We start from the raw sequence: 144,179 nt of genomic DNA, 5'->3' as shown, positions 1-144,179 counted from the left end.
ATAAATGTGAAGTCTGCTTAGCTTCTCCCTAATGTCCTTATCATAATGGGGCGGAGGTAAATAACCTCAGACGTCTCCCAGTCCACCTGAATTTACAGTGTATGCCCAACTTAATACTGACTAAAAGCACCACGACAATTCACCCGTACGAACCCGCAAAATACTATCCAAGCGGGTGACCAGAGTGCGAAAATCCGAGGAAGTTTTTTATAGTTTTAGTAGTACTTATTGAATTGGTACGCCTTATTCCAGTTTATTTTGTTTCCCCCCACCCTGACCTCTCCCTTTTGAATCTTAAGTTTAATATTAGTTTAACATTGATTTAAAATATTTTGGTATATTCGACGCTTTTTAAAAATATTCACGTACCCCAATAAAGTGTTATGTAGAGAAGACCTAGTTGGCTATCTCTTGTGTAAATATCTAGACATACCAATGTCTTTCAGCCAAAAGTCTCCAACCTTTCGCTATCATAAACCACATGGATTGGCTGCTTTTGGTTTTGAGAAAGCTAGACAGAAGCGTATAACATTTCCATATTCAGGATACATGGGCAGCTTCAGCCCTCCCGTCGAAATAGAAAACGTAAAAATGTATCAACTCGTCCCCAACGTTTTCCAACCGGCGGGTACCTTTATGAAGCACAGCACTGTGGCACAAGGACGAGGTCAAAGAAAATGGAGCGCGGAAACAAAAGGTCTTGATATTCTGAGTTTACATAGTTCAAAGATATACCCTTAGTTATTCCAACAAGGAATTTAGTAAAATGTATCCATGTACTCCTTGTTAAGTTTACACTTTATTTCTTATAAAATGTCGTAAACTGATGTTCTTCAATCAGAAACTGTTTCTAGCATATCAATGCCTAAATGCAATTTTTCTTTATCTGGTTGTATCCCGCACACTGGCCGTTTTTGATGACTTCTTCTCTTTTCTTAACTAAAAATAATGAAAAAAATAATGTTCATATTTTTGTGGTTGTTTATGTCGCATATTTGATTTAGTATTGAATCTGAACACTTTTACTTTGAGCATTTACAACTGTTTTCAGTATTGAATGTTTCGTCAACAAATCCATAGCATTTAACATATTTACATAGAAAATTTGCTCAATGGCAAACTTCAGACATTCTTTAAAGGGAATATATTGTTATGGATTTATAGTATTTCTAGATCTGCTGATTACATTAATATGTTATTATTAACTTCTTAAAAACTTGCAGATAGAAGAATTTTTCAGTTTACGTGCTGTTTTAATGCATACTGTTTTTTTTCTTAAACATAAACTTTGATTGATCCAAACTACTCGTACTTATTGACTTCTACACATTTAAGGGACAAAGCATGATATCTTCTGGTAAAATTTAACTTTTCAATTATATCATTTATTATACAGACCTTAAAGATGATACGTGAAGCGCATACTTTCCCTCTTAAAGTCAGTACCTACTAAAATAGAAAAGCAAACCAGAAAAATGTCTTTATGATTGTCTGAACAAGGTTAGAAAGTACTTTTTTCTTTCCGAATAGTCTTAATCTGATGGCGATAATCGAAAAACATCTCTCAAGAAACTAGAACATGCCTATCACTGAACAGAATAACATGTAGAATAACATAAGTCAATTTGATCACAAATGTTTGAGAGAGTTTTAAAAAATGTTATAAAAATCATTTAGATCAATATATTTATGTGGAATAAGTTGAGATAAAAAGCGCAAGTACGCCCAATAGGAAAACACTGCACTTTCGATTTGAAGACTTACCCACAAGCCAAAGAAAGATATTGAAGGGATCTAAGCACTCTTTCATTTGTTATTAAAACCGATCGTTGCTTCGACCCTGTCTCTTTGCTGTCTTTATCTGTTTGACTGCATTAGCATCTCTTTGCATCGATGATTTTGCGGTTTTTCTTTCTTCCTTTCGTTGCGTAAATTAACACCACTACTGCAAAGTTCTCTCGTCATTTGAGATTATATGCACTATTATAAATAGTGATTAACTGAGTCTTTATCATTACAAATTAGCCACATATTTGAAGACTGGTGGATAATTTTGGTTTTAAAGTCATAAATAAACCACATGAAGGCAATTACATGTACAATTACACATTTATAAAACAGTTACTCAATCTCATACAATTAAGGAATTATAATGGTTGATGTTAGATTTACCTAGAAGAACAGTTGTACCTAGAAACATTACATACACTATTGCTTTACTATATTTCGTCAAAACGTTTCTATCTAATTCTTTCGTGAGCTCCCAACAAAAAAATATCGTACCTGCATCGAACTTCACACCTCTAATTGCTACGCATGCATTACATCATTTGTACGTACTTTAGGTGTCTCTGACGTCGAAACGATGTTTCGTTTTGAGCTACTTCGTCGCTGACTTTTTTTATCTTTTCAGAAGGACGTTGACTCCAGATTTCAGACGCCGCACGAAATGGAGATGATCTAAACGTTTGTATCGAAAAAAAATTAAAAAAGAAAGATTTTACATCACATACGCATAACTACTTTTTACGCCGATTCCAAAAATGTGGTCGTTCCTATCCGAGAAGAAAATGTTTTCTTTGGAACCTTTAATTACGTTGTTGGTTTTCTATAAGACTATAAAGCCGTTGCCTATTCTCACCACTCGAAGACGAAGAGATAATAGGCCAAAGAAATTAAAAAATTATCTCGTTCATCATCTAAATTTTGGAGTTATGGGAGATAAACTTTTGGCTACTGTTCCAGCATCCAGAATGTACGATGTCAACACATAACTCCTACATTTTAGAGACAAATTAGTAGAGATAAAAAACTATGAATGGAATGTCCCAAATGAAATTGGTTAACTTAGAATTTGAGAATAGATTGTACAATAGTTCAACACCTTAAAGTATGTAAAATTAAATTATATATTTTAAATTTATAATACAAATATAATTTATTTTATAGATACTGAATCACTGAAAAATAATAACAGTACAAGCACCCTAAAGAGTTCTTTAGTCTGATTTGACTAACATTATCAATATTAATCATCTTGACAAATTCCAATAAGAAATTATGTGATTTTAAACACTTATTCTAATCTGTTATGTAGAAGTATATAAATCACAAAATGATTTTTATTTTGTACAACATACTCAAGTTGGATTAAAACCCAAGATAAAATTTAAGAAAATAAGTTCCCTCACGGTTTGTTGATACATAGTGAAATACAGATTCTTAAAGACTATAAATACATGTATCACTTACCATCCTGGTTACTCCGGTGGAACCAGGCCTCCGGAAGGGGGTGCGAGCAGCTCCCCAGGTGGGTGCGTGATCGAGGTTGTTGCAGAGACCGTCGTGGCGGGCGGTACCTCTGGGGGCGGCACTTCCGGGGGCGGCGCCGCAGGATACTGGGGGCAGTGGAGTAGCTGCCGATTTCCGTGCGGCTGGTGTCTATTCTCGGTAGAGCCGCTTCCACCTCGATGCCGTTGAGGCCGAACCTGCGAGCAGGCAGCAAGATTGGATATGAAATATAACACGAAGTGGTGATCGAAGAAACACAATTCTACACTATCACTCTCATTCAAATCTTAAATTTAGGCATTTAATAACGTCTACAGGCACTAGAACCTTTAAAGTATACGTTTGCAACCGTGCCACGGCAGCGTAACACTAGGAGCACATGTCGGGGGGCGGCACAGGAGGCGGCGTCGTGGGCGGGGGTGGCATAGCGTTGAGGGGCGGGGCTCGCCCCGACTATATCATTTTATTACACTAAGCGCAGTCAACTTTCTAGACCAACACCTACTGTCACAATGCTGGTCCATTGTCGACTGTTAGTATTGGTTTTTTTTAGTTATAATTGAAGTATGATTTACTACGAAATATTAGTTAAAGTACTGTGTACTTACTTAATAACTAACAATACGAATTTTTACGGGTGTCTAGTTTAGAGCACTTTTATGAAAATCATAAGTACACTAAGTATACTTTCATTACAATGTAACTCGGTAAATTTGATTATTTAAAAAAAACATAAACAAATATTTTGACTAAAACACAATTAACTATATTTCCTGTATATAGATTATTTATTCATTACTACTATTAGTGTGGAGCCGAACGTTATAATATCATTATTTTAATTAACGATACGTTATTATATAAAAGTAACACTCGAACAATATATTCTAGTACCGTGGCCCTGTAAATATTATTGAAAGGCCACTGCAAAAAGATGTTAAGATTAAAGGTGTTTTGGAATCTTATTAACATCCTTAATACTTCATTGCACTTTGAGTGAAATTAATTTTCGATTTATAAAATTCTCATTGGCCTTCTAGCTCACGCAGGTGGTGCGGCAGGGCTGGCGGGGGGGGGTGCGTCCGTGGCTTGGGGTTCAGCAATACCTGCATTTTCTTGAAGATTAATGAGATTCGGTATCGACTCCTGTAATCAGCCTTCTCATCAGCTTACTTTTGTCTGGTTATACCAGTAGAACTACTTAAGTGGCAAGGTAATAGTTTTTTAATTCAGGTTTTAACACAACTGTTACTAATCCGGACGACCATTATATAAATCCAAATGTTCTTCTCAAAAGGCTAGCACTTTTGTCTTGTAAACAATATTTTTATAAAAACGAAGCATTTCCTTTGGTTATTCACGTGGTGCTGAAGCACTGATAGGAGGAAGATAAGGGGAGGAAACTGAACGTACTGCGTATATAAATATTAGTAAATTAATTTTCTCCGAAATTATCCTGTTGGACGACCGATTCAAAAACTACATTTACATCACATTAATTTTCTTACAAGAAAAATAGAAATTAAAAGCTATATACTAAAATGTATAGCTAATCTTAAATTTGGAGTGTAACCACAACTACACATTACTATTCAGGAAGAGAGATGAAAGCATTTCAAAATGTTGTTTGGTTACATAGAAATTTTTTGTAACCAGTTAACAGCACTTATTTAGGATTCTTTTTCAATTACAATCACAGTTCACGAGCGCTTGAAAATCACTTTCAATTAAACATTAAGAATTCTTATTTTTGATGAATTGACATATAAAACCTCCAAGTAATAATACATTATTAAAGGATTTCGTTATTGCTGCTAGCGTTTGGCTTTTAAAAATATTTACATGTTATAATATCAACAAATTATAAAACCTAAGATGTTGGAAATCATGTTTCTAATTAGTAAATACTTTACACAAAAACTCAAAAGCAATGTGATACATAAATTGTAATGGGGGGGGGTGGGGGGGGGGGGGGGTGGGGGGGGGGGGGGGTGGGGGGGGGGGGGGGTGGGGGGGGGGGGGGGTGGGGGGGGGGGGGGGTGGGGGGGGGACAAGACCATGTGTAACCAGTTTATACAGTCAATCATTTTCTTTAAAGACACTATAAGTTATCAAGCCAGAGATAGCATTATAATATAACAATATTATATAACTTTATGATATTCCAGAGATGAAGTATGAGATTCAATGTTGTCATGATATTCCACAACATATTTATGGGAAATGAAGACTTTCATCGACATTTTGTGAAAATATGTACATCGATAGAGACATCCATTTGACCCATATTATTCATGTTTCATTTAACCTTTGAGAAGTTTTTCTCTATCAGAATATACTAAATTTATATAAGGATAACTTATAACAAGTTTGATTTTTTACTACAATTTTAATCTTTAAGAGAATCGCCCAATATAATGGAGATGTTTTTGTACTGCAACGTCCTCGAGTCTCTATAAGGCTCTAATCAAACAGGATATGGAAAGAACCGGTACATTTCCAGACGTATTTTTATTATATCAAATTTGTACAGTTACATTTAAAATTATGTTTATGTGATATGATTACAACTTCCTCTAAAGAGAATTTTTGAAATTGTTTACTTGTAAAATGCTGCTCTGAATTTGCCAGCTAAACTTTTTGTGAGGTTTATTGTGACTATCTTTTTGAGATTAAAAAAGTCCCTATGGCCTATGGTCCCTAAACAAACCTTATTATCGTTATTGACGTATGTCAAAAGAATTTTTGTTACCCTTAACTCTCCATAAATGCAGATGATGAGCTGATGTATCAAGCTAGAAGTAATGTTTTGGAGCCCAGATGGTTTTTTCGCTCTTTTAAAATGGTATTTTTAAGAATTTTAAAACAGTCTAACAGCAATTGTAATGTACAACTGTCTTAATGCATAATATTCTCTTTCTATCGTCGGTAACTACATGTGGTAAAGTTAGATATACTCAGACACAATATTTTCTTTGCAAAGGGACCGGCTATACAAACAATATTATCCAAGAAACCCGACGGAGAGTGTGTGTTTGCTGAGTTAGCTTCTGTTCTACAGACAACACGTTTTATCAAGATTGCAAAGTTAGACTTAAATTCTGCACCTAAAGTTTAACAAAATAAATTCATACGTTCTTCTAATCAAAAATTCACGCATTAGTTTCTCTTGCGTATGAGTAGGGTTCTCCTCACTATCATAAACTTAAGAGTGACATAGAGAGAGGATTTTGAGGGATTTCTACCGCAAAAAAAAACTTGATTAACATAAAACCTTTCAAAATAGCAACCCAAAACCCATACCAAAATCAAACTTAATACTCCTTATCATTTTCAAAATTTTAAATAATTTAATGAAATACATTAGAAAATATTTCATTGGAAACAATATTTTAACTCTACAACATAATTTATACTTTGACATTATTATTATCCAGCAGCAAAGGAAGCATAGCGCTGATACCCTGGAGAATGAGAGACTTTCGAAAGTTAAATACATACATATTATACAAATTTGTGATAGAAAATTTATTAATACTCACATTTTTAATTGTCATAATATACACACTTAGTCCCTCCGAGTCAGGAGTAAACTGGTAGTGGTGAGAGGAAAAACGAGCATAAAGATACAAGTGAGTATTAAATGCAAAAAAAATTAAAACTAACCGCTGTAGATTTCGATAAAAGTACGCATGTTTTAGGATAGATAGAGAGCGTGTAATACAAATATTGTATTTTTATTCTTAATTAAAAATAAAAGATCCACTTCGATGCAAATAAGAATGCAAAAAATAATTTTAAATTTTAAAAAGTTGGCTAAGCTGCAGAAATGGGAGTGGATATATACAAAACAAAGTGGGTTCCGTAACTCAGTTATAGTGGTTTTGACGACTAATTTAATACTTGGATAACTTGGGATCTACTACTTAAAAATGAGCTAAGCCATTTTTAAGGGCCACGCCTCTGATGCTATGTGACAGAGAAATTTATGGGACCCATTCAAGTCGGGGCGAGCAATATGCTGTGTTCAAATGCAGACGCATGCTTTAGACAAGTCTAAGAACACACTCATTGTGTGGTTCCGACATTCTATTCCCATGCAATCATACCGACCAAGACACAAAACGACTGCGTCTGTCATCGCGATTTGGCTATTCTAAATCCAAATTGTGAAAAAGTTTGATTAACGACTATGCCAAATCTAATGGAGAGAACATGCACCATTCATCGTTGTGATGAAATAAAGCTTCATCCAAAATTATCAAATGTACAGGCGAGTTGGTTCTCGAGATATCATGCAGAAAGGTAGACAGATAGACAAACAGACCGAAATACAATGGTTCCGTCGAATAATAGCCCTTCTGCAAGCCAAATAACAACACAGGTTGAGTAAGGAAGGTCCCTGCATAGTTGTAAAGCGGTACAAAAATGTTTATCCTAAACGGGAAAAAGTAACAAATACATTACTTAAATACAAAAAATGAGTTTTAAATTCAAAGCTATTACATTATCGTACACAGTTTCCCACAAGCCACACAATAAACATAAACACTATGTAATTTGGTTTAAAACAACATAAATTGTAGGCGGAATAATTTAACACACAAAATTCAAATTAAAATCCTGTTCTAATTATTACAAATAATATTAAGTCAGCAGTAGCAGGGTTACCTCAAACCAATCAAGGTAATTTCTCTAAGAACTAAACTAAGAACTATGTTCTTTTACTCACCAAATTTCAAATACTTATGAACGGGATCAACAAAAAGATAATATATATATAATATATACACTATATCCCAGGATAAATCACTTCAGGCTGGTTTATCACCTTTCCACTTAAAACTTATAATTTGAGTATATCAAAATCCAATACTTTTGCTAGCCAAAATATATCATAATGTTTCCCACCCGCTTTGGACGGAAGAAGCTGGAACAAATCTAAGCCCCTCTTCTTCCAAGGTTACATGACTGAGTTATGCCGCTATCCTTCCTTATGGGATTTCGACAGAAGGCGTTTCCTACCAATTTTGAATCTCTAATAGAGTAGGATCTGGATGAATTTATCAATGTGAACCATACAGCAGTATTTCAGTTATTGTGACCATGTTGGTCCATTTCTTGTAACTTTATATTTGAAAAATAAAGCTAAAGTGTAAGCAAATAAAATCAAATTACGACATTTTTGGCAGAATATATTCCATAAATCTAACCAAACCCTAAGATATACTCATATATACATGAAAAAAAGATGAAAAAACAAACAATATTGCCACCTTCTCACACCGTTCCGTTGTCGTCTTTGCAGTCACTTCATTGTGACATCCCACCACTTCAAAAAAATCCCTTCAATTTACGACGTTGAACTTTAATCGAGTGGAATATTAAGTTTCTTTTCTTTTACTTGAGCGAGTTTTTCTTATTAATCTCGTAGTGCGTCGTCGACGTTTCCGGGTTTATGCCGTAATTAAGAATGGAGTTAATCTTGATGTATTGAACTCTGTTACAGCACTCGTGACTGCACTGAGTACAGAGTGTTAAATTGTTTATTCTAATGATATAGTCACAGACGTTATATCTCTTTAATTGTACTGCTTTTACCCACGACATGTTGAGGCCTATGTGGCCAGATGTGCTAATTATCAAGATGGCCATAATAAGTTTAAAATGGGTTTATTTGCTTTATTGGGCAAACGTTAGCGAAGCCTGTCACTTGAGGAATTGTAGGTATTTAAAAGTTTTCCTGCCAGTCCGCACGATATGTCGAGAGCAAACTGGATCTTAAGACTTTAAATTTAAGCATGAAGCTGTATTTCTTATTAAAAAAAAATTAGCGAATGATATGTCGAAGCATTTCAATGAGAATGGGATTTGGCTGTTCCCGTATTGAACAGTTTTTATGGCAACGAAATATAATTTTACTCGATAATTTAATATATGACATAGAAACTCATGTAGCTAAACTATCCATGGAAGATGACCTCGAAAAAATATGATCTGTGGAATTTAAATCATTTTTGCATAAAGTTTTATACATAGATAAGAATGAGTTCTACGATGGTACAGGTGTCCATAACCGTGGGATTATTCAACAGGCTTCCGCAATTCTCTTTTGGTGTGCGTGGAACATAAAAATGTCTTGTCTTTGAGTTTTGTCTGGTTGTGTATGCCAAAGAATCCTCAATAATGAAAGGAACTATAAACTTTAAAATTTGTATGCAACCTTAGTGAAGCATGTTACGCGAAAAATGGTGTGGCATATACGATAAGATCATTTAAGTTACCTCAATGTTCAAAAGTGTTACCATAAATCAAAAATGCAAAAGAAGAGAATACTATCATTTTGTACAAGACGTTGTAAATGACATTTCCATTCATTGTCTATAGCGATTACACAACAGAAATCTCGGTATTGTTCGTCATTGGAAAATAAATTTATATAAAAACAGTCATTGCAGCAGAAAACCGAAAAAAGTGTTAAGAAGCGTTGTTTCCTTTTCTACATGATATTGAATGTAGGCAAGCAATCCAGTTACCATAACAGGTGAACTCTATAAACCAATACCATTTCTCTTCTCCTGCACGTATTTATATTCTTCACTCTAAAAACGATCGATTTTGGTGTTGCTGTCTCAGAACCTGACAATACAATTAATGAGTGCACAGGAACGTTAGAGTATCTTTATATTTTGAGATCCATTCAATTCTAATCACATTAGAAATATAACATGGTGACTGGTTTAAATAGCAGAGACAAGGAATTATATCTAAAATTTTATTTTTGATGTTTCTACGGTCGACGGCATGCATTATTTTCATAATACGAGGTGAATATTTAATGATATAAGCATTACATTCAACGTAATAAATTTATCCTGACTCACCAAGCCTACAGCCTGGACGAACGCCAGCCTCGGACCTCAGCATGTTGAGGCACCGCTGGTGGTAGTGACTGTAGAAGGGGTCGTGTGCTGACACCTCCAAGGGCATACAGTTAGGATTCACTCTGCCGCCACCACAACAATCGGGATCTCTCCGTGTTACCGAGTCTGTGGGACAATCCACATGAAAGACTTCAGACATCATTTTGAAACACCGCTGATAATATTGGTTATGGAAGGTTTGGATGCTGACACCTCCAGGGACATTTAGGATTCACTCGGCCTCCACCATAACAATCGGGGTCTCCGCATCACTGAATCTGTGCTAAAATAGTAATTTACTAAAGACAGCCATAGTAATACAAGAATTCCATTTTTTATTATTAAACCATCACACATTAAGTGACAGGCACTTATCAACCATAAATATTCTAAAAATCATTCCTGAACTATTTTCTATTCTCATAGTATAAGTATATAATAAAATATGGAAGATATTACTAAAAGAAATACACAAGAATGTAACAGGAAAACTGTAACCGCTCTCAACTCTTAGCATAAAAAGAAAACCTTGCATGAAACATTTTAAATGTTTCTACCGTATAAACTCACATTATCAAGAGAATAATAATTCATTACAATGTAAAATTAACTCCTTTCATCGGAGAAAACGTTACATTAAAACGTTGAATAAAAAGTGTGGGTAATGGAGTGCTGAATAAAGTGTGTAAAGGGCCATGTCGAGTCAGCGACCAGTCGGCTTAATTTGCTTCTTTTACTGCCCTTCACAGCTTCATTGTCTGCCCATCGCTGCCGCTGCTTCAGCCAGCTGTTGTGTTATTGTTGCCGAATCGTCAATAGGAGTATCGTATACGATGAACAGAAATGTAAAATCAACTTTTATGTGCACACCTTTCACATGTTTTAAAATTATATAAATCTAAATTCTCTAAAGTTGTGCACAAATAACACGACCAATGTTAATTGTGGCTCTGTGCCATTTGTATCAGTTTAACTCTCAAATTGGTTCACTGATTTGCACGATTGATTTTATTAAAAACTATTTTAACAAGTAATAAATGTAATGAGAATTATGTAATTATGTTTGATTGATGTGTCATCTTACAAGAATTTAACGGGTTTACAGTATTTATCTGTAAAATGTAGGTATTCATTGTAAAAATTAATTTTATAGCGAACCAGTTTCAGAAAAATTAAAACTGAAAGCCTTGATTGTGATATTTGAGAAAGCCTTCTTTCTAGCAAAGTTAACCAATTGTTACAATATTATTATTAATGAAAATATTAGCGAGTGGTTGTCATGGAAGTTTCTTTTGAAAGATTACAGATTCTGTATTAAAATGGTTTATTACAATATTTAAATGGGGGGGGGGGTGGGGGGGGGGGGGGGTGGGGGGGGGGGGGGGTGGGGGGGGGGGGGGGTGGGGGGGGGGGGGGGTGGGGGGGGGGGGGGGTGGGGGGGGGAAACATTCGGCTTCAACAGTCACGTGCTTAAAACTCTCGGATTTATTCGCCAAGTTCTCCAACTGCAGAATACGCTGATTTACATACTAGATACCAACTCTAGTAATCGTTTATTTATTGCCTCTCGATCCCTCGCCCTAAGTGTCTCAACTTTTGTCTTGAGTTCGTACTCGTTCAATCTAATTTCGAAATCACATTTTGTTCCAATTTTATAGTCGTTTGTATTTTATTAAAGGTGTATTACGGTGTTCTTCTCTGATTTCCTGGAAACAAGACATTTTCTTTATGTTATTATGAAGTTGACTTTTAAACCCCTTATAACATTTTCGGTGATGGATAATTTGGATTTTTTACATACAAGAAAAAATTGTAGATTTAGACCTTACACAATCCAAAACAATTCCAATTGTGTTTAAAATTGGTAAAACAGCTATGGCGCGGCCTCTCTACTTTTTGAACAAGATATTACGATGTCTCTTATTTTGAAAAATACACATGGATTAAAAAATAATTTTAGGAGTTATGAGACTACACAGCTACGAGTGCACTATATTTAATATTAGTGTGTAGGAAAAAGAGTGTTTAAATTATAAACTCCTGTTCCTGTTCTACAGTTAAAAAAATTAGAATCTCAGGATAATATTTACAAATCAACATTGATAAGTGTATCATTGAATATACCAGAGTATTGTTATTAAATTAGCGCTCCTAAGCTTAAACATACTTATATTATTTAACAAGGTAGGAGTTCGTAGACCACGTGACGCAATAGACTACGCTTTGCAAGCAAAATTCCAAGTGTGTAGATCATTTCATTCTTGAGATACTCTAAGGACAGACAGGCATTCTGAAAATGACATTTTTGCATTCCCAAGGAAAAAAAGAGACTGGGTTATAGGCTTCAGTAACGCTCAACCAAACCCCAAGGTAAGACATGCACCATAATAAAACTCATTCTTGGCTAAGTAGGAATACAGTTTCATGCAACATTTAAGTCTACTCATGAAGTTTTTTTAAAGATGTCTTTCCACATGATTGTCACATTTTTGTTCATTAAGTTGGATTTCATAGTATTGTTTAAATAAACTCCCCACATCAAGGTATGTGTGTGTTTGGTCTATTTAGACTAAATGTGTTACTATGTTATTCGTTAAAAATTCATATGACTGTAATGTTTGATCAGAAATTTATTTATTCTAATATTTTGTATTTCTCATAACGGTTATCCATAAATAAGTACCATATAAAAATATTTTCTAACTTTCAGCAAAGGTTTATGTAAGTTATATGTACCATGATCGAACTCGGTATTGCCTATATAGAAATATAGTTTCATGTAAAAGTTTATTTCTATAGGTCAGTTCTTTCTCAAGATACCATGTGACAGACAGGCTGATATTAAATTATTCTCACCCTTCGAGTTAACACTTGCTACCATTCAAGAAATAAGCAAGGAACATTTTTGTGGCAAAGAAGTAACGATAGCGATCAAGTAGTAACGTCGCATAAGCCATTTTTATTATGAAAAATAAATGTTCTGTCTTTCTATTTTTAAAGCCAATGGTTTTATTTACTAATTTCCGGGTTTTATAATAATTAATTGGAAAACATTTTCTAATAATTAATTGGAAAACATTTTCTAATAATTAATCACATCTGTTAATGTTTGATTTGACGGTTGTTTTGCCCCTGCTGATGTCCCCTCTATTTCCTCGTGATCCAGATTCTAATTAGAGACTAAAGAGGCCAATATGCCCATTTTATTCGGTATACCTAATCAGGTTTTAAATTTATATCAATTATAACCTCACGTGAGATGACATATGTTATACTTCAATCTGCTCTTCAAAGAATTAGTAAAAGGCATTCTCATTCTGATTTAGTTAATCTCACTGTAGCCTCGAAAAATATTTGAAAATAACATTTCATTCAGTAAAGAAAAGAGAAAACTGAATATAACTTAAATGGTGAATTCAAAGATTCGTAGAATTCACGTACATTTTTACAGCGTTTGCTTCGTAGTACTTCTTTACATTTTCTATGGAGTGATATATAGAACGTTTTGGCAAAGGAAGCACTTGGGGAGTATTTTTAACTGTATTTGTATTATATCTCGGCTGTGCCCTTTTCAAAATACTTATAAAATAATAATTTCCCAACAAGAAACATCGATTTGCCTATTTAATAAAGTATTTTATAGGCTAGGTTTTATAATATTTTAATAAGGGTATGGGATATAGAAAACCACTTAGCATGTCTATAGTTACATTCTCCTAGTATCATTAAATTTTATTCTCATTCTTCTGATTTATCAAAGAAGCATACGGTATGAAATAGCCGTTTCATCATTAAACTCTCATTGTAAAATATAATGATAGTTTGTTAAAAATAAAGTTCCTACTCAATTCTTGAATTAATAAATCCAGATATCAATGAATTAACAAGGGATGAGGACCGTGGCTCCACATTAAGGACGTTTTAGATATAAATCAAAAGAAGACATGAGATGGCGGGAGGACCTCAAGTGTCGGACTGTCGAGTGGTTGCCACTGAATGCCCTCTCCACTGAAGACTCTCCACGGGAGTGTCCAATAGACCGCAGGGCCTGTTAATGACCGACGCGGGTCCGATCACAGGCAGAGCGTCGACTTTGTAATGAAAAGAAAGCTAAGTGGGCTTACTGATCCTTAAGGGTAAACTCATCAAAAAGGATCCCAGACCAATATGATGCCCCGTCAATTATCGTTTGAAGTATGTCCCATGAAACTCCTACTCCCGGTTTTGTCTTCACAATTCTTCAACTAACTAGTAATTTACCTATTGGTACACAGTTTACGTTCAAACATTCTTCGAACCCAACAAAATTGATAACCAATTATTGGAGAAATTTGCAGAAAGGGTTACTTAACGCATGTTTAGAAACTAAATAAAAAGCTTTCACTCAAAAATCACTTATATTCATAGCAAAAGCCTCTAGATCATTATGTGATCAAATATTTCTTTAGGAGAGTTAATAAATCAGCTTCTTTCGTTCATTTTTAATTCATTGGTTGATTTGAAACACAAATTAATATTGACAAACACATATCGTCCAATGTTTAAACTAAATTACTTTGGAAATGTAATATTTTTACATTGGTCTTATGGGTAACCTCGATGACAACGGGAAAATGCGCAATAAATATATTTACACATTCATATGATATTTTAACATAGTAACACCTGTAGCTTAACTATACACAAGATATCTCGAGACAAATATAGACGGCAATTTTTAAATTTTGCATGCAACTTCTTTTCCACATAGACAAACATAAATTCTATGGTAGTTCATGTCCATCCATAGAATTTGACTGAGCGTCGTTGAACTTTATCATACAGGAGGATGTACAAATTTCTTTTATTTAAGATTGTTCATCTGTCTTTGTGTTCATAAGACATCTCAAGAATGAAATGAACTTGAAATGTAAATTAAAATAACTTGAAATGTTGCATGCAACCACAGCGGAGCCTGTTACATGACAAGTGGCGTGGCTTACTCATACCGAGAAATTATATTTCTACTGTCCGGCCTCTTGTTCTGAATGGTATCCTTCACCAGAATGTGAATAGTTTTTGCTTACTTCTAGTTAATTTAATTCTACTCTACTCTTATATATATATATAAACCAGGAAATTTTGGTTAGTGTGTAAAATGCATAGATTATTTAGTACTTAGCAATGAATTTAAACATTAAAGTTAACACCCACATGAATAATACAATGATTATCATAACAGTAATATTACAGAGCCTATTATTATTAAAAGAGGTATTTGCTACTTGACCATTTGTAATACACCGAAAACACTTATAAGAAGAATGAATGGGTCGCTTTGGTTTGAACATAGTTATATAAAAATTTGAGCTATCCGAGCTATATAAACATTTACACTTTTAGTAGTACGAATTCACTACTGACTACTTATTCTTAGAGTTTAAATGAGTATATTAAACTTTCTCTGAAAATTATTTCTTCTTCATCTCTTATTCAAAAATGTACCGTGATAGATTTTGGAACCTAATTAGATTATTTGACTGCTTCATATGTTTAACTTTTGACTGATATATTTTTGCCAAAACGATTGTGTTAAATGTTCTATAAATAAGACTTAGGTTATTATATATTCTATAAATATATTCACACATATGTTCTATAAATAATAAGTTCAGTCATGTACAAAGTACAATGTGTTCAATTGATGTTTTTGTTTTAATTGTGTAATACTTTCAATTTTCATTTTGTTGTCACGTTCGAATATCTTTTCATTAACATTTTGTTTTGCTAAATTTCAGATCGATTTTTGTTTCTACCCTGAGAGTTATTTACATTACCGGAATCTGTCTAACGTTCTTGCCATTTAATTTAAAACTTGTATTAACTACATAATCATGATATAATATTCTGCTAGAAGTATTGGCACCAAATACTGAGCTCAATTCAGACTACAAAGTAACACATAATGAACAGAATTTCAACCAAATTCAGTACATCTCTGTTTTCTCTGGAAAAGGTAAGAAAATGTCAACTCAGTTTTGTGCCTTGTTTTAACATTTAATAAAAACATATTTTATATATCTGAAAATGAATTAATACCACAATTAGTTGTGGCTGTAAAATATTTAATTTGTTTTAAGAATTTAAATTTAAATAAAATTTTTCAGAACTAGTTGAACTAGTTTATAGAATTTTCATAATTTTGCTATGTTTATACTTGTTTCTTTTACAGTTATATTTTTACTCATGCAAAATTACCCAAAAACTGCAACAAATTTAAATGTATTCTTTACGGACACGGTCACTGTGTCCCGCGCGGCGTGTAAGGGACATTATCAAGTAGTTGGTTACTGAGGGCAATCTAATTGAATTCTAGACAATAGGGGCGAGTCCACAGTGTCTCAGATATCGCCCTTATTTGAATGGTAGCTGCTGATTAATTCAGACACACGCCTTTGGACTAAGTAAAGGGTCCGCTGTAACTGAGCTTAGGTGGCGTTTACAGAGATTTGAATATGTTGCCGACAATCGTTTCTACCATATACTACTTGAGTGAAAATGACTAAAATAAGATCGTCAAATAGTTATACAACCCATTAGATTTTGTTCATGAATTAATATTTTAATATGTAGAATATTTGTTTAATGTTGGGGAAATTCAACTCGCCACTTAATAAATTTGTATGATAGGATAATATAACGTTGTCCTTTCTATGAGAGCACTTATAGAAATTATAGGATCACATGTATTTAGAAAATTTAAAGAAAATTCTGAATTCTCCTTCGACGATGATTTTCATCAAACCTTGATGAACGATTTGAAAACGCGCAACCGCAGCTTTGATGCTGTAATGTTATTGGTAAACGAAACTTTATTACCAACACTACATTTTTGTAAATAAAATACGAGAAATTTACCCCTTCCTTTACTGCACACTCCTTTATTTAAAGAACAACATTTTATTGTGTCATTAATTTTTCTGTGAGAAGATCGAATCTTATTGTTGGAGCTTATTTAATTATTTACAATTTTTACCAGGGAGGTGCTCCTAAACATCACACAATTAGTCAAAACAGTTTGTACTATTCTAATTTTGAAAGTATTGGCTTTCTAATACAATTGAATAGTGTAAATAGTGTAGTATTGTTAAAAATAATTATTAAAAAATAAAATATCTCAAGATAATTTATACATCTACATTCTCAATTGTACCCCATACACAGTTCTCTCTTAAGATGTTTTGTGAATATTCAAGTAACTGGTGTATATTGTTTACTGCCCGGTGTTTGAGTGCAGTTTTAGTTTTCTATTGCAACATGAACAGCATAATTCGATTAAAGAACTATTTACGTCTCTTATAGTCACTAAATTTATATGTTACGCCGTATTAAACCATATGAAAAATGCTGTTAAATTTATGTCGATTAAAATACAATAATAATTTTGTAAAACAATTACATTTTAGTGTTATTATTATTTTATTATTATTTGTCACAACATTAATAATACTTACAATGCGTACTTATAAGCATAATTTCCTTCGGCTTGTGCGTACCATATTTTTTTTTTTTCCCTCACTTGGACTATCTAGTCTATGAGGAAAGGTCAAATAACTATTCCAGTCAAAGGCACTAATACCATCTTGAGTCGGTAGTTATGTCATCGATTAATTTTCATTCTCCCTACCCTCAATAACAATATTGGCACCAAGAGAGGCTCCACGGGCCCAATTATGCGCGACTTGGCTCTAGAGCAAGGCTTTAATTGTGTGCACCCACCACCTCTGTCCGGTGACTCAATAACAATATTGGCACCAAGAGAGGCTCCACGGGCCCAATTATGCGCGACTTGGCTCTAGAGCAAGGCTTTAATTGTGTGCACCCACCACCTCTGTCCGGTGACTCAATAACAATATTGGCACCAAGAGAGGCTCCACGGGCCCAATTATGCGCGACTTGGCTCTAGAGCAAGGCTTTAATTGTGTGCACCCACCACCTCTGTCCGGTGACTCAATAACAATATTGGCACCAAGAGAGGCTCCACGGGCCCAATTATGCGCGACTTGGCTCTAGAGCAAGGCTTTAATTGTGTGCACCCACCACCTCTGTCCGGCGACTCAATAACAATATTGGCACCAAGAGAGGCTCCACGGGCCCAATTATGCACGACTTGGCTCTAGAGCAAGGCTTTAATTGTGTGCACCCACCACCTCTGTCCGGCGACTCAATAACAATATTGGCACCAAGAGAGGCTCCACGGGCCCAATTATGCGCGACTTGGCTCTAGAGCAAGGCTTTAATTGTGTGCACCCACCACCTCTGTCCGGTGACTCAATAACAATATTGGCACCAAGAGAGGCTCCACGGGCCCAATTATGCACGACTTGGCTCTAGAGCAAGGCTTTAATTGTGTGCACCCACCACCTCTGTCCGGTGACTCAATAACAATATTGGCACCAAGAGAGGCTCCACGGGCCCAATTATGCGCGACTTGGCTCTAGAGCAAGGCTTTAATTGTGTGCACCCACCACCTCTGTCCGGTGACTCAATAACAATATTGGCACCAAGAGAGGCTCCACGGGCCCAATTATGCGCGACTTGGCTCTAGAGCAAGGCTTTAATTGTGTGCACCCACCACCTCTGTCCGGTGACTCAATAACAATATTGGCACCAAGAGAGGCTCCACGAGCCCAATTATGCGCGACTTGGCTCTAGAGCAAGGCTTTAATTGTGTGCACCCACCACCTCTGTCCGGTGACTCAATAACAATATTGGCACCAAGAGAGGCTCCACGAGCCCAATTATGCGCGACTTGGCTCTAGAGCAAGGCTTTAATTGTGTGCACCCACCACCTCTGTCCGGTGACTCAATAACAATATTGGCACCAAGAGAGGCTCCACGGGCCCAATTATGCGCGACTTGGCTCTAGAGCAAGGCTTTAATTGTGTGCACCCACCACCTCTGTCCGGTGACTCAATAACAATATTGGCACCAAGAGAGGCTCCACGGGCCCAATTATGCGCGACTTGGCTCTAGAGCAAGGCTTTAATTGTGTGCACCCACCACCTCTGTCCGGTGACTCAATAACAATATTGGCACCAAGAGAGGCTCCACGGGCCCAATTATGCGCGACTTGGCTCTAGAGCAAGGCTTTAATTGTGTGCACCCACCACCTCTGTCCGGTGACTCAATAACAGAGTTCGCTAAGACTGGATTAAAACACAAGTAGACTCGTACCGATTTGATCATAACTCATGGCTTTGGATTTTTCTGCTCAGCTTTGACTCACAAAATTTAAGAACTTATCACATATAAATTGTACAAGAATAATAAAGTAAGTGTAATGAGTAATTGAAGTATTAAAAGAGCCTGTTGACACATTTTCAGCATATATTTAACTCATGATGAACCCAGAGAACGGCGTATTTGATGAGTCCTATTTGTAAATTATTATTTCTTAAACGCATTATTTATTAGTTACGGTATAGTAATTTGTGGTCCGGAGATTGTAGAATTGAAGTAGATGCCAATTATCGGTTCAGTTTGTTTTTCTAATATTTTAAAATTTATGGTTTTATACGGTAGAAAAATGGGAAATTATTTTATTTCCGCTCTATTTCACATTCCGCTAAATGCGGCGTCTGACGCTGTCAGGTACAGATGAGGCAATAAGAAAACCTATTCATCTAAATTGCATTTGATTTTTAAGTCAAGGTGTATGTGATGTCGAAACGATGCTAAGAGTTCGTTTTTAATTTATTTGGGTCTCTTCAGACGGACATTGACTCCAGATTCAAGGAGCCATGTCCGTGACAGCGTCAGATTTCAGACGTTCCATTAAGCAGAACGCGAAATTGAGCTGGACACAACATTCGCATTCAATCAGTCCTTCCCACCATAGCTACAGTAAGTAGGAAAATTGGTTTACTATTACTTGGGAAGTTGTAAGTTTTTAGAGTAGTAATTTAAGGCATTCTTGAAATAAACCCAGCATAACACGGTTGAAAATAAAGATATGATTTTTAACAGTACGTATAAAATAAATGATAGAGAGGTATTGACTAAAAGATTAGTGTTTTTATGTAAAAATATATTTGCCTTCAGTAATAATTACTTTCCTCAAAAATCATTTGATAAAATATTATTTTTATTAAAAACCAACATTTCCCTCAGTAACAATTCTTACGCATAATGTGCAGTACGCAATACTTTGTCTTTAGCTGTTTTTCTATAAGTATGGTTACAAATCGTAAAATATTGCCAATATAAATGCCTTTAATTTTTGTACCAGTAATATAAAACAAAGCTTTGTTCCTATGATTCGGAAAGTTATCTGTCTTATTTACAGCGGGACTAATTTTAAAAAATTTCAAAAGATTTACCGCTCCAAACACTGATTGCAACACATGCGCTGATATCATTACCTCCGAAAATATTTGTAGCGTGTCCTTGAAATAGGATCGCCAAAGTAGTCCTGTACATTCATATATAATGGAATGGCGATACTGTCAAGTCTGTCCACGCAAATTTGATCATCTTAAGGACTTTTAATTGTAACAAGGTAGAAGTACGCTACACCACGTGTCATAACAGGCATCACTGAGGTTGCATCCAAAATGTATAGCTCAATTCATCAATATAAAATAATGCACTATAGACCTCATTCTTGTAGAAATGAAGTGTTATGCAAAATTTCAAGTCTACATATTAAAATCTCTCGATATATCATTCCACAAGAACCACATGATATATTGACACTTTTTTTCATATTGGATTTCATACGAGGGTAAATAATATAAGTATACACAGAAAAGTAAATAACAAGTAAAGTAATATAACAGCAAGTCACTATACAATGATGCATGTGTAGGAATAGTTAGGATACATTTGTTAATACCGTATATCACACGTTTGAATCTCTTATGGGTGTATTGAGTTGATTTATAAATTTATTTTTCTATTTTCTTTGCCACCATGGTTGATCATAATACCAATGTAAATATATTCACTAATGTTCAGCCAAATTCCTTGGAGTGACAGGTACCATCATAAAACTCAATGTTCCTCATATAACAATGAAGCCTCACAAGTCTATAGGTCAGTTCGTTTTTAAAGTTATCGACCGGACAGACAGGCAAAACTTCAGAAAGCCCCACGAATGGTAGGCTTTACTAAAGCTCAGCCCAATTAATAAAGTTTTGTTGTTAGAAAGCCATAATGTACGTACCTTCATAAATTGGAAAGTCAATAAATGAGACAAAAATTAATCCTACCAACTAATCGTTTTCTTATTTTTTGAAAGGGGCCTTATTTTTTCCTGACGTTTACTTGATTAGACCAGTCGTTTATTCCGGCTCGGTAGCATTTACTACGATTGCGCTCATTAATGTTCCACATAAAGTTTATGGATCTAAAAATGCATTTTTATACTTAAATAGAATTTTATCAAGCAATTCTTGTAAAAAAATTAACATAATGCATTTAAAACAAACGCACTATTTTTGGTTATAAAAATATCGTAAAAACGCCGAAAAATTGTTTCTATAGATACAAATATAATACTTTTAGTCCAGCTATATATATTAAAACCAATTAATTAATTAATTTACATTAACATTTCCGTTCAACAGTCAGGTTTATCAATCAATGAACTCCAAAGATTGAATAAAACGGAAAATCAATTTTTACGTTCCTAGTGCCATATATTTTGCCCCCGAACAAATATATGTCTATAGATATTTAACATCCTAATATAAAGAATGCAGTTTAACTTTAAAACACATATTTCCTTAATAATCATCGGATGCAAAATAAGTAATATCGGGCTCTTTGTTTGTCCTTAACAATGATGTTTGGTACATATGTTTAGACCAAACACTATAATCCATATTAACCGCATGTTCATATAGTGAACAAAAGAAAATTTGAATATTTAATGAGAAAAATTTGGATGGACAGCTATAAAGTTTCTGCGAACTCAAAATCGCCATAGTCGAAACACAAATATATGAAACAAGATAGCAGTACACTACACCACAGGTTTCGCTGAGGGTGCTTGCAAACTCGAGTCTATAGCTCATTTCATTAGGCTACATTTGTTACTAGTAATACTTAAAATGTTATATTATTGTACTTATTTTGCTTAAAAATGCATTTATTCTGAAATTTTCTCGTTGTCGTCGTTAATACAAATGTAAAAATATTCGCCAACACTTAACGAATGAATTATTTTACGCTCTCTTTTTCGTATATCAGCAAATTTTTATGCTTTTGTCCATAATATGCTCATGATTAAGAAAGGTCGAGTATTGTATAGTTAAAAATCCATTTACTTCACTAAATTCGATGTTATTTGTACAGTGACAAACTGATAACATTGAATTTGGCAGTCGTTTCCCTAATATATTTTGGGAGTGTTATCCCACACGTGGTCCTTTGCGAGAGGGGGGGGGCAGGGGCAGGTGTGTATAGAGTGTAAGGTGAGCCGAGGTTATTGAGGATCTGAGCACTCAGAAGGAAACATTCAGCTTCAACAGTCACGTGTTTTAAACTCTCAGATTTATTCTTCTTTCCCACAAAGTTCCCCGGTGGCATAAGGCGCACGATTTCCATATTTGATACCAACTCGAGTAATCGCTATTTACTGTTTCCCAATCTCGATTCAAACAGTCTCTTTCTCTTTCAAGGTACATCATTTGTTGATCTCTTTCTCTCTTTTCTACTTTGATTCAAACGGATGAAAACTTACCTATAGATTTTGAAAACACGTATCACAACCCAATTCTGACATTTTAAAATTTGTTTTATTCCATACAGGAAGGTTTTAGATAATAATTAACATAATTATTTATTAAATGTAATGCAAGTGGGAGAAAAATGTCTTTTTTCGGTGTTATATCATCATAATCTAAAAATTATATAATTTTTTTAGTACTTGTGCTTATTCTTTTAATAGTTTTATTTTTTAACTGATGATAACATTCTATAAATGGTGCATTGCTGATGCGATGGTTATTTACGCGAGACTGTTTATATAGTTTAGTGCGAGAATCGAACATCTAATGGCAGATTCAGTGCCTATTCTTGTTAACATAAATCCTAGAATCAAATAAAAAGAAATATGGAAATTGTTAGAACAGTGGATGTCAGTACAAAGTAACGCTTTTGCAAGGCTTCGACTGAAACTCGTACTATATGAAATCAATAATAAAATCAAACCTTGGAAATTAAAATTTTGAATCCAACTTTTGATGGTTGATCTGACCTAATTTCAGTAAAACAATCAGAATGGAATAGTTATTAAACCATAACGTGCTTAGTATCTTGGATATCACATTTCTATATGAATTATAAAAAATAAGCCTTAGAATTCAGACCGTAGCAGGAATTACTTTGGATAAACGCAGATTTAGTTATAATGTTTTTATCTGGCTAGAAAACCATTCCTCATTTATGACCATAGAATTACCCGCCTTGTCTCATTCTAAAGATATCAATATGCATCTGCAGCTTTGTCTTCAGGCAAGCTACAAAATTACCCAAAATAACCGCTTTATATATCTATATTTCATTGCGAAGTACTTATCTTCAGGAAAGATACCTACAAAAGTCGTGATTGTGATATTTAAAAGAAACCAATCCAACTAAAAACTATAGTACTAACTCAAAACCAATTTTTCAATAGCAAGAGGTTTTATGCGACTTCTTATTTACGTTTATGTGCATTGTCACCCTTTTTTTTAATCTATTAGATCAAACATAAACATATGTTTTGTTTCTTATTCATCAGTATAGTAAACTTTTGCAAGGTTTGTTTTACACAAGCATCAAGTAAGTAAGGGTCCGTGTCATAACTATTCGTACATATTTGGCAGTCAGAATTTTCTCCCTATTAACTTTACTTCGTAATGTCATTTTGGTGTATTCCTTTTTTACATCTCAGAAGCCGGTCAAGATGAACTTTTATTCTGATTTCAGCAAAAAGATGTGCTAACTAGTTCTTAGTTACCTATGTAAAACTTATTGTGCTTTTTCCGTTACCGTCGTATCCGGGTTGAACTACAGTTGAAAATATATTGATTAAAAGATGTCCATCAATCCGCACCAATCAGGCACGGTCTGCAGCTAAGAAAACAATGTCTAAACCAAAGGAATGGAAAAGGGAGAAATTAATTTGTTACTGGTGTTTGCTTTTAGAAATGAAAAGACCCCTTCTGCCGCAATGTCGTATTGTACTTCTTTGTTGAACACCACCGTTCTCGCTTGATTGTGAAGGGTTGTATCATATATTTATTTTAAATACTTCTCAAATAAGTAAAATAAATTGTTTTAATTTTCTATTATAATTGTGGCCATTTGTACCAAAAAAATATAATAATAATATAACTAAAACAAAATATAATCATAACATTAACAAAATATTAAACAAAATAGTTACGTTTAAATCACAAATCAAGCCAGAGCTAAATCGCGATGTCTACTCTCGAATCAAAAAATATATATATTCGAGTTTGAAAAATTGGCCACAAACTAACTAATAGAGTTACAATAACGGGTGTTAAATAAAAATGAGCTTGTTTATGTCTACGCTTCTACACACAAAACTGTTTACTAACAGTAACTTCCATTTCTAATGTCAATAACAATTAAAAATACCGATTTTAGCTATTTTCAATCAAATTTGAACATTCATAACTCGGAAACTTGTGATCCCGTTAAGACAAAATGTTTATACAAGATAAATTACACGTGTACTGTAATAGTAATAAATTGTGGTATGTAAATTGAAGAATACGAAAAAATTTGGTATTAAATTACCATCTTAAATTTTATTCTTGATCGTGTGCTCCACAAAATTTGGCATTTCTCTCATTATGGAGCTCTTAGTCTTTATGTTGAGCGTGTATTTTTTTAAATCACTAATTAAAACTCTTAAAAAATATTAAATTGAGCAAGTTTTGTTAATTCACCGTAACGGGTAACTATTAGTTTTAACGCGCAATTGTCAGACTGCCCAGGGTGGTGTTGTGACAACGAATGACAGCAAACTAACACAATACAGGGCTACTCACAGCTCGGTAACTTACTCATTACTGTAACATCCGATCACCCGATCGGGATTACTGTCATAGATACCTTTTGTACAGGTTACTTGTCTAAACAGAGAATACAAGTTACCGTAAACCTTTAGTTTTTGTACTCGGTTACTAAAGTAACAGGTACAGGTAGAAGCCAGTAGAAATAGAAAGAATTGACCTTACCTTCGTGATTGTTGCGTGACGATAAAGTCACCCCCCTTAAATATTTGGGTTTTGAAAAAAAATTGAATTGTTTATATGTGCAGTGGCGTGAATTTTGAAAATAAAATAGTTATGAGGTTTGAATTTATATAATAATTCATTGTGGTTTATTTCAAAGTTCCAACATAAACGTTATTTTTAGTCAAAAATTTATTATTAGGTGATCATTTATTTTGAAAAAAATGCTCTTGGACGGAATGTAGGTCCCGTTTGTCCCCCTTCCATCGTTGCGCCCCAGGGTACAACAGGCAAGCCTCTTTGGAGGAAGCTTGGAGACCACTATTCCAACCACTTCCATTCAAAGCGGATTTGGAAGACAATTTCCCTCATGTCTAGGCTTACGAAAACGGTCTATGAGCCTCATCATCCTCTGCAGTAAAGAAGACCTATCGATCAACCTTCCCAATATCCCTATGTTGCGGTTATTGATATATCGCTGCCGCTTCTTGGTCCATTGGGTTGCCCAGATGTAAGTGACACATCGTTTTTTCTATATTCAGTGCAGACTCCACTAGCAGATAAAGTAATCAGCCAGAAGCGAATTCTCCTGGGTGTTATTTAGTGTTCTTTTTATGTTCTTTGTGTCTTTTTCTTGTTATTGTTATTAGTTTATAGTATTTTTCATGATCTTTACAGTGATGTTAAAAATCATAAAAATCAGTTATGATACTAATATCAATTTCAGTCTATAAGTTACTAGATACTTCAATTACTCTCAGGAATATATATATATATATATATATATATATATATATATATATATATATATATATATATATATATATCGCCCGTATGTTTTCTTTTTTGCAGCGCCAGTCTTTGCAATGCAAGGAACTCCTTTCGAGTTGGAATGGCTGTGAAATATGGCTGAATAAAATAACCATACTCGAATGTTGGGAGTATATTAGAATCATAGCGTTATGTGGGCGATTCTTTATACGGTTAGCGAGGGTAATGTAAAGTAGGCCATTAACATTCAAGGATGACGACAAGGTAGACACCCCTAACTGCGCTTCTCTGCCTCGGGAATAATGATGTTTTTTATTGGGCAGGCTCCGGCTTAACCTTACATTCAATACTTAGATGAGTTACATTGTTACTCTTAACTTCTGATTCATTGTTTCGAACGTGTTTTAACGATAATTTATTTGTACTCTATATATTATATCTAATTGTAGACTGATTACAATGTTTACAATGTAGTCTATAATAAAGAGTTCAAAATAAATGTAGATATTGTAAGAAATGAAGAGGTAACATCGTTTACCAGTATCTAAAAAATGTCCAGAGAAAGGTTGTTTTCATAAAGTCAAGAGTCAAGCAAACAACTTTTTGCCTTGGGTGTCCAGGTAATTTTCAAAACCAACAACTACATCAATTACTTCGGCACCTTGCTTAGCAATTTTCTTTTGTGTCCATGGCGAAAATGAAGAAGTGGTGGTTTAATCAATATTTTCGGAAGGGTGACAAATTTGACGATATAAATTTATTATGAAATGAGCTGGGTCTGTTTTCTTCACATTTTCATAAGTACATTGAATTACCACAAAAATACTGCCGTTGAGATTTTATTCTTTGACTTAATACTAGAATCCTCACAAAACATAATTAAAAGTCATGAAGTCATGCCCGTGAAGCGGTGGGCAACTTTTATTATTTGATTAGGATACCCATCAAATAATAAAAGCCATATCTTCGTGCTGTCTATAGAGAAATTTTATTATTAGAGAGATTAATCGATTGAGAACTTGGTGGTATTGGAAACTTGGGTGATGTGATTGGTAATCGGTAGGAGTCGGAAAAGAGGTATCAAAAGGATTAAAAATACCAAGTCATACACATAAATAACAGTTATACCAAAGTAAGCCATTGACATGAAGAGGCAACCAATCGTGATTTTCAAGTTAACCTACGTGACTAAACGCATTAAGTGATTGTAAGTGGTCCAAGCTCAAAATAGTACTTGTATCATTCATTATTTTATACCTTTGGATACTTTTGCTACCCTCCCAAACTAGGATGACTGAGCATAAATATATTTCTGGAGAAATTTTTATATCGATTTTCAGTAAAACCAACTGGAGCTCTTTACAGAAAAAATAGACTCTTGTTCTAGGAATAATACGCCTAAGCTAACTACATTCGTTACCATAAAAATAATAACATAAAACACAACAAGTAATATGCACAATAATGATATATTTATTACTCAATCCATAAACTGTATACAAGGCAGTTACAAAGTTCAACGATATGAAAAAAGGATCTATAGCTATTAACATGGTTTTATGGTTAGACAGCATAAATGAACCATTTATTATGGTATAGTAATAAACAAATAATAGAAGTTCGTCCTTATAGTTCTTTGAGTCCAGGTTGCATTTTAGGGATCAGGCTAGACTAGAGAACAACTATTTAATAATGTTAATACTGTACTTCTACTACCCCAGGAATATTCAGACTGTTAACGCCATCTAAGCCTCTCTCGCTGCGGACCCTTGCTAAGCTGAGAGCGTGTGCCAGAATTAATCAGCAGCTACCATTCAAATAAGGGTAATATCTGAGACATTGTGGACTTGCCCCTATTGTCTAGAATTCAATTAGAATTAGTTTGCCCTCAGCCAACTACTTGATAATGTCGCTTACACGCGAGGGCAAGGGTCGTTGTTCACTTGGATGATTTTGGAGGTTGACACGTTTAGGTATCCTAGATTCGAAGTGCATACACGTATTATATTATCGAGTCCACATACATTACCCCCTCTAATGGCTGAGCATAAGCAAAGCTTTTCCTGCAGGTTGATATGAAATGCTGTTGCCTGTTTGATATACAGTACAATGCGTTTTTGTTTTACCATGCTACAAGATTGCCCTTCGTGTAAGGAAAAAACAATAGAACTCGCTTATCCTCTGGTATGTTACTTTTTGAATTTCTTTTGTTTTAGGAAATTCTTAAAACTTTAGGATTAACCAAAAGATTTTCTTTATGGGGTAAGAAGTATTTTGATAAAGTGTAGTTTAGCGAATCATGGATTTCTATCCTTTGTGTTGAAGAGGTTATAAACTTTGAAAACACAAAAAAGTGTATTATGCCCTTTCGTAATAATCTGGTGTACGAGAGGTAGAGAAGGAATAAGAGTCTGGCATCAGGTGATCCATGCCATTTACCATATGCCTCGTAAATACAGTATTATGTACTATAGTCCATATTCCCCTCCTTTAAAACATTTATTTGTCTTCAGCCTTTTCCTCCAACATCCAATATTCTTATATAGAAAGTTATTGTAATTATAGTGTGTTCAAGTATTGGCCAATATTATTTATTGAAGGAACATTTAATGGAGGGAGGGGGAAAGAATCTACTACCTAAGATTGTGAGGTAGAAGAAGAAAGGGTTATGATATAGCAAAGAGAGGTTTGGAAAATATTTGCAGCGCTTGCCTGAAGAAAGAGAACTTATAATGATGATGATTTTACGTTTATTTTTAAACGTAGGTAGTTTGATTTTTCTTCTTAATAGATGCATACCATTTTTATACTGTTGTAAACTTGATATTGCATTATTTGACGGAATTGAAGGTGAGAGCTACAAAACTAAGCAATTTAATACAATAACACATTTTAGTTATTATGTATATTATAGAAACCGATAACCAATTTGTATTGTATGAGGAAAATCCCAGCTTTTTGTGAAATCTATTAAGTAATTTCCCCTACGATAAAAAATGATTCGTCAGCAACTGATAGTATTGATGTAGGTCAAAATGAGAGACTGATTCAAAGGATTAAATATGTTAAGTAATGGTTTTTCTCGAATCAAATTTTTCTTAAGATACAGTTGTAACCAACCGTCAGATACATAAATAATACTTTATCAAAAACTTGAGTTCTTTTTTAATTGGCTGAATATAGTTAACGTTTAATTTTGTGGCATATGGTTGGTTTACATATATCAAGCTAAAAATATGATATGAGATAAAATAATTTTTTAATTATTAATTTTTCACGCTCTGTTACTGGACAGAGAAATCAGTAGTAACTGTTCTATCAGAGAGAACAGGTTAAATCTCTGATGATTTTGATCCCACAAATCAAGATAAATTCTGTAGTTTTCTTTTAACATAACCACAAAACCATGGTGGATAATATTTTAGCTCTTCAACAAGTCCTTCATATCAACAACTCATAATGCTCATAATATTAATTCTTTAACATTCATCCCATTTAATTAGGTAATAATATTTCTTTCATTGTCAAGTCTCCTACTATATGTTGGATTGAGGGAGGGGGTGAAGCCCTTAAATCTTCTATAGCACAGTTATCCATTTTAGTTTCCATCTTCCGTGTCAATGTCAATGAGAAGTCAAATCTGCACTATATGATGAAAGAATGTGTAATGCTTCTTTTTTACTGACAAGAAATGGTTACGCTGCCGAGTCCTAAAGGTTGACGGCCATTGTTAAGTATGTTGTGGAAACTTTTTATTCTAAGATAACTTTTGTATGTGCCTTATTGTTTTTGATTATCTAAAATACTAACACATACTAGTACTTCAAGTCTTAAAATAGTGCACAATTTAGTCCAAAATCGCTCGATAATTATGAATTCATCAACGGTTTCAGTACATATTAGAACGAACCAACATATAATGCAGTCAGTTTTCTATGTGTTGGAACTTTGTAGATTGTTTTAATCGAAAAGAGATTTTTCATACTGCCACATTAAATTGATTTGAAAAAGCGATTTCGCCGGTTAAGGCATCGTCAGTTTGTAGATAGGCCCTTATCATTCAAAACGAGTTCCCAAAAGCCTTCCTTTAATTATCTGCTACACGAATGTTTATATTGCAATAAAACTGCGCATATATACTTGCTTATGCCATAAATGTCGACTGGTAAGTGAGGCAATAAATGTTATTTTTATTTTTATTTAATTTTTTTAAAGTAGTAATATCAGGACATTTTAACAGTCTAATGTAGGCTCATCTTATTTTGTTACATTGTAAAGGGCAGTGACAGGATCGAAAAGCATTGTATATTTCCGGTTCAAAGTATCTAAAAGCTTTCTTGCCGAAAGAAATGCAACCTTTTCTTGCCGTCTAGAAAGACGGACCCTTGGCAAATGAAGTAGGCCGTCCTGTCGAGGATTGCGAGTGTTTATTTCATGTCTCATGGCAAAGTATGTTTTTGCCTGAGATATTCAGGCTTGCCAGTCTTAGAACTTAATCTAAATTCACTGATATGACCAATTTTTTTAAGACTATAGACAAATCTCAGTGCTCTGTTTTGCAATCTAGTGAGAACCATTACATTTTCCCGAGTAAGGTAACGAGCGAAAGATGAAAGAGCAAAGTACACAGTACGAAAAATTGTTGAGCGGACCATTTTCAACTTAGCAGATACTGATAGCATTTTTACACATCTATATAACGTCTTCAAATAGATCACAACGCTTTTATATATAGATTTTACTTCACACGTAAAATCAAGATTGGAATCCAAAGTGACTCCAAGGATTTCAGAGAACTGTCTATAACCAAAGGCTTGCCATGCAAAGTGAAGAACTGATTAATATAATTATAACGTAATTGACAGCTTAAAGATCTGTTCATCTGCAAAACAGAACATTTGTCCGAGTTAAGCAGAAGCCCATGATCGTCCGACCACTGTCTTCACTGTCTCCAGGTCCGAATTGATGTTTCGCACAGCCTCAGCTCTTCCTAGTGGGTTGTAAGACAACAGCACTTGTGAATTACCTGCATAAGAGTAAAGAGAACTGATCTCTTACTGAAACTCCAACTGATCTTTTGTGCACATTTATATTGTGCAACAGGTTATTTTCTTCCTGATTCTCAACTGAATCTATCCTTTCTCCATGGCTGCGTTGTGTGTGGAGGGCTCGGTTGCTCCGCCGTGCTTAGAGATCGTGTCTATCACATCGTAGTGCACTCATTTGTGTACCTGATGAGACAATGAGACTACCACTTCATCTCTTTATAGGTGTCTCTGATGTCGAAACAATAAATGTTTCGTTTTGAGCTTCTTCATTGTCGACTTTCTTTGGATCTCTTCAGACAAACATGTTACCAATACCAGAAGTCAAATTTGAGATAGCGTCAGATACAAGACGCTGCAATAAGAGAAAGGTGAACTGGAGCTAAAATTAAAATTCAATATTCTCTTATAAATAGTGTAATCTTTAATTGCCGTATATCGTATTATACTAAAGTGCAGTATAATAATCAGTGTCCGTCCAGGAAACACAAAACATAATGGAGATGATGGCATGGATATTTAAGGATCATTCATTTCACCCCTCAGGGCATAGAAATGGGATAAAAATCTTGGAATGTTGTCTTAAATAGAAGATAGCGCTAATTAAATTTGATATCTGTGTTATAAACAACACCGCGTACAAAAGTATAAACATATCCATTGGTTTGCCTTAAGGTTAATGTTTACGTTAAATATTCTGAAAAGTTGTCATTGCTTTATCGTATGGCTAATTTTTGTGTATGGTACACAGGCATAAGATACAAGAAAGAAATACAGTTAACTACTTATGTACGAATTATATTAAATATACCTACAAGTTCAATACTTTCCGTTGTTATGGCAGCCATCTCATTTCACCTAGTGACAGTTAAGTACTAGCTTCCGGTAGCTTGCAAATCATTCCTTATGTAATGTTACGGTTCAAATTAGTATTCAGCGAAAAAGGCGCAACTTTTTAAAGACGGAGTCCCATAAAATGACTGTCGACTACAAAAGCGAGTACTGTACGGATTGTACAAACCACTTGGAGAAGGAAGGCTGTTAATTTCCCAAAGCAAACAAGTACCAAATTAATATCTCCAGTTTTCCGCTTCTCCACTGTTTTCTTAGCGGCTGTGCGGCCAATTACTGCAATGTTCTACAAACAATCAGCTGTTCTCTGTATTATGTCTCGCTGCATTCTTCTTATTCTTCTTCATTTGGCGGGCTTTTCTGCTGTGATGAACTACTACTTCAAAAGAATTGGTCATTTCTAAAAGGATCGTCTGTGCAACTTATTAAACATTTCTATAATCGTATGATATTAATTTTTAATATTAAACTATTTCACATATTGCGAGTATAAACCATCATAAAGAAATAAGCTGATAATAAGTTAGTTAGTGAATGTTATAACCAATCAGCTGATGTTCAGTAAGCCTGAGCAAACACGCGTTTTATTATAAGCTGTTTTAAACGGTTTTTTTAATACTCTTATAATATTGACATTGGATCTTTGGAAGCCCGTGGGCAGAGAGCTACAGAAGTGTAGGGAGGGCAAAGTTTTTGGAAAAAAGGTAGATAAATAGAAATGTGTTAAGATTGATAGACTAGATAACCTGGCCTACCACGTTGACGCCGATAATATTATAATATTAAATTTAATGAAAATATTTTTTGTTTTTTATGAGTAAATGTTAAATTTGGATAATTATATAATTTGGCTGACTCATCATGACTTAAACTGTAATTTTTCTGGAAAACACTAAAAATAGTATTACTCGTACCTTTGTAAACTTAAATATATCAAGTATGAAGAATAAATTTAACTTATTTGAAGCTTTAATAGACTGTAAAAATAAAAATTGATATAATACTTTTAATGAGGTCTGGATAAATTCATATGAATTAAAGGTTTATATAATGTATGGTTACAATGTATATGGTAGATGATAGCTATGTGTCAGGAGGGGTTATAGGTTATTTTGTGTGTGTTTATATATATATATATATATATATATATATATATATATATATATATATATTTGGTGGGGGTTTGTATATATATATATATATATATATATATATATATATATATATATATATATATATATATATATATATATATATTTGGTTTTAACAGTTAGGTACTTAGACTTCAGAAATTTAACTCAACACTCTTTTTGACAGAATTAAGTGATTCAGTAAGCGTTATAAATCATTATGCATTTTTATCGGTGACATTCAAATACACATTTTTTTGAGTGCGAATTTAACTGAGTTCGATGAGCCAATACAGTTTTACTCTAGTAATTAAACAAACAACGCGAATTGGATGTAATTCAATGTCTTGCGTATACCATGAATTCGTACGCTGTAGGAATTTACAATCTATTTCAGTAGTAATTTTCTTTATAGATGTATCTGGTCAATATCTACTAGGGCTGAAGGTTGGCCGTGTAAAGACGCATTAATTTTGAAAAATTAGCTGAGGATTTATAGCAAACTAACTTGTTTATTTAATGGAATGCAATCATTTTAAGGTATTTCTTGATTCCTTTTCATGAAATTTTAACAACTAATTAAAGAAAAATACAATTACACGAGAAATTGACAGAAAATAGCAAAAGCAAGGAGTAAAAGCAAATGGATAACGATCCAAATATTAGGAAAGCAAAATTGATAAACAAATTATATAAACAATTAGTTATGAAAACATATGACCTAAACTTTAGGGATTATAATCTTTTTAGTAAAAATTGTAACAAGAGAAATGGATATTACAAAGAAAGATTTCTTACAAAACTGAAAGATGATACAGCTGGACAATTGAAGCTGATCAATGAAATAAGTGGCAGCATAGATAAGAGCGCACTGAGTAGTGTAAGTTCTAGATAACGTTAGAGTTATAGTTAATGTGAAAGATATGTGTAATTGATGAAAAATTATTTTGTGAATTCTTTAATAGAATGTATTGATTAACTGCCATACAGTGTATCACGTGTGCCTAGCTCATGTCGATCTCTTTTTATTTTGCCAGTTGTAGAAAAATAAACAAATGTTAAAAACAGTTTGAAAAATAAGAAATCATTTAGAGTATAAAAACTTTTAGCATTTATTAATTAAAAGATCTGACAGAATATTTCAGGTATTTTACAACATATTTTTAACCGAGTTTCAAACACGAAAAATTTCCCAAAAGCCTAATTCAGTTAATATTGATAATCTAAGACCAATTAGCTTATTACCTGTCCTGTTGAAAGTATTAGAGAAACTCATGAAATATAGATTAATAGGTTGTCTGAATACGATTGGTTTCTACAGTGTCCACCAATTTGATTTAGCAATGAAAAACCTATCGAGTCTGCACTAACAGAATTTATTAAACAGGTGAACGAAGCTTTGAATTCTAATATGAAAGCCTTAGCATTATTTATATACTTTAAAAAGGCATTTAATATGGTGAATCATGAAATACTGTTACAAAAAGTTAGAGCGGGCCGGAATTACTAGAATAGAGTTACAGTGGTTCAGAATTTATTTAAATGAAAGAGAGCAAAGAGTTAAAAATCAAAATATTTTCAGCGAAGTATAATTAATTTAAAAAGGTGTTCCCCAATGTTTATCAGCGAATCTATTCTTGATATATGTGAATGACTTACTAATAAAAACTTTAATGGAAAAGTTACAGCTTTTGCTGATGACGTAACTTCTACATAATCAATGTAACAAAAACTAAATACACAAATGTTGGTGATAAAAGTTTTAAATATTATTATCCATTAAAATATCTCGTGGAAAATTGTAAAGATATATACGCATGTATTGTCTAAACATCGAAAAACAAAAGCACTTGAAGTACCTTGGCATAAGCGTAGACCAAAGATTATCTTGGAATCAACATATTATGACACTAAAAAAAACATGTAGAAAGAGGGTAAAAAGTTTTTATTTTTTATGACATTTATGTCCCACTGACTTAATGAAAACACTTAACATTGCGCTGGTACATTCAAAATTACAATATGATATACACTGCTGGAGAGGTATATTTAAATTATATGTTGAGAAAATAGGAAGTCAGAACCAAATTATGCGGGTGTTGATGTTTAAACATAAACGGGAAACTTCATTTTTTGTATCAATCATTAAATATTCATCCGATTCAAAATTTGTATATTTTTAAAGTTTTTATATCAAGAGTGGTCACAATAGGAATGAGCACATACAAATTTCAGAATACTTAACAAATATTTTGGCAATGGGGAATGTTAGAAGGCCAAAAGGTAATAAAACATCTTTTAAGAATTCTGTGGTATTCCTAGCACCAAAGTTTTTTAACACACTGTCAGTTGAATTAAAAGAAACTCAAAATCTTAACATAATTTTACCCAAATTAAAAATCTAGCTACTTAATAAAGAGGATGTGCATAATATTTTAAAATATAGCATACATTTTAGATAGTTTTATTTGTAAAAATATTAAAATATATATTTATTTTGTAATACTAAGCTTACTGTTTTATTTTATTATAAAGAAGGCTTGTTTAGGCGTAGGATTAGGCTGTAGTAAGGTAAGAATCAAGTAAATGTTTTATTGTAGGTTATTCGCAAATATACAGGGTGACTCGGAACTCTTTTCGGATAAATTAGAGAAATACTACTAAGGTTTACTCATTTTTTTATTATAATTGGAGATTGATGTTTTATGTACTCTATCTGTATGTATTTAAGCATGTGATTTATGAAACCATATTACAGCCATTACACATACATTAATCCAATTACATTCGTGTTAAAATTAATATTGTCTATTTTTTACGTATAAAGAACATTTTACATCCATTCATTTCAAAATTATGGCTATTTAAACATGTTGACATAATATAATTCAAAGCAAGTATTTCACAAATATTTTAGAAGCATAATTTTTAGGACATTTTTTAGATATTTCGTTTAAGTAAATCAAGTGTTAAATTGATAAATAAACTTGAAAATTCAAACGTATTAGTGATTGACGATGGCCTATCAAGTTAAAACTAAATAAGTAATCGAGTTTAGTAAAATAAGTAATATACCTTAATATTAAGAGAATCTAACGAGTAAAGTAAATCTTAAAGGCATATAATCATGCAATGAATATAGATATAAAGATATTAGATGTAAACTACAAGGCTGCATTGCGACTATAAGTAAGGGTGGGTGGAGAGAAAATCATGCTGTTTGGGATGGAGACCGTTTTTCACTTGGCTACGTGATAGCGTTGATGGGGGGAATTAGCGTTATAGCAATATTTCCTCTGAAAAATACAGACTGACTGGCCTATTATAACACTGCGTCTACTCGTTTGTCGTTAAATTATTAATAAATACACATAAACTTCTAACTTAACAATGAGAAAAACTATTCAATTATACAAATATGTACATTTATACTGTTGTCCCAACATTTAAATAACCACTCTTATAAAGGAAACAGGATTTTTCCGGGCATTTGCCATCGTTCAGTGAAACAAGAAAACAGTAACACTACGTTTCGAGATCTGCAATCTGATCTCTTCTTCAGGTAAAGAACTAACCTAATACATAATTACAAACTAGGTTAAAATAAACAAATCTTACTAAAACGTTGTGGCACGCCTAAGTCAGGCACAACTGTTTTTCGAAAGATAACACACACAGGACAATATTTAAATTATCAATCCAACCATCAAAAATCTGTCAAAGAAGGAGTAGCCTACTCGTTGTTTGATAGAGCAAAGAGCTTGTGCTCAGATAAAGATGGACTAAAAGAAGAATTTAAGAAAATTGAATCGAATCTCAGAAGCAATGGATACCCTCAATTAGTAATTAATAAGTGCAAACGAACCAGAAGAATCATTCCTGAGTCAGAAAAACAGAATTTTGATAAATTTGCGTCTATGTCAATCCCTTATGTGCCGGGATTATCGGAGAAAATTAGAAGAGTAGGTAGAAAGTACAACATTAGAACCGCGTTTAAAACACACAACACTCTTAGACAAAGTCTCGTAAAAACAAAACCAAAAAATGGCACACAGGATTCCAAAAACTGTGTTTACAGTATAAAATGTAGCTGCAATAGGGAATACATAGGCGAGACAAAAAGACCACTAAACGTAAGGATAAAAGAACACAAAGAAAACACGAGAAAGGGTTTCACAGGAAAGTCAAAAATTGCACACCATTGTTGGTCCGAAGACCATCATATGAATTGGGATGAAGCCCACATAATACATCGAGAACCACATTTCTTCAAAAGGAAATTAATTGAGGCAACATACATTAAATTGGCAGACCAACCAATCAGTCAACCATCAGTCGAGATTAGGCCGCTTTGGTTGCCAATTCTAAAAAATGAAAGAGAACTAAAGAGAAAACCAAGAGTATCAAACGGATCGGATATTTGTAATAAACCAATGCGAAGTCACAATATGGTTTTAAGAAGTTCATCTCGCATGAACCAATAATAACGAAAGGGCCCATTCCTGTTCCCCTTCCCTTGTATTTCCGCCATCTTGTTTTAGCCAGCCGTCACGATTACCATTGGCTAGTCCTTCTGGTCAGTCGTAGCTGGTTAGTAGACGAGTGAAGACGTATTGTGACCTGTATTCCGTAGTTTAGTTAATGATTAGTGTTTTGTGTAGTTTTGTATTAAGTGCATGTCCTTAGTGTTAGTGAAGTTGACAAACAACATGTAGGTTGTGATTCCTGACTTAGGCGTGCCACAACGCTTTAGTAAGATTTGTTTATTTTAACCTAGTTTGTAATTATGTATTAGGTTAGTTATTTACCTGAAGAAGAGATCAGATTGCAGATCTCGAAACGTAGTGTTACTGTTTTCTTGTTTCACTGAACGATGGCAAATGTCCGGAAAAATCCTGTTTCCTTCACAATCCTTCCATCGTCAAAAATAACCTTCAAACACTCTTATAAGTAAGTAAATAAATAAAACTAAAATTTATTCAGTAAGTTTGTTACCCAATAAATACTCTTGGACATTTAAAATAACTTCTTTTTTATTCGTCCAATTAATTACTAAATGTAACTTGTCAAATAACTTTGAAAATTAGGTTTCGTGTTAGAACTGCAAGTATTCTAACTATTCGGATAGAAACCGAGGCTCAATTCTGTAGTCTCGTACTCTTGCATAGTATAGTTGAAAGCCAATTTGCATTGCATAAGTACACGATATTCTTATTAATGTGAAATTGATGTAGGGATTTACCGTACGATCTGTCATCAGCTGGTGGGAAGGTCGAATAGTAAGGTTTCAAAATCAAACTATAAATATTTTGCAGATCTTGTTTTTAACTTGGTCTTGGAATTATGTATGACATTTTTACTCAAGCTTAAGAAACGACGGGGAATGAATACATATATGCCTCAACGAGTGATTTTCCTGGACTGCTGTCTGAAAACCATACAGACTACATAACGATAAACCAATAGGGTTGAAAGTTGCGTGCGATACCGATGACTTATTGTCTCTTGTGTATTCACACAATGAAAATTGGCTTTCGACTCTCCTGTGACTAGTATGACCAAAAGGTCCTGTCGCCTTGTATGCTCTGACACCAGCAGGACACGTCACAGATAGACGAGGGTCAAGGAGAGTTCGAGTGCTGCTCAGAATTAATCAGGAGCCTTAATAAAGGAGCCTCTGAGTGGATATTACTTGGCGACCTTCCCTGGTTTCCAGGAAATCCTATTGACTTTTCCTTCAGTGTTACCACTAATTAATAGTCATTAAAATACGAGCTTCTATGATTGCTTTCTGCTGGCATGCTCTATAAACATTTTGTATGATATGAAAGGTCCATCAATACATAACTGCAGCTGATATTACAGCTAACTAATACTTGATTAATAAATAAAAGACAACGTTCAAATTAAATTAATGTTTTGACAATTTAACATAGAAAATTTCTATTATTATCAAACCATAATTGTAAAATCTTTAATCTTCGGCAAGTTCTATATATAAACAAATGCTTATTTTTTTAAAGGTATGTTGGTCAATTTGCCAGAACTCAGGAAATTCACTGGACCACATTTAATTCCTGGTGAAGGGTTTTGGACCTTTTAAAAGTAACATTAATTCAAATACTTTATTGTATTTTTCTAAAAACTGAGTTAGTGGATTAAGAATGTAATTTAAACGAAATTTCATTTGAGAATGGGCTTTTAAACTTTAGTTGAGAAATGTACGTAGTTAACAACTTATATGACAAAATATAAACATATTACTAAATGTGTGAGAAATATTGCTTTAAGAATGAAAACCTACATCATCGAGGTACTGTTTATAGTTGGATATGCAAGAATTTATACGTGTAAAAGTTTTGCTTAGCTGGGTTGCTCGTATGTCAAAGAATAATGGGATCATAAAGTACGTGACGTGGCTGATGTTGTCCTTCTCTGGAAGATAGTGAATGGTCGCATGAACTGTCCAGATCTCCTAGCTGAAATCGACCTCAGAGTTCCGGCAAACACAAGATCTCGAGATCTGCTGGGTCGAAGATACCACTCAACCAACTTCGACTTCAACAGTCCTTTCGCAAGGTTTATTCGCCTGGGAAATCGGGTTGCGTCTGGGTGTGACCTGTTCTTCGATGGACTTCACCAGGTTCGCCGGCAGGCCTTCTCTCTTCTTTCTGCTGGGGTTGTACAGGCGCGGACCATCGCGCGGGGAGTGGAAGTTCTCACCAATTAAGCTACTGATTATACAGCAGTGGCCAGGTGTCCAGGAGGAAGGACACCTCACTTATCGCAGCTCAAGAGTGATTGGAAGCGCCTCTACGGAGTGTCGTGTACTGCAATTTTATATAATAATTTATTTCCTAGCTACTTATTAATTACTCATTTTTAATACTAATATATGGTATTCTTGTTATTGCTAAATTACATAGTTTATTAGCTGTTAATATTAGTTCTCATTGCTTTTATATATTTATTATATTTTATTTATTCCTGTTATTGCACTTTTATATAGTTTATTATTGTTGGTATTTATTATTATATATATTGTATTGTTGTTAGTATCTGATTTTTGTTAATTAATTGCTGTATTTGCAGAACACATCTTGCAGTTTCATTGTTTATGTTTCAATAGTTTATATTTTTGTTTACATCTTGTTGTTTATAAGCTTCATAATGTTATTGTATCGCATTCTCTCGATTTATACACTTATTCTTTTTTTGTATGTTTATTGCCTTATCGCTTGTATCAGCTATTGTGTAATTTATTGTAAAATGGTTTACCCGTTAATAAATAAATAAAAAATATTGTAGTGAATTTCAACTCATCTATGGTTTCGACTGATTTTTTGAAATTCCTTCAAAACTTTCTTCGAAGAGAAGAAACCCTAAAGCCATCATCTCGGAACATGTATAGGAATCCAAATTTTCTACCGAAATTCCGTACAGAGGCTCAAGTTCAAGAAAATCCTTTATTTTGCACAAGTTAACAAACATGGATAGATTGGACTGCTAACAACAGACGTTCTGAACCTCCATCCATTATCTAATATTTGCCACCGCATCATACCGGAAGAAGCCTCTCTTTTTATGTTTAGCATTACCATGCAGGTTCCAAAACTGAATATCTAAATTTATTTCCTTTGGAGCTATTGTTATTAAGGACTCTGGCACAACTTAAGATGTATAAAAATCTATTAAAGGGGGTAGCTTGCAAATTCCTGAGAGATATAAGGATAGAGTCAATTAAACATTATTGCATTAAATATTTAAATTTTCCTATAGTCAACTAGTCGACCATGTAGCTCGTTTCACATTGGGATATGTACGTGTTTGACAACTCAAATGACAAAATACAAACATATTACTAAATGTGTCAGAAATATAGTCTTGAGAGTGAAAAATTGCATAGTCTAAGTACTTTTTATCGTTGGTTATGCAATAATTTACACGCGTAAATGTTTTGCGTAATGAACAGAGTAACACTGGTATATAATATTCATAAAGAATTGGATAGGCAATTTATATTGTTATTCTATTTGTAGACTAAATCTTCTCAATCAATAACGTAAAGATTAACGACAATTACTGTAGAAAGCACTTTGATAATAGTATCTTTATGAACGTTTTATTCACAAAGTTGGTTGAAAATTTGTACCTAGAAAACGTGTTTTTAATAACATTTTAAGAAAGAAGACCGTTGACAGATCTATATAAATCAATCGTTTCATTAATTTATTTCTCGTCCCCCAACTGATTATCTCGCTCATCAGCTGTAGCCTGTCACCTCCTGCCGCCGACCAATTTGTTGTACTTTGTCACAGGTTGGAGTTTAATCTGGTGTTAATCAGATAAGAGAAGCTTTCTTTACAGATAATTAACAAGAATTATTGCAAAAATTTGTTCCATTGTAACAACATAATTTGTAGTCTATTATTAGTTACTACGTATACTGTGGTTTTTCTCCGTGGATTTTTTTTTCATTGCATTAAGAATGTAAGGTAAACTAATTATAATTATATTGTAGTGTTGGTATTATAATCATATCACCTTACGTGTACCTGTCTTAGTATTTAGACGTTTATTACAATCGTATAAACATAACAAACAAACGTTCCTCTCTATATGGCCAGAGGAAAGACAAATAGTAACAAGATACGTGAAATTACTAAAAATTATAGCTCACTTCTTTTAGTCGAAAAATTGCAATAAATATTATGTAAATGTACCACAAATTAAGTCAGTTATTTATTATTAGCGGAGAACTTAATAATTTATCAGCTGTGCATTAGCGAAGTCTATCACTCAAGGGCTGGAAAAATTTCAATTTTTCGTCTGTCTGCAAAAAGATAAAGATCTAAGATTTATTTCTATGTAGACAACATTGAGTTCGGTGATTTTACATTCCATATGATTTGGATGAGAGCTAGTAAACATTCTTATATTTTCCTTAAGAGTTACAACGATGGCAACGAGAATACCGCAGATAAAAGAAGTATGTAAATAAACTGAGTAGAAAACACATGACATTTTAACATTTGACTAATATAGTAACTCATGTATACACTACACTAACCCTCACACACACACTCTCTTAAATATTTTTAGCTTACCTGTTTCAAATGAAAAGAGACACTGAAACGTGTATATATCGTATACCTAAAGGAATGTTTCATAAGATAAGTTTATTGTTCTTCCACTTTCTTCTTAAACAATAAAATATGTAGGAATAGTTTATGAATTTGTTAATACTGTAATATTATTGATCATTCTGTTACCTTGGTAAGCGAACTGAGAGTTTTGTCAAAGAGCCAACAGATATCTCGGCGGCGGGCGTCGTGGCGGCCGTCCTGTCCTCTGTAAACAAGGCCCTTGTGATTGTTGTCAACCCTTGTAAGGGCCAAAGGGTGAGAATGGCCTAATTGTCCCGGGGGCAGCAAGGATGCGGGTTCATATCCTTTGAATATGAACTTATTACTTTTTATTTTATTTCATATTTTAATACCAAACCTTTATTGTTGTGTATTAGTATTTAATTTCGTATAAATTTGCCCATTGCAATCGACCTAATGACATTTGTTTAGATAACAACAGCCATTTTATATAAATGAATTGTTATCTGTTATTTGTTCAATTGTCGAACTGATACCTCATAGTGAAGAAACTTTAGTTTTGACATGTATGGTCGGACTAAATTTGAAATAAGTCAGTTTTTTGTTGTTCGATTTCAACATTTAAAGTGTCATAGCATGTTTTTTTAATTTTCTTTAGAAATTTATTTTTTGGACTTCTTGTAAAACTAGTAGGCTTACTTTCTAATATATTTTAGTTTAAATATTTAAAATAAACAAAATTTAGAAATTTTATTTGCAAATTCGACTTTTTTACATATAGAAAGACAGACGGTAAACCTAAAGAGATATACTCCATTGGTTTCATTGATTTTTCCCTTCAATTCACCCAAGGAACAACATCCTAAATACGTGTATAGAGTTTGTTACACTTTGTATGAGATATACAATTTATTTAAATATACCTCCCATAAGAGGTGCTAATATTTCAGGAATTGCTTCAAATCATCAAAATAAAAACAATTATTGGAACATGTATTTGAAAATACTTTTTTCCATCTGAAATTGCATTGGTAACGTTTCTTAAGCTGCCGCTGAGTGCATAATCCAACCTATCGTCAACCGTCAGTATCATTGTGTCTTACAACATTTCACAGGTGGAATGAAACAGCGTAGCAAATAAAAAGGGTCGTTTCATTCAAGATATTATTATAGTGGTAGATAGCATGATTAACTTTCGATTAAAAAATAAACATTGTTTGGACAAATGTATGTTTAAACTAAAGCAGACTCTAACTAAACTATCATATGGCAGTATTCGATTATATTGTATCTGAAATGTAAAAAGTCAACACAGGACATATTTTGACAAAAACCGTGCCATTGATTTTTGTTATTACGTTGTACATTTTTTAAATTTATTTATTGGATATTACTGATATTTGGTACTGAAAATTTAAGTTCCATTTCGAAACTGTGCATTGGATAGTATGTTATTTTTTCCACTAGTATACGGGTATTATTATTATTATGTGTACCAAAATTCAGTGTGTAGATCAAAGAGTAGTTGTAGGACAAGTATTTTTCCCCCATACAGACAAGTAGATAGAAAGTTAAGCAGTTTTGGACATATTATGTGACTTGGCAATTTATTTGTCGTTGTTTTAAAGCCTGAATAACTTCCGTTACGGAAATACTGGTCATCCGTTACGGCAGATTCACTACGTTGAAAAACGTACTTTTCCCACAGAACCAATATCTGCGTTACATGCTTGGTATGAATTGATAAAAGAGCAGAGATTTGGAAATTTAATAGAACAAAAAACACTCATAAGGTATCAAGGACGACATGTTAAAAATAACAAGGCTTCCATTGAAGTTCTATGTTAACGAATGTTTTAAAAGTGACATTCATTTACTAGGGATTTCAGTTTTTAGGCTTATATGGCCGGTATCATAGCTATCATATCAATTTTACTGTAAATATCGTGTTTTTTATATTTCGACCTGGCTGAGGAGCGCCATCCTATATATCAAACCGAATCTCTGATTTAACGACGACTGGAGATTCGATTTCATCTGTTAACATGAATTTACTCCCCACATTGAGTCTAGAATTTACAAGGATTTTTCGAGTATAAGCAATTTTTCGACCAGGAAACTTGCCAGGATGATAAGTAAGGATTTATAGATTTCATTATCGCTAAAAGAACAAACTATATTAAATATGCCATAGTTTCGTCTTGAGTATAGCAGGTTGTTAGCACTTTTAGCATGTGTACAAATGGCAACGTTTGTCACCAGTGATGAAATTATAGTAGCATAATTTCGCAATCTTTAAATAAAAGAATGATACAGTTCATAGGTAAATAGTTTAACGTTACTATATCCCACTTTCTGATTTAATATTACATAATATAGTATTAAAGTGTGGCTATGTTTACGGAATCTGCAATGTATTATTGAAAATATAAAAAAACAAACGTGTTCTTATCTATATAGGTAAATACCGCAGCGTTGTCAGACAAACCAGAAATTTTAGAGAATCCTCTCCTCTTTAAAAGTCCCGAGAGTAAACAAATACCACCTGGAGACTTAATTTTACCCTCGCAAATCATCGATTGTGTTCAGCGTAGAGTCAACACTTCGCTCTTACTTTTATTCACCTTCATCTCTCCATCTTCAGTGAGATCTTCATTCTTTTGATTTTATTGTAATCTCAACTTTGCATTTAATTTGAATACAAACAATTGATGGGAATTACTGATAATATAAAGTATACTATAGTTAAAGCTAGTAATTGTGAATAAATTAATAGCTAAACAAAGAAATCTCAAAGAACTTCTCTGAAGAAGATCTATGTTAATCTTAATAATGTATTTGTTATTTTGGGATTAGGTTTACGTTTCTCATATTGTATGATTTATATCACTCACTGTTCAACAAAAGTTAACACGTAGTAATTACCTAAGTTGATATATAAAAGGATCAAATTTTAAAACTGCACGATAGCCTAATATTTTATAGCTGTTTATTTAGCCATTGTTTATTCATCGTCTTGTTATTAAGATTAATGTACGAATACGTGATAGTATTCACTGGAAGCATCCTTAATCTTCTCCTAGTTGTATAGCAGTAAACTGCATACTAATTTTGATTCTGACTTGTTCAAGTAATTTTTAATTTTCAGGGGCTTTTCTCTACACTAGTGACCTGTATAAGGTAACGTAACAGATTAGTGTACCCATATGGACACATTTTTACGTGCAGTAATTACACAAAGTATGGACATTTGAAAATATTAATCTGCACTGTGAGGGGTTAAACATTTTTTAAAGAAAATTGTACAAAACCGTTTGGAAATTTGAAATACCTTTCCTGAGGGTCGAACTCCCGACATCTCGAGTAGAGAGAGCCTCAACCTTACCTCTAGGATACGGTTAAGGGCAAACTTGAACCTTTTTTGGTATTATTCACACAAATAAATATATGCTTTTCGACTAATCGACTAATATTTTCTAGTATATTTTATGCGTCACACATAATAAAGTAGCTTAGTCAAGCGTACTGAGAGGGCCTATTGAGGAAAGAGGGAGAGGAGGTTTTTAAATTATCAGATCCTAAAAAAGAATAAAATTTATCGAAATAAAAGAGGAAGGAGCAGAAATATAGTATAATAGAAATAGTAAGAGGCCGAGGCAGGCCTAGTAATTTTCAAACGAGACGTTGAAAAATGACTGACTGATCTTGCGCCGTACTTACAGCACTAGCGACAATAGCTACACAAACTAAGATTCAATTAACTTTGTACAAAACTCTTATCATCTTAAACAGACTATCTAGTGGCAATAGCTATTTCGGTAACAAAACCAAACGAGAACCTCAAACTGTCTTTCAAAATTATATTAAATTAAAAGAATATTGAAATTATACTTAGCCTATTATTATAGACTATTACTTAGTTTTTTACTTGTTATAACAATATAGCTATGGAGTACATATGTTTGACCTAACGAAGCAAAGTTTTTTGCGACTGGCGTACAAAAGTCTATTTGATTAATTTCGAGCGGTTCTTATTAAAGGGCATTAAATACAACGTAGTTTAACATAATTCAAATACTGATGTAAATCTATTTTATGTTAAATATGAATTTAATCCTGAATAAAAATACCATGTTTCATGTTTTAGATTTTATTTTAAATTATTATTTCTTCCAACATTCAATGTAAAAATATTTTCATGAAACAAAGAGCAAATTTCTTTTTATTGAAATGGTTTATTTATAGTTAGTTCACGTTAGTTCCAATCAGTGCAGTCTGGATGTAGTGTTCGGGCACGTAAATTATAAAAAATATTTATAAAAATAAAACCAAATAAGTAGTCAAATTTGATAAACTTTCTATGGAGCTTTAATTTATTTGCATCTATCAGTAATATTTTCCTTTTTTCTAGTTATTTTAGGAATATCTTTGACAAACTTTATAAAAATACTTACCAAAAAGCCATTAAAATAGTTTTATTACATTTTATTATTTATTGGTTCATTAGATAAAAAATAATTGTGTAGACCTACTATTTTAAAACTATAATATTTCTGAAGTATACATATTGATATTTAACCTTTTAGTGTAATTTCTTTGATATATCGCACCTCCATACTATTTTGTACAACTCTGCACTGGGAGACTTAGAGAAAATTTTAGACCAATTATTATTAGGTAGTTTAACTCAATTTTGCAAAGCACCTTGTTTGACGGCATTGCATATTAAATTCTACCGCATTGGTTTCTCGTGATTAGTCCACTTTTTCAACAATGTCATTGTGGAAGTTCCGCCTTCTGCTGAAGCTGGCCCATATCTCACGGCAGGTACAGCCCCCTAGTAGGAGGGCCGGGGGCGGCGAGGCGGAGGCGGCGGACTTGGGGGCGGGACGACGCACAACAATGTCTCGGGCGCTCTGTCAGTGTTGCCCCGACGTCCGGTGCGGACACCTATCCTGACCCCCTTTCAAACAATACTACTTTAACCTTTACAATTTGCATCTTCATCAGTTCCTTCCACTCTTTCATCGTCGTCATCATACAATGAAGTAAGTTTAGAATTATGAAATTATTAGTATTTGATATTTACTTTGTAACAATTAAAATATAAATATTTTTCATTTTTTTAAATTACAATTTACTAATGTATACAATAAAATCAATATTTTGAAACCTTGGGAAATCAAAGTCTTTGGTAAAAAGATAATTGGTAAAAGTATTGAACTATTTTTTGTACTTCACTTAACTTCACTGTGACTGCACTTCGTAGGTTACATTTAAATATAGTAGTTATGTACTTATAATGACTTTAAAATGAAGTCAAATTGTTTTCAAACTGAATAAGAAGTATCGTTGCCGTTTTAGTTTCTTTCTTAACATTGGTCATTGTATCAAAGTGTTTTAAGTCGTGTAATTAATTATACATTGTATATGTCAAAAGTGGGGAAATAATTTGGAAATGGTTTAATAGGTGAAAATAATCAAAAAACGTTCCTTAAACAGGAATGGTTTGTTTCGCTTTGTAGAGTCTGTTTGTCTGTAATGTCTATGTAAAACATTCATAATTCATGGCCAGTTTAAGTTTACGGTGTTGTAATTTTGCATGTATGGAACTCTTATTATGGCGCTATTTTCTATTGAAATTAAAATTTTGTAATTACAAATCTATCGTTATAGTTTCAAAATAGTGGACTTTTAAAAATTTCAAATTCAAGTTTCATGAATGGGGACGAGTAAACATACAATTCTTTATACGCTTAAAATATAGCTTGTAAGAACACAAAAATTGTAATACGTTATTTGTTTCGAACGAATCATAAATGCGTATTTACCACTCTCGTGCAGTACAATTTCTGTCAATTATTGTTATTCTTAAGCATACAAAAAGCTTAAGCTGTGTAAACTACTTTTAAGACTGTACTGATATAACTATTAGATATAGTTGACAAATCAATATAAGAATTTCTTATATATCACTCGCACATAAGGTGACTTACTTCCCTATGATGATAGTTTATCAAAATAACACATACGCAGATGTGAGCCGTGGCTGAAAAGATTAAATCTTTATATTTATATATGTCTGAAACTAATCTTCATTTATTGGACGATTATTATTCTAATATATTTTCAGCATACTGTTTATAGGATGTTGGTCCAAGTGTTTATATTATAATATTGTAATTTTTATATGTATAATTTTGGTTTACATCGTGGCTGTATAAAAACCCATATATCGTTTAAAAAAATTACTGTATTATACGATGTGTTATTGAATATTGACTCATTCTGTGTATTTTATAAATCTTAAAATCTCTTATACATTTTTAAAATGGGGATGTATTTCACTTGTATTTTTCTGAATACTCTTGATTGTGTGCTATGGATCAAATAATGCTGCAAAATCACCATTCAAACGTAAAGTAATGAAAATGTTTATTTTTATCATACATTGTAACTTTAGTTAATGGCTTTCTATTATGGTTCTTCTGGATTATTTTAAAGTTAAGGCTAATAAAAAAGATTACGTAAAGTTTTTCCACGAATATGCATTTTGAATACTGTATTATTTTGGAATATGTAGTGTAATCTGTTGAGTATTATTTTGAAAATTTGAGCATCTTACATACATCATCATATCTAGTTCTTATATATATATATATATATATATATATATATATATATATATATATATATATATATATATATATATATATATAGGTAACATTATAGTTCCAATATTCAATATACAAGGTGGATCCCATTCATGTGTTAATATTTTATACCGCATTAAACTATAACAGTCAGAAAGATCTGTTAATTAAATCAAGAATGATGGAATACTTCGTATCGTTTTATTTCGTTTGGTATCCATTGATAAAAGCTGTGTAGTAGACTACTATAAATTCTATTACTCAGCTATAATGTAATCTTAATCTTTGGCAATATATTTACTTAATATGATGCTTACTAATTGAATATGATTTCATTCAATTTCTAATAATTTTGTAAACTAATTTTAGATATTCGAAATGTGGTAGTATAAAGATATGCAGTATATTTCGAATGTCATTGAGCAAGATAAAAAAACTGAATTTCAAATTTAAATGGAATAATAAACATAGGCTATGGATCAATTTATATTATATATATTTGATGTCGATTATTTACTTTCGTTTTGCAGAAAAATACAAAGTACTGTTTCCTTATTAACTTTACTTTAATTTTTTATGATTGTTCTGCTTTGATAAATATTAACTATTTATTTTCATTTCCTGTAATATATCTGAATTGGAAACTAATATGAAGGTTTAACATAGAAATGTTAACGTTATAGTTTTAGATGTTTTCGTATTTGGAAACAAATAAAATAATATATGGTATCAGTTACCTCAAGTTAAATCACAATAAATTGATTGGGAATTTAATTGTAATGTATTGTTTGCGAGCTTAAGACGTTATGTACACATTGTTTGTGGGTTCAGCAGGTTATATGTATTAATTTACTTTCTAAAACTAAACTCAAATCATCCTGAAGGAGAATATTACCATACCATAATATTTGCCATATATTACATCTGTAATGTTTATACTTACTTTGAATTTTGTAAGAATTATAGATTTTTTTTGTTTTATAGCATTTTTATTTTGACGGTAAAATTATCATAGAACGGCGACAAAGTATCACAAATATGTAATAATTTTAATCGGTGTATAGACTACTTTTATGTTTTATTATTAACAAAACGTCTCATATTAACTACTAACGTCATTCATGTTAAATAATATTCCTACATAAATAAAGTATGAAAATAGAAAATAGTGCTGAATGTTTAAATTCAAAATGCTAAACGCAACCTTAACGTTTTAACAAAATCAAAAATATACTAACCACTTTATCAAAAAGACTGAGTAGTCATATGTAATTTCTTGTCGTTAACAAGAAATATTTTGGCAGTTTCATTTGATTATTTATCAAAAACTGGTAACAATTGAACCTTTTATCAGTGCCGTAATACTTAAATCTGAACTCTTTTTATGTTGATTTTATATTTTTTCAACTATATATACTTTTCAGTCGTTAATGAATAAAAGCTGTGGTTGCTAATTTTTCGAAAATGTTTTAATACTTTTACATTTGTACAAAACATACAGTAGAACCTTTGTGTAAAATCCATCCTTAAATCAACCACCAATTATTTGAAACATAAGCTAAACGGTAATTGTCGAAAAAGTAGTTACAAAATAATTGTTATGCCTATTAAACCAGTTAACTTATTTTATGGGTAACTTTTTAGAAAAATTAAAAGCAGTTCAATGTTAGTGTAGTAGGAAATATCCAAGAAAGTAGGGATTTACATGTATATAACGAGGTATTTTTATAATTATTATTATAATAATCCTCAGTCTATAATTAAACTTTTTCGATCACACTAAAACAGCATTCATTTACAAATTCCATCTATATTTGAAGTTCTATGAACAAGAGAAAAACAAACTTACGGCTGTTAAATAATTAACCATAAATTAATTTGTTTTTTAATAAGTATACAGTAATATAATTTTGTAAGTTAAACTGAATTATATTCAGAATCAGTTAGTTCAAGATTTTTATCAAAATGCAACTATATCCTATTTATTTTTAACGGAATATTTCATACTGTATTTTGAAATCAAGAAATTATTTTAATTGCCAGTGAATGCACTAATAATTTATAAGATTAACATTTACATTTGCTGTACCTGAAGTTATTTTGCACAGATACGAATTAAGACTATGAACGATAACATGCATTGTGTTATTATTAATGCATTATTTAATATTTAATATTATCTTAAGATTATTTTTAGTATAAATATTTATTAATTTAATTGCGATGTTTCAATATGTTAACGGGTCCTAATTATAGATCACTTAGCCTATAACGCAAATAATGTACTTAATAAATAAAAATGCAATATTATTGTAATTAATAAGACCATTTTTATAGTAAAACTATTAAAACAGCATGAAGGCTTGTAAATATTCCTAGATATATAATTTATTTTTGAAATTATAATTTACTTACTGTAGTAAATAATAAACAATGAACGTTATAACAAGCAGTGATGACGTGTATGTATAACAAGAGCTTTTAATTCAAGACCACACATAATATTAGGACAAAGAATCACAAACCCCATTCAAGGGGTTGTTAAGCACTTTATTTAATATAAAAATGAAATTGAGATTCCCTCGTGGAAGTATCCATATCTCAAACTGTCCATCACAGATACGCACTCACAGACACGAACAAAGGCGAGCACATTACAGTGTTAAAGGCAGAAGAAACCGATGCGACGGCACCAGAACAAAGTGAAGCTTGGCACAAAGGGATGACGAAGGCCCGGGGCCTGGCCATCTGCACGGTCCGCAAACATTGTCACAGGAGAGTCACGTCTTGTCCAAACAATCGTTGTTTATTATCGTATTACTCGCGACTCGGACGACGTACGACGCGGGTGCAGTCTCTGTTGTGAGCTGTTGTGTTGTTGTTGTGTACCCGCGCGTGCGCGGCGACTCGCTACACATCGATCAGCACAACCGTGCCGCGACCACTGCCGCTGCCGTGTTATGAGCGCCCGATACACGGTAAACAAGCCCGAGGTGGATTTTTCCTTAGCAACGGGCGTCTTCGGCCGTTAACGAGACGACGGTAAACAATTCGCTGTCGGGTTATGTTTGCCTAGGACGGAGTAAACAGCCGAGGCGGTGCTCGGGCTAATTGTAAACAAGCGACTGCCCGGAGTACAAACAAAAGTTGTGTAGCACCTCTGCTACCCTGGTAGCCGGTAAACAGTCAGGGACATCTACAAGGCCGTATCTGTACACAACAAACAAGGGAGGGGACGGTTGTGTCACCGTGAGTCCAGACCGATCAACACGGCGATCCTGAAACCCTAGTAGCCAGTAAACAGCTGGCATCGCCCGTTGTAAACAGAATGCGAGCGTAAACAAAAACAACCGCCCGTCGCTACCACCCACGCGCCACGCTGAACAAACACGCTAACTCCTTCCGGCTTATGGCGGCCTTGGATAAGATAAACAACCCGGGACCGAAACTGTAAACAAAACAACAACCGGGGGTGGTGGGTGGCCCGTTATTGCTAAACAAACTTGTTCCCACCGATACGACGCGACATGACGCTACACCGCCTCCTGTCAGATCGTACAGACAGATAATGTGTCCTGTAAAAAGCAAGATGGCGGCTGGTAGACACGCTACCTCATTACCGTCCTAATTAAGAACTCTCGGAGACAATGACATCACTGTTTCCTGAGGGATCAACCTTTATGTTTCTGGGGTCCCTCAAGACGTGGTCGACCCTTTATTGTCACAACCGCATTTATTTGTCAAAACTTTTGTAAATCTGTTATTTACTTAAATCGAGCCTGGAGGTTTTCCTCTTACTCTGTCCGTAGATACGACCATAGCATGTTGTTAAGTGTGCACTGTACATACATATACAATAGTACCGTAGTACAAGTTTGACTTTGGGTATCATTGTACTAGTGGCTTGTTAGTACATAGTAATACAAACATTTGTCATGAGTAGAAAATAGTTCTTCCAATGTCGATCATTTTAATAATTCAATTTTACCATTAAATTATCTTAGTCTCAAATTTTAGTCTCAAATGTATTAGGTATTGCTAATAAGGAATTCCACATTGGTATCAAGAGCAGCAAGGCGTACGATTACAAACATACTACGTTAACCTTACAATACGACCGGTGTAATTCCTCTATAAGCCATTTAAGTAGAAATCGGTTAATAACAAGCATTGCAATTCGTGTATATACTCGTACAATCTAACGTGACCATAAGTGAGCCGTGTTAAACAGTAAAGGCTCGGCAATTGCCTTCTCTTGGGACAGTCTTGAAAAAAACAATGTTAAACCTCAATCCTCAAAGGATTGTGCTGTATGTTTCTTACTAGAACACCGTCATTGCTGGTCTAAACCTAGTAATCGAATCAAATCGTTTATTTGTAATATACACTACCTAATCGTGGTCTACAGTGACCTTGATTAATCCTGACAGGCGTTTGCTTTAGTGTTAAATAATATTAAAGTAATAGTTATATGCATCTATATTCTTTAGTTTTTCGATATTATTATTTAAGTGATATACAGAATACAATTTAAAACTTGTTAACCTAAAGAGTGAAGCTACTAATTAATCGTATCTTTTAAATCAGTCTCTCCTTACTTTGTATAAAAGGATTACAAAGCCATAAAGATTTTTGAAGACATTCTTATGAGTTAAATTAAAGCTCGTTCCACTACCACCGGAACTCAACTTGTGGTTTGGCTAACTTAGAGCGGTTCTAGATCGAGACAACGCGACGTTCCTGAAACCCTAGTAGCCAGTAAACAACTGGCATCGCCCAGGCTGCCTCAGTTGTTGTGGCTCTGCTACTACTGTTTGTCTCCAATCGCTTGACGCAGCGCGGCTTTTCTGAAACCCTAGTAGCCAGTAAACAACTGGCATCGCCCAACTGCCTCAGTTGATGTGGCTTTGCCACTTTGCACTCCACCCGTTCGACGCAACGCAGCGCGGCTTTTCTGAAGCCCTAGTAGCCAGTAAACAGCTAGCATCGCTGGCTGTAAACAGAATGCGCGCGTAGTAAACAAAAACAACCACCCTCTACCCGATCTCACCCAGTACAACGCTACCAGTGGTTCTTCCGAGCATTTCAGATGCACTGTAAGTTTTCCATCTTCTGCGCTTTAAAGTAGTGTAATTATTTGCTGATTATTAGCACATGCGCAATATTACTGTCCAACATTGTAGAATACTGCAAAATAGAAATACAGCGATTATATAGGTGAGGATAATAATAACTGGGACCAAACGACGGAGTTCGCCACTGCTGCCGTAAGTTCTGTAGTTGTGCCGTCGGATGGCATTAGAAAGTCTATTCCAATGTAGTGTCTGTAAGTTTTTCTTTACTGTGCTAAATATTTTGCAACACGCTTAAATATGGGAGCGTACGGGAGTCTCTTAAAAATCCATTGCAGTTGTAGGTTACAATATTGTAACCAGATACGGTTTAGCTTTTGAATTGAACTTATCAACTTATAAGTTACGTTTTCAGGTATTCAGGACATGATTAAATAAACATACAGATAAGGAAATGGAAAAGCACATAATGAACTGAAAAGACAATCTATCTCACTCCGTTTACTGTGCCGAATTCGCAGATAAAGTAGTCGTTTGATTTCATCTTTTCATCTTACAACTTTCTGTGTTGGATGCAAATTTTTACTATATGAGTTTAACTATAATTGGAGCTGTGAAATCATAAAACATGTTATCTTATTTTCGATATGACGTTTATATAAACTTTAATTGCGTCAAATTTAAAAACATAACTGAACAATACATTTTATATGCTAAAGACAAATTCTTGGCCTCTTATTTATTAAAATCGGACATAATGACCTCATATTGTTACCGAAGAACCAATAATTTTATTGTTAATTAAATTCTGTTAAGAATAGTAAAATGAGAACATCAGTAGGACCTATGTTTCTTTCTCCTCCCTCAACAAATTAATTAGTCTATTTGTTTCATACCAGTCTTTCAGGGAATCTAAAATATTTTTCTATGTCAGGTAATTAGTCTTATCACACTAGAAATATTGTTTAATCATTTTTTCAATAAATATTTATTTCATTGTTTCAATCCTAATCTTGTAATCTCAAAGTAATCATAATTATTACATTGATGAATAACGATATCTACAAATATTAACTATTTGTAGTAGGAACTTTACCGCTATTTAATATTTATAGCACATTAAGAAGAATACATATTATAACAAGAAGGTGTATGTATTGACACCACTTTTAAAAAGATAATTGTTTGATATTTACTAATAATATATTTACTATTCACTTAAAACTGACATTCATAATTTTCGCTTATATAAGACAACATTTACAGAGATATAAACTGAACCAAATTTAAACTGATCAAAAACTGATATTGCAAACAATAGCTATTAAGCATGTAGTTTTGATATGAATTAGCAATAGGCTGTACATGTAAATAAAGATCAATGCATTTTTACCAATAGTAAAAATAAAACTATATTTATTAACTAGGAGGTCCAAAATGGTTATCTTCAATGTATATGTAAAAGTAGTTGTAGATTTCATATTTCTAATTATTTTCTTTGCTACCTATTAATAAATTGAAATTCTGGTTTACATTGAAACTATTTATCTGTTAAAGTGATATTCGGTCATTCCACTAGTTCTAGAGTAAACAGGGTGTTTGTTTTCCTGCAAAGGTTTCAATCAGAAATTCGCTTCAGTTTAATTTGGCTGGGAGTCTGTTTGTCTCCGAGAGGGCATTAACGAGGGGAAGGAAGCTTATTTGGAGTGTTGTTTATTCAGGGTTGTTTACTTAGGACGGGAAGCACAACCGGCAACTGGGTAAACAACTACTGGCGCTGGGTAAACACGAGGCGTCCGTCCGTAAACAACCGTTGTTTGTTTGTGCGATGATCGCCACTAGAGCATCCAGCACACTTGTGTTTGTGTTTGTGTACACTTGATACCGCTTGCTTTGAGAACCTTTTGTGTTTATTCCCATCCATCATGTGTGCAGACGTCGCGGAAAACATTAGAATCCCGTTCTGTTCTGTTTATCATTCTATTGTGTGAGCAATTCGTAACGCCTCACGCTTCAATTATAGTGTTTCTTCAACTAAGTCGAAGACATTATTTGTTACATATAAACTTGTTCTTATTATTTATTCTAAATTAGCTTTTTATATGATGAAATTAAAATAAAGTACAATATTTTTAATAGCAGGTTCTCAGAATGACACTAACTTATATAAAAATATGTAGTTTTTATTAATTAGAATATTTTTATTAATTTTAATAATATACTGTATTATAATATCTGAGCTATCTTTTTTATCACAAGAACGAACATCAGTTCAAGGGCGGAGAGTGGGTGGCTGAGAGGGGGTGGAAACTCTAAACACAACACAACAAGTAGAGTGCTGTAACTTTATGACAGCCGGATAAACCGTAAACAGCCGGTTTGGTGTTTTGTAAACAGCTTGTTTATCAGCAAGCCGGTTTATTGTCGAGACAAACAAGACGATATATGATGAGAGGCTAGCAAGCTGACGGTTGGCCAAGGTTGTGTGGGAGGGGGGAGGACGTCACTGCTGTCATTATCATCGTCATGTCAAGAGTTGTATCGACCTGTTTATCCATGAGGCTGTGAGCACAACAACTTCACCGCCCCCTAGGTTGCTGCGCTTCTCTGACGGCCGGATAAAACATAAACAGCCAGGCTGCTTCGCTGTAAACAACTTGTTTACCTCGGTCCCCGTTAATAGATTGTTATGCCTATTTATTGCGACTTTTTAATAAACACGATACAACGGTGCAACACCCCCACCTCACCTAGCGCGCGCAGTTTCCCGCGCTTCTGTCCTCGTTCCCGTCACTACGCCTCTAAGCCCCTCTAGCTCCCTGGTACACCGTAAACAGCTGGGATGCCATGCAGTAAACAATTTGTTGTTCCTGTTGCAATCCTGCCACCCCGCCCGCGTTCCCCCCTCATACGCCAGAATTCTACCTTGCATCGATTGCCTAACAACCCTTGTCGTTTATTCGTTTGGTTTATTTGACCACCTTATACATAATTATCGTTTCACTTTATTTTTCTGGCGTAAATTAAATGAATTAAAAACACTACAGATTAAATTTATTAATTTTATTCATTTCAATATAAAATGAACATATTTTATTTATTTTATTACAAATAAGTTATATATGTTTACAGTTTCATGTCGTAAATGTATATGTATTGTCCAAAAATAATACAATTTTATAGTGGTTAACTTGTTAAACATACAAAAGTATTAAATTAAATTTATTTTAAGAAACATGTCAAGAAATATGAGAATAATTTTTAACTACATCATTTAATTCATGTACGTATGTTATGTTGTAGCAATATAAGAATATCTAATTAATTAGTTTTTAAACTAAAAATTGTTAGAAATATTAAATGAACAATTGTGTATTTCTCATATTGTATAATTGGCGTATTATGTTATAATTTTATTGAAGTAGAGAGAATTTGTATTTTAAAAATTAAATGTGGTAGTACAGTATATTATATTAATGTATCGTAAGAAAGAATTGTAATCATCTTTCTTAAATTTGTTTTTATTCTAAACCTAATTTTGTTTTGAGATGAATTTTTTCTAACTTTTACAAAATGAAATCCATAAAGGCCAAGTGTGATATTGTACATTTGTCAAGATCAGTTTTTTATGTAATAAAAATAATAATAATGCAAAATGTAAAAAAAAAACTAAATGGAGTTTGTTACATTACGCCACGAGGTTTTTATGAACGATGTCCATGTTAAAATGCTTTCCAAACTATATTAAAGATATTTATTTGTAATTATTGTAATTTAAATCATTATTAATAGTGTTTGTCACTTTTGAATAAATAATGTTATTTACCCAATTAGAAAATGTTACAGTTAGAATTATTGAGTATAAATATGAATCTCTTATAACAAACAATAAGAACGACTTACTTAAATAACTTGTTTACTATACACGGTTTAAGATGATGAGTTTATTTTTATTGTTTTTAAATGTAGAAACGACAATTTGATTTCTAATATTTGTTCAAATAAATATACTCACTATTTTCTTTTTTACTTCCTGAATATAATAGGGTTTTAGTACATTTACATAATTATAAAAATCCTTGTCAACAGCTACTTGCTTTCGAAATAAATTTGGTTCAATTAATAATTCATAAATGTATTTTGTCAATCATTTTTTTATAATTCATGATTTTAATGACTGCTGTTATAATACAAAATGAAGAATTACATTGGTTTTATAAACTCTAGTAGTGGTTGAATTGATTAATCATATATGTATCGAATAATAATATTCCAATTACCGCTTTTTATAAGACAAGCCGTTTTCATATTGTGAATCTTACCATTCAACGACCAAGGACTTTTTATTAATATGCAAAATCTTCCACCTCCCCTATTATATTAGTTCCACAATTCATAATTTGCTATATTATATTATATAAATAAATATTCTTATGTAATCCAATTTTTATTCAAAACTATGTCACCAAGTTTACATTTAACCTGGTTTAAAAACAAATTCAGCCAGACTATTTTAATAGGTCATATATGACTGGATATTTCAAAGATGCTGGGTTTATGTGTGAGATGGCATGCGTTTTAATATGTAACTGTATTGACGTATTGAATGTATTGAAAATATTGATGTAATTGAATCCATATGTTATATAGATAAAATATGTGCAGAACTGCAAGAGGGGTGTTTGATGTTGGAACCAGAAAAGGGGAAATTCCTCTTGAATACGTGATGATGGAATATTAGAATCCAGCACTCGTTTCTTGACCATCAATCACAGTAACATAATATTCGAGAAGGTGTAATATTCCGGAGCCTCGGGTGTCAGTTCTGTTCTTCCTTTATGGTAGGTATGGTAGGTAGCCATTCTTATCACTGAGGCATCTCTCGTCTATACTTGAGGAGAATGACTTTACTCCTAGGTGGCTCAACACAATCCCAGCATAATGTAGAGTCTTTATATTCAACCCTTGTTTTCTTTACTTTTTTTATTATCCTTTCCATTATCGCTATTCAGTCCAACTCTGTTCAGCCAGTCTTTTTTCGACGCGTTAACTTTACGTCGGTGTTAGTAAAAAATCCCTATTAGATCTTATACAATTGATGCACTAAATACTTTTTAAGTGTTGCGGAAAGAGCGAACAAAGCCTTACCAGTTTTACGTTTCTTGGTTACATTCACTAAGGAATTTCGCAATTTAAATCGTCCTGTAATTGCTACCGTATTGGAGTTTTTGTAAGTGGCAAATGAGTTTGAGAGTAATGAACAATCTCTATGAGCAAAAGACCAGCGTTATTTTAAGTGGCCAGGAAATGCTTACGGGGAAAGTTTAGTTTTGAGACTGAAAACCAACGGGCCAGTTCTTTGGCTTGTACTGAGATCCTTTACATTATTGGAAGAATCTTTGTCGATGGTTTAATCACTTGACCAAAAGGCTGAAGATATAGATAGGGGTGTCAGAAGCCGTTCTATTCTGAATGCCCTAGTAGCTGGCAATATAGGGTTTCAGATGGGTGTAACATATTGATAATGTTACCCAGTAGGGAAAGAGAGCTACTCGTAGAAATATTTTATAGTAATAGATATATGGACATATTGCCACTGTATAGGAATACTATTGTAAATTATAGAAAGTTTGAGCCAGCTATATAACGTTAGTTCTTAACTTCTGCTTACGCGGTCACTGTCATTACCACCATTTGTTTCCGGTTTAATTATATTGGTAATGTTTTGACGCAATGTAAACAGTAAAAACTGAAATGATAGTAATATGACCTTATAGTAGATACCCAGTCATACGGGTGGGATAAATATTATTCGTTGTACTCTATGCTAGTATAGTAACTCTCTCTCTTGAGGTTAAGTGGTAGAGAGGACTTTATAGTCCTAACTTCGCCTCTAATAAAGTCATTTTTCATTTCATTTCATTTTTTTTAACTCTCTTCAGGAGATGTTTACAAATACATACTTAATTTGGTTGGTTTATAAAAATTACATGTGTAGTGTTTTAGTGGCGATGTATATTATTATTATTTGATATCAAACAATAACTTCTTAACACTGCTCTTTAAATAGCTAAAATTATAAATTTCACACACACACACACACACACTCTCTCTCTGTGTGTGTGTGTGTGTGTGTGTGTGTGTGTGTGTGTGTGTGTGTGTGTGTGTGTGTGTGTGTGTGTGTGTGTGTGTGTGTGTGTGTGTGTGTGTGTGTGTGTGTGTGTGTGTTTTAACTATTTACGTCAAGAATGTAAGAGTATTCAACGTAGACTAATTCAAGTATTGGAAAATGCTTTTTTTCTAATTCTACAGATGTTTTGTATTATTATTGCTGCAAGAATCATTGTGTAAAATCCCTTTAAAATCCGATGAATGTCTGTCAAAGAGTTATAATTATTTTTGTTGTTCCTGGAGTGCCATAAAATGTACGTACTAAGGAGATACCTTCCTGTTTATAGCAGAAACAGTTGTACAATTGATTCCATTTCGAATTCTAAATATTGGTGTATTCTTTACATTTTACTTTACAGTTTTTGTTTTTTATTTAATGTATTCAAAAAATTATAAGATTTCGCGAGGAACTGTAGTTAAATTAATAATCGAGGGTATCTTTCAATAAGACCCACAAAAATAAGGTTGAGGAGAAGGACATGAATATTTTTTTAGAGTGTTAATACCAATGTATATTCAATTTATGATATATGAAAAACGTGTTTTCCCATATTATACTTTTGTTTAAAATGTTATTTATTGTATTAAGTCACAAATAACTAAAAGCATATCTGAAGTTATAATTTATATACACTTACATTATAATATTCAACCGTTTTCTTGGACTTGGCTATAAAATCCCCCAAAATCTTCACTTATAAAAATTTAAAGTATAGTAAAAGTTACTGGGAAGTGATCAAAGATTTGGGTACGAATATTTAACCTGTCCTTGGAGAAGTTATCTCTAAGGGCTGTCACGTTAAAACAATATAACCTAAGCAAAAGACTTTTTGCATTACTTGGGTGATATTGTATGTAGCGAATAACCATGTAACAAACGGCGAAGCGCTAAGTGGCGGTACATAATGTGGCAATCTTACAATGAGAATTTATTAACGACCTTTCAGGCGCAGACCTTACTTTCATGTCCAGCCAACCAAACGTTTCGGTGCGAACCTGGGCTACTGAGATCAAGTATCTTAAGCGTTCTCAACTCTTGTTCCACGTTCGTTTGTGAGCAGCCTTTGTGAGTGACATAAAATTACTAGGCTACTTGTGCTCGAATTTGGTTTTCGGAATTTTCACTAATCTAACTATCCATTATAAAATTACAAAATTATAATATTAGAACATTATTAATTGATCGTTCTTATGTTTTAAATAGTTTATTATTCACTGTAATGCAAATAGTTCACTATATGTATACCTCTAATATAGCATTAACGTTTTTAGAGTAACTAATAAGATTTTAAATGGGTCATTTACTATACTTGTGGAGCATTTTAAAAGAATATAATGGGGTTAAACTAGCATATAACGTTTCGTATAATAGTTATTTTATGTATTAAAAATTACAACAAACTATTTTTCGTGTACTTCAAATTAGTTATAAATTTATGTTATTTTATGTATTAAAAATTACAACAAACTATTTTTCGTGTACTTCAAATTAGTTATACATTTATGTTTTTAAGTCAATTGTATGGTAATATGTAATAAAGCTTTCAATCTTAAGCTTTATATATAAAGTGAAATAGAACCCGAATGATTTTTATATAATCTTACATAATTTTTAGCAGATTTTCTTTAAAAACGTAATAATTTTGAATTGAATTATGTATTTGAATTCAAATAGATCAAAATAATGTATGTTTCAAGGTCATTCAAAACAATTTGCTAAAACGACTAAGCAATGCAAACTTTGAACTAGTGTAGAATTTACAGATTCATTCATTATTTATTGTTTAACCTTTATAAGTAATAACAATACTCTGACGTATATAACAATCGCTGTGTTATATTATCACAAGGTCGCTATAATACGTTACAAGTTGGTAGATTAGCCTGGGGATAAACAAAGGGCACTCATCCTTGAGTCCATCCTAGCAATTCGAGAGACTTTAATTGGATTATAGTAGTTGTTAGTAGGGTAAACATTTGTTTAGGGCAGTATTGATCGGTTTTGGTGTAGGGGATGTGGGGTGCAAGGGTGAGTTACAGGGGAGATTGTCGACTACTCCTAGTCTCCTGATACTCGAGCTGCCACACGGGGCTGACGTCGCATCAGTCACCCTCCACCCCGCGCAGCGTTGATGTCAGCACACCCCACAACCCCCATATATGGGAACAATGTATACAATTTATATTGTTTATACATAATAAAATTACATAAAATATAAAATATGTGTGCATGCACATTTTGATTCTACACACATATAAATGTATATGCAAGGTTTGATATTTAATGTAATTTTATTATGTATAAACTATACATTGTACTTCGTTGTATACCATATACGTGGTTGTGGGGTGTATGCACAGGGTGTTTTATAAAAAAATAACTAGAAACGTTCCAGTAAAACATGTATCCTAAATTGTTTGGTTTTATATCTATATTTATTTAGGTTTTTTTATTATTTGATATACGTATTTCTCTTAGTAGAACTTGACTTGAAGATAAATGTGAATGAAATAGATTGACTAGTTTCAAAACTGTGGCTATTTAAAAACATGTACATCTAATTACACAAAGCCCGACGTAAGTAACGGCAAGAGAGTTACATGACGAATAAAAATGTAACAGAAATCGAATAAGGCAATACATACTCAGTTTGTGTGCATATGTATTTACTCTGCTATTTTCTCGTTGCTATCATGATTTTTCCACAAAATAAATGTAAAATATTTGCTAAAACTCAGCTAAATTCTTTGGAGTGGTATGATCCATCATCGAACCCAGTGTTGCCCGTATAGGTAATAAAGCTTGGTGTAAAATTTCAAGTCTTTAGGTCAGTCCGCCTTCGAGATTTCAAGCGGACAGACAGACAGAAAACAAGTTTTCCAGCCATAGAATGATACTCTTCGCTAAAGCACAGCCAATAAACTCGCTATATGTTTTGGTTTCAACAAAATAACCTTCAAACCTCAAAAATACAAAATCCATCAGGTGGGACTGTTTGTAGTTTCCTTTCGCAACGTATTGTTTTGTCTTGTAATCTGTTCGGTAACTGATGAGCGGTGTGCACCTGCCTTGTCTTATCCCAATGCAACAAGCAGCGCTGAGGTCATGGTTAGTCTGAATACACTCGGCCGGTGATTAGCAACGTACTGTGCGTTGTAGTGGCGACAAAATGAACCTCCACGTTTACGACTCCAAAATAAAAATTATTCCATCACAGGGAGAAACATTTTATTTACTTATTATTTTTAGAAGACATCGTTATTGTTTTAGAAAAAGTGACGAATTTTATTTTGTTTATCATTTGTCAATATATGTTTGTTTATACTGAAATATATTTGTTATACTGCGTTTTCCTCAGTGCCTAACTATATTATTAAACCAACGTTGGTAGTGAATAAACATAATCGGGAGTAAATTAATTTGGTAGTGAATAACGGATAAGAACATAAACTTTAGTTCGCAGAAAATATTCTCCAACGTGAACGACCTTCAGTCAGCTGATCTCACTACTTCTTTCTTTCATACCCTGTGTAGATAACGTTAATATGTTCTGGAATTGAGATGTTAATGAATCAATCTGGATCTAATGTCTATCCTTTATTAATCTCATGTTTTCAGCTATACTTCATAATTTTAATTTTTCGATTTAAATAGAATTTTTATATTCTACATGTAAATTTATTTTATTAGGTGATTCCAACTCCATGAACTATTTTCTTTGCATTTGTTCCATTGTTGGTTCTAATGAACTGAGTCTTTCACAGAATACGCATTGTTTCGACAAATGTTGTTCGTCGCAGTCACTACACTAATAATAGTTCGGAAGACAAGAGCCAAACTGCACTCAATACAAACACAATCTAGATTTCGTCAATCCGATTTCTACTTGAAAGAAATAAATTGTCATCGATTACGCAAGTCTTGATGGGAGTCAAATTTTACAACTTAAATATGAGGTTAAATTTAGCTGTAGGAAATTATATTATTTTATTTAAAATTATGGTTGTCATAAATATATAAAATAGTTTTTATAAATTGTATGCAGTTTTTGATGTGTTCTTGTAGCATTAAAAAACCTGTATGTATTTATCTTTAATAATTAAAAATCTGTCATTAAAATACGTGGCGGTAATTGTAAAGCGTTTAAAGAATACAGTATAACCCTTAAATTGTTACATAGGCGTATAGCCTATGCTTAATTAAAGCAATAGGATTTATTTAAATGAATTTACTATAGTTCGTTAAATCTAAATTTCTCAAATCCGTTGCTTGATAATACAATGTAAAATAATGTTATAAATGTTATCATGAGATGTATTATCTAAGCCCATGTTTAGATTTAATAGCAAAAGTTAAATATAACAGTTATTATATTTATTCAAGGTACGGTTATCAGAGAAAATTTAGATATGTTGTCACAATTCTACGAATACGACCCACGCCTCTTTTCAGATTGCCGCATGTAAGTTAATAACGTGATAGGCCTTATGGTGGTAATAAATGTAGGTGTTTCATTTTCAAATGAGTTTAGGTAGACCTATCCGCTTCTTCTGATTTTTAAGCATTTGTATTGATATAGTCAAGAATCTGAAAATATTAAATACTATGAGAAATTGAAGGAAGCTATCCCGAATTTTGAAATCGAAACAAGCTGGTGCGAGCGTAGCGATTCGGAGCGGCGCGCTGCGCGGCTTTATGGTTCATAGTTTTGTAAGTGGTTTATGTTTCTGGATAGACCACTGCTAAGATAATTCAGAATGGAATAATTGCTGCCAAGTATTGATAGAGCAATTAAAGGAGGAAGGTTGGAATCCCATAAGATATTTGAGAGCAAAAGCTTTGTTGTTAGGAATTACAAAGTAAATAAAGGAGGCAGCTCAGCGCAGCGGTTGTTGTCGGGAGCGGCCCTAGCTTGTTTACCGAGTATCCGGGGGGCAGAGAACGGTAAGGGTTGTTGTTTGTTCTGCTGTGTGCTTAGGGCAGTGTACACAACAAACAAGCTCCCCCGGGTCCATCCCTTGTCTCCAGATAAATTTAATGGACAACTTTAGTCTTCCCCTCACGATTCTGCAACTCGCATTCTATTTACCTTGGTCTGTTTGCATTTAATTAAAGTGCTTTGTTACATTGAAGTTAAATGTGGAGAAAACAACTGATACGTTGTTCCCATTATTCGAGAAATAACATATACACTGCTAAATCTTAAGTCAACTAGTTATGGCTGATTTACGATTAATTATCAATAATTTTTATAAATGTTGATTTTACATATATTACCTGTCAAATAATACAAATAGAGTTATATGGTTTAAAATATTTTATTTTATATGCTTTCAGTATATATTTAAAGTAAACAATAAAAATAGATATGATGTATTTATTTTACAATTATATGTTTATAAATTAAAATTCAATACAAGAACCTATTGTTAAAAGAAGCTGTGTTTTTATCGGATATACAGACAGACACAAGCTTTACTTTTTTATCATGTTTATTATAACAATACTAGTATACATTTTTTTTTTTTTCACAAAAATCATTTCTTCTCCAACACTATAAGAAAATTTTTGACTAAATTCGTATGTACAGAAAAGTTCTAAAACAAACATATTACTTTTATATTTTGATGAATAATGTACATTTTAAAAATAACGATTTATTCAGAAAATTCTTTTAACTTTAAAGTGTGTTTCTGAGAATTTTAACCCTGTTTTAAGTGGCAACTATGTTAAGATTCCTATTTTTTAACAGTACTTGCAAATGCCCTCGGCAACATTGCAACATTCCTATATTTTTGATTAGTTCCCATGATTTCAGTAACACTTAAACTATTTTAGACCAAGCTAGAGGAACCCCAAAGTCGAAGTTCATAGTTTGCATAGTGAAAACACGAGTGGTGTAATACGATAGGGTCCTTTGATATTTTTTAAGATGGAATTAGATAGATATAATGCATTAGTTTGGTACCTATTTTTCAGTGTTAGTAATAGGAGCAGAAGTTAAGCAAAATTGCAAGTAATTCTTATTTCAGGTTTTTCTATTATTCTACTTAAATTTAATTCTATTTCCTACGAAAAATTGGAGGTTGCTATTTTACTCCAAGAAACGATATATAGAATTGTATATAATTTTTTAATGCGGATGAATTTCAAAACGGTACAGTTTTCTAATTTGTATAGATATTGTTAGTGAAAATTAAAAAGTAAAATCAACATCAATAATACTAATACATTTACATACGTACGACAGTTGTGATCCGTTTGTAAATATGATACAAGATGCAGTCAAAGTACATATTATTCTTGCTACCCAATCCACGTTCGCAATATCATGCTATTTCCTCGGTCTAGTATAGTAATTATATCAGTATTTATATAACGTACATAATCAGTATTGTATACCTCATCAATGAGAAGCCCCTCGACGTTTTTCTGTAATTAAAATTTCATTTAGTGTCTCGTATATTCTCATATATATGATTCCACTTGTCCCCACAATGCCTAAGGAAACACAATCCAATACCTTACATATACACATTTCCAATAGAAAGCCTGCACCCAGAATAGGTAAAATCCAAAATATATTAATTGGTTTGACTTGTTTTCAACAAATGTTGTTACTTTGGTTACGCTTTCACTCTAAATAATGCAAACAAACTGAAAATGCTGCTTTAGTTAATTAAACATATGGTCGTGCTGTCATAATACAATGTTTACACAGAATGATTACATTTGACAGGCTCTTCCATATTTATTACAACTTTACACACCAACATGGCATTTTTGCTGCTTTAGAGACCAGTGGGGCGTAGCCCAGAGGGATTTTCGAAATAAGAATAGCCCTATATTCTTCCCAGGGTTCAAGAACGTCCATGTAAAATTGCAGTATAATCGGGTGAACTGGAGCTAAGCTCAACATTCACATTCTTTTCCCGACTTATTTCGTTTTCTCCGTTTAGCCTTCTATGTAACTGATAATCAAGATATCAACAAATCAAGATAGTCACATAAAACAATTGATTATATCCTAAGACTCGATCATATCTTCCGTTTGTTTTCAACCAGCCACACTCCTGGCAACTTAGTGTCTTCCTTCCCTGTTGTCCCAGAGAAGCCGGGTCCATACCAACCCTATAATGCATTACTTTTGTTTGTCAGCAAGCCGAGTCCAGACCATCTCCTTGACCTCAGTTATAGACGCCAATGTCGTGTCTTCCTCCCTGTTGTCCCAGAGAAGCCGGGTCCATACCAACCCTATCTAATGCATTTCTTCTGTTTGTCAGGAAGCCGAGTACAGACCAACTCCTTGACCTCAGTTATAGACGCCAATGTCGTGTCTTCCTCCCTGTTATCCCAGAGAAGCCGGGTCCATACCAACCATCTAATGCATTTCTTCTGTTTGTCAGGAAGCCGAGTACAGACCATCTCCTTGACCTCAGTTATAGACGCCAATGTCGTGTCTTCCTCCCTGTTATCCCAGAGAAGCCGGGTCCATACCAACCATCTAATGCATTTCTTCTGTTTGTCAGGAAGCCGAGTACAGACCATCTCCTTGACCTCAGTTATAGACGCCAATGTCGTGTCTTCCTCCCTGTTATCCCAGAGAAGCCGGGTCCATACCAACCATCTAATGCATTTCTTCTGTTTGTCAGGAAGCCGAGTACAGACCAACTCCTTGACCTCAGTTATAGACACCAAATGTCGTGTCTTCCTCCCTGTTATCCCAGAGAAGCCTTGTCCATACCAACCATCTAATGCATTTCTTCTGTTTGTCAGGAAGCCGAGTACAGACCAACTCCTTGACCTCAGTTATAGACGCCAATGTCGTGTCTTCCTCCCTGTTATCCCAGAGAAGCCGGGTCCATACCAACCATCTAATGCATTTCTTCTGTTTGTCAGGAAGCCGAATCCAGACCATCTCCTTGACCTCAGTTATAGACGCCAATGTCGTGTCTTCCTCCCTGTTATCCCAGAGAAGCCGGGTCCATACCAACCATCTAATGCATTTCTTCTGTTTGTCAGGAAGCCGAGTACAGACCAACTCCTTGACCTCAGTTATAGACGCCAATGTCGTGTCTTCCTCCCTGTTATCCCAGAGAAGCCGTGTCCATACCAACCATCTAATGCATTTCTTCTGTTTGTCAGGAAGCCGAGTACAGACCAACTCCTTAACCTCAGTTATAGATGCCAACTTCGTGTACGGCTCCAGCTACCGGGTAGCGGACTCGCTGCGAGCTCTGGAAGGCGGTCTCCTGAAATCTGCACCGGTGTTCCACGACCTCGGCCTCAAGCCGCTGCTGCCGCCCAAGACCTTCCAGCCTGACGATGGCTGCATCCGCCCATATCCCGACAAGTACTGCTTCCTCGCAGGTAGGTATTGTGACGTTGATTTAGAGAGTTTCATGTAGTAAATCGTATGCAACTTTGAGAATGTTTCGTCCATAACGAGCCACCTTCCTCTCAGGTAGGATTGTGGTCACTTCTATTTAGCTTACTCTCTACTACTTTCCTGGCGTAATACAGGAATTTATAATGATATAACTAAACTTTATCCTTATGGCTATGACATGTAACTATTAAGGACCTTCGCCGAACCCAAACGCTCTAGCACATGCACTACTATGCGTAATGGTCGAACTGCTGTTTGAATTCACGTCTGCGCCCCATATACTTTTACAATGTTGAATAATTAATATTTAAATCAATTAATTGTATTTCATAAGTATTTTTCATGTTGAAAAAATTTAATTTGTATAAATACAACATGCCTTTAAAATTGTAAACTACATTTAACTTTTGGCTATGTTAAACATGTTAAAATCATCCTATCCCTACTTTAACAAATCACATTTATGCTATAAGTAAATTAACTTTCGTTATTCTCCATGGTTATAAAGTGTTACATATTAAACATTACTTTAATGCGAAAAAAATTATGTTTAATTAGTTATCGTACGCCATGAAACCAGTTGATGACTCAATCGGCCAGGTGTGGGATTGGTTTGGCAATATAAGTTTTAGTGTCTATGCGTGTAATAAATAGTAACAGACAGTAACCCTTCAGTAAAGTAAAGTTTTTTGTCAATCTCGTATTAGAATTGGTGAACATCTCCGAAAACTACAAAACTGTTTGACCCTTTCGATTTTTATAATCGTAAAACTCGTAATTCGTTCTGGATTGAGCTTATTTGTATTTTTAATGGTCATATTTTGTATGTCAGAATAAAGCAGTCTTCTGAGCAAACCCATAGGAAAAACATATCAGTGATCTGGGGTCTGGACTGGAAGATGGATCGGATGTTAAAGCTTTGGTACTTCATGTTACCTTTAAAGAGAGAATGCATAGTGATGTATACTATGGTATTGCCCAAGGGGGAGTAGAAAATCATTTAATCACAATACTCAAGTCGTTAATATAACCAGATGTGAAAAGTACATAGTATAGAACGATTTTTTTCAATTTTTATATGCTGGTGTAATAAAATTAAATACTTTTACTGTGCGGATAAAACCGTACAATTAAATAAACACAAATAATAAAGAGGTCGAACAGCTCAATACTGACTGGTGCTCCTGAATACGAATCATATGCAATTACTGCAGTACAGTAAAGCACCTTAATCACCTACACAGCGCCTTACATGAATACAAGAAGTGTAATATTGCGTTGCTGACCAGTGTAACAGTATTAACTGATTAGGTCATTTATGTTCAAAAGCAAAGAAATTATAATTAATGTATGAATACTTTGACATCATTACAGAAGTATAAATATTACCAAATAAATAATACATGATTCTGAAGTATATGTAACGAGTGATTATTGATACGAATATATTTTATATTGTCCTACGGAAAGAGCAGGAGTTGTTTGACGTAGAATGCGATGTTCTCTGAACACAATAGGGCCAATCAACTTAATTCTTGTTCATAGTAACTAACTCTTTATCACTTTATACACAAAAAGGAGTTCTGTAGTAGATTTTCGACAAGCCAATTTCATTTCAACTCAATTCACAATGGACACAGCATATAAACGTCAACTCATCAAATACCGTAATTCATTTGCTCCTATTCTCTTAAGGTATTACGGATAACAAACAGTAGGGATGGAATAATTGTTTGCCGTGAAAAGTGAAGGCGAGGGCAGCGATGTGTGATATCAGGGCCTCGGGCACCTGGCTTGCGCCCCGCCGCCGCTAATATTCTTGCCCTTATCTGAGCCGTAGCCAGCCGACAGCCGCACCGGCCTCGGCTAATGCGCTGAATTATTTGCCGTTAGCTCTTCATTATTCGCCTTCAACCCCTGGGAAGATAATCTCTTAATAATTGTGTTAAAATATATCTAAGAGCTCTTGGTTTACTGCCGTTAAGATGCATTTAATTATTTTCAATTTGTGGTATTGATCATGTTTCTTTTTTATTTTACAATTTTTTTTTATCACTTCATGAGGAATTACATTCTTTCAAGTGGGGGATTCATGCTTTTCTGTAACTAAGTCCAAATAAAAACGGCTGAAAATAAAAATTCCATCGCCGGTCGACTCCATGAATTATGTGTGAAGTTATGTCGAAAGGTCTCGCCCAAAAAATAAATAACATCGGAAAAGAGATTTTATTTCTGACCACTAGTTTGAAATTAATTCCAATTCCTACAAGAGTTTTCAAAGTGTGTACATGGGTTTTAGCTAAAGAGAGTGACGTTTTTAACGGTTTAGGGAAATTTACTTCCATTTCCCTCAAGGAAGTTATTTTTTACAACTATAAACCATGTCAGATCCTTGGTCTAAAACTTAAAAAATAACAGTAACAGATAAACAGTAAAGGTGTAGCATTAGCAATAACTAACACAGAAGAGACTTATAGTATTATTATAGTATATTAGTAGTATTGCCTCATAACAAATCTGTAGTTGTCAGTAGCTCTCGGACCAAGCGAGTAAAACTCGTATAAACCGGTTACATTCATTTATACTTGGACCAAGTTGAGGTTGGCATCTTAATGAATATTTGAAGCGTTAAGTTGATATTCAAATAATCCTTAGAACATAGATTCTTGCAATGTTCAGTAAGTGATGATGACAGTAGTAGATAAAGCTCTTTTTTAGTCGGTTTCTGGGTACTGAAATCGTTTTGGATATTTATTGAAGTCTGTCTTCTGAATTTCTTAAACATCCCGTAATATATCATTGTTTTAAAAACGATGTCTCACCTTATCACCGTGACACCGTATGGATTGATGGATTTTAGCACTTAAACTCAAATATGGGATACATCAGTGAATTTTTATCAGTTAGTAAATACTATTTACACCACCCACAATAATTACTTCTATGGTAGTTCATATGACACTACAGGTACGTTCTTCAGGAATTGTCCATGCTGCAATATTGACTGAATCCTAAAGAAATTATCTTCTTTCATGAGTAATAATCTTACAAATGGATAGACTACCATTTACCTTTTGATCCCAAAATAAATTCAGTTATTCCTTAGACCAAGAAACCCCGATTTACCAAGTTGCAATCTCCAGGATATTTTTATCTAAATTTTTTGCACAGACGGACGGACTGCCCTTTGACCCCTTAACCCCAAAATCAATAGGGCTATTCCTTAGACCACAGACAACGGACAACAATACGATTTTAATAGGACTCTGTCGAGTCCTCAATAATTTGGCAGAGCTCTGGAACACTCAAAGCGTGGAGTTTTCTGTTAGTGTGGGATTCACGCCTTGGTTGTTAGGTGAGTTCTCCAAGATAGCAATGTGAACTGTAGTACGTAAAGAGCATGACCACTAGAGCACTAGGGTCTGCATGGACTACTGGCGAGCCAAGAGATGGCCCCTGGTCTCTTTGAATACCGGCAAATTCAAGGCGCTAATCACCTCTCTTGAGACTAACTATAATCGAGTGCACTAATGTTGCAAACGTAATTACCGTACTGATTTGAGTGTCTGCAAAATCAGGTGATACCAAAACAATACACAGCTGCACCGTGTACTGTGCCAGGGGTCTTCTTGTGACTCGCCTATAGTAGTTACTGTTCCTTCCATCCCAAACGCACTACCTTTCTTTCTCCTTCCTGTCAAACATTTCTTCGCTTATTCGAATTGCTTGTTAACTTGTATATGTGATGGATGAAATTGATCGGTAATGTTTGTGTCAGGTGACAACCGGGTGAATGAGCAGCTCGCTCTGGGAGTGCTCCACACCATGTTCGTGAGGGAACACAATCGTCTCGCCACCGAGCTGGCTACAATAAACCCCCATTGGGACGATGAAACTCTTTACCAGGTCAGAAACCCTCTGCCAGGTCTACTAGGTTAGACACCTTTTAACATGCCAGAATCCTTTTAATATGCCATTCAAGTAAAAAATCCTCTGCCAAATTAAAACTCCTCTACCTAATTAGAATACTTATCCCAGGTCATAAACCCTCTACCTGGTCAGAAGCCATCAATCCAAAAAAAGGAAAATAAGAAAGCATAATAGGATTTCGGACATTGGCCATTGTAATTTGTTACAAAATGTGTAACATAACGTTTCGAGGATGGAATCTATCCTCTTCATCAGGCGGGAAGTTCATTAATACACAACAAAAGAAAGAATTTTTGTATGTATTAATAACTTATTATATCCTCAAAAGAAACGTTGTTTTATGTATTTTGTAACATACAACGTTGGCAAATTTCCGAAATCATACTATCCTTTCAAACATTCCATCGTAAAAAATAAACCTTTAACCTTCTTTATGTTATAAATGTTTTACAAGGGCAGCCATATAAGAAATCTTTTACTAGGTCAAACCCCCTAGTAAGTAGTAAGTTAGTTTTCTACTTAGATAGTGAAAACACATTCCTGACGATGAAGCGATCCGAAAGACAGTGTTGTTTTGAATAAAACGATAAACCAAACATTTTTATGTACGTAGGGAAAAGCCATACACTTTTCAAACATGTCTCTCGAACCTTATTTTATATTTAAAAACTCTGCAAGCCACCAATAAAACAATGCCCTTAGATACACATAACTTGCTTACATCCGTAAGGAATATTGTAATGTACAATCATCGAGGGTGCGTGTGCGTAAGAGTTGGAAACTATAGTTACTAAACTAAAGTTAAGCTAGAAATGCATTTACACCAACCATTGCAACATTGAAGATATATATTTCTAGGCAATTGTTTAGTTATACGAGTATTTCAAATTTACCAATACTTCAAAAACAAATTGTAATGAAAACTCTTAGACATTATTATTTTGTGAGGTCTTTTATCAGTACTATCGTTTTTATTAGATATTTCATAATTACTAAAAATAATTACGGTTTTTTAATTGTTTTATTATGATAGCCATAACGTAACACTTCAACAAAGTATAATGAATTAGTTGACAAAACGCTAGATATTTTTGTTTCTAAAATAATGATAATGTGTTAATGTTGGTTATGTAGTGAAAATTGCACGTTGTTTCTTCCTATACTTAAATTTTAAGCTTTAGATTTCAGGTTATTTGTAACAATTTAATATTGTTCTAATTTATTCGCACTACGTGAATATTGGATTACTAAATCAGAAGAAATTTTTGGAAATACGTTCTCCTCTACTACCGGTGACTTGGATAAGGGATATTAAGAAAATCCCTCAAATTATAATGTTTTTGTTTCCAGTTTTGTTGTCAAATGTATTTATTCTATGATTTTCTTATTGCCGTCATGATTGCCCATAAGAGCAATGTGAAAATGTCCGCTAACAATCAGCCAGATCCGATGGAGTGATACGGTCCGCGATTGATCGATGTTGGCCGTGTAGAAATGTTGCTCCATGCAAAATTTTAAGTATATTGGTAGTTTGTTCGAGATATCGTATGGACATACAAAAAGGCAGACAGACAGCGTCTCTAGAGAGATAGGTTGAGCGTTAGCGAATCCGTTGCGTATTAATACGTTGTATTAGAAATTTTGATATCCATTTATTAAATTCTTACTTCCCTAGTAGACTTTGTCAATAGTGCGTGAAAAAAAAACATATGTAACTAATCCATGAAATAAGCCGATAAAAACTATTCAGATGTGGCTGGAACCAATCGTTTTTCTTGCATCACGTAAAGTTTGCTATCAGGAAGCGATAATTGCCTCCCTTCCTTTCGGTGCTGGAATAGATTTAAACATTTATCAGGGGGTGAGCATATTTTCTTGGCTCGTCGCCTGAGGCATGTGGATTCAAGAAATTACTCCCCCCCTCCCGCGGCCTCCTTACCCTTTCAGGAGTGGCTATTGAGAACAAGGGAGACATATTAATTGTTGGTGAGGGGAGGGGGTGGGGAGCGTTATTGTTCCTTACTAATAACAGCCGATCGCGCACTCGGAATATGCTCTCATCAAGGCAAACTTGGCCGATTTTCTTCGCCAACACAATTAGTTTTTACTGCTGTTCCACGGTTGGTAATTGTTGTTCGCTCTCTCTGTCGCACTTTAATAGTCTTTCATTTGCGGATCGCCCGAAGGCTGCTTAATAATGCAGACGCCATCTTGAAACAGCTTGACAAGAAATGATCGGTTACTCTAAAACCGACTTGGGCTAATGTTATTCTTACTTCCTTCAACCCCACTGTTAATTACTAGCGCTACTTCGTTTCCTTCGGCGGCGACTTTAATGTTATTCTGGAACTTTTACCTTTACACTTCTCTTAGATCTTGGATGTAACGTAGATAATACGTACTGATCAAAAATTCTAAAGTTATTCGGACAGAAAAATTGTCTCGAAACAGATAAGCGTTGACGTGATTGAGAAAAATCCCCAAAAATAAAGATCACTGAGTCAATTCGGCTCCCTCTCCAGTTTTAAGAGGTGTGAAACAAGAACAGATTTTCGAAGTATAAAACAGTTTATTCTGTATCCCTAAAACAGTTTCCTAATTTAGCTAAGGGTCACAAATTCCACCCCTTGGGTTAATAATCTAATTAATTAAGATACTACAGTTGAAGTTTTATTAAAACTCTAGTAAGCTCAAAAGACGTTTAAAGACTTACAACTGGTTTAAGTGCTCATTTAAATTTGCTAATTAAAAAAAACCGCCGATGACTATTACTTAAATACAGATCAAATTTCAAACACCCTATATTATGGTTTTATGCATTATGTTATTGGGAGGCAAAAATACAACAAATCATAACAAGAATACACTGGACAATTTTCTGTCTTCCATAGAAACCAAAATACTCGACGCAATTTTAAAAAAATGGCTGTATCTCGTTCTAAACACGTCGTATTTGGAATGAGGGGTACATTTTAAAATGTTTATCTCGATGACATTTTTTCAGAAACGGAAATATGCTAGAAAATTGTTTACTAGGTCGCATGGTTGGTAATAAGTTTGGTTGTAGCTGACAAACTTACAACACACAAATGAACTTTACTCAGTGGCAAACTTAACGCATAAATTGGCTGGTCTCTGAATTTGTCGGACACTCCATGAGGACATAAGTACGAAGCCCCCAGTAGGGCGAAGGCTAGTTTATGCTTGATATTAAAATATACAAATAGAAATATATAAAGAGTAAATATTCAAATGAGTTACCTGATTATATTAAAAGCCACTGTAAAATAATAATTAAAGAAAACATTTGTATGTATTGTTCTTGACAACATAGAAATATTGTTTTGAATCTGAACCTCTCCACTTTACATTCAAAGGCATGGTTGGCATGGTTGATGAATGGCGTGAAGGCATAACAATATTATGGGATATGGCATAACTATTTGTTCCAAAAATAGAAGCACGAGGTTTTGACTTCTGGTTTCTGTTTTCTTCTGGTATAAAGTATTAGAACATAAGATTAAACATGCAAAAAGGGAAATAAGCCAAAACAAATGACGATGAACACGTCAAAGTAAATATTGATAAACAATATAGCCTACGGAAAGAAAACAGAATAGCAAATGTGTGTAGTCCTGTTTTACTCGGCTGTGATAAATTTCGTTCGTATAACTCTTCAACCAATATTGATTAATATCCATACAACCACAAGACATCTAAAGTATCTGTGTATAAATCTAATTTGGCTCTGGTCCTTTACCTCATTTAACTCTGTCGGGGACAACTTGTGTCATATACTATAATGTCCATGCCTTACTTTCGTAAAGATCCGTTAATAATTCCTGGCATAATCGTAATGATTCATTGATAGAGATTAGATTCGCTCACACGAATAGTGCAATAAATATATAAGAAATTGACCTAAAGTTGTGTTTTGACCTAAATCAACATGTTTTCCACAGGAGACGCGACACATAGTGGCGGCCCTAGTGCAGCACATCACCTTCAACGAGTTCTTGCCACGTCTACTGGGCAACTTCAATATGCGGCGGTATGGCTTGGAGTTGCAGAAAGAGGTAGGGGCATCTTTTATATTGTATAGCTTTACGTTATTTTTTACTCGCATATATGGATTTATTTACATTAATATATTGGATGAATATGGTTGATCACATATAAATCATTAAAAGAATATCTGGGATGAACAGAATTGTTGTTATGAACATTTATTTTATCAATTGGCACTCGTAGAATTTTAAATTTAATACAGTTCACTCGGTTTTTGGTGTGGGTTTTTTAATTTTAAAGTTACAGTCCTTTAAGATACATTATCTAGAGACTGGTAAATGTATAACAATCTTTTGATCATTTTACAAGTAATTAATTGTAAACGTTTAAAGTGGAAATTTAGACCATCTTGGAATCGGACCCACAGGAAAACGTAATCAATATTTTATTTTTAAAATGTAGTTGTCTCTAGTCATAATATATTAATTTTTTTGAGTCATAATTGATATACAAAACATAATAAGCCATAATTGATATGCATACATTTCTGTAAAAAGGATTATGTTATACTTATTTTTTCGCCATTTGTCTTACAATTTCAAGTTTGGTTACCAAATCACCTGAAATTAGGCTACTAATTTAAATGCCTTAAAACTCCTCGTGGAGTAACAAATATTTAATCCCTCTCCAATCCCGTTCGTGCGCGCATTCTGTTTACAGCGGGCGATGCCAGCTGTTTACTGGCTACTAGGGTTTCAGAAACAGCACGTTCCGTCAAGGGTTGGTGAGCAATAGTGATAGAGCCACAACTAAAGCAATCTGGGCAATGCCAGTTGTTTACTGGCTACTAGGGTTTCAGAAAAGCCGCGTTGCGTCAAGTGGTTTGAGAGGAATTGTAGCAGAGCCACAACAACTGAAGCAGTCTGGGCAATGCCAGTTGTTTACTGGATACTAGGGGTTCAGGAACGCTGCACCGTGTCGAGCAGTTCTGTGTACAATAGTGGGCAAACAACACATCTCTTATACTAAAGCGGAATAGGCGATGCCAGGCCACCTGTTTACTGGCTACTAGGGGTTCAGGACTGCCGCGTCGGTTTGGAGATCTACCTTAACCAAGCAAGCCAAGGTGAATCAATATTCAGTTGAGTAAGTAATATTGATTAAATTTAAACGTAGTTCTCTTTAGAAGGGGTTCATGTGCGTTTTTGTATATTTATGACAATTATACACGCAGATTTACATCCAGAACAAGTATATAGATTGTACATTTTGTTTTAAATTATCTAGATAATTCTCAACAGATAATCTCTAATTTAAACCAATAGGTAGCTTTTTAAAAATGTTCCAATTGGGTTTGAGAAGAATTTTCTAATACTGTTCGAAATTCTTTTTAATGAGTAACAATTATTAAATATCAGTAATCGGTAATAAAAATCCTTTATTCACACAACTTTTTACAATCATATGACATAGTGCCTAAGCCCAATAGAAGGTACGCATGGGAACAAAATTGTTTCTAACATTTAAATATAGTTGATATATTACTAATTTGCCAGCATAACACTAGTACAACATTTTCTATAACATTTACTCAAAATATCAATACACTGCAAATATAATTTTATTTATCAGTTACCCGCGATTTCACACGCAATTTCCCAAATCGAAGGTCATAGTAGGCCCTATCCTCACTTCAAGCTTTCATGATATAATATGATTGACCCCTATGATATTTTTCAAACCGAAGTAGACATATCAGGTACATATTATTTCAGTGTCCAAAGTTTAAAATTGAAAAATTAAATAAAACAATGTATTGGTTCTATTTTATATTTTGTGGGAAGAAAAACTATATAGCCTACATATAAGGCTCTAAAACCTAATTTGGTGAAAAAGCGTCAACTTTTGGCCGTTTAAACTCACACCTGGTATAATTTATTTACGATTTACGATAAAATAGTTACGTATATGTGGATTTTGGATTCCAGCTTAGAGTAAAAAGGCTATTTCCCATCAACGATAATTCTAGTGCTATAAATGATTGTATTTTTTTACCCCGATCAAGAAAAAATGCCATACACAATTTCAAAAGCACAAGGTAACCCAGTTTTGATTAACTTATATGCAAACAATCGCAGCTTTGCTCCTTAAAGTAGGGTTTATAACAGCGTTTAAATAGTATGTACAACGTAGTAGATGGTTTATTTGTCATTGTATTGGTGTAATCTAAAGCATACATTAGGTAGTAAATTCGTCTTCACAATTTGCATAACGCAATTGATCGACGAGCGCTGTATATTTAATATTTTCAAATGTAAATGTAAACTGTTTCTGCCTCTTTGGTTAACTTCAGTTGAAAGTGTCAATGGTTGTTAAGTATCATTTGACTTAAGTTCACTTTTCGTAAATATAATAATTATTTTTCCTAAATTTCGAAATAGTCCGGGAGACTGTTACTATTTTTCTCTTTATTAAAACCTTCCTCGGGCTTCAAAGAATATTTCGGACGAAAAAAGAATTAGCCTGATTTGTTCAGCCGTTCTCAAGATTAGCGCTTAGCAACACATTTGCGATTCATTTTAATTCATAAGATATACAAGTACACAATATGAATAAGTCTAATCATTATTTATCTTCAACAATTTTTCTTTGAGTCTATCAAAATGCCATAAAATTACTACCTAGTGTCTACAGTTTCTCGTAGGGTAAGCAAAACTTGTTTACATTGCTTTTTTTTGGAGTAAGTTAGGACTTTGGAGTAAGTAAGGACTTGTTTACATTGCCTTCCTTACATCAGTAAGTAAGGAAGGTTTGTATCTCTTAAAATGAAATAATATGCTATCACACTAAACGCAGTTTATCTCATTTTAAATTTTAATGGTGATGATGTTTTTTTATCCCATTGTATTTGTCTCTTATTGTAGTTTAAAACAAAACATAAATGTTACATCCACATTTTAATATTCAAATGATTTTACAGGAAGCCTCAGAATCAACATTATTATGTTTTGTATGAATTTTGATTGTCATGTAATTAATATTTTCCGTGTAGTGCAATTAATAAAATTCCAGTCATTTAGGTATAAGTTTATGAGTATCTTATTAAAATTTCATCCACAGATTGAAGTAATTTGTGATGGTTATTATTTTTCAAAAATTAAAAAGTGACAATTGACTGTAACAGTATACGGTATGACGACAGTTATTTGTAATCCCAAAGAAGCTCCAGAGCAGTTACTAATCCTGACTAAGCGAGTAAAGTACTCAGAGAGATGAAAAATCCAAGATGGCGGCTGGTTATGTTTGTTTTACTGGTTCTGCACACTTCGCTGTTTGAATTGTCCTTGATTCCTTAGTGCCTGAATAAACACCCCACTAGACGCTTCTTGAATACTTCAATATCTCGTTTCGGTGTCCTGTTTGTCTTTCCGGCAGTCTAATAAAATAATGTACAACTCTGAGTAGAACACCGTTCCACTTTTACTCAACTCGAAGTCTTGTGCGACATACGGTAAAAGTACTTTTTTTAATATCTACTAAGGCTCAACATACAGAGGTACTCAACCTCTTTAATAGAGGGTTTGTTTAATAATTTAAAACTACTATACAGTGCAAAATTCATTATTTAAAAAATAGCAGAAAGGGGGAATTAAAGCGGGGTTTATTGTTTTAATATAGGAATACTATTCCATCCCCATAACTATAAGAATTATTAAACAATAATGTAGAATTCTGATTTTGCCAATTACATGAATAAAAACCTACCCCGTTCTTTGAATTATTTGTATAAACACCTATTTGTAAACTAAACTTCTTATAAAAAGGTATTGCTAAGCGCAAATTTCGAAAACAGCTGGCCCATTTCGGCCAATTCTTTTTTTATAATTATTTTTTTAAGTCCAAGGAAAGGTTTTTATGAAGAGAAAATAGAAAAATTTGTTCGGATTATTTCAGAATTGGGAAAAAATAATTACTATATTTACGAAAAGTGGTCAAATTACACTAAATAGCTGTTGACACTTTCAGCTGGTGTTCTTCAAAGGGCCAGAAACATTTGTTTACATTGATCATTAGTGTAATGCAGTTTGCAAATACAAAGTTACTATCTAATCCTTACTACATACTGAACCACTGAAGAATATAAACCATCTAATACAATGGAAATACTATTTATATTTAAACGCTGTTATAAAACCCACCTTAATCAACAAAGCTGCGAATGTTTGCACGTAGGGTACTCGAAACTGGCTCCCTTGACACTTCGTGGTATTTTACTGTAGGTTAAGGAAAAACAAAGGGATGGTACACTCTAACCCTTATACCGGAAGGAGAAAACAAGCGACGGAAGTAAATCGCATACAAAAGAGACTATGTGTGTATGTATACGTGTACTATGTATGTGTGTTACTTTCTACGTTCTATGTTATTTTCTTGATCGGGGTAAAAAATCAAAATCAATTGTAGCTCTAGAAATAGAAGTAGACCCAAAGTAGACGCATTTTAGCTAAGTCGGTTTTTCTCAGATAAATGTTTATTTTCCTAGACGGTACAACAATAAAAACTCAAGAGTGGTACTGTGGTAATTGGGGAATACAATAAAAGCCAGCCTCCTTTGCAAACTTCCCGCATTTCTAGAATAATTTTTATCTCTATTTTTGCTGACGCTAGTTCTGTATTAGTGACTTTTGTTAATAATAAGTGCCGGTGGTGTAGTAGTTATAATAAAATCAAAGTAAACCATTAGTTTGCCGATTGTAATAATAAAATTTTTTATTTCATTCGCTGATACTGTTACACGTTTCTGCAAGTTTCTACCAAAATTGTCTAACTATGGTAGACAGTTCTACCAACAATCTAAGAGTAAATTTATTTCATAACATATAATTTAATAATTAAATGTTCGCAAACCTGTGTGTACTAAGTTAGGATCGTGATCTCTTGAGTAATATTTGACTTTTGCTTTGTATTCTTTAGACTTTTTTTATTTCAAACAAAAGAACATTACGTTTTAGTGTATATCAATTACACGATTGAAACATAAATACATAATAATAATAAACGCTTTTTTAGCAAGTAGATGTTAAGCTCATTTCAAATAATCCCGAGAACCTGTAAATACTTATCTGACCTACCGTCCAAATTCTGTTCTAAATAATAATAAACTTTGAGCTGTTTGTTAAATTTAAATGGTTTAGGACAAAAGTAGAGAATTCAATCTTTATAAATGTTTGGATTTTAGTTTCTATTATTTTAACTATAATCTGAAATTTTAAACACATTGCCGTTATTAAACACAAAACAAATAAAATGATAAATTAATAAAGAGGGAAGTATAGAGACACTATCTAACCGAAACTATCTTTTACAACTCTCTCGCGGTTCGAGACTCCAGGCTACCAGGAAGAAAAGGCGCAAAAAAATTCTATAAAAACTCCGAAGAAAATAGTTCTCATAAAACTATACCATATTTGAGCCTTGATCCAAGTATACCATCTTAAGAAACTCGGACAGCCCGCGGTTAACAAAGTCAAAAGCTTCAAAACAAGGGAGTCTAATTTTGCGAATTACGACTTAACGGAAGCTACAGCTTTTCGAAGGAATAAAGAAGCGGTAGAAATTGTGTACAGATTATGATGAAATCCAAATTAATATGAACACATTATGTTATCAGTCTCAAGAAAGAAGTACAATAGCCTACAATAATAAATATTTCAGTAATCGATATTAGTCTGAAGTCATCAACATTAAAAACGTGTATGTCTTTAGGATGGCGATAGCTTTAATAATCTTCAAATCTCTTGTGAAAACACCGTGAGTTATGTGAAGGAAGTTGAACAAAAATGTCAAGATATGGGAGAGCTCAAATCAAATTGTTTGACGAGTTACCTTAAACAGTATCTTTTTTAATGATTCATAAAAAAATTTCAATTGTAAATTTATATAACTTATATTGCAAAATATTCAAAAATACCCAATTTTTGTGAAGTGACTTATGCCACCACATACAATTAATCTTGTATATTTCATATTAATCACATTAGTACATCTTAATTAACACGCCTACACACTAATTGAATATGTTACAGGGTTATTCTGATGACTATGATCCAGATGTGGACGCTTCAGCACCTGCCGCATTTGCAGACGCGGCCTTCCGCTTCGGCCATTCCCTGATCCCGCGGGCTTTGGAGCGCTGGAGTCCAACACATCGTTACATCGGTTAGTTCTTATATACCTTGTGAAAGCGGAATCATGGAAAGAGTCATATCTAGTGGATAGTATCAAAGCATGAAGATGGTATGGAAATTGGTTGCAGTGGTGGACTTAGGGACAGTGTCACAAGGGTTATGACCCCTCCTCAACATTTTTCTAAACATTATATTTGTTGTATTGTAAAAAAGTAAATTTTAAACTCCAAAATTTGTACAAATTACTTTTAAATATGTTTAGGAAATCCCCACCTAAGAGGAAATGTTAAAATCTAGATTTTCCAAATTGGTTCTTTTCAGTTGGGCAAGTATTACTGACCTCGCAAACATGGCTTTTCGACTTTAAGACAGTTTCTTTGATATGACTGTAATGGCATCTGCTTATTAGCAGACTGAACACTCAATATATTGAGAGCTGCAAGTCATTTTAAATGCCAATTCGCCATACTTGCCTTATTGAATATGGAATAGTTCTGTTCTTTGTTTGAAGGTTACTTTTTACGGTGGAAGGATTGTGAAGGAAACAGGATATTTCTGGACATTTGCCATCGTTCAGTAAAACAATAAATCAGTAACACTACGTTTCGAGATCTGCAATCTGATCTCTTCTTCAGGTATGGAAGAGATCATAAGAAGAGATCAGATTGCAGATCTCGAAATGTAGTGTTACTGATTTATTGTTTCACTTAACGATGGCAAATGTCCGGAAAAATCCTGGATAGTTCTGAATTGTTCCTATTATTACACTGTTCTGCATTATCTGGGTGCAGGTGCACGCCGCTTGAGTTCAACTCTTCAACAGCCGTATGACCTGTACAAGCCCGGGGCTTATGACCTTTACCTCCTTGGTCTGGTCAACCAGCTAGCTCAAGCTATGGACTTTTCTATCACAGAAGAGGTAATTATTAGAAATAACAGAAAATAAATTGTATCAATACTTTATAATTTTGTACACCAGTAAAAATATCTGACTGATAATTAGGACTGGTGGATGTTAGGTCAATCCAGTAATATTACTTATATATGTTATAAATCTACAATTAGTACAAATGCGATAGTTAACGCCTTCCTTTCGTCAGTAAATTACTGTTTACTGATTACCTATCACCAATATCAAATAAGGTCTAGTATGTACAGTATATGCATATGCCAATGGTATAGTAAAATTCCAACAACCAACTAAATATAGTTCTTTTGGATGATCTGAAAGTCTAGACCTGAGATAGTAGTTATCGCATTAAATCAGAATAGGATGATTATTTGCTATGTGAAAGTACCATGCCCAAACGAGATTCCAACTCGGGGCACTGGAGTGAAACACTCTGCTACCATTTACCATTTTAAAATTTCTAAAAAATAAAACAACAGCTCAAGTATAGAGTTTATGAAAGACCACAAGGAAGAGGAATGCTTCTTACTTCTGAGAAATAACAAATCTTACACTATTTTGGCAAGTTTGCAAGAAATTTAAATGTCTCATTTATTTTACACCTAATTAATATTATTTGTTACATACACCCCCCTTGCTTATTTTGGGCTTAATTCGTAGATTTATATGAAACGTGCAGGGTAGTTGTGCGAAAACTTTTCCTGGAAATATGTGAATGTTTATTTGGAAAGCCTCATGGTCTAAGATGTCAGACTATGGATCTGAGTTTGATAAAGGGTAGATTTGAATATCCAGTCTGTGATCGTTGCACTTTTGATCACTTTTGATCAGAACCAGACCACAAGGTCTGTGGGTGTGTGGGGTAGTTTGTGGTTTTGGGGGTAGTATCAAACTTGTACTGTATCGAATCTCATCCTTGTTCTGATTGATAAGATCCTCGCACATACCAGTGTTCAATAAGGATAGGTAGAATAAGGCTACAAAGGGGATTAGCCTCTCTTTTAAAAAATAGTAAAATACATAAACTTTGAGTTACTAGCCTTAGCTCACAGGGCTAATTCAGTAACATTAACCTCAGTTCTCATTTTTCTATAGAATGTACAAACAATTTTGCAAACTTTAATTGAAATCCATGGGGTCCTAGGACCTCTCTAATTTGTATTAAAGAAGTACTGTTGTATGTATTAGCCTTGATGCACCGCCAATTGACTCTAAAAACTTGTGTGAAATATTCTCTTATAGCACTTGTTTGATACAAAATACTAATTTGGGTTCAAATCCATGGATTCCAAGAATGCTTGTGATGCTTTGTGTAGAAAGTAGGTTTGACTCTGGGGCTAAAATCTTATTAAAAAAATCATAATTATAATAATCATAATCATTGAGAATTATTTTCAGAATGATCTTTACGAGTACCTTGTATTTAGAAGGTTTCTCACAAATAAAAGTCTTCACTGAAAAATTTGGAAAACTGTATTCCATTCCATTGAATTTTTACTCCATATCAAACTTTTCATTTTCTTATAAATGAGTTGTTTTTAAAATTGGAGTAATTCTTATATAAACTCTGTGTAGTGTTTTATTTTATATTTTTACATGCAGTTTTGTGAGTCTGTACTTAGCCCCCGAATTTAGCTCAACATCATCATCCTCTCTCTTTTCTGTACTATCTTCGTATTCAGTTCATAATTTCTGTCAATTAAGCAATTATTAAACTAGTCATTAGTCTACACTGTATTTTAGGTGACCAACCACCTGTTCCAAGAACCAGCCGCAGAGTTTGGCAGAGATCTGGCTGCTATCAACATAGCACGGGCCAGAGAACACGGGCTACCAGGTTACAATAGGTACCGACGTCTCTGTCAGCTGTCTGACATGTACTCCTGGTCTGACATGGGCCACCACCTGCCTAACGCCAGTGTCACAGGCTACCACCAGATGTTCAGGTTAGTTTTACTACAATGTCTACTATTGCAAGGTAGGAGTATACTATACCAAGTGTTGCATAACAGGCTTTGCTGGGGTTGCGCACTAAATTTCTAGTATATTGTTCATTTCATTTTCAAGATCTCAAGATATCCTGGGGACAAATAGACATACAATCAGACAGAAAAGAAATGTTTATATTCCCCCATAGACAAAAGAGAAATTATTGTGTCAGCTTTCTGAGAGATACGCTTAGGACATGCAACATCATAGAGCTCATTCTTGTTTATGTAAAAATTAAGTTTCATCCAAAATTTAAACCCTACAGATGAAATCTTTCTCTGATGTTTTGCTATATTATACATTTAAATATTTATACATTTATACTATGAGAATTCATTAAATTGGGCTTCATAGGAGGTGATGTCTATATGTTGGGGTGGGCTATATTTCAATTTCTTGAACACCCATCAGTACTTTAGGTATGTGATGCCCCTGGCAAGAATTTAAAATGGTGCACTTTAAAGGACTCCCCAGGAAGTAAAGAACCCATTTACTTATCAATACAGAGAGAGATTGATATTTTCCCTTGTTCCCAAAGAGGAAACAAGAAAAAATAGAGTCTTCCTATTGACTATAAAGTAACCATTGTCTTCGCACACGTTCGGCATTTGTAACCATTTTTTTAAACCACTTTCCATCGAAATGTCTTTCTCCATCCGACACGGGAAACTAGAATGTTGATACATCAACTAGCACGAGTTCAACCAGCAGAATTCAAATACTGTCAGTAATAAATAGAGTTTAAATTATCAGCTATAGCAGCCGTTGTTTACAGCCGACCAGATGACGTAGACCTGTGGTCGGTTGGAGTGACAGAGCTGCCAGAGATGGGCAGCATGGTGGGTCCTGTCTTCAGCTGCATCATAGCTCTCACCTTTCGTAATGTGAAACGAGGAGACCGTTTCTGGTACGAGAACAGCGGTTGGCCCAGCTCCTTTACACCAGGTAGGAAAATATTTCAAGGTCTGGTGTATTTTTGTGTTATATATACTTACTACTAAATCTAACAGTAAGTAACAGAATTGATGGTACTAAAATTGCTATGTACCAGTTGGTAGGATTTGCCTCTGTGCCGCTTGGTAGTCAAAGCACCACCATAGTCTATCATAGCTAGAAGATGGTTAGCATACAACACATTATTACCAGAGCTTACAGTTCCAGACTATAGTACACTTGCACTGCTGTTAGCATCAATAGCCTTGGACAGAATTTGCCTACCATACACAAGGTAACACACGTGACCTTCCATCCATAATGTGTATTTAATTAAGGAAGTTTTTAACTTTTACCCTAATAGTCAGCTGCATTTTCTCAAGGTTACTTTAGTAAGACTCAATAATGTTATAATTTCAATGCCATTTCCAATTTTTATCATAATTTGATTCAATTTTACAATACAAAAAAATAGTTATGGTTGCGGGATCTGCTTGTTCTTAAAATATACTCTGGCAACAAATTGTATAGTAATCTAAGGTTACATAAATACTATGTGATACAAATCTATGAATTCAAATCCCTGTCTTTTTTCATACCTCATGAGTACTGTACCACGATGGCTGTTGTCTTTAGTGTAATTTATTTTGTATTGTAATGTACATCCAATGGTATTTGATGACGGCTTGATAAAATTTGGAATTTTAAACATCCATTACTTAATGTACAAATTAGTATGCACATTGAAAGAGATACATATCAGTACATATCAGTGTGTGATATTAGTGTTTATTATTATACTATTACTATTTAATAAAATATCATCACACAAAACAATTTTTTGCCTATTATATAAGATACCAAGAACCGGTAATGACAGTGGTTATTATTGATAATGTGTAGTTCATTTGAGTTATAAAATGTGTTTTATGAAAGTGTTAACAATTTGTTTCTAAAAATTTGCTATAATGTTTAGTTATTTCCAGGTAAATTTTATTTCATTTCTAAATGTTAAAAAATATAGCTAAAATATAGTTTTGTCTTCTCATATAACTACTCTTCTCTCTGCACATTTAAAAGTTACATTTATTTTGTTTTAGATCAGCTAAGAGAGATCAAATCCATCCGCTTGTCTCGTCTTATATGTGATAGTGGTGATAATATTGAAACGATTCAACTCAAAGCCATGGAGGTTCACGATTTTGAAACGTACGTTTTTTTGTTTGTTAAGCATTTTAACATGTTATTTCATTATTTTATTCCTGTAATTCTAACATACTACTTTTTTCTTTACAGGTTACGTACTACACTTATATGTATAATTTTGTCAGTCCTAGCGTCACATTCAGGAGAAATTGCTACTTAGGACTGTGTCAGCTCTAAAATCAAAGAGAATACAAATGTTTGTCATTATCTAGTAAAGTTTCAAGTGAGACATTTTCACGAAATTGAGATGAACTGATTTATGAATTTGAGGCAAGAGAAGAAGCTGAGAATATGTGTGTGAGAGGTGAAGTAATTTGTTGTGAAGAGAAACAATCTGCAAGATAATTTTTATTAGTTTTTAGTTTTTTATTTATTCAAAAGTTGTGACCCAGTCCTGTATTTTATCCACATTTTATAACTTGTTCTTTTTATCAAAAGTTAGTCATCTTTTGGCTTTACTGTTTCAAAGACAAATTGAAATGCGAACACGATGATGCACTGCATCTCCAAAATGTTGAACACAATCCAATTCAATAATTATGAAAATAAGTTAATTTTACAACCTCATCCAAATTTCTTCAAACCTCTTTATACTAAATGGGCAGTAAGGATCTTAACTTAATCATGTTTTACACTTTTCTATAACTACACATTTTAAATATATTTTAATAAGAATAGATTAGATGCACTAATCTATTGCTCATCATATAGGTTTTATTGAATACTATTAGAAAAATTACTTTTTGATTGAAATTAGATAACTTTTGAAAGGTAAATATTTTTCGAATCTGTAAACTATTCAGCTTATAGATTATTCTCTCAGAGTTCATTCAGTAATTTTTGTATTCCTTAAACTAAAAATCATTTAGACACTTTTTCAGTATGTTTCACTGTAAGCCAAATTAGAACAAATAAAAATGATTGTGTAATTTCCTTTTGTGATTAAAATAATAATTTTCTCACATTATTTGTGTAAATTTTGTTTTATATAAGTAATGTGGGTAGTGTATCAACATGTTAACACCCTGACTGCAATGTATACAACTAGCTCTATCCATGTTTTCCTCAAGTTGGTACAAGTTTCTTTGCTGCTGTCAAACAAAGAAATACTTTAACATTACACACACAAAAAATAGAAAAAATAGAGTATGGAAAAATAGAGTGAAACAATGGCTACTCCAATTAGGTATCACACAAGCAGAGTCCATTATATCTGCAGATTACCGAGCGGCCTGACCTGCACCGCCCATCCTCAGGCACTTTCTAATATTACACCCGACCACTAGACCACAATACTACTACTAAACCATACTACTACTATTACTACACTATGCTACCATTCAAACTAGACGCTACATTAGTACACCACACACTACTATACTATTATTACATAGAACCATGCTGACTGATCTCCCTTGGGCCAAGCACAATGATGTGATGCCGTTGGATTATTATAGATAAATTAACACTAAATTGTGTTTTATTAATTTATTACTAAACGTAACAAAGCCAGTTCTCATGGTGAAATCGAGTTTTTCTTTCTTTTATTTTCAATTATAATTTTTATGTTAAAAATTCAAGCACATTCTTGTTAATGCTATTAAATATGTCAAGTTCTTCATTTTAACTTATCGAGGCGGACGATTAACTGAAGCATGCGCACAGGCTGAATGTTCATTAGCCTTATTATTTATCAGCCCTGAAATTCTATTTATCACAATATTCCACATATTTCAGGGTTTTGGCTGCATACCCAAGGTTTATCCCCAAATCATATAATACCCATGACAAGGACCTAAAAAATACAGAGCAAGAACGAAAATTGGTATAATACAAGACACAATTGGAGCATCAACAAGTTTTGTGATTGTTGACTGTGATTGTGATTGCATACACAATTTAATTAAACCTATGATAATTCTGACCCGTGAAACAATACCTTAGAGCATGAGACCACTGATAATGAATTTACCTTTACTTAGATAATACTGTATATAGAAACTAATCATTATAACAGTTACAGTTTTGTAAAATTATTACAAAATACAATTTGGATTCAGGAACCCGAGGGTGTCATGTAACAGCAGAATATTGCCCCGTTTGGACTTGAGGCACTGGAAAGACCCTGAAGGAGGGGAGTACTATGAGTCAACAAACAATAAGGTAATGTCCTTCCCTATGTTTCTTCAGAAACCATTTTTCTACTTATAAGAGACAATCTGCATTTTAAAAGACTGCAATCTAGTTTGTTATGTAATCAATAAAAATAATAAATCCCCTAAGATATAAATGGGTAATCAGCTGCACAAATTTTGGTAGGGATGGTAGGGATAAAACTTCTAAATAATAAATGTTGTCACAAGTATTGTTTTTCGCTTAAAATATTTAAAACCAACTGTGAGACATTCCCCAGGAGATTGCACTTCTTGCTGGTTTATACCTTCCTAGGTATAGCAAAAACTTGTGTGTCATATCCGGGCAACCCCTTGGATGTCCAGGAGCAGCTCATTACTAAATGCTTTATCTCAAACTATTGGGGTGAAAGGGTTGATCGATAGGTCTAGTTTACTGCAGAGGATGACCGTTAAAGTGTGTGGATCTCCGTTAATGTTAAACGTTACAGCATGTTAATGTTAATGCATGAGGGAACACTTTCCCCTATCTGCTTTGTCTGGAACAGACTAGACAAAACTAGCCTCCCTTCCTTCAATATGACTAGTGTTCTCTATCCCTCCTCATGGTGAATGTAACATAGGATCTCAACAGAAGGCAGCCCCTACCCTCCTGATTATCATTTCACAACCAGAAGTGACCAAGGACCTTTTAGAACTTAGTATAATGAGAGATTTCCTCAACTTCTTCCCCTAAGTAAACAAAAAACCCCTTAAGCCTTATAAACATTGATGAGTGATTCATTTTTGTCTAAAGTGAAACTCCCCTATTCATTTCATAAAACACTAGATTGTGTTCTTATAATGTGATATACATTTTCATGTTACTGTTTTTTGTGAATGTTGAGTTAGCTCCAGTTTATCTTCCTCTCAGTGCAGCGTTTGAATCTAGCGCTGTCACAGACTTGACTCTTGGTATCTGGCTGGAGTCATGTTCATCTTAAGAGATCCAAAAAAAGTCAGTGACAAAGAAGCTTAAAATGAATTCTTTACATTGTTTCGATATCAGAGACACCCAGACTATAAAATATAGTGTAATCTAGGTGAAAAAGAGGTATTCTCATTGTCTCATCAGGTGCACAGCTGAGTGCACTACGGTGTTTTAAACACAATCTATAAGCACAGTGGAAACAACCGAGTTTTCTACTCATAGCATAACTATGGTGAGGAGGGTTGAATCTATGTGAATGTTGAGTTAACTCCAGTTCACCTTCTTCTTAGTGCAGCATCTGAAATTTGACACTGTTAATGTTAAAAAGATAACAGTTTTATAGGCATTCTGGTCCTAAAGGATCATGTTTATATTGGTATAAATATCCAAGAAACGTACTAAAATATTTTTAATAGAGTACATCATTAAAACTAATATAATAAGCGAAGTATTATGGAAAATAGTATAGTATACCTTAAGTGTTGATTGGAAAAAATAGCATTACCATTCAAACTCTCTGTTTGCAGGAAACAATTTTGATTGAAGAAACCGATAATTTGCATAACAACGAGGATAACACAGAGGAGTCAAACAAAATTACACTCACAGACAAACCAGGTAAAGAAGAGACCGAGGACAAGGAGGAAGACATTAAAGTTGATTACCATGTAATTCAAATAAATAATAAACCCGTTTTAGTAAGTAATAGCGACAAAGTTCTAGGTCGTAAAATTATAGATGAGAAGTCAAGTCTTCTAGAATGAATTAGTAAAATTATTTTGTTGAACACATTGGAAACGATATATATTCTAAACGATTCTATGATATTTGTTTAAACTTTCAGCAGTTAATAACAAAACCTAATGCAAGAAAACAATAACATTTAAAAATGTCTATTACCACATGTTATTGTGGTAATATGTCACATGTCACAAATATATTTTTAATTGATGACTTGAGTATTCCAATATTTATTGAAGATTTGTAGTCATATTATAATGATAGCTTGAAAAGTCTGTGATAAATAGTTTATTTGAGATAGGATTCATTATATTGTACAATACAAAAAAAAAAAAAAAAAATAGAAAATCAATACAAAGCCGTCCAATGTTTTTAAAAATAATAATATATTCATATATTTTTGTCTATACAATATAGATACATTTTGTATTATATACAGAAAACTAATACTGGTTTAGGTAGTATTTCATGTATATATATATAATTTTTGAACCAAAGATTTGTTTCTTAAACTGTAAAATATTGTTTAACAATGATTATTAAAATGTGTAACATAATATAAGAAAAACCAAAGTACTAGTAGTATATTGTAAGGATGACCAAAGAGGTAGAGGGTTTACCAAGCAAAAAGCCATGACTGTGAGTTTTGCAAGTATAATAACGCTAGAAGGTGGATGTATGTTTGATTTTCCTAGTATGGATTCACTTTTCTTAATACTTTTATTCTTCAATTATATTTTAGAGCTCCCACAACAGGATTGTAACCTCATTAACCCCCTGTCTATACTACTACTACTCACTAATGATTTGTGAAATAGTTTTGCTCTGAAATACAATTTTTTCACTGGCAGGGAGGAATCGTGTTAAGAATCTGCTATTTACATTCAGTTTTGTAAAACAATCGTAATAGTAGGTTTAACCAGTATCGGATCGAACTCTCATGACTATTCCAGCTTGCACACATCTATTTTGATCTTTACTCAGAACAAATACAGTAAACGTCACTACAAGTACAATTGTGTACTTTAGTTTGTTTTCAAATTATAAGAAAATAAAACATTCTTTATTTTAAGTCAATTTAGGGCCACATGGCTCTTTCTTACTGTATGTTGCTTCCTAGAGAAGCAAGAAATTCTTCAAGCTGTATGTAGCGACTGACTATATAACATTTGTCTAAAACTACTGTTGTGGCAAAGATATATGACGCAGAGTAAATACTCCTTGAACTTTTACAACAATAAATTTAAAATAATTTGAGATAATTTAGAATTCCTGTGTTAAGAATAGTAGATAAAACTAATGTTAAAATTAGCCTTTTGAACCTTTTTTATTATAAACCTTTATTGTTAGTGTAGTGTGTTTTATTATGTACAAAGAATAAGATAATTCACAGGATAAGAGAAGCGAAACATCTATAATTGTAGTGACAATGAAAGAAACATTGATGGCTAAAAATAACATATTTTATAGCTTAGGGATTACAATTGTAATTTTCTTTTATACCAACTTTTCCTTCATCTGACTGAACTTAGGTTCCACAGGTACATATTATACTTTTAGTTAGTATGATTTTAAGTTTGCTTACTAACTTAATGTGAGTTCAATATTGATTTACATCCATTGTACCATCAGTTGTTATTGTTGGCATATTTATAATTTGAATAAACTTTAAAACAGTATGCTATGTGTTATTACTTGTATCTTTATTTACAGAATAGGAAGCTGAGGATATTTCGCTCTAGAATTAAAATTTGAATTTACAATTTGTAGAAAGAAAGTATAACAAAAAATAAAATGGAAGAGGCCAATTTTGTGTCCACCTTAGACTCAATTATATGTAATATTTGATAACCACATGACTGCATTTACCACTAGGTCACCCAGGCCTCTCTTTTCATGTCATATTGTCATTTGGACTCATTTTTATAAAAATACTTTTAACGGTTTTTATAACTAACGTCAAGAATTAAAGTTAAGGTTTTAATTTATTAACAACTTTTTAAACATAATTCTAAAATTATAAAACTAAATACTCAAAAACAATACATGTGTATCTATTATAAAAAAATATTTGGTCTTAATTAGATAACAAATTTTCAAGTTATGAATTTAGAAAGTTGGAGCAAGAAACAATATTCTTTTTTGTTTTTTACATGTTGTTGACATTATTTCTTGTAAATAATTTATATATTAATATATATATACGAGATATTGGAATATATATACAAAAATAAAATAAGCAAAATTTTGACATAATGTCCGTTGTTTTTGGTTTACTTCCAAACTCGGGTATCTTAACTTTTTGATCCGAAAGTAGAGTTATAAAAAAAAAAAAAAAAAAAAAAAAAAAAACAGCTGGAGATGTACTTGAATTGGTGTCTAGTTAATTATATCTATTTAAACGTTATAAATTATTTTAAGTGTATTATTTATGTGCTTTAACAACAGACTGGACCATTGGTGACGTACTAAGTAATAATAAGTTTTTTAAATTCCAAGACAAGATTATTTGATTTAAAGTGATTTAATCAAATTACAAAGAGTTACTAAGAATTGCCGAGACAAAAACCCACGATAACGATAAAAAAACAGGCATCAAATCTAGAACTCGAGAATCATCCCTTATTACCACAATGTGAAGACCAACAAAACACAGCACTTGAAGAAGTCACCTCAACCAATAATCAGACTATCTCCAAGACTAATCCAAATTCCCACAATTTTTTAGGAGTACTTCAGATGAAAAACACCAAAGAAATGACAGGAAATATACTTACTGTTCTCCACCAAAATACTGAACAGAATCTCTAATAAAATCGAGCGCCTTAATACTTTCCTTGCCAGCTTAGAACCGGATCTCGTAATCCTAACGGAACATGGACAAAATAAGGAAATAGTTGGAAACACAAGGCTAATAGGATATGTGTTAGCTGCAGAATTCAGCAGAGAGCGTTATCGCAAGGGGGGAGTAGCTATTTTCTGCATAACCCACTTTGAAAGATGATGTTGAAATACACACAACACGCATGATCTCTGTGAGGAACTGGTCTGTGAAGTAGCGGCAGTTAGAGTGAAACTTGGAAAATGCTGTATTTTTCTTGTTGGAATTTACAGGAATCAGGGAAACATTGAAGCTAGTCTCGAGATAGTCTCAGATGTCTTAGAAAGTATTCCAACAAACAATCCAATAATCATCATGGGGGATGTTAACATTGACATCATGAATACACTCTGATGAGGGATATGTTGAGCGGACATGATATCCAGAGACTAGACCTGCCACCAACAAGAATAACGCCAACTTCAGCAACGTCAATTGATTGTGCCTTTACCAATATTACGCTCGAGGACCTCAATGTAGAAATAGTCAACACTGGGATATCAGACCACACAGGTCAACTCTGCACAATCAACTGTAATAGAAAATCACCTCCACCGCCCACTATCGAACAAAGAAATATGTGTGAACGGAATCTACTTCACCTGAAATATTATCTTAGCCAGCAAGACTGGTCAACAGTCTACCACGCAAAGGACATAGAAGAAACATACAACAATTTTCAAAAAATACTCCTAAACTCGATAGACTCTACATGTCCATTAATCAGGCATAAAATTAAAAAACCCAAATACACATTAACTGACCAAATTGCAATACACATGAAAAGACAGTTTTCTCAAAGCACAAGAATGGTACAATATATCAGGAAGTGAAAATGACAAATTGATAATGTCACGGCTCAAAAAAGACTAAGACTTGAGGCTGAAACTCCTTAGGAAACAAGACCATGCAGAAACAGTGTCAAGGTCAGGTAACAAATCAAAAACTCTTTGGCAAATTATAAATTCTGAAAGGAAATCAAAAGATGAGAAGTCCCTACCTTTAGCACTGGATAATCCACGGAGAACATGTACAGGAACCAAAACTGATTGCCGATCACCTTAACACGTTCTTTACCAATATAGCCCATGAAAACCATTCAACTGAATGGACACACTAATTTACAGAAAATAACACCAGCAGAAAATTTCAATGTCCCAACCCAACTTTGATACTTCAACCAACAAACAGAGAGGAAATGACTAAACTTCATTCAATCATTGAAGGTAAAAATCTCTACCGGTTATGACAATGTCTCTACAAGACTCCTGAAAATCTGCAAAGAGGAGCTTGTCGACCCCTTAACAGAAATTATCAATAGTTCATTTAGCCGAGGAATATTCCCACCTGCATTAAAAATAGCTAAAGTCTACCCCAAATACAAACAAGGACCCATCACGCAACCTGCAAACTACTACCGCCCTATATCATTGATACCAACCTTCTCTCTAAAGTAATTGAAAAGCTTGTTCTTAATAGGATTCTAGAACATTTATCAATGAATCAACTTTTGAATCCACATCAACACGGTTTTCTTACCAGGTAGGATCAACTACAAACTGCTTTGATAAGTCTGGTAGAGTTTTTAGCTGATCAACTCGAAGATGGAAACACTTCCACAGCCATATTCCTTGACTACAGCAAAGCCTTCGACTGCCTTAGCCACGACCACCTGCTATCAAAACTAGCCACACTTGTTCAATAAAGAATATCAAATATATTAAAAGACGTATAAATTAATATACATTTAGATTACTGAAAGGAATTGGGTTGTATGTTATTTTTCTTTGGACAACACAAATAAATTATTCTTGGAAGTTACTCATGAAAGGGCCTCATAGAGTCGTCTATGTTAAAAAACACTGAACGCTTAAATCTAATCCTGCAACATTGAATTTCAAACCATGTGACTTATTAATGGTCACTAAAAAAGACAATATCACAGAAAAGTGAAGCCGTTTAAATTGAAAAGGTAAGTCTGTAGAGATTAAAGGAATCCAAGGAATCAAAACAAGTTATCCAGTTCCACAACCAGTCAATGTTGTACATCTACTATATAGGTTTTTAAAGATTTTACCAATTATACTGTACCTTTCCATAATTCAGGAGGATTAAGGTTACATTGTAACGGGACACCATACTTTCAACACTAATTTATGCAGAAGTATTCCAGAGGGCTGCAAGGAATTCAAGAACTCTGTAGGAAAATGAACTACCTCATCAAGATTTAGCACAGTGTTTACAGAGTAGTATGTTTGCAACTGTGAGCAATTTTTTGAAAGAATCAAACTATTTACTTTGTCTACTTGTTCCTTTATAGGTGATAGAATAGCTCTCTCCTCTGATTTTTGAAAAATTCTGCAAAATGCCTGTTTCAGTAGACAAAGAAACTCTTATATTACTATTATGTTCTAATTTATTCACATATGGCTAGATGTATGATCGTTTTAGTGATGAATTAATCTCATCATTTAAATTTAATAATAAAATAACTATAACTGATAAATCTGAGGATGCAAAAGTATAATTAGGGACTATAGTAACTACTAATTGGTTTTACTTAACTTGAGTTGAAGATTAGTTAATCTTGGATTTCATTATTAAACTTCACAATGAAGTGTGGTATGATGCCCGCTCGACCAATCAGAACACAGTTCTTTAGTCATGTCACGCAACAAAAACACACAGGCTTTTAAACATATCTACTTATCAAAATATTGATCAAAATTATTTGCTTGAAGAGTAATTTGACCTAATCTTTAAGTATCTTAATACATTTATATGGACACTTTATTGCTGTGGTGAAATAGCTTCAGAAAGTCTAATAAAAATGTAAACTTTAAAAGAGAAAAATGGTTATTGTAAGTTGTTCTTTGGAAATAAATGTATGCCACCATGGACTTTTTTGTAGGCCTTTTTGAAATGCACAATCCACAGTACATTAAATTTGTTATAATTCGTAAATTTTAGTCAGTATTAACAGTGAAAGCCCTCCAAAATTTCAACATTTGCATTATACAAACTTTTTAATACTTTTTACGATTATAGTATTGATGTATCATACCTAGGACCTGCCCTGGTTTATAACAAAATCAATAGTTAAAACCATATAAAAATCCAGACCAACGCAAAAAGCTACTTTAATTTATACTGTGTATTGATGAATCAACCTATAGTGTAAATGTATTTCTTTGTTAGCTACAAATCTACTGGCGAAGAAGGGATAAATAAATAACAATTATTGAGCTTAAAGTGACATTTAATGATTTATTCACTCAATTGAACTGAACTGTCAGTTTATATTTATTTAGCTTTTTCTTCCTTTGATGAATATTTCAGCTTGAAACCTATAAACATAATAAAGTGCATAAATAATAATTATAAAATTCATGAAGAAAAATACACATGTAGCCTAAGAAGTGAAATTATAGATATGAAATTTTGCATGCAATATCATCAAAGTCAATGATGCAGTATATGATGCATGATGTGATACTCTTACCTTGTCTTAGGAAATAATTAAATAATTATTTCCTAAAATATTTAAAATATGACACATAAAATATAAGAAACAAGAATAAGAATAATGAATTAATATAATATGCTTTTATTAAAGAGGCAGAGTAAGGGCTATCAACCCCTCTCTACCACTCAACTGCATATCATATACAGTTAATTTACAATAGTATGAAACAATCGCAGTCAATTATTAACTTATACTTTAAATATAAAATAATAAAATTGCTTAAACTATACAAAATTAACTATGAACTTAAAATAAAAATCTACATATTAAAATGAATTCAAACTTAAAATACAAAAAATATATAAATTGTAATAAATACAAGAAAAATTTAAAAGTATAGAACAAGAAGACACATTCAATCACTCTAACACACCAACTGACCACATGACCATAACAAGCAGCACTACCCGTCACCCCCACAGGGTTCCCAGCAGCAAACCCCTAACCCTCGCCCCGAAGCGTGCACAGTTCTCAATACTCAATGAATTTGAATATCGGGGAGAACGTTCCAAAGACGACAAGCTTCAACAGTAAAGAAACTATTAAAATTGATGATCGATGAATTAGAATTGATAGTAATATGGCTCCCCTTCTTGTAGGTTGTTCACTAATATCAGATATAAAGTTGAAATGATCGGACAGATAAACAGGATATTTGGTTTTGATAATTAAATGTAGAATAGAAAGTATGTGGAATTTAGTTAGTTGATGAAGTTTCACGAATGACAATTGCTGAAAATATTCTGTAACATGCTCATGATGTCTGAGATTAAGAATAAATCTCATACAGTAGTTCTGAGCACGCTGGATTCTGTCCGATTGCTCAACGGTCATGTCATTCATCACATCACACATCAAGTGTGGTAGTATAAGAATCTTAATGAGATCATCACCTTAACATTGAATGGCAGATACAAGGCAAACCGCTTAAAACTGTGGATGCCAGTAAAGACGTTATTGTAACTTGGTCAGTCCATTTGAGCTTGTGGTCATAGAGAGTCTAAGATTTTTCAGTTTGTTTTGGAAATTTAGTTCAAAACTGTTAAGTTTAAGTTTCGGTGCGGTGTCAAGATTAATTCACTTTATCATTCTCAAGTTACCAATTATCACTGCTTGTGTTTTGTTTTCATTTCGTTTCAATCCATGTTGTGTTGCCCAAAAGTGAATGGCTTCAATATCCAATTTGAGTATTGACATTTGACATTTGTGTTGACTTTTGAGTGGCTAGTTCGTTTGTTAAACAGTGAATGTATATTTACAAATCGTCTGCGTAAAGATGGAAATTTGAATGTGTTATCATTGAAGTGACATTGTTTATATAAATTGAGAATAAAAGGGGCCCAAGTACAGAGCCCTGTAGAACCCCCGTGTAACGGATTTCCAGTCTGACATTTTATTTGCCTCCTCCACACATTGCTGACGTCCAGTAAGGTAAGACTCAACCCAGTTAACACAGCCATCGGAGAAACCATACTTCTTTAATTTTATAAGGAGGAGGGGTTGGAATACGCAGTCGAAGGCCTTGAAGAAGTCAATATTAAAATGATCACTAATCTCTTATCTATTGCCAATCAGATATCATCAGTAATCTTCAATAAGAACACTGTTGTTGGACTACTCTTTCGAGACATTTCGAGAGACACGAGAGAATGCTTATAGGGCATAGTTCAGAAGGAGTTTGAGGGTTTAATTATTGTTTTCTTCAATGGGTGAACCAGGGCGCGCTTCCAGCAAACATCAGGAAAACAGAAGAATCCAAAGAACAATTGAAAATAACAACTATAATATGCAGTGTGATTGGTAAGGTATCCTTCAGAAAGCATAGAGGCATACCATCACCCCCGACTGCGTTGCTAGTCATCCTCAAAAATGCTGCACACATGGCAGCCTCACCCACAGATGCAAACGAGAACCGACAGCCAGCCGCATCCCGAGGAGCAACCCTCAGCTCGGCGACATAATCATGAGTTGCAGATTCCACTAATCACATCAAATAAATAATCAGAAAGAACTTCCCATGGTTTTGACTCAGGTAATTGAACTACTCACATGGCGAATGAATTTGAATAACTACTCGTAAGTTTAATTTCGAATCTTTACTCACTTATACAATAAATCTTTAAATTAAAGGTATACAATAATATACAAAATAATTTAGAAACAATCTAAATTTAGAAGATGATTTTAATAATGCTACATTAACTAAAAGGGGAGAGAGGATGCGGACCGAGATGTTACCTGCCTACAATTTTGAACGCGACTGACGAATACCGGCTCAGCAAGTCAGGTGGTGGTCATCACCTCAGAGGGGCCATGGCCAATCAAAAAGGCCTAAGGCCTGTGCGAGAGGCTAGCTAGCCCTGGAGTCAGCATTTTGTATCAGCAGTGCACAAGGCTAGCTGCTCCATAACTTTGTTCTATTTCTATTGTAATAATATTCGATTCCAGTTTCTGGGCTTAAAACATTAAATTACTTGGTTGGTGATGGTTCAGATTAACTATTAATATTGAAAAAATTTATTTCTTATAAAATGGAATAATGATGTGACCGATAACAATATATTATATTAATTCTGAAAAAATAGTTAACATATGTTTAGTGTAGCAGTGACGATTTACAGACGGGGCATTACACAGATTCGACTATTGATACATTTACAAAATAGTCATTGATTTCATTGAGGTCAAAAATAAGGGTATAGACATTTGATTTTCCAGTACCTAGGCTCTTAACCCCGTTCCATGGCAACCTCGAGGACTGCTGCTGAGACAGAGTTCCATGGTAAAATCTAACTTTGCCATTTCTGATTTTCTGCTGCATACAATTCCTAAGGCGTTTGTATAATATAGCCCAATTTTGTGTGGGGTTTTACCTCTTGGCCTTATGGAAAGCTGAGTCTCTACGTTTCTGAAAATCTCTTATGAAATCATTTATCATTAAGGGGTGGGGACTTTAGAGATTCTTTTTGTGACAATGTATGAATGTTTATCAAATAAGCTGATAAGAAAAGAGTTAAAATTAATAACCATGTCATTCACGTCATTTGCAGCAGTAACCTCATGCCAGGGCAAAGCAACAGCATCAGTGAGAAGAGCAACTTGATCTAAGTCCCTGTATTTCCAGTACTTAATGATTTTGGCATGAATTTTGGGGTTTGGAGTTTACAGGCGAAAAAGGATTTTAGATATATTTATAAGCTCTGTAGAAAGACTGACAAAGCATTCCTACTGGTTGTTTTTCTACGTACAGTGGTTATGACTATACATGTTCATTCATTCATACTGACAGAGTATGGCTTACAGAATAACTCAGAAATAATTTTCAATATTACCTTTGACTAAACTGTTAAGCCAGCGACTCAGAATAAGGAAGAATATGTTGAGAGGATAGCTGACTGACAGCAGTAACATTCTCTGTGATGGATTGAGGTGGTTGAACAGCAGGTATACCCAATTGCCCCTCATCACAGACTGCCAGAATCTAAATAGCATATAAAACACGTTAATGATGTAGAATTTTGATTGCCTTTCTCTTGTGGTGAAAAAAAAGTTTCTCTACACAGAGATGAAAGAAATGTACTCACATAACACCATAAACGACAAACAGCAGTGTGAGTCCTACAAGAGCAGACTTGCGAGAGGGGTTATGGTTTGGACAAATAATTAGATGGACTATCACAATTGGCACAGGAAAGGAGTGCATTGCATGGTTCAGCCAAGGCGGTATGAAGCGGTCAAACAGCTCGGGGTAGATGGCCTCTCGATCATACAGGAAGAAAGTCCAGAAAACCGCAAATATATACTGGAAAAGATGACAAAATTTGAATAAATGGAGAAAAACTTGGTGTTGCATTTATAATTTATTAAATTTCATAAACTAAGCATTGTATAGAGTAAAACATTAATCAGCACTTTCTTCTATGTAAAGAGTAATTTTGTTTCGAGCCAATTTCTGCAATAAAACAAGCAATACTATGATTTAAAACTATTAAAGTGAACATTTTGGTAGAATAAACAGTCAAAGACGTTTTTATTTAATATCAATGTCTTTCAGTTCACACCGCATTGTAATATGATTACAAGATTAATTTCATAAGATATTTCGGTCATGCTGTGGGAGGCTATATCTTCACTCAACAGATGTTAAACCAAAACTGATCAGAACCAAACCTAAATCAGCTGTTGACTAAAGATGGCTCTTCACAGAAAGGCCAAAATAAGAATACAATTTTGAAGGCAATTAATTGTTTTCTCTTCATCCAAGAGAATCTCAATTAGGTTGAATGAACAAGATGATAAATAGAACAAGATGACATCAGAACAGAGGATGCACACACATCCCTATAACATCTCCATGTAAAGGAATCATGCATGATAAACAAACATTATAGATAGACTACTAACATTATTCCTTAACTTTAACACTTCACTACCCTCCTCTCATCTTATTTTCCACTGACTGTTCTTTTGGAAGACATCAAATTTATTATTATCTCTATCAAACATCTCTCGTTTCATCAACTCATTGAATACTCACCAAGGTGAGGGGGAGCACCAGAGACGTGAGCAGGTAGTGTCTGATGGTGAAGCAGTAGTGGGACCATCGAGGGCATCGGAAGAGAGTTGGGAGACTGTCCACTATATCCGAGAAGGAAACGATGACAAAGTACATCGTTTGGAGGAACTGTAGCAGAAAATAGTTAGTGAAAAAACAATCAGTACAATAAAGTAATTGAGAACCAGTACAATAGAGTAATTGAGAACCAGTACAATAGAGTAATTGAGAACATTAAAACTCGTTAGAGAAAAACGTTCAAAAGAGTAGGAAAGTTGATCAAAAAGTTCAAATTATTGGTGAATTTTGAATATTTTGAGATAAAATGAAAATAATATTAATCATATTGTATAATTTAATCCTTTGAGAAACAATTTTACAAAGGGGGTACAAAATATAGGATTTTTATAAAAGTGTGAAATTTTAGCTCTATTTTTTGGAAATAATCATGGCTAAACTGTATTTATTTGAGGAACGTACTTTAAGAACACAAAGTAATTTTTTTATGAAACTGTTAGAGGAGTTTCCCATAAGAAAGACTTTGGCTGTCAGCTGCACTAACTTTAGTGGGTATTAAAATGGAAGAGTAGTGAAAGAATTTAAAAACTCATAAATAATAGTTACATCTGCCAAGTAGTCAACATGATAAGTAAAAATTTCTAGACATTTTATCTTGTTGGCTAACACGGTATGGCAATTAATGTGTCTTGTATTGTTAGGTTTACAAACTAATGTATCAAGCTTTTAAACTAGTGCTTTTAAAACTTTCACTTCTGTCATATTCCAACCCCACAAAAATTAGAGGGGCTGATAATCATGATTCTCCCATTGATTGATTGATTTTAAAAACTAGGTTGTATTCTTATAAATTGCAAATTGGGTCTTGTCTCCTGTATAACAAAAAGTAAACAATCGAGAAATGATAAATTGCATTCCTGCGTAAAAAGTCCTGAATTCCAGCTAACTAAAAAAATATGTTTCAAATTTTACAATATTTTGCAGTGTTTTTTTTATTTATTTTTCACTTTTATTTATCACTAAAGATACATGCTGAAAGGAGGCTGAATTTAAAAGCTCAAGTTTTAGAATCCCTCTGATAGCATATACACAGGAACCTCCTTTTTGGGATTGTTTGAAAACTTGTTCTGTATTTCAATATATGTTCTTGCAATGATGAGTACAGTCCAACATCTTTTTCTTTTTCTAAATTACTTTGAATAGTTTGGAAATTTGAATGGACTCATCATCTAACCCTTTAGTCTTGGAAAACAAATTAAGATAGGACCTAAAACATCTGTCAAGCTCTAGACTTTTATTTATTTCCTTTCTAATGACAGATACAAAGTAGTAGTATACTGTCCAATTATGAATTGGGGTGAAATCAGTTTTGATTAAAGAAATCCTCTAGAATTTAGAGTTTAATAGAATCTAGAATATTTGTTTAATTACAATTATTCATCCATTTCACTTTCCAACTATTCAAAAACTGGTAGGGAATGATGGCCTGTACAGTTTATATAAGTATTCAAGCTTGCAAGGTCAGTTAAATGTCACATGACATTTGGCTGTTTATATGGATCCAGTTTACACTTTCTCATTTTAAAAAGAAGCCTTTATTGTCTCATTTTATTCCTGTAAGTTACTATAAGCCTTGACTGTATACACAATTCACACACAATTCATACACAATTCTTATATTCAAGGCCAGAACTCTTTGAGATCTAGATGAATGTCTAAAACTTAATAACCTAAAAAAACTACTAAATAAAATTAATTTTCTGTTTCTGTCCATCAACTGATTATATGCAATTTAGTCAGTGCTAAATTTAAGTCTTTGTATTTTTCAAACACGAACCTTTAAGTTACTGGTATTTTATTATGTTCGTCCTAATACGCATGTCAATATTTTTGTACAATTACTATATATACAAAATTTTTCATGATATATACTCGTTTTTATGTTTGACTTCCTTGGACTCTTCAAACATTTAAAATCCAATGCTCATTTTAGATGACGTTCTTTTTGAGTATAAAAGAATTTTGAGCATTTGCCATCATTATATGTTACAAAAATATAACACTAAGTGTTATAAATTTTTTGTCTGAAAATGTCTGAAATCCTGTTAGCCTATCAAACCTTCCATCATCAATAACAAACTTTAAACAAAGCATTCTTTGTGTTAGTCATTTCTAAAAGATTAAAGGACTTCACTTCAAGTAGTTTCCTCATAGTAATGTGCATCGTTGTTGTGTCATGGATGAACAAACTCAAGCTTACCATTTATTATATAGTTTGAGTTAAGCTCAGTCAAAGCTCAAAGTGGGATTCGAATTCGAGTCTCTGGGTGATAAAAGGATATGCCACTTAGCTACTACAGATGACCTGACAGCATGTGGTGTATTAATTCTTCAACTTCTTACTCTTATCAGCTGGTACCTTGCCCTAACATAACCTGTCATAAAAAATCTTATAAATAAGTAACCCTGAACAAATCTCAATCATTAATGAACATGCATGAACATTTTTAATAGTTAATATCTTTCAATAATAGTCCAAATTTTATTTTTAACATATAACTGTTTTTGTCTCATTCAACTTTAAATTGACAGTAGAACTTACCCTGACCTTATATTTCTGTTTTTTCAAGAATTTCACATGAACTATGCCTTCATTATGCAATTGGCTTTATAGTGTAGCAGTGACGTAACTAAGGGGGGAATAAGAGGGGCACAACCCTCCAAAAGCCTTAAAACTTTAGTAACTAAAAGCAATGTTATGTTTACAAATTGTTGTGCCTTTAATGATGTGTTTAATTTCAATCCAACTTGTTTTAAATACAGTACCTAGTTGATTGTTTTACTTTGAATTAGGTATTTATCATTTATTTACACAGATTTATTCTACACCCCTGGTATGGTGTGCTCTTCAATCATATTCATCCACTATCCAACCAAAGTCATAGTTACACAACAAATACCCATTAACTTATACAGTTATATTACTAGAATTGTCATTTAATATTACATGGCTAATATTTTTCATTAACTCATATTAGTAATATCACGTACACTCACTGAAATAGCAAAAAAAGCATGTTTGATTTGGATTTAATGTGTTAAAATATTCAAGCTCCTTGACAGGTGTCAAAATTGTATTTAAAAAGTGCTTTAAATGTTCGCTAGAATTACAAATTACATAAACAGTATTGTACATATACAGCCAGGTATTACTTACAGAGACCCAGATACTGAGGTATTTATGCTTATTTTCAAAACCATATTGAAAAATAATACTTTTATACTTATTTTCGTCACACTCAAGGAAAATTAATAGAACCCCTCGATAAGTGAGATAGAAATAAAAGAGAGTGATGAGCCAGTTGTATATCTTTGCTAACATCTTGACCACAACTGTCTCAAGTCTTTGTGTGGGGCTTCACCCTCACTAATCCATATTGACTCAGCCAATACTTCTTTGTATTAGTAGGCCTACTAAGAATTGCATTGGTCACAATTTTTATTGTTAAAGTTGGTATCACTGATGGATGGGTCTCAGCCCTAGCTATGCAACAGCAGGTGTGTATCAACCATTGTAATACTTATATGTTTAAAAAGTGTTCATACATATTATTTAAAACAAATAGTGTTTTGTTCCTAGTAGCTATTTTATTAAACTTTACTACAAACTTTTACTATTTCTACTACTAACCAAATAAAATGGCTCTTTATTTATTTTTAATAATGGTTTTGTTTGTATGGACTTGTAGTAAATATTTCCCGAGTTTTATGAACCTACTCTTATTGTTTATTTAAATTGCATAAGGTTTGTAAAACAGTAAAATGGTAAACAGTAAAAAAATTAAGAGAAAACGTTTGTTATTTATTTATAAAAGAATTTTGACTTTTACCTGTTTAAATTTAGTTATATTTTATACACACACAAACATATATAGGTTCTTTTCCGTTAATTCACTACCATTAGTTTTATGGTCTGGAATTCCGTTGTAACATTTTCCTTGTTTTCATGACGTTTAAGAACGCACGGCTTTAAGAATTTTTATTACATTTACCCATTTTTTTATCTTACCCTTAATTTAAATCCAAAACAAAACTGGGGTCTTTTTCGTTTAAGGGCCAGCACAAAAGACCCTAGCTTGCCTATTCAAAACTCAGATCACGCGATTCTTGCCCGCTGCGCAGCGCTTTGCGCTGCTTGCTCTTTAAAAAAAAAAAAAAATAACTCGAGCTTGCAAAGTCCAAGCCCAGATCAACTCACAAAACTCAGACAGAACTAACGCAGGTTTTATTACAGGCAAAAGATAAGCGGCACGCGTTTATCACTGATAAGATAAGACGAGTTGGTTCTTTTCCGTTAAATCACTTCATTCCAGGTATTTACTATTATTAACTAACACAATTGGCTAAAGAAAACCAAAATTTAATCTAATTTAAGTACAAACATCATTGGTAGTGAATTAACGGAATTCCAGACAATAAAACTAATGGTAGTGAATTAACGGAAAAGAACCCATATATATATATATATATATATAATATATATATATATAAACGGGTAGCACATTCACCCGGCAATTCAATGTTTATTGAAATTATATATATATATATATATATATATATATATATATATTATATATATATATATATATATATATATATATATAGTCTCTTAGAGCAGTTTCAAAGGAAAACTACAATTTTTTCGTACAATATTTCGTTGTAATTAACAACTTTTTCAAGAACACTTTTAAAACATACACAGAATAAATAAACAAACAAAAGAAGAAACACCTGATAATAAACATTCTAAATGTAAATACAATTTTGACATGTAAACAAGTTTTGATTAGTTGTTAGTTTAACAATAATAACATAATATAATATAATTTTGAATTTAGGTAAATTTATATATCACAATCTAATTATTTAAGTGGAAAACGATAATTTAGTGAATGTTAAGTCCATATGGTTGTTTCGATTTTAATAGTTGGTGTGCCAATTCATTATTCCTTAAATTTAAATCATTTCGAGAGCTGTTTTCACTAGGAGTAATTTTGCTTATAGCTTTGAGTTTATAACAATCCTCAAAGCTTTTGTTGTGGTGAATAGCGTGTAAGGCTACTGGTTTTTTGTTGTTTTTGTGATTGATAGAAAAACAGTGTACGGTCATTCTTACCCGCAAAGAATTTGAGGTTTGCCCAATGCAGTTCTTGGGACAAAACCTACAGGTTAGCTGGTAAATTGAATTGTTGAAGGTACAGTCCAATTTACCAGCTATTGGATAAGTTTTTTTAGTGACGCTACTTTGGAATTATATAATATTTCCATAGGTATATATATTATTTTATGTGCATAATGCACTTGAAATCGAAAATCTATTTATTAAAACAGTTGGCCTAAATATACCTTCTAAAATCATTTTAAAATACATAACAATATATTGTTGGCCACTTCCAGGATATCCAAAAGTGAGAAAATATCTGTATCGGTAACCTGTCATAAACCTTCTGTCAAACAACCATAGTACATAAAACAGGTGACAGCTTTCTTTATTTAAAGGTTCTTAGAAATCAGTCAACCTATTTATAAAAACTCAGCCCTAGTCACGATTAAAGTAATCAATACACCAGTCAATAATTTTCAATGATTCATTCATTTATTTATTGTTAACACTTTTACCGTATCACCGGTCTGTGAGACCGGAGGGGAATTTCATGTTTCTGAAATTGGCACTACTGGTGTTCGGTTGCCTCCTCCACGCTCAGTAGCTGTCAACTGGTCTCTCCTGAGCCGTTTTTGATTGGTTTTAGTTTGTCTAGGGCGTTTGACCTTGAATCAGTCCAGTTATTTTGTGAGCGCTACGTCTACTGTACCAGACGATACGGTTACTGTAACTATTCTACCGGTCTGTCATACCGGGTGATACGGTTAAAGTCTGAATAGTTATTACGTGTTTGTCTATATTAGTTTTTATGTTTTATTATAACTTGTTATAATCATGAGTGAGTCGGAAATTTGAAGAGTGAACGATGGAAGATTTAAAGAGCGACTTTTACAACTCCTACATAACGTTGAAGGGGATGATAGTGACGATGAACCTGTTGACGATTCGGATGAAGATCCAAACTATGTAGTGTCTGATAACGAACTAAATCAAAGTGAAAGTGATGATAGTTTTGCTTTTGATGAACCCCAACTGGAAGATGAAGATGATCCACTATAGTGTCGAAAATTATTTGGTTCAGGAATCTGATGATGACTTTTTTGGGGAAAGATGGTAGCGTATGGTGCAGAAAGGAGCCACCCAAGCAGCGCAGAACACCTCAAAATAACATTTTGAGGGGACCGTTACTCGAGCCTACTGCAAGAGTAAGAGCCTTAGGTAACAATCCACTCATTACAGGATTTGAATTCATAAAACGTCTGACCTTAAAACGCATAAAGACTCACATGTCAAGACGCCTAGAAATTCAAAATTTGCCAAGAGACATTAGACGCGTCATCACGGAGTACGTTGGAGAAACAGAAGCTGCAAATCCTAATGAATGTGTTCCTAGTGACAAACTGGAAAAACGGAAGACATGTTCCAAGTGCCCAGCTGCTAAGGAAATAAAAACCAATTACAAATATATCAAATGCGGACAACCCATCTGTTTTGGAGTGCAGCAGAAAGTTGTGCATTTCATGTGTTTAGAATATCTAAAATCTGTGGATACTTTTTTTGTATGTGCTTATGCCTTTTTTAAGTTTTAATTGCTTTGGTAAAATTGTATGTGTATTTCTGATACTTGTAAATACAGATTTATACTATATCAGTTTTCTAGAATATAATTTTCCTACCAAAATTTCCCAAATTATTAAAGTTTAAATTTTTTTTTTATTATAATAATTTAAAAAATATAAACTGTAGTTTTTTTTATCAACAGGGAATAATAATTGTAAATATATTTTGTGTTTAAATCTGAACTAAAAAATAAGAATAGCCCAAAAACAGCAAAAAACCTCCCTCAGGTCTGTGAGACCGGATGATACTGTAAGTGATTGTAATTTCATGATACGGTAAAAGTGTTAATGTATGCTAACAATTTTCAAATAATGAAGTTTATTAGTGCTGCTGGACTGACTTAAGAACTCTAATCCTGCACCCAGTTTAAGTAATTTTTATTATTTCTATGGTGACTGTTCTAATGAATAACATTTGTCAATAAGTTGAATGGTGCAGCAAAATATCTGTTAAGGATAGTTTAAATTGTTTGAACCATCTATTTTCCTTATTATTGTTGTAATGTTGTTCAAAAAAGTTTAAATATTACATCATTGTATATAAACTTATCACATAATGCTGGCTTAGAAGTTCAGAAAATCTTTCTAAATATTTCACCAATATTTCGACTGATATTCTTTTGCAATTGGTTAAATACGTATACCAATTAACTCTGCAGGTAGAAAGTAATGGAATGGGAACACACATGGCTGCCTATATGCAATCTCTTTATAGATTTATTGGAAAAAATATCCTAAACACATTCTATAGGTAGATAAAGATATATAAGGGAGTGTATTTGGTATGGTAGCCAGTGAAGAACTTAACTGCCTAACCAATGTTGTACCATAAGCACCTACACTATGTGTTCAAGGATCGAGCAGGAGGAACTGAATGGCTTTCATAGGAGTAGAGACTGCCTTAGAGTAAGACAAGTTTGTATTGGGAGTCTTTCCGGTACTCTTTCTGTACTTCTGAAAATGAGACAGCTTCAGAGACTATTTTGGAAGCTCCTTTTTTTCCAAGTATACTTCATAGTTTCTTAAACTAGATGGACGCTTTTTTTTGCACCTTTGCAATTCGCACAGTGCTCCTCATTGATTTAGCAGTCCTTGTCATTGTGGCCGTCTTAGCCACAGTGGCTACATACCAACTGATTTGTGCAACTTTTACTAGAGTGGCCAAACCTCTGGCACTTGAAGCATCTCTGAGCGTTTCTGGAGTATGGGCTAAATGGTAACAACAGTAATTTGCTCTGATGCTAAATGGTGGATGGGGAACAGAGAATGTTCAAGTTCAAATTCAAAATCACTTTATTCAAGAAAATGTTTAATGTCAGAAAGAGTTCAAGAGTTGGAGTTTGAAACTAATGCAAAAGTTCTGAGCACGCTGGAGTTTATTTGAAAGTTTCACAGTCATGTTGTTAATGACCATGCCACAGTAGTTGAAGTGAGGCAATACAAGAGTCATTATTAGCATTATTTTAAATATCCTGTGGTAGATATGAAGCCAGCCGCTTCAGGCTGTGAACACCAGCAAAGACCCTATTTACAAGGATCTATTGGAAATCTAAACATGGGAAAGAGTGAGGGATGCGACAGATGTAGAAGAGGCCTGCTCTCAGGTTATAAATACTATTACATTAGCAATTGAAATAATTTGCCCAGAAAAAAAGTCTTGAGGTCCAAGTAACAATCAAAAGAAATACTTTTCCCAGAAGTGATTGTACTTAAATGCGTTTTCTAGATGCCCATCATAAGTACATCCTGAGTGGTGAGGAAGAAGATAGACTTGCAGCTAATATAAGTAAGAAGACATATGACCAAAAACTTGTTCTTTCACTCCTTCCTCTCTAAACGTCAATGGAAAAAAGTTGAGGACACCTTACAATTGGCTAATTATTTTAATGATTACTTTTCTATCTTTGCAGAGAAGGTTTTGCAGAAAATTGGACTTTATCCAAGGTCAACCTCAAACATATTGTCAAATAATACTGCATGAAGAGTAGTCAGTAATCTCAAAAATCTCACACCTACAACTTTTAAGGAAATACAAAACATTTTAACCTCATTGAAACCTACACTATATTCAGATATCGACAACATTCCATCAGAACTGCTAAGATATTGCAAAGAAGAACTTTCTTACCCTCTGATACAAGTAATCAACAGATCTATGGCAGAAGGTATTTTTCTCTCCCGTTTAAAGATCGCAAAAGATTATCTATTGCACAAACAAGGCTCCAAAGAGGTAGTCCAAAACTATCGGCCCATTTCCTTACTACTCACTGTTTCTAAGGTGTTTGGAAGGGTAGTCCTTAATAGACTCATTGAGCACTTGACACAAAATGATTTACTAGCCAAAAGGCAACATGGCTTCATATCAGGCAGATCTATAAATACAGCACTTGCAGATCTTGTAGAGTTCATTGTGAATAATCTAGATGTTGGAAATACTGTTTCAATTGTATTTTTAGATCTTAATAAGGCATTTGACTGTCTTGGACATGATTTAATTCTATCCAAATTAAAAGCCTTGGGGTGCATGTTGTGGCAGCAAAATGGTTTTGCAGTTATTTGTATAATTAAAGCCAACTCGTTGAACTAAAAGAAACCAAAAATGGAGAAACGAGAACCGTTAAATCTGAGAGAGCACCTATGGAGAGAGGTGTCCCCCAAGGATCTGTACTAGGACCAGTCCTGTTTATGCTCTTCACCCTTGACCTTCCAAAATATGTTCAAGACTATAGTTATGCTGTAATGTTTGCTGATGATACAGTTTTTCTGACGTGATAGCGCCACAGAGCAACTAGAAATCAAAAGTTTTATATCTGTTACTTAGCACAAGAATACTGCCATAAAAATGACTTGGTTTTCAAGGAAACCAAGACCAAACAATTTATACTGGGAAGAAAGAAAGATGAGCTATCACCACTGCCAAACTTACAGCAAGTCTATACAACAAAACATCTGGGTGTAGTTATAGATGAATGCTTGTCGTGGACTACCCACGTGGAGTTGTTATGTAGCAAACTGGCCTGCATAAAATTGCAAACTGGGTTTTGTTTGTATGCAATTCAAAGAACTAGAACAATTTCCACTGTATCGGCAGTTAAAGTCGCATACTATGCACTTTATGAAAGCCGTGTAAGATATGGAATTTTGGTTTGGGGAGGCACATCAGGAGGGAATCTTCAGAGAGTTTTAGTCCTACAAAAGCGTGCTGTAAGGATACTCACTGGGCTGAAGCCAAGAAAGTCATGCAAAGATGCATTCAGGGAGTGGGGAATAATCACAGTACCCCCTAATATATTAATCTATATAATTGATTAATTATGTATGCTGTACAAGAGAATTTACAGAGATTTAACCAAATCCATCAACATAATACAAGACATTCCCAACAGTTTACCCTACCTGCACATCGCCTAGAACTCTTCCAGAGAAAGCCGTCCTATGCCGGAGCAAAGTTTTTCAATGCCCTACCAACAAGCCTCAAGAATAGTCTACCCACAACTCTAAAGAAGAAACTAAAAGACTGGTTAATTGACAAATCTTTTTACTCCATTGATGAATTTATGAACAGAAATAATGAAACTCTGTAAATATTGTAACATTGTATTGTTTTAAGTTAATATGACACACTTTCTAAACTTGATGTATATGAAATAAAGAGATTCTGATTCTGATACATATCAAGGAAGTCAGTTTAGTCCAACTTAAGCGTTTGTCAATAATAAGTCCTAGATTATTATGGGCTAGCTTGATAGGAACTAGACAACAAATTAAGGACTGCTAAAGACACTATCGTTACTCGGGTGAATTCATGTCATTGTAACCAAATAGTGGTGTTGTGCCTATTAGTCATAGGCTTCACTTACTTGTCTCATAAGTCCTCATGAACCATGGGGAATCTCCACTTTGCACTGTGTGAGATGTACCACTCAGTGTACGACATATCATCCTTGAGTAAACAGTTTTTAACATGCAGAGGGAATCATGCCCCTTTCCAGGAACTGTGGAAGAACTCCTGGGATACAATGAAAGAAATATTATCTGTTCAAATATTTGTAAACGACCTCCTTCTTTTCTAAGATATAGTCAATTCATGTACTTGAATTAGATTAAGTTAATGGTATGTCTCTATGGTGGTGGGACCTCTATAGAGTCCCTTATACAGAATTTATAGTTATTAAATAATAAAAGCTCGCTATTAATAATAATAGTTAAAAGCTCGCTCATTGTATTATCTACTGTCGTCATTATAGCAATACAAATATGACACTACTGCAATAAAGTGCCATATATTTTATCAGGCAACGATAATATTTTAAACAAAGCTGGAAATTTCCCTCAATTCGGCATGGTAAGAAATTGAGGTGTGCCGAATTATGACAATATGCCAGATTAATGGGTATATATCAGAGAAATAATGTAGACATGATAAATAAACAATCACAGTAAAACACGTTTTTATTATTCAAATATAACCTTGAGGTAATCATCGTTATATGTGGATCTATAAGAAAAATATTGTTTAATGGTCCATTTACAGTGCGTAGTCTATGCATCACAATAATTCAGTAGAACATGGTCAAGGTCGAGGGCGCGTTCATTACGGTTCATCACACTTCCGTACCTTGCTGCCACTGCCAGACTCTAGATATTGCTTGCCTGATGGCAGTAGCGAGACGTAAGTTGTTTAGAGTCGTACTTCCATCACAAACCTGTGCTGAGCACATTAACTGTGAAATTTACCTGCTATTACTAGCTTCAATTGAATTGATACGAAAATACGAGAGTTCAACTGGTTACACAGGCTGACAGTCTACGGCCATAGTCAGTCACATGACTCGAGTCTAATCGATATCACCTGTGATGCCTAGCCTCTTCTCCAAACCCACCTAAATACTGTGTTCAACATGAACAGAAAATATATTGTTGCATATTACATGATTGTTTTACATTATTCAAGAAAATTTAGAATTTGCCAAAAGCATGTCGGATACCAAGCGTACCGACTATAGGATGCAGATTAGTGGAATTTTCTTGTACTTCAATATTTGTGCTTGTAATCCTAAAATTCTTGTTTTCTTCTTTTTGTAACTAATGTAACTAAAAGCAGTGTTACTAGTGGATAGTGGTACTTTTACAAAAGAAAGTAATAACTAATAAATGTTTTTTTTTTTTTAATAAAAATCTAACATACAATTTTTTGATGTTAGATTTTTAATTAGTTTGGAAAGTAATAATTACAATAAAACTTAGTAACAAGTGTATTTTATTTGTACATTATAAAAGTATCACATAGCTAACAACAATTACTATCATGTAGGGATTATGGAACAAATATTGTACTTTGGAATTTTCAGGATTTTTTAAATAAATGACAAACTCTTTAAGCTAAGATGATAACTATTGAATTACATATTACATAATCATATATTGAACAATAATAATCACAAGTGCCATAAAAATATTTAAAATAATAACAGTGGAATAGTAAATGTACAAGTAAATATATCACAATAAAAATAAGTAAATAAATCAAAGTTTTTTAAATAATTATTTGAAACACAAAACTCATTTTTTGGACAGTATGAATTAAGTACAATGTTTAACCTATCTGTTTTGGAATAAAACTTTGAAAATCCAACCAAGACAACAAATAAAAAAGGAATAAAAATTAGAACAAATAGATGAATATATTACATATATTGCTAAATTTATATGAAAAACAACAGTGTTATTAACTTTCCAGATATGTCAATATTACACAGTTTTCCTTTCTCATAAATAATATTTCAATAGATTTTCTGCTGCATAGATAATTTAAATAAATAATTTTGAAGGCACATGAGTGACTTATTTAGGATTTATCATTGTACTCTGACATTTTGCCTACAAATACTTCATCCATAAAGGTATTTGGAATAATGTTTTCAGCACTATTAAATGTCTAGCTTGAAACATGCACATTATTACTAAACATTTAAAATTATTGAATATTTGGAATAGAGTTAGTTAATTATCTTCCATTTCTAAAAGACACTATGTAAGTAGTGCTAAAAATTTCTTAATAATTTAAAATTTTAATCCTTTCGAATAACAAATGAATTTATTTCACTAATTTAAAAAAACTGCAATTAAAAATTAATTTTGAGGAATAACTCTTGTATTTTAATAATTTAATGTACTGTTAATAATTATGTATATATTAACAATATGAGATTTTTAAACACATAAGTACAATAATCTCGTAGTAACAAATAAAATGGAATTTCAATGTAAAATCTGTTAAAATATCAGCTTCGTAATATAATAATTATTTATTAAATTAATTTTACAAGAAATAAGCTGATTTATTATAAGGCTATCTTAGCAAGGAGAGCAAGGTGATATGCTATGGAATGCTGAGGGTTCCAACAAAAATCAGAGTGTCCTCTTCCAACAAAAATCAGAATGTCCTCTTGAACCTGGAGAGTACATGGACCCAAGAAAAGAGCAAGAAGTCTGATGCTCTCCTCATCTTCTGTGCTGTACTTCAGACATTAATTTGTTAAGTTGTATTGCCCCTAAATCCTGTCATGTCAGTGCTTTTTGTGCTTCTTCCTTGGTGCTTTCTTCACTAACAGTTTTTCATCTAAAACAATTAAGAATTAAACTATTAACTTTTAGATTAAACATTCAGTTAAAGTGATTTGGTCATTACTGATACTTCTGTAAACACGTTACTAGAAACTAGAGCATTCACATTTTTCCAATAACAAAACTCTCAAAAACCATTTTTAAATTTAAGTATTCAACAAGCAAAATGGATTTGTAAAATAAAAAGTCTAATCTTTAAGATCAGAGCCTTCTGAAGTTGTGCACATGAATTATCAAAAACTTCAAACAATTCATTTAACTCTTTCATGACATATTAGGTAGTTACACAGTACTGTACATACACATTAATGTTTCATAAATATCCTCCCAAAATTTAAAATTAATATTTAAAACTTTTATGAGTTAGCTTTATAAAAATATGTATGCTACATTAAATGCAATGTTAAATTTTAATTGTTAAATTGTGATTCTGGTATCAATTTTCATTTTACACTAATTCCAATCCATTACTATTTTCCTCATCATCTTTTATCCTCTAGTCTGGTTGAAATCTTTGATACAAATGATAAATGTATCCCCAAATTTGTTTATCAGAATTGTATAGGTTTGTATAGGTGGCATTAGAATTCTCTATTGCAATACATAATTTGTAATTAATATTGTAATGCCATCGAATAAGCAATACTTGCACATAATAATGAACCAAAACTAATAAATAGAGCATAATAAACAAAACTAATGAGATGAGCCTAAATTAAATGACCACTTAACAATTCTAAAAGTTAAACACTGTTGAAAAATTATGAAAATACCACATATACTTACTTGTCACAAATTATTAAAAATAAATAAGGAATTAAATTAATTCAATATAAGACACAACAAAATTACTATCAGAATAATTGCTAGTAGGTGTGATTAAAAGTAAGAAATGCTACAAGAAAAGCTAATCAAAGAAGAAATATAGTAAGTTTAGTTCATTGATAAAAAGTTTTTTGTAAAGAATTGTGGTAATATGTAATAGTATACAGTAGAACATAAATTACATTTTTTAGTACAAAAAACTGTTGTAGATCAAACCCTTCCTCCAGTTCCTTGACATTTTGTACTATGTGTAATTTTGAATTGGGGTGAATAATTCAAATTTTGTCTTGAATAATTAGAAGTTTTCATGTCCAATAAAAACATATTTTAAAAATAAATACAAATTTATTTACTTATAAATTTTAATTTTAATTTTATTTATTTGACATTTCTGTGCTAGAATGTATAAAAGTAAACAAGACAACATTGCAATGATACTGTAGCTAACGAACTACAGTTGTACGCACAGCTGCACAAGCCATTACATAAAAGCACCATGCATCCCTGTCATGCTAATAATAATTGTGTCTGTTTGGTTTCCACGAATTCAGCAATGTGAGTGAACTAAATATCTTTGTACTTTGCGTAACAGCTCTAACTGTCAGTGTCCCACCTCCCTGCCACTTTAACATACCCCAACCCCCCACTGTATATGTTTAGCCTTCATGATCATGATGCATCTGTGAAAAGTGAAAGCATGTGACTTAGGAAATACTTTTCTTATTGCATAAGAATTTACATATTTTGTTACAGTATATTAATAGAGTGATGATTCTAATGTTAATGTTTTTGTTATAGAAATGTACTATGTCTATTCTATTCTGAATCTTTTAAGATGTTTGTATGACCAAAATTTGTGCATCATTAGAATGTTTTACAGATTCCTTGAGGAAGCTTGCATTATTTAAGTTCCACTGTATTAAAATACCATTATAATTAAAACAACCATATGAGCAAAGAATTAACCGTACAATATTTTATTTCTAATAATCAATTTGGTAGATGCCAAGTACAAATAAGGAAAAGTCTCTCATTTAATAAAAAACTACACTAAAAATAATTTTTAAATAATGAAAGAATAAAGTTGTATAAGACAAAAATTCCAAATTCTCCATTAAACAAGTGTATTAAACACATAAAGAAAGGATTTTAATTTGTAATTTCATGCAGAAGGTAGTTGAAAACTTTCTAGGTTAAATTTTATAATTTTTTTACTTGAGCTGGAATTATGTTGATATATACTTGGAGATTTGTTATAAACTTAAATTAGTGAATTGTAAAACCACCATTGTGATTTTGGTATTACCTACAAAAAAAACATTGAGCACAATCCACAGAATTTATAATATATATTATTTTTAATTATATTGGAAACTTACGAGAAGGATATAAGAAAGCTCCCAGAAAAATGAGTTAGTGAAAGTCAACTATTAACTAATTCACATGTATGAATCCAGTAACAAGAGATGAATAGCCATAAATAAATTAATGAATTTAAAAGATAAACAAAATATTGAAGTTTATATGGAAAAGTGAACTTTGATACCTTGTGGGATAACTATTGCTATTAATAAACAGTGCCTCTGATTATGCTACAGTTACAGAAGTGTTGAGTAAACCACTCGCTTACCCCAAAGCACTTTGTTCAAGAAGTAGCCTGCCCCATACAGCGCCACGGCTAAAATGTAAGTGGCTAGGCAGATTACTACTCTCAGGGTCCAATTCAGCATTTTGAATATTGGATACAACCAGATACCACTCTGATAGTAAGTTCCCAGTAAACTGAAACAAACCATAGTTTAATTATTTCATTATTTGATGATCTGAAATAGCCAGAAACCTTCTAAGTTTAGTCAATATGGTTTAATAACTTTGAATCCCTGTGTGCAATCAAAACAGATATAAACATACTGAATCTGCTCTAAAAAATAAGTCTGTACATATTATGAATAATTTACTACTACATCTATTCTACGATGTCTAAAGATTTGCACCAATATGTAAAAAAATTATTTGCCACTAAAACTTATTTAAATTTCTCCCTGCTTCATCGTGTTAATCAATAGTACAAATTATACTTCACTCAAAAAAAGGTTACAACAAACTATAAGTGACTACATGCCCATGTCAACTCTTATTTCATTACTTAGGTAGTAGATAGGGTGACCTTATCTTTTTTTTAATATTACAACATAATTATTAAATATACAGGATTTAAAAAATTGTTAACCAACATTTTTTTAAATGAGTAAAATGATTACCTAGAAACTGTACTAAAAAAATGACTTCTTCTAATATCATAAATCCTCAACATCTACTTATAAAAGTACATAAGCTATGTCTATATATACGAGGGTCGTCCACAAAGTAACCTCCGTTTTGAAATAAAAAATAAACTAGTTGAGATACAAAAATTTTATTATATAAATGTTAAAACTGCAGCTTTTCTCTACTTTTCTACATATTCACCATACAAATTCAAGCACTTATCATATCTTTTAACAGTTTTTTAAATTCCGTCTTTAAAAAAATCTGCCGCCTGAGAACGTAGCCAACATGTTACAGCGTTTTGAAGCTCTTCATCACTCGCAAACCTCTGAGATGCAAGCCACCGCTTCATGTACGGGAAAAGATGGAAATCACTGGAAGCCAAATCCGGGCTGTAGGGGGGATGGTCAAAAACGTCCCATTTGAACTTTTTCAAAAGTTCTGTCGTTCTTTGAGCTGTATGAGGGCGGGCGTTGTCATGGACAAACACAACACCAGATGTCAGAAGACCACAACGCTTGTTTTGAATTGCTCGTCGTCAGTGGCGTCGGGCCGGGGGGGCACGGGGGGGGCACGTGCCCCCCCCAACATTATGCAAAAAAAGAAAAAAATAATATAAATTATCTTTAAATTACGTATATGTATACACTAAAAAGTTACGAATGAATAACTAATATAGATCCCCCATTAGTCTATTTTTCTGTATGCATCTAATTTGATTCTGTGTGTGTAAAGTATGCGCGTGTTACAACAAAATTTACAAGTGCCGGTGAGCCGACTCTGGCCGGTTGCGCCCGAGCTGGAGCAGCCGATCGAATGCACCCGAGCCCAGCCGACGCCGGCCGAGGGCCTCCGAGCATTGACGACGCCTGGCGGAGGGATATCATACCAGCTCAGTGCGCGTGTGTTGTGTTGTGTAGGTGGTCGCCACGTTTTATTATTCGTTTCAATAAGCTTATTGTTACTAGCTGAGCTGCTATTGTTTGTGTAATTTTTGCGGATATTCCGTTTGTTATCATGTCTAAGAAACAGTCCTCTGTACTAAACATTCTTTAAAAAAACTTGGAAATTCAAGTGAAAGTGTAAATGAAGATAGACATTTAGCGGGAAGTAGCACTGGAGGTAGCGTTGGTGATGAATCGCCATCTTGTTTACGCCCAGATCGTGATGCTACAATCCAGGGCGAAAGTAGAGATCCTTCATTGGGAGTACAAAGTGCAGATATTGCAAAAGGAGCTTTTCAGCCTGTTGATTGTTTTAAGGTAAGCAAGATTCAATCCAAATCGAGGCAGTTCAAAGAATCCTGGTACAGTGAATTTAATTGGGTCGAATATAGCCCCATTAAAGACGCTGCATTTTGTTTACCCATGCCGACTATTTTGTCAAACATAAGTCTGGTCGCGGGGAGGGAGTCATTCACTAAACTGGGCATGAACAATTGGAAGAAAGCTTTGGAAAAATTCAGGAAACATGAGAATAGTGAAATGCATCAAAAATCTAAACAGTTTCTCAATGAGTATAGAAAAGCAGGAAGCACGGTAGCAGATTCGTTGTCCTCGGCACATACTAAAATGGTTGAGGATGAATAGGAGGTATTTAAAATTCATAATTGAAAACATCCTATTTCCTTGGAAAACAGAATCTTGCCTTAAGAGGACATGATGAGAGTACTGCTTCATTTAACAGGGGGAACTTTATAGAACTGCTACAACTGAGATCTACTCAAATGGAGGAAGGAATCCAAACATTAATGAAATCCCCAGTCCATTCATACAAAAGTGCCCAGGTACAAAATGAGATAATAGATTGCATAAAAAGTGAAATGCTTCAACAAATTGTCCAAGAGGTGAGTGAGGCTTTGGCACTACTCAATTATTTGTGATGAAACTACGGATATTTCAACCCGTGAACAGCTTAGCATTTGCATTCGATACATTACTAAAATAGATGGACACATTAAAATCAAATGAAAAGGTTTTTGGGCTTCGTTGATGTGTCAGACACTACTGGTGAAAATTTACATCACACTATTAAACAGTATCTGCAGCAGTTTGGGTATAAGCTTAAATAAAATGCACGGCCAGGCATATGATGGAGCTAGTAACATGAGCGGCAAATTCAAAAGGTGTTGCCTCAAGGTTCCAAGAAGAAGAGCCTAAAGCTTTGTACACACACTGCCATGCCCAATTTGCTTGATCTGGCTGTTCAGAGATTTTTGTGAAGAAATAAGACAGCTTCGGAATTGCTTATCCATAGTAAATCACCTGTATAACTTAATTAATGCATCAGCTAACAGGTTTTCAATATTTGAATCAATATGTAAGCAAAGCGGAGAAACAAAAATGAAAAGACTGGTGAGCTTGTCTCGAACTAGATGGACAGTTTGACACAAAGCAATCCATGTAATTCTAGAGCAGCTCCCTGAAGTGTACGAAAACTTTGGAAGTTATTGCAAACGATGTATCAAATCGTAAAATTGCAGCCGAAGCTGATGGTCTAGCCAAACAAATCAGCACATTTGAATTTGTATTCAGTTTAAAACTATTGCACAGCGTTTTGAGTCAGACTGATATACTCTCCAAAGAACTGCAGAGTGAATCTCTTGACATTTCTAAGGTTTTTGCAAAAGTTGAATCAGTCATTGACTGTTTAAAACTGGACAGAAATGATGATGGCTTTATTCAGATGTGGAAATGAGTCAGAAGAACAGTGTAACAAATATGGTATGAAAGGTTTTGTCAGTTGAAAGGCCTTCACTACCACGCAAACGGAAGATTCCGAAAAAACTTGAAGCTAGTAGTAGCTCTTCAGATGCTGCATTTCATCAAATCACCTGAACCTGAACCTGAACAGATGTTCAAGACTGGCATTTACTTTGCTGCTTTAGACACAGTAATTTGTAAACCTGCAATCTCGTTTTTTTCCAAGAACGATTATGATAAAATCAACTGCATTGCCCAGTTACTATTTAATTGGACCGAAATTGACAACAACGCTGTTATGGCAATCCAAAAAGTTTTTATAACTTGTCTTTAAGTTTCTCTGTACATCTTAAGTTTTTTCACTGTTATGCAAAGAACAATTTTGTCAAAACAGACAAAGCAACCACAAAGAATAACGTTCCAAGAGTTGGCTGATTTTTTTTTTATTGAGAATGATCTTCAAGCCAGTGCACCAGATGTTTGGCAGCTACTAGAAATATCACTTTCGTGGCCTATCACAACAGCAAGCGCAGAAAGATCGTTTTCTACACTACGAAGGCTGAAGACATTTCTTCGAAGCACCATGACAGAAGACCGCTTAAGTGGGTTTGCCCTGATGTCTATTGAGCAAGAATTGACGTCTGAATACATGAAAGATAAAAAACTAGATCTGTTAGTTGACAGATTTTCAAATCTAGCCGATAGGAGGCTAATGCTTCATTAGAAGTAACAAAAATTGGTTCGTTGAAAACCATTACTGTAGTTCTGTTCACCTTAAAACTTTGTCTTGTACACAAATTTGTTTTTGTGTTATAAATGTCCTTGCAGTTATGTCTAGAATAGAATAAACTTGTATAATTTGAAATTGAGTCTTTTTACAATCCATCAATATAGTAAAAATTGATTAAAACCAATGTTTTAACAAAAATACACATATACTTTACTTTAGTTCTTAAGTGGTAGTTTTCAAAAAAGTTTCCACGGGACCACCCCCCCCCCCCGGAGACCCCGTGCCCCCCCAAAATTATTAGGTCACGCTACGCCTATGCTCGTCGTAGCCGTTTTAAGGTTTCACAGTAAGCTGCAGCTGTAATGGTCATACCACGCTCCATAAATTCAACGAGCAAGATGCCCTTAGCATCCCAAAAAACTGTAGCCATCAATTTTCTCGCTGAAAAAGATTGGCGAGCTTTCTTCGGCTTGCTTGGCGAAGCGGTATGACCCCATTGCATTGACGGACTACACCTTCGCTCATAATGTTTGGGCCATACACCGCACTCAATTCACGATGAATTTCAGCTGCTGTGTAACTTTTCGACCACAGAAATCTTATTACACCACGCACTTCACACGTGGCGGGATTTTCTATCACAGCGCTCATGTTTTTACATTGTACCAAAAGAACGTGCGATCGCACGATGCTCTCCCTTGCACAGCTAGAAGTGTACTGAACGGCTGCGCACACCGATGTGAGAATGGCGGCGCTACCCCTACTACTTATCGCGCCCCGCCCAAACGGCGGTTACTTTATGGACGACCCTCGTAGTAGGTTGAGATACGAGGGCTGTTTTTTTTTTCAACTTCCGATCGTGCCGCTAGATGGCTGGGCGAGCGGTATCGGCCAGCAATGCGCGGCAGTCGACTGCGCACCTCTCCCACTACAACCTCACTCAATTTCAGACGGCCGACGCCATTTCCAATTTATCTAGGGACACATAAACATGGCTACCATGATAGAATCTCCCGCCAAGTGTGAGTTGAGAAGTGTCATTCGTTTCTTGCAAGCTGAAGGGTTATCTGCAGCAGAAATTCACCGTAGAATGGAACGAGTATACGGTGAAAGCTTTATGTGTGACAGTGCAGTGCGTGATTGGTGTAGGAAATTTAAAGATGGACGAGTTGACATTCATGATGAAGGGGGCCAAGGACGAAAGTCGGTCGCAAACGAAGACCTCGTTGATCGAGTTGACCAAAGTGTAAGAAGCAATCGAAGGTTTACGATTACGGAGCTATCCAATCAGTTTCCTGAGATTTCAAGGTCAGCCCTATACTCTATCGTAACTGAAAAGTTAGGCTACAAAAAACTTTGTGCGCGATGGGTGCCGAAGATGTTGTCTGATGACCACAAAGCTCGGCGAATGGCGTCAGCAACGTCTTTTCTGAACCGCTATGAAGCTGATGGCGAAGATTTTTTGATCAAAATCGTGACAGGAGATGAGACATGGGTTCTGTACGACACCCCAGAAACGAAACAGCAGTCCCAACAATGGATGCATTCAAACTCTCCAAACAAACCCAAAAAATTCAAAAAAACTTTCAACAACAAAAAGATTATGGCCACAGTGTTTTGGGATCAAAAAGGTGTATTGCTTGTTGAGTTTTTAGAGCCAGGTACCACAATCAATGCGGAAGGATACTGCGGTACGTTACAACGTTTGCGGAGAGCTATCCAGAACAAAAGGAGAGGAATGCTCACATCGGGAGTAGTGCTCATTCATGACAACGCCCGTCCTCACAGTGCTGCTTTGACAAAGCGTCTTCTTGACGGTTTTAAATGGGATGTTTTTGACCATCCGGCGTATAGTCCTGACTTAGCGCCGAGTGACTATCACCTTTTCCCGGAACTGAAGAAGATGCTAGGAGGGCAGAGCTTCCGAACAGACGACGCGCTGCGAGACGCCGTGAAGACCCATCTCAAATCACTGGCGGCAAACTTCTATGAAGAAGGTATTAAGAAGCTTGTACCCAGGTATGAAAAATGCCTCAATTTAAATGGCGATTATGTTGAAAAGTAACTAATAATGTACCTAACTTTTGATAATAAATTTATTTAATTACTCTCCCTAGTTTTTATTTTTATATCACATCGGAAGTTGAAAAAAAAACAGCCCTCGTATATAAGGGAATCAATAAATATATATAGTTTCCTAATAAATTATTTACTTTCTTATCTGACATGAATATCAGCTGTCTCTCAGAATATCTTAATTAGAAGTGCTGCTAGAAAAAACCCGAACTAAGGCTGTAAAAAGATGATATTTACAATTAGATATTATTCCATTCAATGTTCACCCCAAATTAGTCTCTACGCTGCTCTAAGCAAATATTCCACTATGCGCAATGCTGCAGATAATTTATCGTAATTCTATTCATGACTTCTGTCACATTTTCTTTTACTACTTCAACAGTCTCAAATCTCATTCCTTTCAAAGCTGACTTGACTATGAAGAATAAAAAAAATCACAAGGGGCCAAGTTTTGCAATCACGTTTTGACTAACCAAGTATTATGAGCGGGAGGGAAGGGGGGTCATTGTCCTGGTGGAGGATCCAAGAGGATCCATTTTCTACTGTGTGTCACATATCACATAGGGTAATCAGGGCGGTAATTCAGCAATGCTGATCCACTGTTTGCCCCTCTGGTACCCAATCAATATGTACAATTCCTTTCATATAAAAAAAATTGTCATTCCCTTTAACCCTGGAACTGGCCATCATTTTTCCCAAAATGGCAGGCACTTTTTGGTGATTTTGTAAGGGTTTTGTATTTTAATCACTGCTCATCTATTTTTTAAGATAAAAACATTTTAAAAACATCAATGTCTTTAGAAATAAATGCAGTTTCCCAAAAAAATATTAAAGGTTGAATCATTTAATGTATTTTTATTTTTTTACAGATTAACGTAAAAATATTAGTAAAGAATAAATGTTTCTCAAAATGTATAGCACCCTCTCAGGTAATATGAAAGTTTTTAGAATAATTCTAAAATATACAAAAGTTTGCTTATATACCTCAATTACAAATTACAAAAAAAATATTTAGGTAAAAGAAGTTTATTGGTACTTTTGAACAATATATCTATAAAAACTACAAAATCTGAAAAAAGTTTGTATAGCACTATTATGTATACCATTTTGACATTTTGGAATTTATTGGATGAACAAATATTTTTTTCTAAGAGATAAATATATTTAGAAGAGAAAAATATGACATTTATAGAAGTTTACATTGTATAAGATATTTTTATATGGCAACAAACTTTTTTTTAATTTTTACAAAAGTCAAAATTGTGAAATAAATGCCTAACTTTTTTAGCTAACAATTTTCTTTTCATCCAAATATTATTTATAAAGATAGTACATTTATTGAAGTTTACAAAAATGTACAACAATGTATTTTTATTTATATTATTTTTTTGTTAAAAAAATAAAACAAGCGATGGCCATAGAAATAAAACGCTAATACCTTCAGAAAAAGTAAAAAAAAAACTTTTTCACTTTTATAATAAATACCTTTGCATAAATTCAAATCAAAATTTAATTATAATTAAAATTAAATTGTCTACAAAATTATAAAACACTGAACCTACGTGAACATAGGCTTATTTTCAGTTTCACAAAAATCCAACCTATTCCCTAAAACTTAACCTAACCTCTACATTTTTCACTTCACTAATTAAAAAAAAAAAAAAACGATAAACAAACTTTTATTTATACACACTAAATAACGAAATGTCTAAAAATATCCTAATGAATAGCAAGCAATACACTAATACCGGCAATGGCGTATGATAACAACAAAGAAATCAACATGGCAACCATGCGATGCGTTATTCTTCTCTACTGGCTGAGTCGGTGATTGCGCAACAGAACAAAAATAAAATACTAGTTCATAGTCTTCGTTGTCTATTATACTGTTGCTTAGAGCAATTCTTCTTCTTTGTTTTGATATGATTTTCACTATTTCCAAACAACGATAAAGTAACAAAAATAACAAAATTTAATGAAGCTATTTTCGACGCATTAGGCATTTTGGGATTTTACAAAACACGAGCTTTTCAAACGCTTATTTTATAAACATTAATTTTCCTACTGGCTATTGAAAAGATGTTTCTGAAAGCCAAGAATACACTGTTTTCAATGACGACATTTACGATCGTGTAGAACGTAAACTCACGATAGGGAATTTTTTACAAACATACGGTAATTTTAGCGTGTTCGGAAATTACGCAAACAAATGGCAATCGGAAATGTGAACATCCAAGTTTAGAATTTTATAATGAAAGAGATTTAACTTAACTATAGAGCGTTTTATGGTATAATATGAAACCTTGAATCTTTATCTTTAGATTTACGTATGTTTTACTTCAAACAAAGTAAAAATAGACTTGCTGTGAGAGATCATATCACGACATAGTTAATGCGTCGAAAATAGCTTAGTGCCATTTTGAAACTGTAGTTAATGCGTCGATAATCGCTTAAAGCCAGTTGCAGGGTTAACTTTGTCATCCCTGATTTTTTTTTTTTTTGCCATGGAGAACCAAGGGATTTACAATTCATCCATTCACGTTTCATTTTGGGATCATATGTAACAAACACGATTCATAAGTAGTAACGTTTCCTAAGAAGGTAGGATAATTTTCTAAGTTTTCTAGGATGGCAGAACAAATCATTCTTCAGCATTCTTTAATTTTATGTTGCTACGGTCCCCACGTTGCTGTGCCTATTCTGCTACGATCCACTTTGGTCGCCCTTCTGCTACGGTCCAGTCCCCAGTTGGCTGTACGATTTTGCTACGTTCCAGGCCCCCGTTTGTTGTCCCAATTTTCTCACAATCGGTATTCAAAGTGTGCTGCCCCTCATTGGTTGTGCGACTTGCTTCGTGTTGGCTAATTCATATTGTTCCAAGTTGATATTTAAATAACGATCAAACTTCAATGTCTGTGGTGTTGTTGAAAGTGTAGTTTGTATTAATGAAAGTAGGCTACACGTTATATATCACTAGCACTGGGTCTATATTATCTCAGGTTTTTTAAGTAGGTTGAATAATGGTTCAAACTTAATACTACTCTTCTGAAAGTTCTGATCAATATGATTGTTTATATCATAATAAAGTTCACAAAATATTCACTGTTCTTACCAATCACTTTGAATCAAATAAGTTTTGAAAGTAATATTCTTTAATTTAAAGCTTATTATCTTACTTACCACATTTCTTTGTAGATGGGATACTCAATGAAAGACAAAGCAAATGACTTTGACGTCAATTTATTTTATATTATACTGTCTAATTCTACTCACTTTGCTTTGATTTTTGTTCACTAACACAACATCCCATCCCTAATTACAACTTCAATGCACTATTGTACAGTTTCAAATTTCATCTATACGAGTAGACGTCCTTACTGCTTCAAGTCCAGACAAAGAAGAAGGATTCTCTGTATAAAAACTACGCATACCGGTTCACACAATGTTCATCCCCCTCTCCCGTTCAAATCAGCATCTTCACGATTAAATATAATTTGATTTTTTTCTTATAATTGTCAAAATTTATCACGTTCACTATAATTGATCAATTTAAGTCTTTCTATTTTCTTTTATTATTTTTCTAAAGCTTTTTTATTTAAATTTTTAGCAACATGTGCTTTCTAACGTCATCAATACGCAAGTCATTTTATCCCACAATTGGCTTTTCTGCGTAATTTTATTTAGTACTTTTGTAAAACACGAATTTTGGTTATGTATAACTCATTTTAATTAATTAAAATTTGTTCCCGTATAAAGTTTAATATATTTCTCCGTTATTAATTAAATAAATCTCAATTCCGACAACATGTGATTCACTGACGTCACAGTCTGCCAATTCCCCGTGAATATTCAAATGTCGTAATTTGACCTGTCACAATGTGTGAGACACTTTGGAACCATTTTTGAACACACTTTGTTCATCTTGAAACTTTCATGAAGAATCTGTCTAACACTTCCCTTGTCAATTCCTTTTAACTCAGACATAGCTCTGGTATTTAAATGCCGGTCTTTCCAAACAAAGTTACCAATTTTCTCAATGTCTGAATTGACAAATTTTGTTTGGTCATATGGTTGGGTGGAAGTGTAATCAATGCAATTGATAATCATTCTTAAATCAATAACTTTTGTGGTTTTTATTTCAGCTTTGAAACCTGATAATTATTGAAATGTACAATCATATTTAATTTAAATTTATAAGTAGAATACCCCTGACTGAGGATTTAATTATTCATACATGGTTGGAAAGCTCAAACCTATGATTCTTCCCCTGAATATGATGTTTCCCTGCATTGCAGCTCAATTTTATGTAATGATTCTCATTCCCTCCATCACTGTAATACAACCGATAGGGTTCATGAGAACGGGAACTGGAGAGTTGGAAAATACTAGGCTTCCTAGTCATAAATTGACAAACAGTTTATCAGCAAACCCAATAACTTTCGCACAGATATACATATACAGTAGAACCAGCCAAGAGCTAACTAGGTGAGACAATGACAGATAAATATGTAGTCTAATGCAAATTTGAACAGAGTATAGTTTGTTGAGCATAATACTTTTGGTAGATGACAATTGCTATTTGACCAATAAAATATCAGTCAAACATGGAATTGAAGTTGAGCTCCATTACTTACCAAAATGAATACAGCAGCAGATATAAGGTTATTCCCAATAAAGCGGGCTTGAACGCAGGATACTTGTGGAAACACATATACATTTCTAGAAGCACTATCACAGACGTAGTTGTGTGCAGAGAATGGTTTATCCATGGTGGAAGGAATTTGTCCATAACTATTGGGAATATCAGTTCTCTGTCCACAAACCACACACTCCAGAAGACTATTGAGACCACCTAAAAATAATTTTTTTTCTTTTCATACATATCTAACTTCTTAAGTAAACAAGTTGACATTTAATGATGATTTGAGTTTGTATTAACTTATTACTAAGTTATAAACTTTATTCAGTTATAAAATGTTCATGTACTCGAGAGAAGACACTTAATGTCGTATTTAAAATAGTGAAATAATGTCAAATGCTGACATTACAGGTATTATATTTTATGCTTTCTGTAGTTTTTACTTTTAATTCTTAAACATGCGTGTAAACAATAATCTATTTGTGAATAAAAAATGTATTATTCTTGAAATAAAATTAAGATTTTCGTGTTTCAATACAAACTATACAGCGTTCTTATACAAACTCTCTGGTAATAAATGGGAATTTGTTCTTCGAATCAAAGCGAACCAAAATATGTAATATAAATCGCCAGTAGTAAATTTAATTCTATTGTCAGGATTTTAAAGTTTGGGTTCATCTAGATTGATTTTCTTTGCAATTCCTTAACTAGATATAGTCATTTAGTAGTCCTATACAAATTTTTAAATTTTTAACGCCTATAGACGCGGAACTGCCGATGCTTTAAACGCGGATAACGTCTACAAACGCAAAAGCTTTACTTTTGAAATGGCGAAGAATTAGTTGTTAAAACTTCCGTAAGAGAGCAGGTCGATGTTCCTTTCGACTGTCGGGACTAGACAAAACGCTTTGTCACCGTTGGTGGACGTTTTAACGGTATCTACTCGGGTTGATACTAATTATACAGAAACTTCAGTTACAATTTACTCATTATAAATAACCTGTATAAATGTAATGTAATCTGTCAAATAGTGTTCCTATGTACATTATCCTGCAATGCAGTTTATTAAAAATTTCAAATGTTTTCGTTCGTATAAAATTTTCAAAAATATGTAATATTACATGTTTATTATTTTTTCTTAAAAAGATAATACCAAGGAATATGAAACAAAAATTAGCATTGGGAAATATTTAAAAAAATATTTTTTTATTTCTTAGCGTTTGACAGTAATTTAAATTAGCGCTTTAAGGGTTAATATGTTTTGTACACATTCTCATTGCAAATTGCCGCAAAAGGTAGATTTCTGTTAATATTTTTGTTATTAATGTAAAGAAGGTCACCATGTATTCCTAGCCTCTATCTACTAGATGACCTTGGACGAAACTAGTTTGTTACTATCTCTGGTCTACTTGTTATCATTAATGAATTGATACTTGGTCACTTGCTAATGGGGAATAGTTCTCGTTGAAGGATATATGCTGATGTAAATTAGTAATACATTTTTAATAACTGATATCCCAATACAACAATTCTACACTAATAGTTTGTATTATTTACCTGAGATGTAACTTTGAAATAGATTTTAAATTATAGTTTGATCTTCAGTATTAGCATTATGCCCATTAATGGTTTGCATATTAGCTAATATTGGCTAATAGTCTTAAATGGAATTTGCTAATAAATGTTACTAAAATATTCACTGGTGGTTTTGGTAGGTTGGAAAAGTAGAAATTATCTGAGTGAGATACGATCTTTGTTTACTAACAGTATAATCCTTGTTTAGTAACAGACTGTGGAAGACATAGATTAAATCTTAGTTTTGTGATTGAACTTTGATAAACACTTCAAAGTTCCACAAAATAATCAATATTGTTTTGACTGTTTAAAATAGTATTCACCTTATGCCTTTAGCCTTGAATAATGTGTCTAATTATTAACATGTTATAAAAGTAATGAGACGTGAAACAACCTTACCAAGGCCATTGGGGCCACAAGGACAGTGAAGAAGTAATTCTTGAATTGGTTTATTCTCTCTTTGATCTTTTCTCTTCCTTTAAACAGAGCCAGAATTTCTCCTCCAAGAGCAATATAGAAATACGTTGTTTGTAACGTCTGAAACATTAGAATACAAATCTCATCTACTATACATCTAAAATAAAAAAACTAATCGGGGTAAAATCTCTTCGTTCAAAAAGTCTTTATTTGTAAGCTAAATTATACAAAATCTTAATGTTACAATAGTCTGTAATATCAAGAAGTTATTTACTTTTTAATACATTGCATTGTGCTCCACCTATAACTAAATTAAAATAAAAGAGAAATATATAATATTCTTCTTAAATAAAGATGTCTAAATTTTGTTCTAAATTCATGCCAAAACAATAAAGATGAAAATCATAAGTTCTAACTCTATGGTCATGATATTCAGGCTAGAGTACATGATTTATGCCCAACTATTTGTTATAATTGATTATGCAGTTACAATACAGGTGCAGACTCAAAAACTAAAGTACAAACACAAAAAATCTGTTCTGCATTTTTTCTTTAATATTTAACAAACAAAATTCTATAGGGACCTTCCAAAACGTCCTATCGGAGTCTACGTGGTTATAAGTTACCCACTAGTTTTGACTTGATGTAAACTGGAAAACTCAGAAGATAGAGGCAGGTTGTTTTCTCCTCTAAACTGGTGGTTCTCTGGGCTGCATTCATGAATGCTTATTTTTAACGACAAAAACTAACTGCTTGAACATAAACTTGTTTGTGTCTTAGTATTATAACCCTTATAGTGCCTGAATTTCATGTAGACTGTGAGGAACATGTAGATAATGTTAAGCAGTGTGACATTAGAACTCAAGGGGTTAATAACATGAAAAATGTTACTGCAAGGACTAACATTTGGTATAATATAGTTTTCTATTGTGTTCAATTGTTTATCGAATCTAAAATAGTACTCTTATGCGCATTGTGTTATATAATTTGGCATGAAACATCCAGATTTCTTAGTTTACAACAGTAGAAATCATACTGCTGGTAGTAGCAATCCTTTTTTTATTTGGGTATAGTAACAACAGCATGACATGCAATAAAAGCTAATCAACTAGAAGCTACTAGTGAAGTCAATAGCATAAAATCAATTTATTAATATTATCATTTTGCTGTTCACATTAATGCCAGTTATCATATGCAACTGCATATTTCCCTTAGTAGTGATAGTAAAACTATAAATGAATAAATTACAACATTTAACCTTGTTTTAAATTGTAAAATAAAAGACTTTTTATTGTAAAATAAAAACAATATAGATGTAAAATAATACTGATATGATCAATAATTCATTAACTGCAGCTAACACTAAAATAATATTAGTTCATTCAGTGGCATAACTAGGACTTGGGTTTAGAGGATGAATCTGATTAAAGATTCAACCTCCAGCTTATTTTAGTGTAAGCTCTGCTGTAACAAATAGAAGTAACTCCGTTACGTTGTTGGCGTTTCATTTGGATGTCAGGCTTAGTTAGGATACTCACACAAGTAGTTTATATACGAAGCTATCTAGGGTTACTTACAATATTACGTAGGTTAAGTTTATAATGTAAATACTTTAGAGATATGTTATTAACATCATATTTTGCCTTTTTTCACTCACTTCTGTCATATCAAATAATTTTGTGGGGTAATAGTAATGGAGCCCACAAAATTTTCCTAAGGCAAAATCAAGCTTTACGGTTAATGAAGAATTTGAAAGGTAGGGTATCTTATAGATCAATTTTTAAAGAGTTCCTAATAATGAATGTAACATCAATATATATATTATTGTTTAGTAACAGTTAAAGAAAATCTGAATGAGTACGAGATGTATCATGATGTCCATAACTGTAACACAAGGACCAAATATATGTTAAATTTAATTCCTGTAAAACTTATGACATTTTAAAAATGTCACTACTTTATGGAGGTTCAATTTTAAGTTACCTGATAGTGCATGGATACTTGTGCTTAAAAGAAAATTTATCTTATACACCATTAATGAGTTTTTTAACTGTGATACAAGCACCTTAATGTTTTAACTAAAACTTTTATATTTAAAACAAATATTGTATCTGTTTTTAACTTTGCGTTTTAGTTATTAATGTTGTATAAGTGGTAATTTTAATTGTTTAAATTTTAAGTGTTAATGTTGTAGCTTTTTACTAACACTGCTGATACTTAGTTGATTTTTATCTTACTGTTTTGTGTATTTTTACTTGATAAATTATGCATTTTATTTCATTAAATTTAAATTTTGAACACATGAATAATGTTTATCTTCAGACCACAAATAAGTGAACCACTTAAAGGAAAATAATTTTATTGTAATATAATTTTTATTAGTATAATAATACATGTTTACTATGTTCATGATAATGTCTATTGTACACTTGTATTTAATGATAACGCTTCTTGAATCTTGAAAGAATAGACCATGCCGAGGGGTATGGAATATATCTGAAATTAAATAAATCAGGTGGGCCTAGTTCAAAGTTAAACATTTAAATGCTGTATTTCAAACAAGTTGGATGGCTGTTATATGTATATTTTTAGCATTGTTAAGGGTTGGGGTTGTTTATCCCTCTCATCTTTCCCTAGTTACACCACTGAGATCATTTACTCACAAATGTCCAGTTGGTGAGATATCGCAGTGAGAACCGTTTCATTGTTTTTACAACAGGATCATGGATATCATCTTCTTTAGTGTGTTTGAGCATGTTTTCCTTCATCCAGTGGGTGACAACCATGTAGTACGCTGCCACTCCGACATGGAACACCTGTCTGGCCAGGTTGTTCATCTGAAATATCATAACATGTTATATATGTATAAAAAAATTTTTAGCACGATAAAAAATTGATATTAAGTTGAACAAAGTTGCTTTAAAATAGCATTGACATATTGCATCGACATATTATTTAGACAGTGTTCAGTACCATGTTCCAACAGAAAAGCTACTACTGTAAAGATAGTGACAAAATGATATGAATGTTTAAACAATATTATGCTTATCTAGAGTGTAGCTGTGATTCTTGTTATCAATTTGTCATTTATTATCTTATCCTTTATTAACTTCTTTTTCAAGTTTATTTACTTATTTTTTAATGTATGTTTCACTCACATCGTGTAAAACCTGAAAACTTAGTAAAGTAGAGGAATATTTAACACTTTGTGTGCAGCCCCTAAAATATATGGCTGTTTTTATAATGCTGCCCATTTTTTGTGTTTCTCAAGAAAAGTCTTTGTCTACGAACTAAATTCACTGAAATTAAAGTACTTGACTGGATTCACACTACTCCCTTCTTTCTTATGTAATGTCATGTCTTTTTAATTTTTTGTACGTGTTGAAATTATAACAAAATAGTATGGTTGGCACATAAAAAAACTATTTAAACAGATTCTGTTTACAAGATAGTTTTATAAACACATTTATAACTACAATGGAACCTTGATATATCGAACCTCAAGGGAAAATACAAAATTTTACACATCGAGTGTTTTAATATAATGAGTTTTAATACATCAAGGCTGTTTGGAGCAGACTTTGATATATACAGGTTTACAAATTTTGTTTTGTTATTCATTATATCAAGGTTAGACTTCAATTAGAAGTCCACAATGGGAAATGTGTAATAAGGAATTATAACAAGTATTGTACATAAATTTAAATTTGCTGAATCATGGTAACTTCTAAATGAAATTGATAGTGGAGTGGTGATTTATCACTGGCAACAACAGAAAACAAAGGAATATCAGTGTAGAGGGTTTCAAGTCTCGACATGAAAAATACGGTACTTCGGTTTGTTGAGCTGATTAGCTGAAACATTGATACATAGAGGTTAACAGTAGTCAAAATTAAGGGCAAAAATTCAATATTTTTAGGTTATTCACATTAAACATTATCATTGAAATAAATTGCACATTCAAGGGGAATGACAAGACTTTGATTTATCAAAGAATTCACTATATTGAGGTTTGATATATCGAGGTTCCACTGTATTTAAAAAAAAGGTTTGTTTATTCAGAACAAATTTCAAAACCCGTTAGCAAGTGTAACTAGATTTTGAATGTTTTGTCACATTTACTTCAAGAAATATATTTGTGATAATGAAAGTTTTGACAGAAATCACAGAGTACGAAAACTACATTTAAGTATTCAATTAATATTAAATATAAAACAACAGAGTATTGCAAATTATAAAATACACTCTGATCTATTTAATAGAACTGCACAAGTGACTGGGTTTTATATACATTCCTGATATGTTATCACAGACCATACAGGGCTGTACAATGTTTTGGCAGGCCCTATCATGTCCTGCCACCACGCCCCCGTCACACAGCTTCATTCCCCCCTCCCGTTGTTCCATTGACAACATCTTATTATTTTGTTAATTATATTAAGATTCAATATATGTTGCTAAAAATGAGCACAGAAAAAATATTATTAATTAAACTAATTTAACCATTGCTTTAAATTAATTTTTTGAACTCTTAAAATGATTAATATGTAGTCAGTTAGTTGTCCTATTGAAATTAATTTTAGATATTAATAACTGTGAGAAAAATCTTTAAAAGACTTGCTTTTAATTTGATTTTTATTCTCAGTTAAAGATAATTTGTCTTTTGTATCGACATTCCAGGTATGTTTCATTGTGTCAAACCAGACAAAAATGTTGAAGTATTTGTTTGTTGTTTGATTGCAGTAACTATTATTGACTTACCACTTGAATGCACAATATAAATAAGACATCGCCTGGTAAAGTAAGACATCTTTACTTTTTTACTTTTTTTATAAATAAACACGACTGATATTGTTAAATCAAAAGTAAGATTATTATTTTAAAAGTTATTATCACAGTTTCTTCGAAATTGTAATGAACAGTATTACAAATTTAGCATATGTTAGTGTTACAGTGATTAGATTGAGCTACTTCGTCCGACAACACTATTCCTGGTAAAATTTAAACCTGTCTGAGTACAGCCCTGGTCTATATAAGGGGGCTCTAGCCCCCCTCCCCAATATTTTGAAAGAAGAACATAAAAAATGCACCCAGTAGTTTGTTTTAAGCTATAACAAATTTATGAGTTCTTAAAGCTCAACAATGTCCTGGGAGAAAATTCCCGAGCATCTATTTATTAGGGTATTTTATACCTCCTAAGCAACACAGTGGGTCAGCCCTCATCCAAATTATTTTCTATACACGCCACTGTCACAGACAGATAAAACATACCGTAAAAGATAACATACTTTCTCATTTACTACTTAGTTGCTAACTATTATCGTAGGAATAGGAAGTATTTCAATAGATTAGGTTTTCTAATCCATTACAACGAAATGCACTATAAGATTACAAAAGAAAACCATAAATATGTAACTTTAAACCAAATTTAATTATTTAAAATGAAAAGAGTATTAATTCTCTACAAACATTACCCACCATTTCGGAAGTTCTCAATTAACTTTGACAAGAAAAACACGAATAACAGTAGCATAGAGTAACATATTACATCATATATATGTACAACATGTACGGTATAGTATGGTACTGTATGATGATAGTAAAATTTTTCAGAAGCCTGAGTTATAATGTTAAAAAAGGTATATGCATTCTTCTCAACAAATGTTGATTTAGCTACCTTTAAAACTAAAATATTGTTTTCTTGAACTTTTATATACTCTATTTAATAGAGCTACAAGTGCTTAAAAGTTTCAATATTGTACTCATGGAATCGATTCATTATGGATTCTAATATTTCACAGCAATGAATGTTACCTGATTATTATTAATTTAAAAGTTTTTAGGGTTTATTAATTGACATTAAAACATTATTTTTAAACAGTTTTCATTCTGCAACTATTTATAATATACCTACTGCAGGACCACAGTTGTGGGTTAATTAGCATACATGCATTGGAAAAGATAACATTGAAACCATAATTATATTGTTTATATATAAACTACTATATGTAATTAAAGTTCATATAATTTTTATTCCCCAAAACAAAGTACATTTAACATCATTTTGACCAGTGCTAGTGATATTTAAAATTACATGACAACATTACAGTATAAATTTAAATTTGTCTGTGTGTTTGTGTGTAATTTATTTATTGTAGTTTCTAGTTATCCTAACATTTCACCTCTTCTATCTATGGACCTGACCAACTGAAATGTTATTGCAAATTTGTATTTGCATTCCATTTTATAATAATTACCGCAACAATCCCTTTCTTTCATATCTTTTGGATTGTTTGACATGTCTTTTTCAAACGTGGGTCAGATTTTTAAACTGTCATAAGAAAATTAGCAATCTCCTAAAAAATCTTATTACTTTTGTCTTTCTGCCAGATTTCCTGGAACACCATTTTAGCCTCAAACCACAACAATATAATGTATTGAAGTTGTTTTAAATACGTTACGGCTAGTCCTTAATAGTTGTATTCAAACCAATATTGTTCCTTACGTTACTAATTAATTATTTAATGACTAAATAAGTTGTTTCATTTAAATAAGAAAATGCTGAATTGTTATTCATATAGAGATATTGTACTACAACTTCAAAACAGTTGAGGTTCGTAAGATTTATTCAATATTTATGTTTGTCCATATGACCACAAGATATTGTCATGGAACACTCCTAAGGATGTCTTACAGAAGACATAATAAACCAAAATTATGAGAATAATAATTATCCATACTTATTATAGTTTATATAAACAGATTCCTCAAAGTTATTATAATTTGATATGATGTACAACATTAATGTCACAATACAGTACTGCAATCACTCCTAACTACAAGGAAGCCAGTCAGATATTTAGAATATCATATGACGTGATAAGATTAAATCACAATGCGACTTTTATATTTCTACATTCACTTGTCGTCCCTGGAGAAGTACACATAGCCTGCATCGAGCTGATACTCATCAACGCCAATTACATTAATTATAATTAGTACAGTCAGTTCAAAACCTATGTGGTTTGATACCAAGAAAAACTATGTGTCTTATCACAATTGGCCTTTTAATTAATATTATTCTATAGGTCAACCTAAATATTTACAAGATCACATACGCTATCCATCATTTTCGTAATTTACCATCCATCAGTTATTTCACCCATGACTTTACAGTAATAACAAAACGTCTTTCCCCAATTATAAAAAATCACCTTTACAAGTTTTGCATAATTATGAAATAGTTAAATATTTTTCCTAAACATTATTTATATACATACTTGCAAGTTGGTAATTGTAAGAGAAAATTATAATATTTAGAACAGTACAGGCGTTTTTAATTAATTATAAACATAAGATTAATATAAGCAACACAGACCTGTAGAATTATGAATTGCCGAGTTCATAAATTTCAATTTACATATTCTATTGGTACTAACCTTGGATAATTCCAAACTTGTCCGACTCCTCTGCGGCAGAGAAATACCGCTCCTGGAGAACGGAAGAGGAAAGTAGGTTATGCGGTAGTGACTGGACAGTTGCTAGCGTATCGATTCACTACAGCGCTTCAGTTCAGACGTGAGTGGAGGGGGTAAAGTAGGGGGGAGAGCTATTACCTGAGAAGTAGTACGTGCTCGTAATTGTAATCGTGATTGTGAAAGGGGGAGGAGGGGAAAATAATCTTGCGGTGACTAACCACAAAACTCGGCAGAGGTTCAAGCTCGAGACATTGATAAGAATCGCTGATAAGGTTTTTTCGTAAAGACTTTTGATTTTATTTCACTACGGTAACAATGCTGGATGATGAAACATGTCTAGTTCTTGCCAATATTGAATATTATACCAAAGTTCCATAATTCCATTTCTCCTTTACTACAACTACTTATCTGTACAATAATTGGCGAAATAGAATTATTGTAAACCCTGTTTGTTTGTGTGTTTTGTCTCTTTTGCTTCTGAAGCAAACATTGATTGAGACCATTTATTGTGAGATAAAGTGATAAGATAGGTTTTCCCATTTAGACAACTTTTAGTTGCACTTTTGTGAAGGCTTATAAAACTCATCACTAACATCCTTATTAATGTGATTTTATATTATGTTCATAGTTATGTTATGTCATATTTTATAATGGGAATTAATTACTGTGACCTTAGATTATTACCAAACCATGCAATTTATAAAACCAAATACAAAGTGATTGATATAGGCCCTATACAGAATGTTTACAAATTAGTGTCACAATGTTCTATGGCTGATAGTATTCATGATTCCAAACAAGAAATGTTCTATATACATACTGTAGGTGAGAAATGTATTGTTTAGCACTAACTGTTATTTTGTATTTTTTTATTTAACCCTTTGAGTGCCAAGTATTTTTTGAGTGGGTATACTGAAAAGTGCCAGGTATTTTTCTAGTGGGTGTACCTAAAAGTGCCAGCCCTTTTTCAGATATTTTGCAAGGTTTTAGTAAAAAATTCACAGTTCGATTATTTAATAAGCTATCAACATGATTCTTTTTTTATTTTACTCTGAAAACTCTGTTTAATTAACATAAAATAACAAAGCTTCCATAACACTAAATTTAGGAATACCTAAAATGGACATACCGAAAAAAAATTCAAAAATATTTTTTAATTTCATTTTTCAACCAAATTATTATGACCAAAAAAATTCATACCGTATCCTTTTCTTAGTCCATATCACTGGAAAGTGTATGCAATTGTCTGTAAATCTTGAAAAATGTATATTATTATCTTCAATAATGAGTAAGTTATACAACTTTTAAGAAACTATTGTCACATTGTTTCTGGTAGCTATAGCAACCAAAAATGTTTATATCTGAGTTGATTTAATAAGCTATTAACATGATTCATTTTTATTTTTCTCTGAAAACTCTGTTTAATTAACATAAAATAACAAAGTTACCATAACACTAAATTTAGGAATACCAAAAATGGACTTACCTAAAAAAAATTCAAAAATATTTTTTAATTTTATTTTTCAACCAAATTATTATGACCAAAAAATTCACATCCTTTTCTTAGTCCATATCACTGGAAAGTGTATGCAATTGTCTGTAAACCTTGAAAAATTTATATTATTATCTTCAATCATAAATAAGATATACAACTTTTAAGAAACTATTGACACATTGTTTCTGGTAGCTATGGGAACCAAAAATTTTTATATGTGAGTTTCATAATTTAAAGTTTGATTGGAAGTGTACTATAACAATTTATTTTGAAAAGAACGATTCTTCACAAATATTTCAATATGATATTATTTGAAAATATTAAAGGTTACAATTTTTAGTGACTTTTTCCCGAACGTCCGGTAAAATCGGACGTCGGCACTTTTCGGCCAACTTTTGTCGTCCGGTAAAATCGGACGTTGGCACTCAAAGGGTTAAAAAAATCTTCTATATAACTAGTATAGCTACAGATACTAAACTTTACACTTAAGTTAATAGCAAATAAGAGAAAACAATTTGTAACAACCATGTCAGGGTTGAGAGATATCAACTGCTCATTGCTACCTTTAAAGTGGTCTTGCTCCCTTATGGGTTGACCGATTTCATTGAAAAATGTACCACTAGAATTAATTGTTATAACATTTTCAAAATAGCTAGTTTTTAATAAAAATTTTATAACTATACTGGCTTTTTTTGTTAATTTACTTAAACAATTTTCTACAGGACCATTTTGTTAATACTAAAGTAAATCACATAATTATATTTTTTAGTTTTTTTCTTAACCTTTGTAACTTTACTAGTTCTAGAGATGCTAACTTTTTTTATAAAATATAGAAAATGGCGGCTAGCAACTGAACAACACATTTCTCGACCTATGTTTCTAGAACATTTCTTATTTGAAATCATGAGTACTATCAGCCACAGAAGTTTGTGACACCCGTTATGAATACCCTATGCATTCAATTACTTGCTTTATCCAGGTTCCTACTGATATTGAACAAACAAAATTAGTTTAATCATAGCCACATCTGCCTTCTTAAAACATTCAGATACATGATTCACAGCCATAGCATACAGGATGTAACAGGAAGTTGAAATAATGAATATGTAGTAATTTGAACATGTTTATAAGACTAAGGTTGATCCCCTATGAATAGTAAAGGATGTTCGAACTCCCTAATACCCCCAAAATGAGCTCATCCATTTTATACTAAATTCAAGTAATATTTTGCATAATTTTTCTCCTCAGATCGTGCTCGGTCTGAAAATTAATCATGTTACTGGTCAGGATTGATAATGAATCTTGAATCAATGATTAGTTAGTTTTTTAGGAAAAAGACTAATCACATTTGACTTTTTTTAATTTTTCCAAATTACTGATGATGACTGAATGAGTAAAAAAAGAATAAAAATCATTTGTCAGTAAATATGAACAAAAATTTGATAAAATCTGAAAAGAAACTTGTATTGCAAAATTAAAAATGTCATCTGCAGAAAAAATATCCTTACTTTCTTTTATATATGTGTGTGTGTGTGTGTGTGTGTGTGTGTGTGTGTGTGTGTGTGCGTGCGTGCGTGCGTGCGTGCGTGCGTGCGTGCGTGCGTGCGTGCGTGCGTGCGTGCGTGCGTGCGTGCGTGCGTGCGTGCGTGCGTGCGTGCGTGTGTGTGTGTGTGTGTGTGTTGTTCAGAAATATTAGTTTTTGAAGCTTTTAACTGCTTAATAAAATTTGTTTAACAGCTTGAAGCCTTAAGTTTTGAAAGAGCACTATCAGACCTAACTCTTTGCTAAGTAAATTATTCTTTATCGACCTCTGAACAATATTCCTTTTATTATTGCCTTCAATTCACTTCTGATGGAGAAATATCAAACTGCTGAACGAATTTGCTTAGCAAGTAAAGTTGACAGATTGTTACCATAGTTTTTATGCAGTTTGATTAAATGCAATTAAAATGTTTATACTTTTCTGTTTTTGGTAAAATAAACTCATACTTTCCCATTGGTGAGAACATTAAAACAAATTTAATGCTCACTTTCCCGAAAAATACAATTTTTTCTTATAAAAGTTTATGCTTATAAAGATGTTGAATATTAAATGAAAATCAATTAATTATTTTTCAGTTAAGCTACTAATATAATAAACTTTAATACTAACTGAATTTTTTAAATATAAATTTATTTTCATGCTAATCTAACCTATGGAAGAGTGTAGTGTGATTGTTATGCAAATAAATACTTGATTTTGTCTTAAGCTTGGATAGTGTAGGACAGTATTATTATTTTATCTCTGCTAATTATTTTAAACTTTGCTAGGAAATCGTTAAATGGTAACAGAGACCACATTAATTTTTGCAATACACTATGGAGTCACTGAGGTTATTACAAACACAACTTCCCCAGCTCATTGTGGTATTATAAGTACACATCTACATAAGTTTGTAGATATTACTACTTCTCAATTCCTTGGGTAAAACAGTGTTACATAATGAAAGAATGTGAGCTTACTTCTTCAATGTCAACCACTGCCAGAACTGGTTTAAGAGCTTGAAGGACTCAGACATTACACTTTAATTTTTGATATTAAAGTTGTTTGATCATTAAGAACTATTATAATTTTAATTAAATCTGTCAACACTCAAAATCAATTAAAACAAATTAATATATTTTCTTAATTTAAATACTTGCTAATGCTTGTAGGCTGTAAATTATGCACCAGTATCAGTGTTTGGCATTGCTTCTGATTGTATTAGATTTTATACAGATGCGGTATGTCATATTTTAAAACACAATTTCTTTTAAGCAGAAATGTAGCTCTTGTGTACTACTTGAGAAATGTAGCTCTTATAAATGAAGTTAAAAAAATCTCAATTAGTGAAAAATAAAAAATTGATTATCAAAATATATTTTTTTAATAAAATTTAATGAAATCTAGGTAATTTGTATGGTTTTTATTATACTTTTTTATATCCTTACATTAAAATAAAACTCTTTAAACATACTAACTGTTATTTGCGTCTTCGCATGCATTTTTTTATCAAAATCTATAGTCTACATAGATAAAGCACTTGATAGATGAAATATGATAGTTTCCTATATTTTTCAAATGTAAGGAACCATACATAAGGTATATATTATTTCAGTGCCATAATTGAGTGTGCCATGTTAACACCTTAACCGAAACATATTTCGGTAACTTATACCGAAACACCGGTCCTTAGAGACCGGTAACCACTATTTTGATTCAACAACATATATTTACGGCAAAATATTAATAAAAAGCATGAGAATGGTTTAAGAAATTAATGTAGACATGTTCTCACAAAGATAATTTATTTTACATTAACTTTCAAACGATATATACAGTAAATTCTTGAAAAATTTTAGTAAGATACAATAAGCACTAAACACTTTTTAAAATACGTTAAATATTACCAGGATCGTAATTTGTAGTACTAAAACTTTCTTTTTTACAGAATTATTAAAAATAAGGTATTAACAAAATTATTGTAATATTAGTAATAGAGTTGTAAAAAATGTAATTATTACATTTTGTATACAAAACTTTAAAAAGTAGAAAAACATAGATAACTATTTACAAAACTATAAAAAATATACTTAAAATATTCATAAAATAAAATTGTATACAATATAAAAGCATTAGAGAAACAATAAAAGTGTTATATAGACCTTTTCATTTCTTATGTCAGTTCCTTCAATCACTGTGGTCTCTTTACGCACACTCAATGGCACACTCATTGCACACTTTGTGGCTACATTCCAAACATATAGGAATGTCACATCTAATACACTTGTATTGAGTTTTTCTCTCCTTTGCTGAGGGGCACTTTCCACAGGTTTTTCTTTTTTCTATTTTATCAGAAGGCACACCTGCAACTGCTTCGTCTCTTTGGCCCAGGGCAAAGTTGATTGAGCTTCTCA

The 144,179-nt window shown here is 33.2% G+C and overlaps 3 protein-coding genes across 4 annotated transcripts; 1 reads left to right on the top strand and 2 right to left on the bottom strand.

Annotated features, from left to right (window-relative positions):
- Positions 1-68,077: 68,077 nt before the first annotated feature.
- LOC124362298 (peroxidasin-like) lies at positions 68,078-92,006 on the top strand. Its single transcript, XM_046816675.1, has 10 exons — positions 68,078-68,622; positions 72,420-72,547; positions 76,534-76,647; positions 82,666-82,798; positions 83,559-83,686; positions 85,421-85,623; positions 86,442-86,611; positions 87,700-87,808; positions 89,866-89,968; positions 91,435-92,006. Exons 1-10 carry the CDS (start codon positions 68,130-68,132, stop codon positions 91,669-91,671), a joined length of 1,818 nt encoding a protein of 605 aa, XP_046672631.1. The 5' UTR covers positions 68,078-68,129; the 3' UTR covers positions 91,672-92,006.
- A 5,764-nt stretch (positions 92,007-97,770) lies between these two features.
- Positions 97,771-106,016, bottom strand: LOC124363859 (androgen-dependent TFPI-regulating protein-like). The gene is made up of 5 exons (XM_046819122.1): positions 105,846-106,016; positions 102,593-102,739; positions 101,640-101,857; positions 101,388-101,536; positions 97,771-97,876 (listed from the first exon to the last, which is right to left on the bottom strand). Exons 1-5 carry the CDS (start codon positions 106,008-106,010, stop codon positions 97,833-97,835), a joined length of 723 nt encoding a protein of 240 aa, XP_046675078.1. The 5' UTR covers positions 106,011-106,016; the 3' UTR covers positions 97,771-97,832.
- An 8,638-nt stretch (positions 106,017-114,654) lies between these two features.
- Positions 114,655-138,867, bottom strand: LOC124362297 (androgen-dependent TFPI-regulating protein-like). 2 transcript variants are annotated; one of them, XM_046816674.1, is made up of 6 exons: positions 138,710-138,867; positions 133,934-134,107; positions 131,253-131,390; positions 129,274-129,491; positions 118,494-118,645; positions 114,655-116,033 (listed from the first exon to the last, which is right to left on the bottom strand). In XM_046816674.1, the coding sequence occupies exons 2-6, from the start codon at positions 134,105-134,107 to the stop codon at positions 115,981-115,983; spliced, it is 735 nt and encodes a 244-aa protein (XP_046672630.1). In that variant the 5' UTR covers positions 138,710-138,867; the 3' UTR covers positions 114,655-115,980. The 2 variants fall into 2 exon arrangements, with proteins under 2 accessions (XP_046672630.1, XP_046672629.1); XM_046816673.1 differs by lacking the exon at positions 138,710-138,867 and adding an exon at positions 134,244-134,275.
- Positions 138,868-144,179: the final 5,312 nt, after the last annotated feature.

This window comes from Homalodisca vitripennis, chromosome 5 (genome assembly GCF_021130785.1).
Source record: "Homalodisca vitripennis isolate AUS2020 chromosome 5, UT_GWSS_2.1, whole genome shotgun sequence".
In the NCBI taxonomy this organism is placed as follows: Eukaryota; Metazoa; Arthropoda; class Insecta; order Hemiptera; family Cicadellidae; genus Homalodisca; species Homalodisca vitripennis.
Note: the sequence above shows the minus strand (reverse complement) of the source record. Positions and strands in the feature narration are given on the sequence as shown.

Excerpts from the sequence above, each read along its gene's own strand:
- LOC124362298 (XM_046816675.1), top strand. The coding sequence starts at position 68,130 with ATGCATTTCTTCTGTTTGTCAGGAAGCCGAATCCAGACCATCTCCTTG. Across the intron at positions 82,799-83,558 it reads TCCAACACATCGTTACATCG|GTGCACGCCGCTTGAGTTCA; the intron begins GTTAGTTCTTAT and ends ATCTGGGTGCAG. Across the intron at positions 86,612-87,699 it reads GCCCAGCTCCTTTACACCAG|ATCAGCTAAGAGAGATCAAA; the intron begins GTAGGAAAATAT and ends ATTTTGTTTTAG.
- LOC124363859 (XM_046819122.1), bottom strand. The coding sequence starts at position 106,010 with ATGTTAGCAAAGATATACAACTGGCTCATCACTCTCTTTTATTTCTAT. Across the intron at positions 101,858-102,592 it reads TGGTGCTCCCCCTCACCTTG|TATATATTTGCGGTTTTCTG; the intron begins GTGAGTATTCAA and ends CATCTTTTCCAG. Across the intron at positions 97,877-101,387 it reads GCTTAACAGTTTAGTCAAAG|GTTTCAAGCTGAAATATTCA; the intron begins GTAATATTGAAA and ends TTATGTTTATAG.
- LOC124362297 (XM_046816673.1), bottom strand. Across the intron at positions 129,492-131,252 it reads TTGTGGCCCCAATGGCCTTG|GTGGTCTCAATAGTCTTCTG; the intron begins GTAAGGTTGTTT and ends AATTATTTTTAG. Across the intron at positions 116,034-118,493 it reads CTTGAACAAAGTGCTTTGGG|ATGAAAAACTGTTAGTGAAG; the intron begins GTAAGCGAGTGG and ends TAATTGTTTTAG.